Source organism: Monodelphis domestica, chromosome 4, assembly GCF_027887165.1.
Source record: "Monodelphis domestica isolate mMonDom1 chromosome 4, mMonDom1.pri, whole genome shotgun sequence".
In the NCBI taxonomy this organism is placed as follows: domain Eukaryota; kingdom Metazoa; phylum Chordata; class Mammalia; order Didelphimorphia; family Didelphidae; genus Monodelphis; species Monodelphis domestica.
This window is the reverse complement of record NC_077230.1, coordinates 361,824,788-361,968,966: the sequence shown is the minus strand read 5'-3', so window position 1 is coordinate 361,968,966 and position 144,179 is coordinate 361,824,788. Positions and strand designations below refer to the sequence as shown.

Here is a 144,179-nt window from a genome sequence, read left to right as displayed (position 1 = left end):
TCCCTTTGGTGGTTTTTTTCCACTTACTTTTTTGGTCTGGGATCTGGGTGATGTGGGCGGGTTTTCTGTGAATTTAGGTTGCCTCAGACTAGTTCTTCCCAGCCTCCGAGGTTTCTTAGAGCGCAGGTCCCTGTGCTCAGCGCAGCAGCCCCTTTGCTCAGTGCAGCCTCTCAGCGCAGCAGCCCCTTTGCTCAGCACAACCTCTCAGCACATTCTCCCCTTTGCTCAGTGCAGCCTCTCAGCGCCTCCGCCCCTTTGCTCAGCGCAGCCTCTCAGCACCCCTTTGCTCAGCGCAGCCTCTCAGTGCGGCCTCCCCTCTGCTCAGCGCAGGATTTTCCCGTGAAACCACCCTGAGAGGTCGTTTCCTTGCAGTCTTTAGATCCCAAGGACCCTGGTGTGCCCCCCCAGACAGAGACACTCCTCACTCACTCGCTGTCCCAGTGACCGCTCTGATAGCTTACTCTGGTTTGGGGGGGAGGGGTGGCTCAGTTCACGTTTTTGTGCGAGCTTTTCCTCCTCATTATAGTGTGGAAATGTTCAAACCCCACATACCTTCATTTGTGTGGGGTACTGGGGAGTCTCTCCGTTCTTCCAAAGGTAATTTTTATGCTCTTTTGAGATAGTCTATTTCGTTCGGTGCCGGGGAGGGGAGGCGAGTCACATCTAGATTGCAGCCATGTTTACCCGGCAGGGCCTGATGTATGTACAAAACCCATCAGCTAGCTCAGTTGATGCTACTCTTCCACCTAGAAAACCTGAAAAGCTTGCTTTGGGAAGAGTCATGACGATGTGTAAGAGAAAGTACCTTCAAGGGACTGTGAAACATGCTTGAACCTTCTGTCCCTGGTTTCCATTTGCCTTACCAGGTACTGAAGAGGAAGCTCTTTGACTGAAATGGCATTCAAAAAGACCTTGTCAGTCAACCAACTCCTCTTAAAAAAAAAAAAAAAAGATATCCTGTGATCTAGATTACATGTAATAATTTTTAACATACATTATCCGGCATTAGATTCAAATTGTCTCCCTCCCTTCCTTCCTTTCCCCCTCAGAGAAAGTAAGCAATTTGATCTGGGTTATACATGGGTTATCATGTAAAACATACTTACAGTATTGGTCATTGTTATAAGACAATATTCATATAAAACCAAAACTCCAAAATAAAAACATAAATCTAATGTGAAAAAAATAATATTCTTTGATCTGCATTCCATCTCCAATAGTCCTTTCTCTGTAGGCGGATAGCATTCTTTGACATAAGTTCTTCAGAATTGTCTTGGATCATTGCTTCGCTGAGAATAGCTAAGTCTTTCCACAGTCAATCATTATACAATATTGCTATTACTGTGCACAATGTTCTCCTGGTTCTGCTTATTTTGCTCTGCATCAGTTCGTGTAGATTTTTTCAGCTTTCCTGAAATCATTGTGCTCATCATTTCTTATATCATCACCATCATGTACCATAATTTGTTCAGCCGTTCCCCAATTGAGGAACATTACCTCAATTTTTAGTTCTTTGCCACCACAAAAAAAGAGTTACTATAAATATTTTTGAACAAGTAAGGCTTTTCCCCTGCCCTTTTAAAAAATCTCTTTGTGATATAGACATAGTAGTGGTATTACAGGATCTAAGGGTATGCAGTTTTATAGCCCTTTAGGTATAATTCCAAATTGCCTTCCAGAATGGTTGGATTAGTTTACAACTCAACCAACAATTTTGCCTTATCCTCTCCTACATTTATTAGTTTTCTTTACTGTCATATTGACCAATCTGTTAGGTATGAGGATGTACCTCAGAGTTGTTTTAATTTGAGTTTCTCTAATCAAAAATGATTTAGAATATCTTTTCATGATTATTGATAACTTTAATTTTGAAAACTGCTTGTCTGTATCCTGACCATATGTCAATTAGAGAATGACTTGTATTCTTATACATTTGATTTAGTTCTTTATAAATTTGAGAAATTAATCTATATTAGAGAAATTTGCTATAAATCCCCCTTTTGTTGTTTCCCTTTTAATCTTGGATATATTGATTTTGTTTCTATTAAAACTTTTAAATTTAATGTAATATAATCAAATTATTCATTTTCTATATTGTAATGCTTTCTATCTCTTTAGTCACAAATTCTTCCCTTCTCCACAGAATTGTCAGGTAAACTAATTCTAAATCATATACCTATTTTGACCACATATTGGTATAGGATATGAAATGCTGGTCTATATCTAGTTTCTGCCATTCTGTTTTCTCAGTAGTTTTTGTCAAATAGTGAATTCTTCTCCCAAAAGTTGAGTTCTTTGAGTTTATTAAATACTAGATTGTTAAGGTCATTTACCCCAGTATATTGTGTATCTAATCTATTTCATTGACCTACCATTCTATTTCTTATTCAGTACCAGAATGTTTTGATTACTACTGCTTTATAGTATAGTTTAAAATCTGGTAGTGCTAGGCCACTGTCCACATTTTTCCCATTAATTTCCTTTGATATTCTTGACCTTTTATTCTTCCAGATGAATTTTGTTCTTATTTTCTCTAGTCCTATAAAATGATTTTTTGGGTAGTTTGATTGATATGGCACTGAATAAGTAAAGTAATTTCAGTAGAATTGCCATTTTTATTATGCTATCTTGGCCTACCCATGAGCAATTAATATTCTGCCAGTTGTTCAGATACAATTTTATTTGTGTGAAAAGTGTTTTGTAATCATGTTCATTGAAATCGAGGGGTTCAGTCTTTCAGAATAGAGAGAGAGGAAAATAGAGGAGACCTCCTTCTCAAAGCAGGGTTCAGGGGAGACAGCAGATGTAAAGAGTTGGCTCAGAGAGAGGAGAGGGGGTTTGAAGATTTTCCCTTTTCTGCCTTCCTTCCTTAGCTATGGCTGCTCTCCCAGATTTGCTCTTGTCCCTCTTGTCCCCCCTCCACTACTCAAGACCAAAGGGTCTCCCCTTGATCTGTTCATTCACTCTTGATTCACAGCTTGGGGAAAAGATAACTATTTTAATGTCAACTCAATCAGGATAATACAAAGGAATAACTGGCAGGGAAAGAATGGGAAAGGAAAGTGGAGGAAAGGGGGTCCCTGTCTCTATCTAAAACCCTTTTTCTCTCTCCTCGAGTTTGGGGGGAGCTCAGGCTTTGGCAGCCTAAGCCCCCTGAGAGAAAGTCAGGTTGACTCACTCTGGGTTTGGCCCCTTGGCCATAGTTCAGACTCAGGCAACAGGAGCTGAGGTAAAAGTCTGACAGAGATTCAAAATGCCTTTGTCAGGTTTCTCTTCAATAGTCTTTTTCAATTTGGAAATTTGGGGGGAAGGATTTCCAACCACAAGCAGGAAAAATGGGCAAACCTCAGGAGAAATTCTTATTCAACCATCTCTCTTCAGCTTCTCCAGACTGAGAGAGACCAATTCCTCTCTCAGCCAGAATCTTCTCCTCCTCCAGATTCCCATCTTCTGGGGCCCCTCCCCCATCACAGTAATCAATTCCACACACTCGTCGGCCTGGCACTTTTTCTTTTGTGCCAGCCTCTGTCACATTATATAATTTCTGTGTTTATTTCAGCAAATAGATTCTCAGATATTTTATGTTGCTTAGGGTTATTTTAAGTGGAATTGCTCTTTCTATCTTTTGCTGCCAGACTTTGTTGGAAATATATAGAAATGCTGTTGATTTATATGAGTTTATTTTGTATTAAAATTTGCTAAAGTTATTATTTCAATTAGTTTTTTAATTGATTCTCTAGGATTTTATAAGTATACCATTCTATCATCTGCAAAGATTGATAGTTTAGTTTTTTGGTGGTCTACTTTAATTCCTTCAATTTCTTTTTCTTCTCTTATTGCTAAAGCTATTTCTCATACAATATTAAATAATAGTGGTGACAATGTGCATCATTGCTTCATGCCTGATCTTACTGGGAAGGCTTCTACCTTATCTCCATTGCAGTTGATACTTACTGATGGTTTTAGGTAGATATTAATTAGATTTTTAAGAATGACCTATTTATTCCTATACTTTCTAGAGTTTTTAATAGAAATGGGCACTATATTTTGTCAAAGACTTTTTTCTTCATTTATTGAGATAAGCATGTGAATTCTATTAGTTTTGTTATAGATATGGTCAACTTTGCTGATGGTTTTCCTAATATTAAAGCAGCCTTACATTCCTTGCATATATTCTACCTGGTCATAGCGAATGATCTCTGTGATATATTGCTGTAATCACTTTGCTAGTATTTTATTTAAAATGTTTGCATCTATATTCATTAATAAAATTGACCTATAATTTTCTTTCCCCGTTTTTGTTTATCCTGGCTTAGGTATCAGCACCATATTTATGCCATAAAAGTAATTTGGTAGGACTCATTATCTGCTATTTTACCAAATAGTTTATATAGTATTGGTAGAATTTTTTCTTAGGGAATTCATTAGTGATGAGATGGGATTATTTAAATATTCTATTTCCTCTTTTGTTAATCTAGGTAATTTATATTATTAAAAATATCCATCCTTTTCTCTTAGATTGTCAGATTTATTGGCATGTAATTAGGCAAAATAGCTCCTAATGATTGCTTTAATTTCCTCTTCATTGGTAATGAATTTAGATTTTCATTTTTGATACTAGCAATTTGATTTTCTTCTTTCCTTTTTAAATCAAATTAACCAATCCTCGACCTATTTATTTGTTTTTCCCCCATAAAACCAACTCCTAGTCTTATTTATTAATTCCATAGTTCTCTTACTTTCAATTTTATTAACATCTTCTTTGGTTTAGGATTTCTGATTTATTCTTTAATTGGAAGTTTTTAATGTCTTTTTCTTCCTAGTTTTTTTTAGTTGCATGCCCAATTCATTGGTCTATTTTTTCTCTATTTTATTATTGTAAGTGTTTATAGTTATAGATTTTCAGGGGCAGAGACAAGATGGTGCCTTAGGAGCAGCTAAAGCCATAATCTCTCTGACAATCCTTCCAAACCAATATTTATATTGTGCTTCAAAGAAAAAAAAAAGAAATTTAAACCCAACAAGAAGAAGTCACAATATTCTCTGACTGAAAACAACTTGAAAGGTAGGCATAGTCCATCTCTTTTCAAAGGAAAAGAGAGAGACACCCTCCCCTACCCAGTGCACTGAGACCTGCAACAAGAACGGGCTGACTATGTGAGCCCCCAGGCAGAGATGGCAGCCATGAGGGTTCACCTCTGATCCAACACACATGGCCCAGGATTCTGAAAATGGCTGGCAGGGAGGAACCTGGGGGGGGGCCATCAGGTGGGACACCCTTCCCACTTACCACACAGACCTGCAAAAAGACCAATCTGTCTGTGTGAGATCTAGGCAGAGATGGTAGCCATGAGGGTTTATCTCTGACCCACCACACTATAGAGGTGTCCAGGGCTATAACAAGGACTGGCAGGAAAGAAGTGGGGAGTGTTGGGGAGAGGCTACCTGGCTGGACATCCTCAGTCTGATGGCTACAGTGAAAAATTTGCCCCAGGGCAGGTCAGCTCAACAGTTTAACACAACCAGTTGAATCCAGTTTACCAGCAAAGAATAGAGAAAAGAGAAGATTCAGCCTAAGAGCAAAACAGCTCAAACAATCTGGTTCAGTAAATCAACAGAGAGGCAAGTCTATATAGTCCATAGGGTGGAAGAAAAAAAAAGTAAATAAAATGAGTAAACAAGAGAGAAAGAAAAAAAAAGCTACAATTGAAAGCTTCTTTGAGGGTAAAGGCCAAAGAACAGAACCAGTGGATGAGGACAAGATGCAGGAAACATCAAGCAAAGCCTCAAAAAACCCCAAATAAAACAAAACAGGGATTTGGAAGCAGGCTATGGAGAAGTTCAAAATGGAATTTAAACATCAAATAAGACAGGTTGAAGAAAAATGGCAAAAGGAAAATAGTAGCCTGAAAAGCAAAATAGGTCATCTGGAAAGAGAGGCACAGGCATTGAGAGACAGAATTGACCTGCTGGAAAATGACACAAAAAATCAGAAGAAGAGAAGAGTGTCTTGAAAGGAAAAATGGACTAAAAGGAAAAGGAGAATCAAAAGATCATGGAAGAAATTCAGTCTTTAAAAATTAGAATTGGGCAATTTGAAACTAATGACCTCAGGAGACACCAAGACATAATAAACAAAATCAAAAGAATGAAAAAATTGAAGATGATATGAGACAACTCATTGAGAAAACAACTGACCTAGAGAATACATACAGGACAGACAATATAAGAATCACTGGACTACCTGAAAATCATGACCAAAAAAAAGGCTAAACATCATACTACAGGAAATTATCCAAGGAAACTCCTGAAATCCTTGAACATGAGGGTAAAATAGGGACTGAAAGAATCCACAGATCATCTCTGGTATTAAATACCCAATTGACAACTCCCAGGAATGTCATAGCCAAACTCAAGAACTTCCAGGACAAGGAAAAGATACTGCAAACTGCTAGAAAGAAACAATTCCAATATCATGGAGCACCAATTAGGATTACACAGGATCTAGCAGCATCCACACTGGACGAGAAGGCATGGAATACAATATTCTGGAAGGCAAGGGAATTGGGTCTACAACTAAGAATCAACTACCCAGAAAATCTGACTATAGTCTTTCAGAGGAAAGTATGGTCATTTAATAAAATAGAAGATTTCCAAGCATTCATGAAAAAAAAGACAAGACCTAAGTAGAAAATTTGATGCCTAAATACAGAATTCAAGAGAAACATAAAAAGGTAAATGAGAAAGAGAAAAAAATTAAGGGCTTCAATAAAATCAAATGGCATGTATTCCTATATAGAAAGATGGTATCTGTAACTCTAAAAATGTTATTATTATCATACTAGCTAGAAGAAGTATACATAGAGAGTGCAGTGGTAAGCTTTATAGGATGATGTGTTGTCTCTCCATTGTCATTCTCTTTAATGCAATTATTGATTGTTTCCATAATGTGTTATTTGACACACCCCTTTTTTATAGAATTAGATAATTTAGATTCCAATTAATTTTTTATTTATCTTTCCATGGACACTTATTGATTATAATTTTTATTGCATTATAATCTGAAAAGAATGAATTTATTGTTTCTGCTTTTCTACATTTGATGGTGAAGTTTTTATGCCCTAATACATGGTCAATTTTTGCACAGATACCATGTGCTGAAAAGAAGATATGTTCCTTTCTGTTCCCATTCAGTTTTCTCCAGAAGTCTATTAAATCTAACTTATCTAAAATTTCATTCACTTTAATACATATATGTATAACTGTATACATGTATAAACTTAGTGGCATTGCTTGTTAACTTTGGGAGGGGGGAAATAAAATGAATCATAACCATGGAAAACTATTTAAAATAAATAAACTTTTAATTAAAAAACAAATAAAATTTCATTCCTTTACTTCTTTCTTGTATATTTTTCTAATGCAATTTACCTAGATCTGAGAGAGGAGAGTTGAGGTCTCCAGCTAGCACAGTTTTACTATCTACTTCCTCCTGCAGCTCATTTTAATTTCTCTTTTAAACATTTGAAAGCTATACCATTTGGTTCATATATATTTAGTATTGATATTACTTAATTGTCCATGGTACCTTTATCAAGATGTAATTTCCTTCTTTATCTTTTTTAATTAGATTGATTTTTCTTTTAGCTTTGTCTAAGATCATTAGTGCTTCTTCTGCTTTTTTAAATTCAGATGATGCACAATAATTCTGTTCCATCCCCTTACTTTTACTCTGTGTGTGTCTCCTTGCCTCAAATGTGTTTCTTGTAAACAACATATCATAAGATTCTGATTGTTAATGCACTCTGCCTCATCTGTTTTATGAGTTGAGTCAATCCCACTCACATTCACAGATATAATTACTAACTGTGGAAGAGACATGAAGAAAGAGAGGATTTGCAGGACAAGCCAGGCATGCAGACCAAACTGGGGACCTGATCTGCAAAATCAAGGTGAAGATTCCAAACAGAATGTTCCCAGGAGGAGTCAGTTGGGAGCCTGGGGAGAGGAGAGGAATTGGGATCTTTTGGCTCTCTCTGGGGGTGACTGACCAGGGGAGAAATCTCTTCTTTGGGTTCCTGATCAAAAGAGACTGGCTTTTCCTGACTTAGGCAGAAAGACCTTTGTGGTTTTTTGACAGTCTGGACTTGAATTACTCAAGGAGAGATTATCTGACTAAAGAAAGAAGAAAAAAAGAAAGACACTTGTCCATCTCTCTGGATGTCTCTGTGTCACAGCTGTGATAAGACTGACAATTTCCATAATCCTCATAACCTTTCCTTGTAGATTAGGGTCACCCTCATCCCTCTTACCTCAGTTCTCTACCCTGTTGTTCCCAATAAATCCCTTTACTTGAGAAAGGAAGACTGAAGGCTATTTCTCTGAAATCTCATAGTTCCCCTGAGTTTCTTAGAAGGTGGCTGACTAAGATCAGGGGAGGGAAACGGGAGGCATGGGTGGAGACTGGGAAGTGAAGGGTGGAGGGTAGGAAAAGTTTGACTTATTAGCAATTAGGGATCAATAGACAAGCTCCAGAGTAACCTCTCTAGCATCATCTCTCATTTATCTCCATAACAAATAGGCATCCCTGAGGTTACCCTAGTAGCAGCTTTCTAGTCTCAAGCCAGAGTATCCAGTCACTACAACCAGAAATAGTTCTCTACACCGATCATCTGTTTTATTACATAACCATGTATTCCCCTCCATCTCATTTCCCCTTTTAATCCTGATCTTTCTTTCTCCTCTGTCCCTTCTCACAAGTGTTTTGCTTTTAATCTCCACCACCTATTTTTCCCTCCTTTAACACCCTGCCACACACCTTATTTTCCTCCTATTTGTAACATACCAGTCATGAAAGTATGATTGATGTATGGATATTGTATTACCAGACACATGGTCAGACCTCTTGATAGTCAGTGTATGATTGTGAGCTAGGCTCTTGACTTGGCCATGCTGCCTTTGTTCAGAGCCAGGTAATTAACATAGGGCGAGGAGCAAACTCATTTGCAAAGCTCAGTTAGATTTACCCAAGCCTCTTTGTTGTCATCATTATCATTTCAACCAATGTCAATCAACTATGCTTTGTTACGCATTCATTGAACACCTCCCAATCCACACCTCAATAAATGCGGGTGAGGGCACTGTGCTTCCTCTTGATCTTCTTGACTCTCTTGATTCTCTAGTCCTTCTCTTGACTCTCTTGATTTCTGCCTATCTCTATCTAGGAATGCTTACTTCCACACATTCTCTTATTTCTCATGTTTTCCTTTAATTAATTTTCAAAGGAGATCATTACATGAGCAAGCGCTGCTCCCCATATCAATTAACTTGTCTGTGTGTCTTGAGTTATCACCCATTTTCCTCAGACTCCTTTCTTCTTCTCAAGTTACAACCCACAAAGGAAAACTTTATGTCGCAACCGCAGGACATACTGCTATACTATTTTTCTATAGGTGGAAATAGAATTCTATACCCAAATGAGTATGATTGTTATTCCCTCTCTGAGACAATTTTGATGAGAGTAAGGTTTAAGCATTGTCCATCACTACTCTCATCGTCCCCTCCACTGTACTACTTTTTTCATATCTCTTTAGGTGAGATAATTTACTGTTCTATGTTGCCCTTCCCTCTTCTCTCAGTGAAGTTGTCTTTTTTTACCCACTGATTTTTTTGTACATCATGTCATCCTAATCAGCTTTCTCTTGCACCCTGTATGTATATACTTCTTCTAAGTGTTATAATACTGATAAAAATTTTAAGAGTTAAATATCATGTTACCATGTAGGAATATAAACAATTTGACCTTATTGAATTCCTTAAATTTTCTATTTCTTATTTGCCTTTTGATGCTTCTCTTGAATCACGTATTTGAATGTCAAATTTTTTGTTTAGTTCTGATCTTTTCATCAGGAATGCTTGGAAATCTATATTAATAAATGACCATTTCCCCCCCTGAAAGAATATACTCAGTTTTGCTGGGTAGGTGGTTCTGGGCCACCTAGTTCCTTTGCCTTCTGGAATATATTCCAAACCTTTTGATAATTTAACATGGAAGCTGCTAAGTCCTATGTAATTCTGACTGTGATATCATGACATTTAAATTGTTTCTTTCTGGCTGTTTGCAGTATTTTTACCTTGACCTGGGAGCTCTTGAATTTGGAATTTGATTGATGACACATTTACTTGGGACAATAATATAAAGAGAGAAGCCATAGGACCTTCTCCTTTCTGAGGCCATATGACACAGTGAAATGGCCTTGGCCAGGGTGGCAAAGTGCTTCAGTGGTTAGAAAGCCAGTCCTAGAGAAGGAAAGTCTTGGATTCTAATTTAGCCTCAGACATTTCCTAGATGTGTGATCCTGGGCAAGTCACTTAACCCCAATTAAAAGAAATCAAAATTATCAATAAACCCATGAAAAGGTGTTCTAAATCTCTTATAATTAGAGAAATGCAAATCAAAACAACTCTGAGGTACCACCTCTCACCTAGCAGATTGGCTAAAATGACAGCAAAGAAAACTAATAAATGTTGGAGGGGATGTGGCAAAGTTGGGACACTAATGCATTGCTGGTGGAGTTGTGAATTGATCCAACCATTCTGAGTGGCAATTTGGAATCATGCCCAAAGGGATTTAAAAGATTACATACCATTTGATCCAGCCATACCATTATTAGGTTTGTATCTCAAAGAGTTAATAAGGAAAAATACTTGTACAAAAATATTCATAACCATGCTCTTTGTGGCAGAAAATTGGAAAATGAGAGGATGCCCTTCAATTGGGGAATGGCTGAACAAATTGTGGTATACGTTGGTGATGGAATACTATTGTGCTGAAAGGAATAATGAACTGGAGGAATTCCATGGAGACTGGAATGACCTCCAGGAATTGATGCAGAGTGAGAGGAACAGAACCAGGAGAACATTGTACACAGAGATGGATACACTGTGGTACAATAGAATGTAATGGACTTCTCTACTAGCAGCATTGCGATGATCCAGGACAATTCTGAGGTTCTTATGAAAAAGAATGTTATTCACATCCAATTAACTTGCCCTTACCACTCTTCTGCCTTGGAAACAATATTTAGCATCTATTCTAAGACAGAAGGTAAGGGTTAAAAAATAAAAAAAAATAAGAAATGGTCTTGGTCCCTGGCCTCTTAATTTTTTATCTTTTTAATGAAGGGGACTGGAACCTCCATGATCTTGTGAGTTTGAAACATCTGGATGGGGCTTTAGCATCAGGGTATTCAATAGTCTGGGTTTCAGAGGTAGTGCAGAACCTATGCCCTGATAAGCAAAGAATGACTTGTGGGATTGATGTTCAGGAACCCAGCCTAGTGGTTGCTGAGACTAGGATTTATCTGGCAGAAATAATGATTTTGGATGTGAATTTGATGGCATCAATGTTATATAAGGCCTAAGCTAAGTTTTGAATTGACTACACACCCAGTGACTAAAGTGGTATAGAGAAAAATATGCCCTCATGGTGTTGGAGGCATCTGTTTGTACTTCTATTTTTGCTTTATTGCTGAAGCATATTTCTCTTAGTAAAAGACATTCATTTCATGTTAGGTGGTTAAGTGGAAATGAGTCAATGATAATGATCTATGACAACAAGGGGAACACAGCTGGTGACCAATCAAGTGTATCAAAGAAACAACTCTAAATCTTCAACCTATCTTAGAACTCTGACAGAAGGATGTACCATGCTGGATCTGAGAAAGAAGGCTAGAGTGCTCACTACACGTAAAACACAAAATAGTCTTAAGTGTGCATTAATAAATACTTAAAATAAAAATCAATTGCCTGTTATGCCTATTATACTCTTCTTGGAGATAAAGACAATTTTTGGGGACTGCTGAATATGTGGTATCAAAGAACTAGAATTTGAGGAGATGCTCAATAATTGGGAAATGACTAAACAAGTTGTGGCATATGATTGGTATGAAATGTTATTTCATCATAAGAAATGATGAATAGGCTAATTTGAAAAAAAAAACAGATAAAGACCTACATGAAATTATAAGAGTGAATCAAGTAGAACCAAGAGAACATTCTATAGAGCAACAGAAATATTGAAGAATGACATACATATGTACACCTCTAGAGAAAGAAATGACAAATAGAAATAAGTAAGATATGGTTTTATATATTACTTATATCTTTTTGTCATATCGTGTCTTCTCTAAAGGGAGGAGAGGAGGGGAAGGGGGAGATATATGGGAATTTTAATGTCTTGTATCACGATGTCGAGTTTGGTGTTTATTTCTGGCTTTTCTGGAAGTCCAATTATTCTTAAATTATCTCTTCTCCCTCTATTTTCCAGATCTGTCACCTTGTCGGTGAGATATTTTATGTTCTCTTCTAATTTCTTGGTATTTTGGCTTTGCTTTATTAATTCTTGCTCTTTTACACGATCGTTGTCTTCCAGTTGCCTGATTCTGGCCTTTAAAGCCTGGTTTTCCTTTTCAGTTTGGTCACACCGGTTTTGTAGATGCGTGAATTTCTTTTGCATTATTTCCCACTTTTCCTTCCAGAAGGCTTCCATCTTTTTGGTCATTTCTGATTCAAATTCTTCATGGGTTTGTGGAGAGTTTCCATTTCCTTTGGGAGGTTTTGGAGCATTTTCTTGTGTATCGTCTTCTATCTCCTCTGTATTTTGTATTTTGGCTCCGTAGAATGTGTCCAAAGTTGCCCCTTTCTTCTTATTTTTCTTGGGATTTTGGGGCTTCTGTGCTTCTGTGGAGTTTGCCATCTCTGAATGGGGAGGATTAGCTTTTCTTATCTCTGTCTGGTGTTCAGAGGCTTTAGTCCTGGGCAGATTGTCGGTTCTATGAGCTTTCCCTGGGTTAAACTGAGTATGCCTTAAGGCAATGACTTTCACTGGAACTGGAATGGAAGGGTCGGACCAGGGGGCCACACTCTCCCCCGGCTCTCTCTGTTTCCCTGCTGCTAAGGTGCCCCCTCGACTGGACTGGGTCGGGTTGCTTTCCGGAAGTTGCCTTCAGAATAGCTGGCTGTGAGGCTGTTTTGTTGGCCCTGAGGGTTGCTGTTGTTTCAGAGGATCCTGCTCTCTGCCAGGGAAGGGGCCACGGCTTCCCGGAGCCTTGGACTCTGCGCTCCTGCCCCTTAGGTCCAAGTGATCTCGGGTTCTGGCTTTTGAGGGGGGCTGTACCTTTTGATCCAGGTCCAGGTCCAGGTCCAGGAGGAGGATTCCCAGGGTCTATGCTGTTGATCGGTTTGAATTTCGGCGCCTTAGGAGCTTATAGTTTGAGATCGGTTGGGAAGGGTTTCTGGAGATCTGAACTTTAGCTTTCTCTAAGCCGCCATTTGACCGGAAGTCTGGGAATTTTAATGTAACAAATAAATAAACTTCATTTATTTATTTAAAAAACTCTTACCTTCTGTCTTAGAATCAAAATAAATAAATTTTAAAAAGAAAAAGCACAGAGTTGGTAATGGAGTTGTGAGAGGAAACCTTGTGAGAGGAAAAAGCAAGGAATCAATACTTTCTGAGCAGCTCACAAAGTCCAAGTCTTCTAGCCAGACAGTAATGGCTCTTTAGTCTGTAATTCATAAGCATTTATTAAGTTCCTATAGTGTTCCAGGCACTGTGTTAAATGCTGAAGATGCAAAGAAAGGCAAGACGAAAACAATAAATAGTCAAGAAACTTATAGTCTAAATGGGGGGACAACATGCAAACAATTATGTGCAAACAAATAGACACAGGATAAAGGTAACAACCAAGTGTCTGGAAGAATAGTGATATCCTTGACAGCAATGGGGAATTTAGGAAGAGGGGAGAGATTTTGGGGAAAGAAGGTGAGATCATTTCAAACATGTTGAATTTAAGGTTTCCATAGTACATTCAGTTTAAGATTTCCAATAGGCAGTTTGAGATTTAAGACTGGAGATCAGGAAAGTGATTAGGACTGGATAAATACAAGTGAGAACTATTTGTATAGACATGATAAGTAAATCTATGGAAGATTCTAAGATCACCAAGTGAAATAGTATAAAAGGAGAAAAGGGTCCAGGAGAGAGCTTTGGGAGATCTTCATATTTAGTCAGGATGACCTTGAAAAAGACCTAGTAAAGGAGACTGAGAAACAGTTTGACAGATAGGAGGAGGACAAGGAAAGAGCAGAGGAGTGTTATGAAAACTTAGAAAAAGTATCAAGGAGGATAAGACTTATCAATTGTGTCAAAGAATATAGAAAAGTCAAAAAGGATGGCGACTGAGAAAAACTCACTCAGTTTTCCATTTCAGAGATACTTTGTAATTTTGGAAAGAGACGTTTCAGTTGAATGATGAAGTTGCAAGCAGACTGAAAAAAAGTGAAGAAGAGAAGGCAATAGACCCATAAGCATTTATCACGGACAGCCTTCTTTCTACTCTCTCAACTTTAGCCAGGAAAGGGAAGAGAGATGTAGGTAGTGGAGAAGAATAGAATAAATGAGGTTATTTTTGAGGATGAGAGAAATATGGTCAGGCAGTAGAGAAGCAGCCAATAGAGATGGAGCAATTGAAAATAAGTGAGTGGGGATGAGAGTTGGGGCAACCTGATGGAGAAGGCAAGATGGAATGGGATCACATGCATGGAGAGACATCTGCCTTGATAAGTAAGACCATGAAATGGGAGTGAAAGAAGGGATAGTGGTAGAATGCATCTGAGTGTTGTGAAATGAGAAAGAGGAGAGATGGCTTCATTTTTTTTAGTGAAATAGACAAAATTCTCTGCTAAAAGGGTGGAGGGAAGGGGAGACATGGAAAGTTTGAAGGATGACAAGGTTTGGCAAACCACTTCAGTGTGTGGAATAATGAATTTATTAGAGAGATGTAAAAGGATTTCCTTGCCATAGTGAGGAACCATATGAATTATGCAGCATAATCTTGTAGTGGACCCCATGAGAATGGTTTAGTTATTTTTTCTAGCATCATTCATCATGTCAAGAATAGAAACAAAGGTAGTGGATAGTGGGAGAAAAACAAGGCTGGGGTTTAGAAGGATATGATTCTTTGATAGGATAAAGGAGTAAGGGATTTCAGAGAATGGGGCATGGTGAACTGATTTACCAAGGGATCAAGCTGAGAAAGAGAAGAGAATGTAGCCAATGTTAGATTGGTATCTTAGGAAAAAAGTTGAGAAGTAGAAATACAGTGAATCCTTGATGGACATGCCATGGTGAGAACAAGATTTGAAGTTGTAAGGCAGAAGAATGGGCAGAATGACAACCAATTTTGAACAGATAAAGGAATTTCAGAAATCATGAATATGGATGTGGAACATTTGTAGATGATGCCAAAATCAAGAGTATGTACATCTTTGTAGGCCATGATAGGGTCAATTAGTAGATCACAGGAAATGAATCAGTTGAGAAATCAGGAGGTTAGAGTTTTAAATTTTTTTTCTTTTTTCCCCAATTACATGTAAAAACAATTTTCAATATTTTTCAAAGAATTTTGGGTCTCAAATTCTCTCCCTCCCTCCTTACACCCACCTCTAATCCCCCCACTAAGATGGTAAGCAATCTCATATAGATTTTACATTTGCAAACATGTAAAATATTTTTCCATATTAATCCTTTTGTGGAAGGAAATTCAAAACAAAAATTAAGAAAGTGAAAAAAGTTTGCTTTTGTCTCTATTCAGATTCCTTCAGTACTTTGTTTGGAAGCAGATGGCATTTTTATTGTGAGTCCTTTTAGATTGTTTTGGGTCAGTGTATTGCTGAGAATAGCTAAATTATTCACAGTTGTTCATTGTACAGTATTCCTGTCACTGTGTACAAATGTTCTTCTGGTTCTACGTACTTTTACTTTCTTTCAGTTTATGTAAGTCTTCTCAGTTTTTTTCTGAACTCCTCTTACTTGTTATTTCTTAAACCACAATATTATTCCATTACAATCATAGACTAGAACTTACTTAGCCATTCCTCAAGTGATATGTATCCCCTCACTTTCTAAATCTTTACCCTCCTAAAAAGAGATGCTTTAAATCTTTTTGTACATATAAGGTCTTCCCCTTTTGGTTTTTATTTCTTTGGGATACAAACTACTAGTGGTATTGATGGGACAAAGGATATGTACTGTTTTATAACCCTTTGGGCATGGTGTAAAGATAATTTTAAAATCTAAATAAGTGGTCACCATGGAAAATTCCCAAAAATGAAAGTACCCAAGTTAGCTGGGGATTATGGAGATTTTAATTAATAAAGAGAGAAGGAATTAAGGGAAGGCGAGAGAGAGAGAGAGAGAGAGAGAGAGAGAGAGAGAGAATTCATTTAAACTGCTCTGGCTCAGGCTGAGCCAAGCAGTAGTTAAAGGCCTAGGCCAAAGTGGCCTCCCTGAGCCTAAGGAAGAGGGAGTCAGTCTTATCACTCACCACAAGACCATCTTCAAGCAAGCTCCAGTCCTCCATTGAATCTCCTGAACTGAGTTCAGAATCTAACTCCACTCCGAACTCAAATTGCCTCCTGACTTTTTACCCCTTCCTTTTAAAGAAAATTTCTCTTATGTCACCTCCCCTAAATTTTCATGTCTACCAATCACAGTAGATGCTTTTTTCCAGGAATGCCCATTCTTAGTTCTCATCTTCTTTGGTTCTCACTTTCTCTGGTTAGATTATATCTTCTGAGTACTTCACACCTCTTTGTTAAGCTTGCCTTTTGTAAGTTACTTGACCTTTTTGTGATTAATTTAACTTTTATAGGAACTTAACACCTTTTTGTATTAGATCTAAAAATAGACCTATCTTAAGGTTCTAGCTTTACTATAAGATATGAGTTAGGGACTTTCATTGTTCAATCAGGAGTTTACAATTTTATCTTCCCCTAAAGTATGTCTAATTAGGGTGGAGTAATTTTAAAAGTTCCCAATACATTCCTGATTCTTGTTAGACCAAGTGTCTCCATTGTTACAATAAAGGAATAGCTTAACCAAATCTTCTAAGGTACAGTCTGAGTAGTTTTTAAGATTCTCAATGGGTCCAAATTGCTCTCCCAAATGATCAAATCAGTTTACAGCTTCCTCCAACAGAGCATTAGTGTCTCAATTTTCCTACATCCTCTCCAAGTTCTGTCATTTTCCTTTTGTCATAATAGCCAATATGATAGGTATGGGGTGGTATCTCAGAGTTGTTTTAATTGGTATTTGTCTTATTAATTGTGATTTGGAGCATTTTTTGCATAACTATAGAGAGCTTTAATTACTTTGTCTGAGAACTGCCTTTTAATATTCTTTGATTATTTATCAATTGGAGAATGAATTACATTCTTATACATTTGACTCATTTTACTATGTTCTTACACATTTGACTCATTTTACTATGTATCTAAGAAATGAGACCTTTATTAGAGAGTCTTGTAAAAAATTTTTGCACCATTATGATTACTGTATGTTACTTTCCATATGATTTATCCCCATTTAGTTTCTGATCTTCCCCTTCCCCAATTTGCCCTCTTTTTAATCAGCCCCCCCCCACTCTTCTCTTATCCCCTTCCCCTTTTACTTTCCTACAGGATAAGATAGATTTATATATTCAATTGATTGTGTCTGTTCTTCTCTCATTGAGCCAAGTCTGATGAGGTTTACATGCTCCATTCCTATCTCCCCCATTTCCCCTTCCAATGTAAAAATCTTCTCACACCTCTTTTATGTGAGAAAATTTATCTCATTCTATTTTTCCTTTCCCCTTCCTCTTTCTCATGCCTCAATTGTATTTATTTTTAATATCATTCCATCATATTCAATTCACATCCTTGCTCTCTATGGATATTTTCTCTGTCTTAATAATGATAAAGTTCGGGGGCAGCTGGGTAGCTCAGTAGATTGAGAGCCAGATCTAGAGACAGCCTACCCATGAGCAATTAAGCTTTTTCTAATTGTTTAGATCTAACTTTATTTGTGTGGAAAGTGTTTTATAATTGTTTTCATATAATTCCTAGGTTTGTCTTGTAGGAAGATTCTGAGTCAGTTTATATTGTCTAGAATTATTTTAAATGGAATTCCTCTTTCTATCTCTTTCTAGCTGCTGAACTTTGTTGGTAATATATAAAATTACTGACGGCTTATGTGGATTTACTTTTTATCATTCAACTTTACTAAAGTTATTAATTATTTCAACTAGTTTTTAAATTGATCCTCTAGTATTCTCTAAGTATACTATCATATCATCTGAAAAGAGTGATAACTTAGTTTCCTCATTCCCTACTTTAATTCATTCAATTTCTTTTTCTTTTCTTCTTTCAATTTTATTAATTTCTCCTTTAATTTTTTTGAATTTCCAATTTATTCTTTAATTGGGAACTCTTAATTTTTTATTTCTAGTTTTTATAGTTGCATGGCCAATTCATTGATCTGTTTCCCCCTCTATTTTATTGAGCTATGCATTTAGAAATATAAATTTCCTCCTAAATACTGTTTTGGCTGTATCCCATAAATTTTGATATGTTGTCTCCTCATTGCATTCCCATTAATGAAATTATTGGTTGTTTCCATAATTTGTTCTTTGACCTACCCCTTTTTGGGCATTAGATTATTTAGCTTCCAATTAATTTTTTTATTTTACTTTCCCTGGACCCTTCTTGATCTTTGAGAGCTGAGCCAGCAGTCTCTCATAGGGGAAGGTCCTTCTGTCTAAGTGGGACGATTCAGTTAAATAAATGATGAGAGGCACTGTATGCTCAGTCCTACATGTGTAAGCATCACATAGTGCTCTGCCATGGCACGAGGTTAGTTTATTTTATAGGTTCAGTGAGTACATACTTTCTTGGAACACAATCTTTTCTCAACATACATGTTTCCTTAGAACCCAACAACAGACTCGAAGCCTAAGGAGATAGTCAAGAAACATTGTTGCTACAGCAAAGATTGAGATAAATGACATGAGTAGGGTAATCTGGAGGTTAGTCCCTTCTGACCTAGGGGTTGACCAATTAAGAGAATCACTGTTACTTTTCGTCAGCTTTCACAATCAATCACAATTACTTAGGAGAAGAGTAACAAAACATTTCTTAGCTAGGTATAGGGTTAAAGAATAATTTAAGACAGACCAGAATTGTGATTTTCCTCAATTTCCAAGTTGTATATTTCTTGTGCTTGACTCGGGCACCTGTCAAGGTGTTATGGTTGTTATGTAACAAATCTGTGGAGTGTGTCCTGTAGACCTGAGCTTGAAACTGATTGATGTTCTTGGCTTGCCTGGCTTATAATAGGAGTGAATGTAACTCTGTGGAGAGGGAAAGGAGGGAGGTAATGGGTAATAATCTTTAGGTTTTAATTCTGTGAATGTAATATTTTAGGGCAATAATCTGGGGGGATTACAGTGGGATATATGTATGTTAACTTTATAAGTATTTGCTCTCATATTATTTCTCCTGTATTGGGGAGAGTACAATAATCATAACAATTCCATTAGAGAGAGAAGTCACACAGAAAGGGGTTCAGTGGTTGCCTTATTTTCTGGGGGCTGCTTTGTAGTCTCAATTTCCCCAGACAGCAGCGGTGATGGCTCTCCACACATGATAATAATTTTTATTGTGTTATGATTTGGAAAAGATGAATTTATTATTTCTTCTTTTCTGCATTTGGTTATAAAGTTTTAATGCCTTCATATGAAGTCAGTTTTTGTGTAGAAGTTCATGTACTGCTGAAAAAGAGGTTTATTCCTTTCTATTCCCATTCAATTTTCTTCAGATATCTATTAAACCCAAGTTTTCTAAAATTTAATTTACTTCTTTCTTGTTTATTTTTTGGTTTGATTTTTCTAGATCTGAAAGGAGAAAGCTGAAGTCTACTACTAAGATAGTTTTACTATTTCCTCCTGAAGCTAATTTAATTTCTCCTTTAAAAATTTGGAAGCTATCCCATTTTATGCATATGTGTTTAATGTTGATATGACTTCACTGTCTATAGTACCCTTTAGAAAGATGTAATTTGTTTAGATCAACATCTCACATCCTATACCAAGATAAATTCAGAATGAGTAAATGACTTAAATATAAAGAGTGAAATTTTAAGTTAATTAGGTGATCATAGAATAGTATACCTGTCTGTTTTATGGGAAAGGAAAGAATTTAAGATCAAGCAAGAGATAGAGAATATTGCAAAATGTAAAAGGAATAGTTTTGATTACATTAAATTAAAGTTTTTTTTAACCAAGGGACATGAATAGATATTTTTCAGATGAAGAAATAAAAACTATCATTAAGCATATGAAAAAGGGTTCTAAATGTCTTATAATTAGAGAAATGAAAATCAAAACAACTCTGAAGTACCACCTCACACCTAGCAGATTGGCTAACATGACAGCAAAAGAAAGTAACAAATGTTGGAGGAATGTGGCAAAATTGGGACATGAATGCATTGTTGGTGGAGTTGTGAATTAATCCAACCATTATGGAAAGCAATTTGAAATTATGTCCAAAGAGCTTTAAATGCCCTTTGATCCAGCAATACCATTACCGGGTTTGTACCCCAAAGAGATAATAATGAAAAATACATGCACAAAAATATTTATAGCCATGCTATTTGTTGTGGCAAAAAACTGGAAAATGAGGGGAGTACCCCTTGATTGGGGAATAGCTGAACAAATTGTGGTATCTAATGGTAACAGAATACTATTATGTTGAAAGGAATAATGAAGTAGAGGAATTCCATGTGGACTGGAAAGATCTCCAGGAATTGATGCAGAGTAAAATGATCAGAACCAAGAGAGCATTGTATTCAGAGATGGATACATTATGGCACAATTGACTGTAATGGACTTTTGTACTAGCAGCAATGCAATGACCCAAGAGAATTCTGAGGGACTTATGAGAAAGAATGCTATCCACATCCAGAGAAAGAACTGTGGGAGCAGAAACAAAGAAGAAAAACATATGATTGATCACAAGGTTCAATGGATATATGATTGGGGATATTTACTTCAAATGATCACTCTATTGCAAATATTAATAATTTGGAAAAAGGTTTTGAACAATGATACTTGTAAAATCCAGTGAAATTGCTCATTGACTTTGGGAGGAGGGAGGGAGAAGGGGAAGGAAAGAACATGAATCATGGAACTATGGAAAAATATTCTAAATTAATTAAAAAAGAAAGATGTAATTTCCTTCCTTGTCTCTTTTAATTAGATCTATTTTTCTTTAGCTTTATCTGATATCATTATTGCTACTCCTGATTTTTTTTTTACTTCAGATGATGCACTATAGATTCTGTTCCATCCCCTCACCTTTACCCTGTGTGCATCTCCCTGTCTCAAATGTGTTTCTTGCAAACAATATATCATAGGATTCTAGTTTTTAATCCACTCTGTTCTACACTCCTATTTTATGGGGAGGTCATTTCATTTACATTCTCAGTGATTATCAACTGTGTATTCCCCTCCATCTTATTTTTCCCCCTTTTGATTCTGGTCTTTCTCCTTTCACTCAGTCATTCCTCACAGGTGTTTTGCTTTTAATCACCACTCTACTTCCTTTCCCTCTCTCTTGTCTTAATCCCCTTCTGCTTCTATATAGGGTAAGATAGGATTCTATACCTGAATAAATACGGTTGTTATTCTCTCTCTGAGACAATTCTGGTGAGAATAAACGTCAAACATTGCTGTAAGGAAATAAAGGTAAATTTAGGGTAAAATGTAAAGCTAATTTTAGTAAATTTAGGTAAAGGTAATGTAAAGGTAATTGTGACTTAATCTAAATTAATTTGGTAGCCAGAGACTATCCCAAATAAAATACCCAAGTCAGTTTGGAAATTTTATGGTAGTTTAATTAATATAGAGGGAAGGAATTAAGGGGAAGAGAGAGGGAGAGGGTATAGGATTTCTCCCACCTGGCCTTTGCCAGGGGGAGTTCAAAGACCTCCACCATGAGGTCTTTGAAGAAGATTAAATGCTTTCCTATGAAGATAGTGGTTGGAAGGTAAAGGAAAAAAGAATCAGCCTAAACTCCGAGAGAGCTCAGTGAAGATGTCTCACCTGAACTAGGCTACTAAGCTTCTCCCAGTATTGTATCAAGGAAACTCACCAACAAACCCAGACAATAGCTGCCGCCATGCCAAGATGCCAAGACACCCAGCACTCTGTGGCCAGAGCCACCTCTCTGCCAAAAGAGATCGGAGAGAAGAAGTGACGCAAAATATATAGACTGTTTTTACATCATTTTCCTGCATCTCACATGTACCAATGGTAGCTTAAGCTTGACTTAGAACAGCCCAGGGGTCTGTCAGTTGTTTCTGACTTGTCATTTGCTAGCACATGTCTGTCATAGGTCATTCTCCTCAATATTTAATCCTTAAGTAGGGGTGTAGACATTCCTCTTTTGTTAGACTAAGCAGAATGGAATAAATCTAAAATTCACATTGCCCATCATCACCTTCATCCTCCCCTCCACTCTACTAGTTTTTCTTGCCTCTTTTGGTGACATAATTTACTCCATTCCACTTTTCCTTCCCTTGTCTCTCAGTGCAATCCTCTTTTTTTCACACCTTGATTTTTTTTTTTTGCATATCATGTCATCCAAATCAGCTTACTCCCTCATCCTCTGTCTAGGTATACTCCTTTTAACTGCTCTAATATAAATTAAAAAATTTAAGAATTACAAGTATCTTATTTCCATGTAGGAATATATACAGTTTGACCTTATTGAATCCCCTATATTTTCCCTCATTTTCTTTTTTAGACTTTTCTTGCGTCTTGTGTTTGGACATCAGATTTTCTGTTTAGGTCTGATATTTTCATCAGGAGTGCTTGGAAATAATCTATTTTATTAAATAACCATCCCCCCCCCCCCCGAAAGAATATAATCAGTTCTGCTGGATAGGTGATTCTGGGTTGTAAACCTAGATCTTTTACTTTCTGCAATATTACATTTCAAGCCTCTCAATCCTTTAATATGGAGGTTGCTAAGTCCTCTTGACTATAGTTCCATGGTATTTGAATTGGTTTTTTTTCTGGCCGCTATAAGAATAGGATTATAGAAAGATAAACTTTGATAACGTTAAGTTTAAGAATATTAGATGCTGTCCCCAGAGCTACTAGCATGAGTCCATTCCAAGAATCCTGGAAAGAATCTTGGAATGTACAGGGAGCTGGAGGAAGCTAGTTGAGTGAGCAACTGTCACTTCCTGTACTGGGCTGGGAAAGGAGGACTGCTTTCTTCTGAGAGTTTCCTACTTCAAACTTTTGTGGGAGAAAAAACCTGTAGACTGCCTTTGGAAGTTCCTGTTTCATTAGAAAGAACATCTTATCAAAGATCTAGGTATACCTAACTGTTTTACCAACACTGCCTAAGAGAAGTTTTACCTGGAGATCCTGCTTGGTGGGGTCTGAGGTTTACCTCAGAGCCATTATTCAGTTCTGAGTGAACTCAGCCATGTTGGGTTCATTCTGAGTTGGAGACAACCTCTGAGACATATAATTAAACCAACAACTGTAAGAATTAAATTTTAATGGTTTGACTAAAATATATGATTATAAATAATAATGGTTGTTGCTGATTCAAAGTATTATTGCTCAAAGTCCAGACGATGACTCAAGCTGAAAGTGACTCCTGAGGCCAACTTTCTTCCTTGAGCCGACTTTCTTCCTTAAGATGACTTCCTTCTTGAAGTCCAACTCCTTCTTGAAGCAGACTTCCTTCTTGGAGTCCGACTTTTCTAGCCACAGAAATTCAGGACCTTTTATAGTGGCTTCTTGTCCCTTCCTCCTTTCACAAGGGCCAATCATAGTTTCCAAATTGCCTAGGGGGCAGTGTCTGTGGGATGATTCACACCTCTCATCCTCTGAAGGTGTTAACTCTTATCAAAGGCCTCTGAAGGCCAATTTCTCATCAAAATGGTCACAGTTTCCTGATTGAATTTCTAAGGGTGTGAATTCTCTAAGTGGTTTGCTGAGCCTCTCCACTTAGTTCAAGTTTTTGTTTTTTTTTTTTTTTTTTTTTTTAAAAATATATTTTATTTGGTCATTTCCAAGCATTATTCGTTAAAGACATAGATCATTTTCTTTTCCTCCCCCCCCCCAACCCCCCATAGCCGACGCGTAAGTCCACTGGGCATTAGATGTTTTCTTGATTTGAACCCATTGCTTTGTTGATAGTATTTGCATTAGAGTGTTCATTTAGAGTCTATCCTCTGTCATGTCCCCTCAATCTTTGTATTCAGGCAGTTGCTTTTTCTCGGTGTTTCCACTCCCATAGTTTATCCTTTGCTTATGAATGGTGTTTTTTTCTCCTGGGTCCCTGCAAGTTGTTCAGGGACATTACACCACCACTAATGGAGAAGTCCATTACGTTCGATGATACCACAGTGTGTTTGTCTCTGTGTACAATGTTCTCCTGGTTCTGCTCCTCTCGCTCTGCATCACTTCCTGGAGGTTGTTCCAGTCTCCATGGAACTTCTCCACTTTATTATTCCTTTTAGCACAATAGTACTCCATCACCAACATATACCACAGTTTGTTCAGCCATTCCCCAATTGATGGGCATCCCCTCGTTTTCCAGTTTTGGGCCACCACAAAGAGCGCAGCTATGAATATTTTTGTACAAGTCTTTGTGTCCATTATCTCTTTGGGGTACAGACCCAGCAGTGCTATGGCTGGGTCAAAGGGTAGATATTCTTTTGTTGCCCTTTGGGCATAGTTCCAAATTGCCCTCCAGAATGGTTGGATCAGTTCACAACTCCACCAGCAATGAATTAATGTCCCTACTTTGCCACATCCCCTCCAGCATTCATTACTTTCCTTTGCTGTTATGTTAGCCAATCTGCTAGGTGTGAGGTGATACCTCAGAGTTGTTTTGATTTGCATCTCTCTGATTATAAGAGATGTAGAACACTTCTTCATGTGCTTGTTAATAGTTTTGATTTCTTTATCTGAGAACTGCCTATCCATTTCCCTTGCCCATTTATCAATTGGAGAATGGCTTGATTTTTTGTACAATTGATTTAGCTCATTATAAATATGAGTAATTAAACCTTTGTCAGAGGTTTCTATGAAGATTTTTTCCCAATTTGTTGTTTCCCTTCTGATTTTAGTTATATTGGTTTTGTTTGTACAAAAGCTTTTTAGTTTGATGTAGTCAAAATTATTTATTTTACATTTTGTGATTCTTTCTATATCTTGCTTGGTTTTAAAGCCTTTCCCCTCCCAAAGGTCTGACATGTATACTATTCTGTGTTTACCCAATTTACTTATGGTTTCCTTCTTTATGTTTAAGTCACTCACCCATTTTGAATTTATCTTGGTGTAGGGTGTGAGGTGTTGATCTATTCCTAGTCTCTCCCACACTGTCTTCCAATTTTCCCAGCAGTTTTTATGAAATAGTGGATTTTTGTCCCAAAAGCTGGGATCTTTGGGTTTATCGTATACTGTCTTGCTGAGGTCGCTTTCCCCCAGTCTATTCCACTGATCTTCCTTTCTATTTCTTAGCCAGTACCAAATTGTTTTGATGACTGCTGCTTTGTAATATAGTTTTAGGTCAGGGACTGCAAGGCCCCCATCATATGTGTTTTTTTTCATTATTTCCCTGGATATCCTTGATCTTTTGTTCTTCCAAATGAACTTTGTTATGGTTTTTTCTAAATCAGTGAAGAAGTATTTTGGTAGTTCAATGGGTATGGCACTAAATAGATAAATAAGTTTGGGTAGGATGGTCATTTTTATTATATTGGCTCGTCCTATCCATGAGCAGTTAATGTTTTTCCATTTGTTCAAGTCTAGTTTTAGTTGTGTGGTGAGTGTTTTGTAGTTGTGTTCATATAGTTCCTGTGTTTGTCTTGGGAGGTAGATTCCTAGGTATTTTATTTTGTCTAAGGTGATTTTGAATGGGATTTCTCTTTCTAGTTCTTGCTGCTGAGCTGTGTTGGAGATATATAGAAAAGCTGATGATTTATGTGGGTTTATTTTGTATCCTGCAACTTTGCTAAAGTTGTTGATTATTTCAATTAGCTTTTTGGTTGAATCTCTAGGATTCTTTAAGTAGACCATCATGTCATCCGCAAAGAGTGATAACTTGGTCTCCTCCTTGCCTATTCTGATGCCTTCAATTTCTTTATCTTCTCTAATTGCTACTGCTAGTGTTTCTAGTACAATGTCAAATAGTAGAGGTGATAATGGGCATCCTTGTTTCACTCCTGATCTTATTGGGAATACATCTAGTTTATCCCCATTGCAGATGATATTAGCTGTTGGTTTTAGATATATACTGTTTATTATTTTTAGGAATGACCCTTCTATTCCTATGCTTTCTAGTGTTTTTAATAGGAATGGGTGTTGTATTTTATCAAAGGCTTTTTCTGCATCTATTGAAATAATCATGTGATTCTTGCTAGTTTGCTTGTTGATGTGGTCAATTATGTGGATGGTTTTCCTAATGTTGAACCAGCCCTGCATCCCTGGTATGAATCCTACTTGATCATGGTGAATGATCCTTCTGATCACTTGCTGGAGTCTTTTTGCTAGTATCCTATTTAAGATTTTTGCATCTATATTCATTAGGGAGATTGGCCTATAGTTTTCTTTCTCTGTTTTTGACCTGCCTGGTTTTGGAATCAGTACCATGTTTGTGTCGTAAAAGGAGTTTGGTAGAACTCCCTCTTTGCTTATTATGTCAAATAGTTTGTATAGTATTGGGATTAACTGTTCTCTGAATGTTTGATAGAATTCACAGGTGAATCCATCAGGCCCTGGGGACTTTTTCTTAGGAAGTTCTTTGATGGCTTGTTGGATTTCAATTTCTGATATGGGATTATTTAGGAATTCTATTTCCTCTTCTGTTAGTCTAGGCAGTTTGTATTTTTGTATATATTCATCCATTTCTCCTAAATTGGTGTATTTATTGCCATATAATTGGGCAAAGTAATTTCTAATGATTGCCTTAATTTCCTCCTCATTGGAGGTGCTGTCCCCCTTTTCATCTTTAATGCTGTGAATTTGCTTTTCTTCCTTCCTTTTTTTAACTAGATTGACCAGTACCTTGTCTATTTTGTTTGTTTTTTCAAAGTACCAGCTTCTTGTCTCATTTATTAAATCAATAGTTCTATCACTTTCGATTTTATTAATTTCTCCCTTAATTTTTAGGATTTCTAATTTGGTTTTCTGCTGGGGGTTTTTAATTTGATCGCTTTCCAGTTTTTTCATTTGCATTTCCAACTGATTGATCTCTGCTCTCCCTTGTTTGTTAATATAAGCATTCAGGGATATGAATTTACCTCTGATTACCGCTTTGGCTGCATCCCAAAAGGTTTGGAAGGATGTTTCGCCATTGTCATTTTCCTCGATGAAATTATTAATTGTTTCTATGATTTCTTCTTTAACTAAACGGTTTTGGAGTATCATATTGTTTAATTTCCAATTGGTTTTAGATTTGGTTTTCCATGTACCATTACTAATCATTATTTTTATTGCCTTGTGATCTGAGAAGGCTGCATTCATTATTTCTGCTTTTCTGCATTTGTGTGCTATGTTTCTGTGACCTAATGTATGGTCAATTTTTGTGAATGTGCCATGTGGTGCTGAGAAGAAGGTGTATTCCTTTTTATCCCTATTTATTTTTCTCCATATGTCTATTAATTCTAATTTTTCTAAGATTTCATTCACTTCTTTTACCTCTTTCTTATTTATTTTTTGATTTGATTTATCTAAATTTGATAATGGTTGGTTTAAGTCTCCCACTAGTATGGTTTTATTGTCTATTTCTTCCTTCAATTCTCCTAGTTTCTCCATTAGAAATTTGGGTGCTATATTATTTGGTGCATACATATTGATTAATGATATTTCCTCATTGTCTATAGTCCCTTTTAACAAAATATAATTACCTTCCCTATCCCTTTTGATCAGGTCTATTTTTGCATTGGCTTTATCAGATATCATGATTACCACTCCTGCCTTCTTTCTATCAGTTGAAGCCCAGAAGGTCTTACTCCATCCTTTAATTCTGACCTTGTGGGTGTCAACCCGCCTCATGTGTGTTTCTTGAAGACAACATATGGTAGGGTTTTGGATTCTAATCCATTCTGCTATTCGTCTACGTTTTATGGGTGAGTTCATCCCATTCACGTTCAAAGTTATGATTGTCATTTGTGGACTCCCTGGCATTTTGATTGCCTTCCCTAATTCTAACCTCTTCTTCTTCGGCTCTACCTTTTAGTCCAGTGATTTACTTTGAAACAGTCCCCCTTGTCCCCTCCCTTGATGTTTCCCTTTTTAGTCCCTCCCTTTTTGTTCCCTCCCCCTCCCCCCTCTCTTACCCTCCCTTTTTGTTCTCCCTCTCCCCCTCCCCCCCTTGGTTTTCCCTTCTCCTTACCCTTGTTGGGTAAGATAGAATTCAAGATCCCAATGGATCTGGAGGTTTTTCCCTCTCAGAGCTGATTTCCCTGAGATTGAGGTTTAAGTAACCCCCCCCCCCCCTCTCTTCCTCTCCTTCTTATAGGAGTTTTCTTCCCCTCCCCTTCCCCTGTGAATCTTTGTGTGAGAATGATTATTCTATTTGGTCTTTCTTTACCCCCTATTTATACATTACATTTTCCCCACATGTTAGTATACATAGGTTGATATAAATGTAGTCCTTATAGAAGAGAGTTTGAGTAAAAGAAGAAGATAACATTTTCCCCTTTCCTTAATATTTACCGTTTCAGGTATTCCTTGCTCTTTGATTTTCGGTATCAAACTTTCCACAGAGCTCTGGTCTTTTCTTTGCAAAAAGTTGGAAGTCTTCTATTTTGTTGAATGCCCATACTTTCCCTTGGAAGTATATAGTCAGTTTTGCTGGGTAGCTGATTCTTGGTTGGAGACCCAGCTCTCTTGCCTTTCTGAAGATCATGTTCCATGCCTTACGATCATTCAGAGTAGAACTTGCAAGGTCTTGGGTGACCCTGATTGGCATTCCTTTATATCTAAATTGTCTTTTTCTGGCTTCCTGTAGGATTTTTTCTTTTGTTTGATAGCTTTGGAATTTGGCAATTACATTCCTGGGAGTTGTCTTTTGGGGGTTTAGTGTAGAAGGTGTTCTGTGAGCTCTGTCAGTGGCTGTATTGCCCCCTTGTTCTAGAATCTCTGGGCAATTTTCTTTGATTATATCTTGTATCACCATGTCCAGTTTGGTGTTTATTTCTGGCTTATCTGGGAGTCCAATTATTCTTAAATTATCCCTTCTCCCCCTATTTTCCAGATCTATCACCTTGTCGGTGAGATATTTTATGTTCTCTTCTAATTTCTTGGTATTTTGGCTTTGCTTTATTGATTCTTGCTCTTTTACACGATCGTTGTCTTCCAGCTGCCTGATTCTGGCCTTTAAAGCCTGGTTTTCTTTTACAGTTTGGTCAAACTGGTTTTGTAGATGCGTGAATTTCTTTTGCATTATTTCCAACTTTTCCTCCCAGAAGGCTTCCATCTTTTTGGTCATTTCTGATTCAAATTCTTCATAGGTTTGTGGAGAGTTTCCATTTCCTTTGGAAGGTTTTGGAGCATTTTCTTTTATATTATCTTCTGTCTGCTCTGTATTTTGTATTTTGGCTCCATAGAATGTGTCCAAAGTCGCCCCTTTCTTCTTATTTTTCTTGGTATTTTGGGGCTTCTGTGGTTCTGTGGAGTTTGTCATCTCTGAATGTGGAGGATTAGTTTTTCTTGTCTCTTTCTGGTGTTCAGAGGCAGTCCTGGGCAGATAGTTCTATGGGCTTTCCCTGGGTTAAACTGAATATGCCTCACTGGAACTGGAATGGAAGGGTCGGACCACGAGGCCACACTCTCCCCCCCGGCTCGCTTTCCGGAAGTTGCCTTCAGAATCGCTGGCCGTGAGGCTGTTTCGCAGGCCTGCGGGGGGATGGGCTGCCGCTTCCCCAAGCTCCGAGAGCACAGACTTTCACTGAGACTTGGATAGCAGGATCCAGCCAGTGAGGCTGTCTTGCCCGCCCTGAGGGTTGCTGTTGTTTTGACCAGCTCTCTGCAGCGGAGGCCCCAGGCAGTAACTTTCACCAGGACTGTAGAAGGCCCTGAGGGTTGTTGTTTCCGAGGACCCTGCTCTCTGAGCCGGCCGGGCTGCGGCTTCCGGGAGCCTTGGACTCTGCGCTCCTACCCCTGAGGTCCGGGGGATCTCGGGTTCTGGCTTTTAAGGGGAGCCGTACCTTTTGAACCGGGTCCAGGTCCAGGAGGAGGGTTCCCAGGGTCTGTGCTGTTGATCGTTTTGAATTTCGGCGCCTTAGGAGCTTATCGTTTGAGATTGGTCGGGAAGGGTTTTCCGGAGATCTGAGCTTTAGCTTTCTCTAAGCCGCCATCTTAACCGGAAGTCTCAAGTTTTTGTTGATTCAATTAAAAGGTGTGTTAACCCAAAACAGGCAAAGGGAATAAAGGATTCCTTTTCACAAGTGTGAACTCAGAATAGGCAAAGGGAACAAAGAATTCCCTTTTCATACAATTGAGGATTGTAGTCATGTAGCTTAGAAAAGGTTTTGGTGGGGAATTATCTAGAGTCAGGGAGAAAATAGTATACTCTGAAGACCAGAAGATTCCATTGTGAGATGGACGGATATTGAAGGGATGGAGACTTAGGACTTGGAATCAGGGCATACTTGTGTTTCACTTTTCATATTTTACCCTTGATTTCTAAATAAACAAAGATAATTTTATATAAATCAGTCTCCAAGGCTTGCGAGAGCTGGCCCAGTGAAGGAAGGTTCACTTTGCCTTTCCTTCACAATAGGGAACTGAGATACTTATAGACAGGTATCTAATCTAGTTTCCTATAGTGGCTATCACCTCTATCCACATAATTCTTTCACTGCTTACAATATTTTCTTCTTAGCTTGGGGGCTCTTGAATTTGGCTGAATTATAACCAAAGAGAAATATTCCTGTGAGTTGTCATTTGGGGATTCATTTCTGGAGGTGATCTCTAGAGTCTTTCAATTTCTATTTTACTCTCATTCAGGAATATTGAGAGGTTTCTTTGATATTTTCTTGCATTATAATGCCCAGGCTTTGCCTTTGATCATGGTTTTCAGGCAGTCCAAAAATTCCTAAATTGTCTCTTCTGAATCTATTTTCCATGTCAGTTGTTTGATTAATGAGATATTTCATGTTTTCTTCTGTTTTTTAAAAAATTCTTTTAATTTAGTTTCATTGTTTTTTGATGTTCTGTGAAATTATTAGCTTCTAGTTGCCCAATTCCAATTTTTAAGAAATTATTTTCTTCCATTAGCTTTTGAACCTCTTTTATCATTTGGCCAATTCTTCTGTTATTTTCTTCTTGCATTGCTTTCAATTCTTTACTGCATCTGTCCTCTTCTCCTCTTAATTTATTTTTGAAATACTTTTTGAGCTCTTCCAGAGCCTGAGGCCAATTAATATTTTTCTTTGAAACTTTTCACAGGTTTCCTTTGCTTTCAGTGTCCCTTTCTTTGTCTGTATCTTCCTCTTCTTTGTCTCCATAAAATTTTTCTATGGTTAGATTTTTTATGTTTGTTCATTTTCCCAAACTTTTTCTTGACTTTTCCTTTTATCTTCAAGGTAGCTTTGTTTGCAATGTAGAGAGGGCACTCTCTTAAACTTCAATTTTTCCTTTATGATCTACTTAGAGCTATTTCTGAGTTTCTGCAAATTTCAGTTCTTTGGGGATTTTCAGGTTTTTGATATGAAGGCCTTGTGGGCTAGGAGCTCTGAAAGCCATCTCCTACTGCTGATTCAATCACCCCCCTGGGACTGCTAATGACTTTCAGAGCTCAGAGCACTGTGAACCCTGTGCTAGGGATCAAAGTCTAGCCTTAGGCTTTTGCCCTCATTCTGGGCTTCATCAGGTCAGGTGCAGAGTGGACTGCCTTGCCTTGGGGCTTGTAATTGTCTCTTGAGCTTTGGTAGGTGCTAGTTCTGGGCCTTGCCCTGGGCTTTCACAGGCCAAGTATGCCATGCAAGGCTGCCTTTATTTGTGATTCCAAACATTACTACAGATTTGGGCTGGGGTTTCAAACTTTAGAGGGTGTGAGTAGGGTTGCACTGCTGTTGGCTTAGGCAGCATTTTAGGATTTGGAAGTTGGCTTAGGTCCAGATTCAGAACCTGGAACAGTAGATGTGGGGTGGGGGGCTTGTTGTTGGCTTGTGCTGGTATTCCTTGGCATAGCCTCCTGTGGGCTGTGCTCTGCTCTCACCCCAATGAACCAGATACTTTCTGTCCACCTTTCAAGTTATTCTCTGCATGAAAGTTGCTTCACTCTGTCTCCTTGTACATCACTCTTGTCTTCTTTCATTCCAGTACTCATTTTGAGGCATTATTTTAAAGTTGGTTAGAGAGGATGCTCATGGTGATTCAAGCTTTTCCTTCCTCTACTCCACTATCTTGGCTTCTCCTTTCTTCATAGGACTATCCAGAATTAAATTTGAGGCATTGTATTGTAGTTTTCTGGAGAGTAATTTGTTAGAGATTAGGTGGATCTGTGTACCTTCTCTGCCATCTTGGCTCCACCTCTTTTTTGAAAAATTGGTAACTTTAAAAGACTTAGGAAATCTGATCAGTACAATCACCAAATACAATTCTAAAGGACTAAGGAAACATGCACACCTATATTTTTCTAGAGATGGACTCTACATTCAGCATGCAAGAGCTTAACATATGTGTGCATATATTTATATACATTTACATAAATACATCTTATACATGTGGATGTTCCAGTGTAAGGAATTAAATTTAGCAGTTTGACTAAAATATGGGAATTCTAAGTAATATTGTAGTTGCTGATTAAAAAATATTATAGCTCAAGTCAAGTGACTTTTAGTAGTTTTTATTTACGAAGAGGTGGAAAAAGTGAATGTAGAGAAATGTAAGAAGAGGGTAGAGAAAATGTCTAGTGTATCACACTAACTATTGTTCTGGTGTTTGGCTCAGCCTTGGCAGAGCTTGTTAATCCTCAGCCAGAGGACCTGGTGGTGTCTTAGGCAAAGGTTGCACCAATTAAGCCTCCTCCAGAAGAAGGAGGCCTCTCTGGAACTAATTTCTCTAGAAGCCAGGAAGGGAAGACCAGCTACTCACTCACCCAACACAAAGTCCAAAGTTGAAGATCCAGGCATAGTCCTCCAAGAAGCAATCCAAGAGCATAGGTCCTAACTCAAAGCTGAAGCTGAGGTCCAGTCCAAGTCCAAAGTCACCTCCAAGAGGCAAGTCATCAGCCTGAGCTTCAAACCGAACAATTCAAGTTGAAGACCCTTTGGACAGGAAGTTCAGAAATTTTTATAGTAGTTTTTCGATGTCACTTCCTATTCCTTCCTCCACTTTATGGGAACCAATTGCAGTCTTTAAATTTGCCTAGTACTGCCCAGAGTCAGGGCAGTCACTTTTGGGGTTGTCGCCCACTTTAGTAAAATGACTTGGGAACTCCCTTAATTAGTGTTAAGTAGGGGTGTTTAAGTTTTTGGTTGATTAACTTAAAAATTGCTGATTTTTTTAATCAGCATAACATTTTAATCAGATAAAGTTTGATTCACTCTTCATACCAGATAGCTGAAAAATTGTTTTACCCTATCTTTTTGTCAATTTTGCTGCTCCAGAATTCATTTTAAGGCAAGTGGAAAAGAAGGTATAAAAGCTCACTCAAGAAAATCATGCCTTAAGAATTAGAATTGGTCAAGTAGAAGCTAATGACTCCATGAGATATCAAGAAACAATCAAACTAAGTCAAAAGAATTAAAGATAGTAGAAAATGTGAAATATCTTATGGTAAAAACAACTGACCTGGAAAATAAATACAGGAGAGATCATCTAAGAACTACTGGACTACCTGAAAGTCATGATCAAACAAATTTCTTAGGCATCATCTTCAAAGAAATCATCAAGGAAAATTGCCCTGATATTCTAGAACCAGGGGACAAAATAGAAATTGAAAGAACACACCAATCATCTCCTGAAAGAGATCCCAAAAGGATAATTCCCAGGAACATTATAGCCAAATTTCAGAACTCCAAGGTCAAGAAGAAAATACTGCAAGCAGCCAAAAAGAAACAATTCAAATATCATGGAGCCTCAGTCAGGATAACACAAGACTTAGCAGCTTCTACATTAAAGGATCTATTAAAATAGAGAAATAAGAAGAGTAAGTTGCAAAGCAAGTGGCTTATGAATGGAACTCAAGGGAAAAGGGTTCCAAAAGCATGTCAGGACAAATACAGAGAGGACTTGAAGCCTGGAAGGGGGAAGTGGATTTTTCTTTAGAACTGACTTTCCTGAGAGGAGTGGATTTGACCTGACATTTGAGGCCCTCTGACCTGCTTTCCAGCTTCCAGATCTATACTTCCTTCTGCCTCTACCTCTTTTGTTCCTGTTCTGCAGTTTAAGATACATTTATGTCTTGTGAGAAAAGTCAACCTAAAGAGTGACTTGATTCTGTCTGTGTTCAAGGAAACCTACAGCCTGATGGCTGTGGGCCTTAGTTGACTCTGCCATTCAGTCAACCTGTATTCGGCAAACCTGAAGTATCCTATCTTTACCAAAGACTATTTTGGGAGTGATCATAGTCAGGGAAGCTAGATTTAGGGAATTTGGGAGTACAGACAGACAGGTCATGTTGCTAGATAGCAGCAAGAACAGAAGACAGGCTCCTGAGAGCCTCTTAGCTTGGAGGGTGGAGTACTAGAGCTATTAGAGGTAGGGGATTACCTTGTAACTCCTTCCCATTCCTGATCCTTGTTTTATTTAACCTATTAAACCTTTTGTTACATAACTATAGCAGTCAGATTGTGTTATTCAGAGAGCAAAGGAGCTAGGACTTCAACCAAGGATCACCTACCCGGCAAAACTAAGTATACTCCTTTAGGGGAAGAATTAGGTATATAATGAAATAGAGGCCTTTCGAACATTCCTGATGAAAAGATCAGAACATAAACAATCAGCTGGGTATACAAATCTAGGAAAGTGGGAGGATAAGGGGATGAAAGAAGGGAGGTGTGGCTGATAGAAAAGAGGACAAATTGGGGGAAGTGGGAGTCTGAAACTAAACAGGGATAAATAGAATAGAAAGTAATACACAGCAATCATAATGGTGCAAAATTTTTTTAGAAGTCTCTCTAATAAAGGCCTCATTTCTTAATATATAGAGAAGTGAGTTGAATTTATAAGAAATTGAAAAAATATATATATACATACATACACACACAAGTCATTCACCAGTTGATAAATGGGCAAAGAATATGAACAAGCAGTTCTTAGACAAAGTCATTAAAGTTCTTTATAGTCATGCAAAAATCCTCTAAATCACAATTATTTAGAGAAATGCACATTTTAAAAACTTTGAGGTACCACCCCATACCTAACAGATTGGTTATTATGACAGAAAAGGAAAATGACAAAAATTGGAGGGGATTTGAGGAAGCTGGGACATAAATACACTGTTGGTGGAGTTGTGAACCAATTCAATCATTTAGGAGAACAGTTTGGACCTATGTCCAAAGGACTATAAATCAGTACATATCCTTTGACCCAGTAATACCAACACTAGGTTTATATCCCAAAGAAAATTTTTAAAAAGGGGTGTGTGCATGGGAAGGACCTATATGTACAAAAAGATTTAAAGCTGCTCTTCTTTAATATGGCGCATATTTGGAAAGTGTGTGGGGGTGTCCATCATTCAGGGAATGGCTGATTAAGTTCTAGTCAATGATCATAATGGAATACTATTGTGGTATAAGAAATGACAAGCAGGAGGAGCTCAGAAAACCTGGAAAGACTTAAATGAACTGAAGCAGAGTGAAATAAGCAGAACCCAGAGAACATTGTACACAGTGACAAGAATACTGTATAATGAACAACTGTGAATAACTTGGCTATTCTCAGCAATACAATGATCCTTTCAGCAACTCTGGGAGGTAGATGCCACTATTATTTCCATTTTGCAATTGAGGAAAATGAGACAGAAGTTAAGTAACTTGCCCAAGGTTACCCAAAGGGTATCTGAGGCTGGATTTGAATTCAAGCTTTTTTATTGTCATGCAAAATGCACTTCCATATTGGTCATTGTTGTAAGAGACACTCATATGTAACCAAACCCCAAAATAAAACCATAAATACACTGATATGAAAGATGACTTCAACAGTTCGTTCTCTGGATATGGATAACTTTCCCTGTCATAAGTATTTCAGGGTTATCCCAGATCATTGCATTGCTGAGAGTAGTCAAGTTTTCATAGATAATCAGTGTATAATATGGCTGTTACTGTGTACAATGTTTTCCTGGTTCTGCTTATTTCACTCTGCTTCAGTTCCTGTAGGTCTTTCCATCTTTTTTGGAAATCATCCTACTCATCATTTCTTATATCACAATAGCATTCCATCATCAACATATACCACAATTTATTCAGCCACTCCCCAATTAGTGGAAACCTCTTTAATTTCTTTTTTATTTTTTAAACCTTTACCTTCCATCTTGGAATCAATACTGTGTATTGGTTCCAAGGCAGAAGAGTGGTAAGGGCTAGGCAATGGGGATGAAGTGACTTTCCCAGGGTCACACAGCCAGGAAGTGTCTGAGTCCAGATTTGAACCCAGGACCTCACATTTCTGGGCCTGACTCTCAACCATCCCCCCAATTTCTAATTCTATGCCACCACAAAAAGAAGAGATGCTATAAATATTTTTGTACAAGTAGATCCTTTCCCCTTTTTTTTTATTATATCTTTGAGACACAGACCCAGTAATGGCATTACCAGATCACTGCACAATTTTATAGCCCTTTGGGCATAATTCTAAATTGTCCTCCAAAATGGCTGGATCATGAACTCAAGCTTTTCAGACTTCAAGCTCAGCACTTATCTAGATAACCTCTTTTATTTTTAACCATCTAATCTAAACTGTGCACAGTGCCTGGCACAGAGTCCTTAAGACTTGTCTATTTCTTTCCTTCCAATGTAAAGCAGTTGCCACAAGGAGGAGGCTTCAAGAGAACATCTTAGTGGGCAAATGTTTGCTCCTTAGTCTAGCAGATAAGCTTGTAGATCATCCTTAAAGCCATTCCACTATCAGATTGGAGTATTTAGGGAGGAGTAACACCTCTGGTGTAAAAGACTTAGCAAATCCTTTTGGCTACTCAGCCACTTATCACCCAACTTTCATCTGTGGCTCCAAGAAGCTGTCCATTTCAGCATGGTGGGGCTAAATCGGGGTGAGGATAACAATGGACCACAAACTTATTTGTGAATTTAGGGGATTATCTACCCCAAACATGGGAAGACTTCCCCTCTTGGGAGGAGCAGAGGAGAACAATTTGTTCCAATGGCCATGAAGGTGACTGAAGCAGGCACTGTGGAGCACTTAGAGCTTGGTCAAACACTGAAGATACCAACGTTATCTATTATAATCTGGGATTTTGCCAGTCATCCTGACATTCATTTTGCCATGGGACTTTGATGACTCTGGAAGGGAGAGGTTGATGGCTACAACTCTCTCACTTAAATCCAGTTTATTCACAAGTCAAGGCATAACACTGAATGTCACTGGTTTTCTTCGAAGCAAAGAGATGAACACCACCTGTGCCTCATTCCTCCTAATTTATTCTTCATCGTCACTGAGATCTTCCTCCCAATCCCTTAGCATCTTTTTCAGTACTTTATCCCTTCCCTGAATTCCCTTTCCTCTCCAATCTCAACCCTTTTCTTAACTAATTTGATTCAACACCATCATATACTCTAAAATTTTTTAAAATATATTTTCCCATGTTTTCATGATTCATTTGCTTTCCCTCTCCTCTTCCCTCCCCCCTCCCAGAGCTGACAATCAATTCCACTGGACCGTACAAATGTTGTCTCTTGATACCTATTTCCATATTATTCATTCTTGCTGTAGTGATCTTTTAAAGCCTCAACCCCAAATCATATATACACGTGATAAGTGATGTCATGTTTTGCTTTTGCATTTCTACTCCCATAGTTCTTTCTCTCAATGTGAATACATCACATACTCTTCATCTCCTTGCTTTCTCACTCTGTGGTCACTCATCCCTTTTCTAAACCTCAATCTTCCATCTACCTCCTCTGTTCCTACTGTGCTGCTGACTAGAACATTACAAAATTGCATGATCCAGCTTTAACTGGGCCCTCTCTCTAGTAAGGCAATCCTTTTATTCCTTTTAAGTGGTTCCTTAACTCCCCCAGGAAAGCTTCTCTGGACCATCTCCTCTCTACTGCTGTTCCATGAAAACCTCATAATTAAGGAGTTCATTTGGGAGTACTTGAAATTCAATATACAGCATCTCTCTTTGCAGCTGAATTCTTGAAATAATTTCTCATTCAAAAATTAAATATATTTGAATCCCAAAATGCACAAGCCAGCATTTTTGATGAGAACTGACAGTGGGTAGTAAGGAGTAGTAATAGGAACAGGACCTTCACCCCCTGAAATCTTGCATTTCTCACCAGTTAGTACTAGTTAAATATAAACTATAGCATTATTCAAGCATAAATTGCAAGCATTAATCATTAGTACTGGTTCAGTAATATACTATACTGCGCCATCAGCTTTGTGCCTAATTTGTTATCCTAATTACTCATATTGTTCTATATTTATTTTAATTCTGAACTATTAAACATAATTACCTATAGTAGTCACCTAGCAGGCCGATGCTGTACCCTCCATGCTCACATTCCAGAAGGGTAGTGAGATTTCTCCCATGTTGACAAATGAATATAAGGTGGACAATGGGGGGAATGTGGGTGTTCCAGAAGAATCCTACAAATCTGTGTATGCTCCTTACATGTTAAACTCCCAAACACACCTCTACCTGAATTTGGCTGTGCCCTTTTCCAAGGTTTCTGGGAAAGGTGAAGACTTCTCTGGAATGGGAAATGACTGGCCCCCAGACCCTAATAAATATGCAAACCCTGATCCACAGGGCAGGGAGCTGCCACACCACACATGGGGAGCTACAATTCCATCAGCTCCAGAGAGACTACTCTATTAGCCCCTGGGCTAATCCATTAGCCCTAAGACTATCTGATGAGTCCAGAGACTATCCCACCAGCTATTAGGCTATTCTACCACTTTAAACCTCTTCAAATAAAATTTTCTTACTTTTGGATTGATAGGTGTTTGAGTCTCCCATTCTTGGGGCAAGATCCTGCTACAAACTTGGGTATGTTTCTCCTCAATATTTTCACACAAACTGCTTAGCAGATATGTCTATCACATAGTGACATTGGTCTTACTGTTCCTCACACAATATCCCATCTCTAGAGCATTTTCACTGGTTGGCTCATATCTAGAACTTTATCCTATTTGCCTTTTAGCCTCCTTGTTCTCGATAATGGCTCATCCTCTGCAAGTACCTTTTCTCAGGCTTCTTGAAGCTTAAGTTTTCCCTCTGAGACTACCCTCAATATATTGTTTGTAAATGATTTGAATGTTCTTTGTGCCCCACGATATCTGATATATGGTAGGCATTTAATAACTGCTGGCTAATTTCCCAAAGTTTCCTACACTAGTCCTTCCTATTCACTGTTGAGAAAATTAACACCATTAACAAAAGGAGTATCCTTTTCTCCCATTTTCTTGTACACAGACACAGGTATTGGATCTGTGACTCTATAGGGAATATAGAGATAAAGGGAATTCCCAGGTGAGGAAATTCATTCTATCAACGAAAATCGCTGACAAGACCTGTCTTACCTTTTGTGATTGTCTTCGCTCCTTGTTCGGTAAGTTAGGTGATCTTTAACATACAGATCAAAGAGCTGTTTTTGCTTATCGTGGCTTGTGATCCAATATTCAGCCAACCGGCATTCTAGTTTTTCCAGAACTTATCATATAGGGCCTTCTTTCTCAAGTAACTAACTTCTCAGGCTTATGAAATACTGGACCATTAATGGATTCTTCCTTTTTAGTCTCTTTGATTGATCTACTTTTTAATTTTAAAATGAGCATTTGTTTTGATGATTGAGGTTGGGAAGGGCTAATTATCATTCATTACCCCACACTGTCCTCCACTCCTTATTTTTGAGCATGTAAGAAATGTTGCTGGGGCTCACCTCATTTTTGAATGTTCAAATAGAGATTTCTGAACAATCATTCAGTCACTACCTGGTATGTGGGAGGAAGTGGTTTTCAAAGTTTCTTCCCTCTTTTTTCTAAGTAAATCATCAATTTAAGGAAAAGCTTCTAAAAAAGCAATCGTATATATTGCCATCCATAGATTCCATTTTACTGGCTCAAAATACAGTGTGCAGGAGTAATAGAAAATCAGTCTGACAAGACGGGCTTTCAACATTTGTGTTTTATCCTAAAATAGGGAGACCCTTGGATGCTTTTTGATGAGGGGAATGCCTTGGTAAGATTTACCTCTTAAAAGTATCACTTTGGTAGTTGCATGGAGGCCAGATAGGTTTGCCAGATTGGAGGCAGTAAAACAAATTGGGAAACTGTTGCAGTGGCCTAGTAAAAAGATGACAAGGGCCTGAACTAATAATGTAGCAGTTTGGGGAGTGGAAAGAATGGGACCAATATGAGAAATATAGAGGCAGGGACCAGATTTGGCAGATGACTGAATGTGGATTGGGGAGGTGGCAGACCCATGTCAAAAGGAATGGGCAAGAATGATGTTAATGGTGCAGGAAAGGACTCTTTTGAGAAGGAACACTGGGACAGGTAGGAGAACCAGTTGAGAACAGTCATGAAAACCCAGGAAAGAGAGTACTCAGGAGGAGGAGAAAAGGTTGTGGATGCCAGAGAAGGGTGGAGGTCTAAGAAAAGGCCACGGATTTACTGAGTAAGATAAAATACAGAATCCAATGTAAAAAGAACCATCACAAAGTGAAACCAGGCTTGTTTGCCTTTGCAAGTAGTTAGGGTCTTCTCACAAAACATTTTTACCACTTCTGGTAGGTTGTAAAGGGAATTTCTTATCCAGGTTTAAGTTGTACTAGGAAGGCTCCGGAGGTCCCCTCCACCCTTAAAACGGGGAAGGTGCTCTTCTACATCAATAGCATTTTAATGCTGATAAGTAATTCAGAAGCTAATCCAGGCCTCCTTCCTGTGTGATCCAATGCTCATGGTTTACTTTCAGTTACAAGCATTTGAAAACATTGACCTCTGGAGGAAGCAGCTCTTTTAGGCATGGGAAAAAGTAGCCATTCCTTGAGTACTTGCACTGAGGCCAAGGACCCTGGACAATCTTGTAAGAGTCTCCTCGTAAGAAATGTCACTGGGGCTCATTTTTGAACATTCCACACGAGAAATTCATCCATTTAAGAAAATCATTTTTAAAAAAGCAACCATATTTGTTGCCATCTACATATACTCTATTTTATTGGACAATTAACAAGAAAAAAAAACATCATTTGGCACAAGAATGCCAATTTATTATTTTTTGGACACAAACACAAAATATCCCTGCAGGCCAAAAAAAAAAGTACATTGCAAAACTGAAACAATCAGCATTTTATCAAAACATCAGGCTACGACACCCCTTCCCCTCAACAGTTTATAAAGTACCTCGTATTGCTAGACATACATCCAAATCCAAATTTAGTAAAATACCATTTGAAACATTACAAGCCTAACAATGTAGAAACAAAAACGACATCATTAGTCAAAAGAACAAATGCTAACATTTCACAATGAAGTTTCAGCCATTAGACATAGAAAGATCACGAAAATGTCAATAGCAAGGGATAAGAAAATCTTTAAGTGATAACAAGATCTTTCCTTAACTTTCCACAAGGAAAAAAAACCTTGTAGTTGAAACAGTATTGATACAATGCCCTTGAATTCTACTTTCTTAAAATGAAAGTAGAGTTACTGCCTTGCTATTGAGCAAGAAAATTGTAAAGAACATTCACAAAGGTTGCTGCGGAAGGGGCAGAGAGGGGGAACTTGTTATACGGTGGATGAACAAGGACTCCTTTCCCAAAGGAAGGGAAGGGGGAGCTGCTGAGCCAGGTAGGCCAACCTGATATTTGTGCCTAGAACGTGATCGGAGGATACAAACCGTGCCTGTAAATCACAACCTTTGGAAGCAGCTACAGGCACAGTGTTGTCATGGAGTTCTTACAGTAAGAATCAATATGTTTTGCCTGCCCAGCCAGTCCATTTTACAGATTGTTCATAGTTCAATTCTTAGCCAAAAAGAAGTCCTACTTGGTTTCACAGTGGGGTTGCCACTGCTCTTCCTTCTTGTGCATCATCCCCAAATTAACTTTGCTACATTTCAGTCTTTCACATACCACATAACAGTGCCTAGTAGGCTTTATTTAAAAACAAAAGACTCCAACATCCTATAAACTACTGCTACAGAATGCACACCTCCCATTGATTGACACATGCATAATGATTCAGTTCATTCCAAGGGGTTATATATTCAAAACTGTCAAGCTGCAAATTAACTCTACTTTCAGACCTGCTTACACTAGTATTGCTGCAATTCTGATTTCGCAGTGATTTCTTTTTAAAGATTTATATACCCCATGGCAATGTTTTCCCCCCAATAATTGAAGTTATTCATACGCTCGCATTTTACTTCCTCCAAAAGTGACAGCATTGCACTGTTATGACAGGAATTATTCCTATAAAGTTAGGCCCCATTCCCCCTTCCCTCCTTCTGTGCAGGTACATCTAAGCAAGCCGAGGTCCTTCCCAGAATTGATCCAGTCTGAGGTCACAGCTTCATTTCCCTCCATCCATGCCCCACAACGAGCGCACATTGTCAGACAAAAGCAGGACCTTCTAGCCACTAGCCACCCTCAAGTGACCTCACCTGGCCAGACAGACATCCAGCGGGCAGATAGATCCCTCTGGTCCTTCTGATCCAAAGGGCCCATTCTCTCTTCCAGGTGTCTTGTGTCTCTTCCAAGGAGGCTGGAGGACAGAGTTGCTGAAGGGTTTATTCTTTGTGCTCTCCCTGAACAAATGTGAATAAAAGCAGCCATCTTGCTGAAGCGGCAGCCAGCCTCTCACTGACATGTCCTGATTTTTATTATCCAAGTGAGGTATTTTTTAAAAAGGAAAAGCTCAAGAACAATAAAAGGAAAAAAAAAGAAATCTGTGCACTGTGCCTCAGGGGCAGAGCTTGCTCTTTAGTCCCAGTGTTTACAGAGTAAAACAGTCTCAAGTCTTGCCATTCAACATAGGTTATAAAACTTTCTGTCGAGTAGCTTTAGCACACCCAGTGGTGCTGCTGAAAAGAGACAGCAGAGAGAAATGTAAACTCAGATGTATTTACAAACTTGCTTAAAAGACTTGAGAAAAACAGCATTTGATATTGCTGAGCTTTTGAAAAGGCTGGTTTGTTGTATGTGGTTCAGACCTGCTCCTGAGTCAAGAGCAATTACCATTGTGGGAGCAACTGAGACTTGGAGGAACAGGGTCTGCCCACCATCAGGCAGACCCATTGATGCTTACTCCATCTCATTTCCCTTTGTTTTAACATGAAAGGAAATCAGCCCCCAAGGTAGCAGAATATAAAAGCTGGTAAAGGACATATTAAGCCTCTCATAACATGTTAGCCTAAAAAAAGCAACTGAAGTGGGAGAAAAAAGTAAAACTGAGAACCTAGGCTGGGAAACAGTAGTTATAATGTACATCTTTAGAAAACATGCACCGTCTGTAATTGTGGGAGCATCCTAAATTGCCAAGGAGAAGTTCAAAATGCTGGTACAGGTACACATCTCTAGGTTGCTAGCACCACACAACATATACTGACTGTACAAATTGGCAAAAACTTTCTTAAGGGGAACAACTACATTCAAGCTTATTTTATGAAAACAAGACAGACAAGAAAGGACACTAACAGTGAATAAAAACCTTTAAAAGGGCATGAGAATGTGTCTTTTCTGACTGGTTTCAGAAATTGCTAGATTGTGAAGTCATAAGAAATATTAGATAAATTCATGCACAACCCTTGGCCAGAAAACTACATTTTTTTTTTTGGAGGAGAGGGGAGAGGGAAGGGGGAGCCTTTAAAAAAAGTTTATTGCCAAAGTTAACCTTCTACAAGAAAAGTTTAAAAATCATTTACATTTATCAAACCACACAGCAGCATAAATGGGCACTTTGTAAAACTTGGAAAAATACCTAAAAGTTAATTTTTTCTTTTTCATTTTTCCTTTTTTTCTGTTTTGTTTTGTTTTGTTTTTTTTTTTAAAGAAGGGAGAAACAAGAGTAATTTTACTATCCCATGGCAGTGTTATCTAAAATTACTCCAGGCATCCCTCTCTGTTTCTATGACACATTCACAGAAGGTTTACCCAATAAGACCTGCCTGGTGAGTCTGTAGTCACAAATAGTGCAATCACTCTGCTGCTCGTGCCTGCACCAGCACACTTTTGCAGAGGTCAAAAAGATAAAATTAGTAAAAATGACTAACTGCAATACCTTCCAAAATGAATGCTCCATAAAGGCATTTACAAGAGTAAAGTAAAAAAATCTCTGTTAAAATGTCTATGGCCCCACACAATAGACAGCTACATTGAAGTAAAATGATGGGTGGTCTGCCCCTCTCAGTCATGCATACCTGCTTGATGAATACAAACAAAAAATAATTTCATCTCATTAAACTGGAGGATTGAGGTGATAACCAGAGCTAGCAAAATATTCAATAGAAACCTCTTATGTCAAGTTCTTTAAAAATTTCAGGATGATCAGCCTTTTTTATGCTTTGAGGTAAAAATTCAGTCCAATGCATCAGAAAAGACAGTCTATGAATTTCTAGTACTAAAAAGTTACTTTAAAAATCCCCAAACAACAAAACAACAACAAAAAAATGGCTCGATTCTGTTGGTGTATCAGACACTGTGACTGTTCAGAATTGCTGGTAGGCTGTCTGATGTCAACTTGGCCTTCTCTAGAAGTAACAGGTTTCCAAAACCTGTCAAGACCACACAGTAAGCAGGTAGACCACCAGGTGTGCCAAATCTGCTCAGTCTTCACACATGCTTTCAGGCAAAATACATCGTATGCTGAGTATCGTGGTGGATCTGCACAGCCTTGGCCAGGGCCTGGGGATCCCGGCCATTGCTCTGTCCTGACACGTGACTTCCCTCGGCACTGTGAAGAAAAAACAAGGAAGAGCCAGATGCAAACAACACATGCTAGGAAGCAGTTGGGGAGTTCAACTCCTTCAGGCCGGGGCCACAACAGAAGTCAGTACTAATCGGGGCAGACTTGAGAGCCACGTGGGCCCAGAACGGCCTCCCTTAGAGAAGGAAGGGAAGGCAGAATGTGTTCTGCTCCTCATTGAGAGGTTTGGCAGTCCCGCCCGCTGTCCTCTTAGGTAGGATGCTGCTAAGACTCAAGCTTAAGGAGCATTTTTTGTTCCTGAAGTCAATACCAATAAAACTGGCTACCTCTGAAGAGTGAGGAAAATGTTTCTGAAAAAGCAGAGCCGCCTGTCAAACGTCCTCCAGGCTGCTCCTACACTGTCCCCACTCTCCTGGGGCAGGAATATACTTACTGCTTCAAAAACTGCACACTGTGAAAACATAACTCTGGCTTGTCAAGATAACTGTAGGATCTTACTTCTGAACCTCTGAAGCATATCTCTGAGGCGAAGGATAAAGTCCTCCCTATAGATGCTGGGAGATGCAGCTGAGTGCTGATGCCTGGAGCCTGGATGACCCGCCTCTGTTCTGGACTGAGGTCAGAGTCCACCAGATCAGAGGGGCTCAGAAAAGTGACATCACATAGAGCTTGGGGAGCCCAGGAACACACCTAAAGTTGGACTTGGGGCTACCCAGGAGAGCACCCCAGGGGGCTGAGAAGCTCACGGAGGTGGCTGGGAGAGGAGGGCTGGTCACATGGGACTGGGCCTTTTCTTTCTCTGGCCTGCTTTTTATTATTTAACAAATAATTACAAATTAAAATACAGTTCCTAGGAAATTTTAATCTTAATATCAAATAAAAAGTAGTAGCCAGGTTTCAGGAATTCTTCTTGATGTAAAAGTTACATTTTCAGTGAGGTCATGCCTTTTTATATGGTGTTTTAGATTGAGTTTAAAAGAATGTTTAAATAATACAAAAAAGCTAGGATAATTCATTTTTGAAAATATGTTTTTCCAAAAGATCATTTTTTGCCATAGACAAGTCTTACCTGTCATGATCCTTATCCACCAGGTGATATCTTGCTCTAAATGCCACCAACCGGGCATAGTAAGCTGGGGCTGGAATAGAGACTGAGCGGGTACATCGAACATAGGTGTGACAGAGCTGGTAAGTCAGAAGTTGAAGTTCATCTGCAGTAAAGCAGTTGTCATCCCACAAGACCTGATAATGGGATGGGCGGCTGGTTCCCTGGAGAGACAGAGAGGGAGAGAGAGAGAGAGGGATGGATGGATGGAAGGAGGGAGGAAAAGAGAGTTAGTTTTTGGAAGAATTTGAACTAAAAATGGCTGGGCCATTACTATAAAATTAAGAGCTGTTTAAATTTCTCCTTAAATTTAGAAGTAATGTCCTGATATTCCAAAGCTGAGATGATGATAGCTCTACATTAGTGATTTCCATACCCAGTAAGTAAAGAGTATGTTTTCACTTTGATCTTAAATTCTCATAAAATATATAGTGTAACTTGGCATAATAAATATACTTCCTAGAGAAGAAATAGGTCTTGTGTATAGTATTTATATATACACACACATATATTTTTCAATCATCAGTACTGTTGTCAGAATTGCAGAATTTCAAAGTTGGAAAGGACCTCAGAGGTCATTAAGTTGACTATATAACTGAATATGGATTCCCTTTACAATATCCTCAACAACTGGATATTTAGCCTTTGTCTGAAGACCTTAAGTGAAGGGAGACTCTCCATCTCCCAAGATATCCCATTTCACTCTGAGGCTAAGTAGATCAAAACCAATTCCTTTTCTAAAGGACATCCCCTTAAATATTTGCAGACAATTGTCATGTCCTTTTAATAAATGTCCAAATTTTTCCCTATCTTGGTCACCCTCCTCTAGATTCTTTCAATGTTCTTCCAAAAATATGGTGCCTGGTACTTAACAAAATATTCCAGTTGTTTGACAAGCACCTGACTTGAGATAGCAGGAGATACAGCATCTCAACAATTGCTAATGTTTATTGCAGCCCAAAATCATATTAGCTCATCTAGCTGTCAACTGAAATCATACTTAAGTTGCAGTTCCAATAGAATCTTAAACAACTTGAAGTCCACTAAAATTCTGTGATTTTATCCAAACTGCTACTGAGCATCTTCTTTTGTTTCTCGTTTTTTGATTACCACAAGTGCCGCTATGAATATTTTGGTCTATATCAGACATTTGTTTCCCTTGATTCCCTTGGCATATAAACTCAGTAAGTGAATGCCTCAGTAGGGCTAAAGGTTATAAAAAATTTAGTCATACCTTTTGCATAATTCACACTGATATCCTTTGTGAACCTTAAAAATTCTCAGACCTTACTTCATAAGATTGGATTAAGACCATTCCCCATTTGGGCAGAGAACTCTACTTAGATCAGAAATGTGAGAACTCTACTCCACTTACTTAAGTCTGCCCTAGGGGAAGATAAAGTTGTAAATTCTTTTCTGAACAATGAAAAGTACTTAAACCCATCAGTCTTATAATAAGGCAAAAAGTTCTTAAGATAAGTACCTATAAAGGTCAAGCAACTTGTGAATTTACAAGGAACAGAGGTGAAAACTTACTCAGAGATTCTAGTCTACTCAGGAGTGAATTACTCAAAAGATTAGTCTACTCAGGTGTGAACTAAGAATGGTCTGTCCTTTGAAAAACATCTACTGTGATTGGTAGATATAAGGACTTAGGGGAGGTGACATAGGAGAAAATTCCCTATATAAGGAAACAACAGTCTCTTGAAAAATAGGCTCTAAGGGACTTTCAGATTGAGGATTGAGCTGGTGGAGGCAGCTGAGATGAAGCTGGTCTGGTGTCACTAGAATCCTTGCTTGGACAGATCTTGTGGTGAGTGATTAAGGACTGACTGATCTTTCTCTTAAGGGGTTAGGCCTGGGTTGGCGAGGGCTGCCCTGGGCCGGTCTATCCTTTTCTCATTATTCCCCCTTTTCTCTCTTTCTCTCCTTTTCTTTAATTCCTCATCTGTTTCATTAAAATCTCTATAAAACCCAGTTGACTTGGGTATATTTTCATAATTGGGAATATTTACCTGGCGACCACCTTATATTTGATTTAAAAACAAGACACTGTAGTGAAAACATATTTTCTGCGGTCACAACTTACTCATCCACTCTTAATCTACTACAATTTAAGTCTTCCACTATTTTAACTCTTACAATTTATGACATCCAACCATTTTAATTATTACACTTTAATGTTTAGAACAATTTACAGCTCTACCAATGGTAAAGTAAAAATCAGTCTCTCCAAAATTAGCCTTTCGATTTTTGTCATCTTTGACAACTTGGGAGGTGAAATCTCAGAGTTGTTTTAATGTATATTTCTCTAGTGACCTATAGCATGTTTTCATATGGTCAATTGTAATTAGCAATTCTTCTTTTGAAAATTGTTCATATTCTTTGACTACTTCTCTACTGAGGAAGGAAGCTCTTGGTTTGATGTGTTTATATGTCACTTTCTTGTGTACCTTAACCATCAGATTAATCAGTGCAATACAATGCAAATATTTCCCTTATATTTTAACAATTTCTTTATTCTATCATCACTTTTATGATCATCTATGGGATAGTAGCCAAAAAACCAGGAATATCTGGATAAGTTTTACTTCTGACTCATACTGGTCTTGTGACTTTCACTTATCCTTTACTTTTCAGTGACTCAGGGAGTTCCCTCAGACTTAATTACAGAGAAGATATCAGCCTGCTTTGGTAGAGGGAGTGTCATCATTTAGAAGTTCTCTGTCCCAGGTACAGGCCCAACTGCCATCTCTTATAATGATCGCCTCTATCCTTTAACCTGTTAAAACATATATTCTTTCTTTTTTTCTCTTAATTAGTTTTTATATTTCATTTTCTCCAGTAATTTGTAATAATTTTTTAACATACATTTTCCAAACTTATAAGATCCAAACTGTCTCTCTGCCTTTCCTCCTCACTTCTAGAAATGGTAAGCAATTTGATCTGAGTTATACATGTATTACTATGCAAAACATATTTCCATATTGGTCACTGTTGCAAGAGAAGCCTCATATAAAGTCAAAACCCCAAAATAAAAACACAAATAAACTAAAATGAGAAAAAAAAACCCAGAATGCTCTGATATGTATATTGACTCCAACAGTCCTTTCTCTGGAGGTAGATAGCATTCGTTGGCTTAAATCCCTCAGAACTGTCCTGGATCTGTGTTGCTGAGAGTAATGAAGTCTATTACAGTTGATCATTCCACAATATTGCTCTTATTGTATATATTGTCCTCCTGGTTCTGCTTCTTTCACTCTGCATCATTTCTTGTAGGTCTTTCCAGTTCTTTCTGAAATCATCCTGTTCATCATTTCTTATAGCACAATAGTATTCCCTCATTATGATATAGCATAATTTGTTCAGCCATTCCCCAACTAACAGACAACCCCTCAATTTCTAATTCTTTGCTACCACAAAAGGGCTCCTATAAATATTTCTATACAAGTAGGTACTTTCGATATAATCAAAAATTATTCATTTTACATATTATAATGTTCTCTATCTCTTGGTCACAAATTCTTCCCTTCACCATAGATCTGACATATAAACTATTATATGCTCCTCTGATTTGCTTATGGTATCGCCTTTATTTTAAATCCTATACCCATTTTGATTTTATCTTGGTATAGGGTATGAGATATTAGTCTATATCTAGTATCTGCCATTATTTTCCAGTTTTCCCAGCAGTTTTTGCCAGATAGTGAGTTCTTATCCCCAAAGCTAGGCTCTATGAATATAGGATTAACTTTCCCCTGCCTACTTTTAAATTTAATCAACAAAAAGCAAGACATCCCTACTTAAATGTTAAGTCTACAAACCACTTACTAAAGTGGTTTACACCTTCAGAAGTGACTGACTGGACCCTGTGCAGTGCTAAGCAAATTTAAAGACTGCAATTAATCTCCATAAAGTGGAGAAAGGGACAGGAAGTGATGTGGAAGAAGCACTATAAAAACCCTGAATTTCTTCTCCAAATGAACTTTTCTCCTCCAGACATGGCCTTGGAGGAGCTCTGGTTTGGGACCTCAGCTTGGATTAGGATTCTGACTCTTGGACTGCTTCTGGTAAGACTGCTCTTGGATTCTCCCCTCTGGAGTCACTGCTTGGGTGAGTGAAAAGCTGACACTCTTCCAGGCTTCTGGAGAGATTAGTTTCCAGAGAGGCCTCCCCGCCTTGGAGGAGGCCTTGTGGGTGAAACCCTTGCTTTATTCACCATCAGATCCTCCAGCTGAGGGTCCTCCCATGGAGGGTTAATGAGCCCTGCCTGGTTTGAGTCAGCCAAAGCAAACATCTAGTGTGATAGGAGAGATATGTTCTCTATCCTCTTTCTCATTTCTCTACTTTCACTCTTTACACCTTTTTGTAAATAAATTGCTAAAAAGTCATTTTGATTTGACTTACAAATCAGTGACCACATTTCTCTTCTATTTAGTCCAACCATAAATTTAAGCCCTACAGCTCTTTGGGTTTATCAAACACTAGACTGCTATGTTCATTTATCTTTGCATACTGTGTATTTAATCTGTCACACTTATCTACCATTCTATTTCTTAGCCACTATCATACTGTTGATTTGATATAGCTAAGCCATCTTCCTTCACATTTTTTTATTAAATCCCTTGATATTCATGACCTTTTGTTATTCCAGATGACTTTTGTTATTTTCTCCAAAACAAAATTTTGGTACTTTGATTGGTATAGCATTGAATTAAGTAAATCTATTCATGTAGAATTGTCAATTTTATTATGTTAGCTTGGCATATTCATGAGCAATTTCAATTGTTTAGATCTGACTGTGTGAAAAGTATTTTGTCATTGTGTTCATATAATTGTGTTTATCTTGGCAAGTAGACTCATGAGTATTTTATATTATCTAGAGTTATTTGGAACAGAATTTCTTTCTGTCTCTTGCTGCTGGACTTTTTTGGTAATATATAGAAATGCTGATGATTTATGTGGGTTTATTTTGTATCCTGCAACTTTGCTAAAGGTATTATTTCAACTAGTTTTTTAGTTGATTCTTTAAGTATACCATCATATCATCTGCAAAGAGTGATAGTTTCCTCATGGCCTACTTTAATTTCTTTTTCTTCTCTTATTACTAAAGCTAGCATTCTAGTTCAATATTAAATAATAATGATAGTAATGGTCATCATTGCTTTACTCCTGATCTTATTGGGAAGGCTTCTAGCTTATATCCATTATGGATAATACTTGCTGATGGTTTTAGAGATACTACTTAACATTTTATATTTTAAGGAAAGGCCCATTTTATTCCTATGCTTTCTAGTGTTTTTAAAAAGGAATAGGCATTGTATTTTGTCAAAGGCCTTTTCTGCATCTATTGAGATAACTGTATGACTTCTGTTAGTTTTGTTATTGATATGGTCAGTTATGCTGATAGTTTTCCTAATATGAAATTAGCCCTACATTTCTGGTATAAATCCCACCTGGTAATAGTGAATGATCCTTATGATATATAGCTGTAGTTTCCTTCATTTCTCTGGATTTCCTCCTCTCACACAGTATTTTATCTAAAATTTCTTTCCCCTCTAATTTTTAAAATGTTTTTCTTTCTATTCTGGTTGTATATACATTTAGAACTTATTTTGTCTTATGCTATATGGCATATTATGGCTTACAACAATTCTTGTTGAATAGAGAAACCTCCCATGAGTTTATGTTCTTGGGTTTATCATACTTTGGGCTACTATTTTTGCTTGCTTCTGTTATCTATTCCATTGATCTACTTTATTTTTTAACCAGTATCACACAGTTTTGATGGGATTTTTTGGACTGGACTTGTGGTTCCAATTTGGTAAAATATTATTTACACTAGCAAATAAGCACTACCAATGTGAGCTACTCATCTTATAGTTTTAGAGTTACCTGAAAGATTGAGTTGCTTGGCCAGGATTACACAGCCAGATATGTCAGAGGCAGGACTAGCACTCAGGTCTCTCTGACTTCTGATGATCATTCTTTATAATATAGTTTGAAGTCTGGTAAGAATATGTCCTTTTCATCTGTACTTTTCTTTGTGTCACTGGAGAATCTAGGCCTTAAATTATTTCTTCCTCCAAATAAGTTTTATGCTTTGCCAAGTTCTATCCAGAGTCCCAGCTGTTGTTTTGATCAATTCCAGATTGTCATTTTTATTACAGAATAATCAAGGAAGACCTGGGTTCAAATCTCACTCTGTTGCCACATACTGGCTGTGTGACTCTGGGCAAACAACTTAATCTCTGAGTGTTTGAGGCAATCTTTTAAATCCACAGTTTGCAGAGAAGGTATGGACCTGCAGTATTAGAGGATTTTCCCTATACCAGTGAAATGACAGGTATTGATTTATCCCTGACCTCTGTGTGCCTCGGTAGGTTAACTCTCAGACATTTTGTGATGTGATCAATTTTGGATGAAGCCACTATGAACTAAGCTCCAATCCTGGAATCACAAACTGCCTAACTGGATGTCCCAAAGGCATATCTAACTTGAAAGGTCCAAAAAAGAACTCCTTTCTATCCAAGTTTGTCTCGCTGCTGAACCTTCCCTATTTCTGTTGAGAGTATAAGCACCCTTCTAACTACTTAGGTTAAAACCTGGGAATCATCTAGATTCTTCATTCTCTTATTCTCCATATATATCTAATTAGTACTTATGTCTTGTTGACTCTGCCTCTACGTCTCTCCAGTCTATCCCCTTACCTATATTCAGATGGCCATCATGCTAGTTTAGGCCTTCAGTACCTCTCATCTCTTACAATGGTGTCCTCAATCTCCCTCCTCCCCATTCTAATCGATATTCCACACAGCAGCCCAACTGACCCCCCTTAAACATAAACTTAACTATATTGATGACCTGATCATCAATAAGACTGGGTCTTCATTATCACTAGAATCTAATCACAACTCCTCCACGTGTCATTTAAAGCCCAACCTGCCTTTCCAGCCTCACCATACTCTACTTCCTAATCATTCACTCCTGCAGCCAACTGGCCTTCTTGCTGCTCCTCACACAGAACATTCAATCTTTCATCTGAGTTTTGCATGGGTTATTCCCCATGCTAGGAAAGCACGATCCCTAGCTTCCAACAAAGCTCAGTTCAAATGGCGCTTCTTATATAAGGTCTTTTCTGATTCACCCAGGTGTTAGTGCCTCATCTCCAAAAATTGCCTTGTATTTATGTTGGATGTATAGTACCTATTTGTGTATATGTGGTCTCCTCTGATGGAATATAAGCTCCTTGAAGATAAGGGCTTCATTTTTGACTTTGTATCCTTGGTGTCTAGCACATGAAAGGTTTTCAATAAATGTTTGTGGATTGATGGAATGACTCTTGGCTCTTTTGCTAGATATTTATTAACTATACTTTTTAATACATACATATATACATGTGTGTGTGTGTGTGTGTGTGTGTGTGTGTGTGTGTGTGTGTGTGTATTAAACCCTACCTTCCATCTTAGAATCAATACTGTGTATTGGTTCCAAGGCAGAAGAGCAGTAAGGGCTGAGCAATGGAGGTTAAGTGATTTGCCCAGAGTTACACAGTTGGGAAGTGTCTGAGGCCATATTTGAACCCAGGACCTCCCACCTCTAAGCATGACTCTCAATCTACTGAGTCACCCAGCTGCTCCCAATAATATTTTCTTGAAATTTTCCAGGAATCAAGTTCAATAGCTGATATTTCGTAGCCTGAACTTTTTCTTTTATCGAAAAATCAGGACATTTTCTTTTCATGCAGCATCTCTCATTTTCCACATACTTTCTGAGATTATGGATGATGTTTTGGCAGTCAAAAACAATTGTAATAAATTTAAAAAGAATTAACGTACAATTGTAACTGAATTTATAACTTTTTGACCTGCATTTTTTCAATCAACAGATAATAAACAGATAAAACAGTAAACAGATAGTAGTGACTCTCAAATGGGATTCCCCCATATTTAAAGGCTGAGAACCAAATAGATATATAGACACCCATCTATATATTGGAAGTTGCTGAATTAGAAATTGTCTACTGATGGGGGCAGCCAGGTGGCTCACTGGATTGAGAGCCACACCCAGAGAAAGGAGGTCCTGGGTTCATATGTGACTTTAGATACTTCCTAGCTGTGTGACACTAGGCAAGTCATTTAACCCTCATTGCGTAGCCCATTGATCTGGCTTGGAACCAATATACAGGACTGATTCTAAGATGGAAGGTAAGAAATTAAAAAAAAAAAAGCCTACTATCAAGTCGTAAATCTTGACCCACTACCAGATTACCTGAATTCCTGCATGACTACAGAGGTAGAAGTCAAATTCAGATGGATGTGTGATAGTGCTGTCCACAGTAGTACCTGCTGGTACATTACCACTTTTCCCCACCTATTTAGAAAAGAAAACACATGCATACAAAAAGGTATAGTAAGCTATATAAAGCAGATATTCAAGCTTTCTTCCTTTGTACATTGTACTTGATAGGTACAATGCTCAAGTGATGGCGGTTGATGGTTGCTTGCCTCTAAGTTTCTTCAAGTTCAACAACTTAATTCTCAATTATCTCCCAATAGCAGCCCAGACCAGGGTTTCTTGAGGGGGTCAAAATAAGGGCGGACTCTCCCTGTAGCCCCTAGTTCTTGATCAGTCATTTGTAGTACAGGTTACAACATTTGTGTGGGAGAGTTAAAAAGGTGTGCTGGGTTCTAAAGTAGAAAAGTCCCCCCCTAACACAATTGTACTGCTTACTTAGGAACCACAGAACCACAACTTCCAGGAGAATATTAAGTTAGATATACTTCAGTAAGTTAATCATAGAAAAAATGTGACAGGGCCATATGTATGTCATTACAACCTGGATAGGGTTACTTTGTTTGTATTCACAGTGTATTTGCACTAGACAAAGCCTTGGATTCAAGTCTCAACTCCCCCACTTTCTATGTTGCTTTGCAAACTTATTTAACCATTCTGGATTTGGTTCTTCATTTGTAAAGATATCTTAGGCCGTTCTCCAAGTGAAAATCTCAAGAAGTAGAAATCCAGGGAGATGGAGTGAGGAATGATCAGCAAAGAAGCTAAATACTACGATTCTGACACTCCCCATTTTCCCTTTCTCACCTCTTAATAGATTTCTGCTACATTGGAGAGAGCCTACTCAGCACAACACAAGGAACTGATTTAAATTGGACCCTGAAGGTAGGTGTAATCGGGTGTGGCTATACTTTTTTCTTCTGAAAATGCATTTAGCATCTGCAGTAGTAATGCTGTATTTAGTTTTTTGGAAATCCAATCAACTCTTATGTAGATGTAAATACCCGGCTGGGTCACAGGAGCTGAAATGCTACTATGATTACTCCATTTTAATGTTGTCTGAGGTATGAGGGAGGCCCAGAGATAAGGGAAGGCCAGGAGAGTTGTACTGAGCCCAGAAGCTTGGTGACGAATGCTGAACTCCACTGGGACTTAGACAGGCTAATTAACTCAGGGCTTAAAACCCGACGGAGAAGGAGATAACAAAGATAACGAAATCTTAAGATTTGGGGCAGCTCCAGAGAACTGAAAAGGATGCTATGTGACCGAAACAGAGGCAAAATCTGTTCAGGGACTTTCTCCTGAGAAAGCTTAAGAGGCAACCACATGGGTTTTGCAAGAACAGTTCTAACCTGAAGCAGAGGTTTGTGGACCAGAAACATGGCGTTTCTTCAGTGGCTAAGGGAGTAAAAACAGTCGGCTCTGCCTTTGAGTAAGGCTATAGAGCAAGCATGAACTAACAAGAGGACAAGGACACGAAGGGCTGACTGACAGAGCCACTCTACCTGGGCAATAGGAACTGGGAGCCTGGAAGAGACAGCTAAGCTGGAAGCAAGGTCAAGCAAGCTGAGGAATGTAAGACTGTACAACTAATAACTTACCTCCACCTGCTTACAGTGGATGTGGTGGTAGGGAAGGAGGCCACAGGAAAAAGGAAAGGGTAAAGGCCATGAATCCTAGAAGTGAGGCCTCTGCACCAGTCCTCCCTCATTCCCACCCTCAGCCTACCCAGAAGACAGCAGCAGAGACTTCCGGAAGCAAGCAGTGACTAGAACCTAGAGGCGTTTGGGGGAAGACTTGCTGGCTTGTCAGTGCTGCCTGATGTTTGTAGCTACCCAACAGAAGACCTCTATAAATCTAAATGTGTTAATCTCCCAATACAAATCCCCAACTCTGTCGTGGGCCAGTTCAAATGTGGGCAATGAATGAAGCAGGTGTTTCAAATTATTTACTTATCCTGCTCACACAGTGAACAGTTTGATTTCAATTCTCATAAATGCTATGGATTTACATACACAATACCTTTACTCACCTACTCAGGTAAGAACAAGGAAAATAAAATTCCAAGGGGAATGAGAGTTAAAAAGAAATTTTGCTAGGCCACACCGCTATTACAAATGTTACACAGCTTTTCCTGTGATTCCTTACCCTTTCTGTTTTGTCTGCACAGAAGAGTCGAGTGTGATGCCTTTTCTGCACAACAATGTATGTTATACCTGGGCGGTAATCTTCTTCCAAGCTAATACATGCCTTTCGGATTGCTATTAATTCCGGCCAAGCTACCTAGAAGTCAGAAAGTTGGCTAGGTTTAGATTGGATGAGAATCTTCATTTCTTTACTTAGGTGTGATTTAAGTAGGGGTCAAATCTCTGCGCTCTCTGGGTGGGGGAGAGGAGAGGATGAACGGCAGGAGGGAAGAGCATCAGAATTCTCTCCCAGAAGGGACTGTCTTCCAAACTAAAATACAAGCTGAAGGGCACCTGCTTCATTTGTCCCTCGGAGACCCCTCCACGATAATAGATGATGCGAGTGGGCTTGAAGCGTGTCGATTTGTAGAACTGGATTAGAAGTTCTCGAACCATATTAGTCAAGTCCTGGATCACCTCCTGGCTATACAGGAGCTCCTGGGAGGTCTCCTGGCGGGAAGTCTGTACTCGAACTGTAGCACAGTATCGGCTAGGGTGTCCATCCATGCTACCAACCACTGCAGCAATAGAGGGCTTCTTCCCATCTCCAGCAGGAGGGTGAGTAACATCTGCTCCCAAAAAGATGACAGGTTGCTGGAACACTGAAGGCCTATTCAAATTTAAGGAGATGTTTCATTCCTTCACACATTAAGGATAAAGATTTTACTTTTATGTAAGTTGCTGAAGCAATAGAAGCACCATTAATTTATAGATAGTAAGGTGTAGAACACTGCTGCCTGAGCTTGATCATGGATCCCCCAGGCTATCGTGAATAACTATACAACATAATCTGTGCCTAGAATATACCACTGCTATGAGAGCAGGAAGAAAAGGTACACATAAGGCATATCACTCATTCTTTAGCCAAACTATCTACAGAACCAGGAAAGATTTCCCTAAGGAACCATTTCTCTTCATTCAGATCCAACCTTCTAAGACTGATGTCAGTCAAGGTGTAGACAGAGAGCTCTGAACGGAGGCATGAAATATTTATTTCTGAACACTTTCTAGATGCTGAGACTCAAGAAGAGTCACTTACATTGGCTGTGCTTATTTCTCCATCTTTAGGTGTATTTAGTAAAGATATCAAAGCTTCTTTGTATTTATGAAATGAAATAGGCTATACAATGAACTTCAATAAACATTTATTGAGCAAGTTCTACAGGCAAACCTTGCATAAGAGTAAGAATCTAATATGAACAAAAATTGTTATTGAACTAAAATCAGGACGAATAAGCTAGGGTACCTGTCCTCAAGGAACTGATGATCTAATGTGAGCAGCATCTATAGCTATAAGAAAACACATACAAGGAAAATACAAAGAAATTTCATATAAGTTCAAAAGAGATCTTTGAGGATCTTTTTTTTTTTTTTGGAAGAGGTCAAGGAAGAAAGTTAGGGAAGTTTATTGTAAGGTGGCATTTCAGGGTATGTGTGGAGGAGTGAAGTGAGAATGGATGGGAAGTTGGAGGGTATTCCAAACATGGGGAGGATGGCAAAAGCAAAAACCTGAAAAAAGAAAACCATGGGATGTTTTCAGGAAATGTCTACACTTTTTGTTACAGTCCAGAATATGAAGGAAGTACAAATGAAAATGATGCACTTTTTATAAGTTCTTAGAATTTCTAGAGGTTGGGTTTGAGACTTGAATATAATTTCCACATATAATAAAGCTTTGCAAATTCCTTACCTTATCTGAAAGATACCCAAGTTTTCTTTTACTTTATTAAAAAAAAAACATATCTTCTGAGTTAGAATTGATACTGTTGGTTCTAAGGCAGAAGGGCTGGGCAATGGGAGTTAAGTGACTTGCCCAGAGTCACAAAGTTAGGAAGTATCTGAGGCCACTCTTGAACCTAGGACTTTCTATCCACTGAGTCACCTAGATGCCCCACAAGTTTTATTTTTAATGGATGAGAATCTGAATACCTTTATCCTTTAATTAGCTGGCATTACATAATGCTTAATATTTTTTATGAAGCATTTTACTTAATATTCTCTTTTCATCAGAACCACCACTCTATGAAGCTGACAACAATAAATATTATTACTCCCATTTTATAGTTGAGGGGCTAGGTGTCATACAGTTAAATAAATGTCAGAAGGTTTCTAACTTGGGTCTTTCATAAATTTGACTCTAGTACACATTCTACTATGTCCTTGTATCATCAATATGGTTAGAAGAATCATTTGTCTAAGATAATGCTTAACTATTTGGAGAATTAAAGAAAATACTTCCTAATAATCAGAAGTGATAAAAAGTAGAATGGGTTTCCTTTGGAGGCAGGTAGGAGGCTTTTCCCTCTCAGTTGAAGTTTTCAAGTTAAGGCTGGATGACCAATCAAACCAGAGGGATATTCCAGATAGACAAATAAAGAACGTATAGTAAGTACTTACTATATGCCAGGAACTGTGCTAGGCTCAGGAGACAAATACAAGCTAGATAGTCAATGACTTCAATAAGTTTACATTCTAATGGAGAGAGACAGTACATAAAGGGGAGCTGGGAAGAGAGGTGGGATGGATGTGTGGTGCCACGGTGTGGAAATGTCAAGGAAGTGCTGTGGATGCCTGAAGTTGGATCAGATCCGGGTAAACCAGGCCTATCAGTACCAAAGATGATTATGGGGTAGAGTCCAGATTCTAGGGGAGGGAAAAGGAAGAGATATGGTTCAAGAAGGCAGCCTTGTTGAGGTAAAGTCTGGACTAGAAGACCTCTAAGGTAACTTCTAACTCAGATTCTGTGACTTTTGCAGTCTCACAAATGCTAAAAAATACAGGATTTTTTTCATATAGCCTGAGATGAAAACAATCAATTTTGCCTACTTTGATGGTCCTGTGATTTCATCAATGTAGACTGCAACAATGCAGCTTGCAGCCTAGCCGTTCTTGCCTATCCTGTGTATATACTTGTTGACATCCTCCTATAATTCTATGAAAGGGGTTCCCCTAACAGTCCAGGAGGAAGTGAAGTGCCTCTAGCTTCTTTGACATTACATAAACATCATCAGCATAGCACATTAATGTTTGCAAAGTGCTTTAAGTTATTTGAGTCTCATCCTTGTATGTTGTGTACTAATAATAACCTCATTCTACAGATGAGGAAACTGAGAGGCACAATGAAGTAGGCTTTGAACCTAGGTCTCCCTGGTTCCAAATCCAGCTCTACTGCGCTGCCTGTTATGAAGCACACGGGCTGTCCTTCGGTAATCCTTCCTGTTTTACTATACAACTAGCCCAGCTTTTCTCTTTATAATACATTTGTCTGAAGATATACTTTATGCTGATTCTTCTGTACAATTTGTTTATAATGTGCTATATAGTCTTCGCACATCTACCATATACCTCCCTGTTGTCCTTTGAGTGATTTTCTACTTCAGTTCTTCAGAGACTATGATTTGCTATGACTCAATTGTCATAAAATATCACCAGAATAACAAAAATATTAAAAAGATAATCCTTTGTTTCAAGGAGAAACCTAGAGTAATTTAAAAAAAAAACTAGACCATTCTTTTCCTCATGTTCAATTCTGGGCCCAATATCAGTACCTGCCCAAAGGACTGATGGACAAGCTTTGTGAGCTATTCATTCTGCATCCAAGTGAAGATAACAGTTAAGACAAGAAACATTTTTCATCCACTTGGTTTTTCCTATATGGAAGATTGAGCTGTCCTCTTTCAAGCAATTAAAAAACTTATTTGGGAATCTCTGTAGTGTCACGGAGTTAGATAAAATCTTTAAAATATCAACTGAAAACAGGAGCATTTGGAGGACCCCATCATCTGTTTGGGATCCTTTTCTTGTGCCATCAGCAAGCATACATTTTTACCAAGCATATATCTCCCTGCTTTATGCCTTTAAGGGTTGGGGAAAAAATCCTTCAAGGAATCTTGTATGATTCTAATTCATGAATTTGTAGGAGGAAAGCCATTAAGGATTTTCATACCATGCAAATGTTCTGCATCTTTTAGGGAATTATGTGAATGTAAAGACAGGGTCTGCAGTAGAATATTATCTATGGCAGCTTATACTCTTAATGTGTAAGTTGTTCCCAAAACATTTTGTCCAACCAGGAAAGTAAGTATACGGAATAGAAGGTATTGATATTCTCTTGGTTGCCTTTTCTCTGCTAATTTAAGATGAATTTTTTTTCATATTTCTGGCATTACCCTTTCTTTCAGATACCTTGAGAATCAATCTCTCAAAGACTCCTCTGGTAAACTTGTTTTAGTCCAGAGGCTCTCTTCCCATTTTTGTTTTCTTCGATGCTATTTCCACTTCCTCTTCCAACACACTTGGGGCTGTGATGTTAAAATCCAATGTGAGGGCTGCTGGGTGGCTCAGTGGATAGTGTCAGAAGGGCCTGACAAATTTCAAATTTGGCCTCAGCCATTTCTTAGCTGTATGATCCTGGATAAATCACTTAATTCTAACTGCTTAGCCCTTACCACTTCTCTGTCTTGAAACTGATACTTGTATTGATTCTAAGACAGAAGGTAAGAGTTAAAAAACATCCAAATGTGGTAGCTCCACTGGCATCAATGCTGAAAGAATTTGTTGTAAAAATCTTTAGGGTTCTTTTTTACCTTTCTCATCTGTTTTTTGTTCTCCCAATTTAATCTTTATATGCCATTGGGATGATTATCCTTAGGTCTCTTTCCCTCTCTTTACGCTTGTTTTTCCCTCTCGACTGTTTTTTGTTCCTTTATGAAGAAATACTAATCATAACCTTTGGATTTCTCCATAAGACTTTAAAAATTTTTATTTTTTTTCTGAACTTAAACATCAAAAAGGAGTCTTTTCACACAGACATAAGACAAATTGTAATTTTCTCTTTCATTCTATTTGCTTTTTTAATCTTTTTTCCAATTACATGTAAAACAATTTTTAAAAATCATTAAAAATTTTTGAGTTCCAAATTCTCTCCCTCCCCCATCCTCTCCCTCTTTGTTGAGAAGGCAAGCAATTTGATATATTATACATGAGCAGTAATGTAAAACATTTAAAAATTAGTCATGTTGTGAAAGAAAACACAGACAAAAAAAAGAAACAAAGGAAGAAGAAAAAAGAAATTAAAAACAGTATGCTTCAATCTGCATTCAGACTCCTTCAGTTGTTTCTCTGGAGGTAGATAGCAATTTTCATCGTAAGTTCTTCAGAATTGTCTTGGAATATTGTTTTGCTGAAAATAGCTAAGTCATTCACAGTTGATCATTATACAGTATTACTGTTACTGTGTACAATGTTCTCTTGGTTCTGCTCACTTCACTTTGCATCAGTTTATATACGTCTTCCCAGGTTTTTCTGAAATCATCCTACTCATCATTTCTTATAATACCATAGCATTGCATCACAATCATATACCATGACTTGGTCAGCCAGCCTCCATTTGTTGGGCATCTCTTAATTTCTAATTCTTTGCCACTACAAAAAGAGCTGCTATATTTTTTTTTTATGTAAAGGTCCTTTTCTTTCTTTTTTTTTGGAGGGGGGGAGGGAATCTCTCTAGGATGAGGATCTAGTAGTGATATTGCTGGACATAGTTCCAAACTGTTCTCCAGAATGGCTGATCTGTTCACAACACTACCATCACTGCATTAGTGTCCCAATTTTCTCCACATTCCCTCCCAACATTTGTAATTTTCCTTTTCTGTAATATAAGGTAATCTGAATGGTATGAGGTGGTACCTCAGAGTTTGTGTTCCTCTAATCAACAGTGATGTAGAACATTTTTTTCATAAATTATAGATAGCTTTGATTTCTCCTTCTGAAAACTGCCTGTTCATATCTTTTGATCACTATCAAATGGGGAATGATTTGTATTTTTAGAAATTTAACTCGGTTCTCTATATTATTGAGAAATGAGGTCTATATCAGAGAAAATTGCTGTAAAAATTTCCCCCTCATTTCCATTTTCTTCTAATTCTTGGCTGCCTAGGTTTTGTATGTGCAAACATTTTATAATTTTATGTAATCAACCATTTTCTATCCTGTAATTTTCACTATCTCTTGACCATTTGCTTTTAAAAAAGTTGTTACACATCTCAAAACTGTCCTGATTGTCTGAGCTTCTTACTGAACTGCATACTTATTCTCTTCTGTGCATTAAAAAAATGTTATAATAGTGCTTTTTTTTTTGTTTGGCATTAAACAAAAACCCTTTGTAACAAATAAGTATAATCAGGCAAAATTAATTCATATCCTAGTCTTGTCCCTAAATGTGCATCTCCGTACCTTGTTTCACCTGTCAGCTCTGACATGTAAAAATGCTGATCTTTTGAAGTTGCTCTTCTTAACAATGTTGTCCTTGTAGAAAAAGCTCTGCTTCCTGTTGATTCATGCTACTTAGAATTCTCTGAAATGTTTTATTTTTATGGCACACAAAAAAAATTATATCACAGTTTCTTCAGCCATTTACCAAATGGCTAAGAGGCAATCTAAAGCACCTATCTTTGAGTCTAGTTCTTTGCCCATCCCCCTTTCAGAATCAGAAAGTTTGTTTTGCTTGTGACTGCTCTGTCTTTTAACCCCACTCCCCAGAGTCATTTATTTCCCTGCTGAGTATGATGTGTTTCTACACTGAGCTCGGTATTTCTTCAACTTTCCTTTATTTTAACTAAGAGGTTCATCTGAAGCTTGCTACCTCTATCCTTCCCTCTATATTTTTAGTCTTCTTATACATCCTAATTATGAAAAATAACAAGTTCAATTTTCCTCTTTTCTTCCTCCTTTATTCTCCCCTTCTCTTTCTCTTTTTAAAACTCCCAGAATAGAACCAACCTACCACCAGTCCTCTGTTTTTCTTATTTAGCTTCCTCAATACATTTTGAAGAATTAAGGTTCTAAAGGGACATTTGTTTCTCTTCCTCCCATTTGAATTTGGCACTACATTATCATAAACCTACTTCCAAGTATTCATATAAATTTACCTTTCTAGATTTCATTATACTCTTTATTTCAAAGGTCTTTCTTCTGGACTTTTCATCAGAAATGTTTTCAAGTTTTCTATCACATTAAAAATCCATTTCTTAGTAGAATCATACTTAGCACTGCAGGGCAAGCTATTCTTGGTTGTGAGTCTATATCTTTTGTCTTCTGGAATATTGTTTTTCAAATACTACTTTGGTGTTTAGCAGAAGTTGGAAAATCTTGTGATTTTGACCATAATTCCTTGTTACTTGAATTTCTTTAAGGATGCTTTGGGGAACTCTGCGTTTTTGGCATTTCTGGTATTTTTATTCGGGAATTCCTTTCAAGATGTGATTGGGAAATCCTTTTTATCTTTACTTTGTCATTTGGTTCTAAAAGATCTAGGCAGTTTTCACTTATGATTTCTTGAAATATAAGGTATGGGACTAAAAAAATCATTGTTTTTCAGCAAATCCAATGATTCTTAAATGATCTCTCCTTGGTCTATTCTTTTTGATATTAGATATCTTACATTTTCTTCTATTTTTTCCAAGATTTTGATTTTCCTTGCTGTCTCCTGGAGTCATTAATTTCTATTTGGTTTATTCTAGTTTTCAGGAATTCACTTGCTTGGGTAAGAGTCACTACTCTTCTAGGCTACTTATTCTCTTTCCAAATTCTTTCCTTAAAGAGCTTTTAGTTTCATTTTTATCTTTTGGAAATTTCACATTTTCTTCCTTTGAATCTCTGCTTGAAATTGTTATAGAATTAGATTTGCAATAATTTTTGAAATGGCATGGTGCTTTCTTTGATTTACTTGCCTTTCCAGCTTTAGCTCCTAAAATTCAGATTTGTGCCAAGGTCAACCTTTATCCCCTGATGAAGCCCTGATATGCTTTCACCATAGATCTTTACAGCTCTTTGTTCTTGCTACCAAAGGGTATAGAACCTTGAAAGCTATATATGCCCCATTTTAGTGTAAGCAAGGAGGTATTGCCTCTGGCTCTTGGGGATAGGGGAAAAGGGACCTTACTTCTTGCTTGTGAGGCTGTTGGCTGACTTCTTGCACAGTTCACGGATTGAAGGTATCACTTAAAAGTAGTTTCTTATTGAACTGCTTAAACATTATTCAATCTTGTAGGAATTTCAGGGTTATGCTGGAGTAGATTTGAAGAAACTGGGTGGAAGTTATTTTTCCATAAGATTTTGAAGATCAATTTATATCCCAAATAAGAATTCACTTTGGCTATCATATTTCTTGTTTGACATCGAGGTGAGTTTTCTCAGCATTTTTTTTCTTTTTATGGCAACTGATTTGTACCAATTAAATTTCTTTAGGAAACTGTTATCAATATTGATATTCATTTCTCCATGTGGGGGCCAGAACGGGTTCCTTAAATTGGTCAGGCTGGAATTATGTCATATTTTATGTTTTTCTCATATTTATTATTTTCCCTAGTTTTGTATAAATTTTGACCTTGCACTTGTTGTGGGGGGTAGGATTGAAGCAAATCTATGTAGCCTGCATGGAAATGAGCTTCCAAGGTCTCACTGGATTCTTAGTCAGAAGTGACAAGCAGCAGAAAGGGTTCTTTGTTAAATGTATCCTTCTGGGAGATGACTGCCACAAGAATGATAAGCCAAAAGCAGTCAACAACTTTCCAAAAGATAGAGACCTTAAAGGACTTATCTGGAAAGTATAGAGCTATGGTGAAGGGAAAATGACCATTCAGCAATGCCACAATGTTTAATATTTTGATGTTTGAAGTATCAACCCTCTGAGAGAATAAATAGAGACTTTAGATTATTTACTGCATTTAAGTCTGTTAATGTGCACTTATTGGTCTTTTGTATAAGTATTTTTTGTGTAGAGGAAAATAGTTGTCTTATACCTCATTTACTATTTATACTCAATACTTTTTTTTGGGAAGGGGGATATGCCAGACTTGTGTTAAATCTGTTTTAAATAATCCCTTCCCCCATTTTGACACCATTGCCCTTGGGTGGGTGGGGACATATAAAGTGCTAGAGTTAAGAAAAAGCCTGAGCTTTAAAAATTAGGCTCCCTTGGGACTGAATCTAGTACTTACTTGAGCACAGAATCTGGAGCCCTTTGTGGGAGAGGGCCCCATAATTTCTATGGCCAGAGAATATGTTGTTACACATTCATAAAGCAAGTGGTCCAAGAGTACATAGAGAGTTGGTTTGGGAATGACTCCCATAACAATAAGCTAGTTTACTGTTAAAATAAGATTAATTTCATTTCTGGCTATGTTATTTCATATTTGTTATGTCTAGTGCATCTCAATTCCTTTCTTGAAGAAATCATGTAGGATAGCTAAGTTGCTCAGAGGATAGAGTCCCCAGGTCCGGAGATAAAGAGGTGCTGGAATCAAATACAACCTTAAGCACTTCTTAGCTGTGAGATCCTGGGCAAGTCACTTAACTCTAATTGTTTCATTCTGCTGCCTTGGCACCAATACTCAGGATTGATTCTAAGATAGAAAGTAAGGGTTTAGAACAAAAAATAAGATAGATGTGGGACTTAAGTAGCCTTTGGCTTCTATCCTTTCTGACCTCTAAATCAGATTTCCCCTTTTTTTCTTGGCTTCTTTGTACTAGTGTAAATGAGTGGTAAAGCACTAACATAATCAAATTCTTTAATTAATAAAAGTTTTAAAAATTATTTTTTAAGCAGAATTTCTTTACCTCTCTTCTCTGCAACAAATATCAGATCCACTAGCAACTTATGTGTTATCATTTCAAATGGACCCTTATTGCAAAAAAGGCAACCTTTTAAAGCTGCTCTCATTGATTTGCTATGCCACACACCACAGTAGCTTTTTCAAACCTTTTCATCCCTCTTCAAGCTTCTCACCATATCTGCTATCCCCATTCTCTTAGCTGAAGAGCAAACCTCGTACTTCATCAAAAAACTGGGCCATTTGCCAAGAACTCCTTTTTTTAGATCTCATCTCAGATGATGCAGCCATCTTTGCCTAATCAATAAATATTTATCTAATGTCTACTATATTCAAGGAACTCTGAATATTTCTAACCCTAATCTTCCTTCATTCCTATCTGTTATGAAGAAGTGGCCCTCCTCTTTGCCAAGGCAAACTCCTCTTAACATGTATCCTTAATTCCAATTCCTCCGGTAGACTGATCCCCACTATCTCCCTTATCTTCAATTTCTGTCTCTCCTTTAAGATAACCCTTGCCTTCCATCTTGGAATCAGTACTGTACATTGGTCCTAAGGCAGAAGAGCAGCAAGGGCTAGGCAATGGGGGTGAAGTGACTTGCTTGGTCACACTGGTAGAAGTGTCTGAGGCCAGATTTGAACCTAGGACCTCCTATCTCTAGACCTGGCTCTTAATACACTGAGCTACATTGCAGCCCCCTTCAATCTCTTTCTTCCCGACTCCTTCCCTGCTATCTCAAATGTGTCTATGTCTCCCTTATTCTTTAAAAAATGCTTTGCCTAATTCAGTCATTCCCCCTAGCTATCCTCTGATATTTCTCCTCCTTTCCTGGCTAAACTCCTTGAGAAAGCTGTCTATATTAGAGGCTTCCAGTTCTCCTCTCACTCTTTTTTAAATGCTTTGCAATCTGGTTTCTGACCTCAAAGGTCAATTGAAAGTATGCTTACCAAAATTACCAATGACCTTCTGATTGCCTTTTCTCAACCTTTATCTTTCACGACTTCTCTTTAAACTCTGACACTGTCAATTACCCATTTGTTCAGAGTACTCTCTTCTCTTTGGGTTTTCATGACAAAATTCTTTCTTCAATTTACTTACTACCTGTCTAACCATTCTATATGTTTCCTTTGTCAATGCCACATTAGTGGGTGTTCCAAAGCTCTCTGTCTTGGGTCTTATTTTTCTCTCTCTAAAGAAGTTTTTCTTCTTCTTTTTTTTTTTTAAAATAAAAACCCTTACCTTATGTTTTAGAATCAATACTTGGTGCCAGGGCAGAAGAGTAGTTAGGGCTAGGCAAGCGGGGTTAAGTGACAAGTGCCCAGGGTCTGACTGCTAGGAAATGTCTGAGTTCGTATTTGAACGCAGGACCTCCTGTTTCCTGGCCTGGCTCTATCCACTGAGCCATCTCTAGAAGTTCTTAACCTGGGGACACTGAACTTAAAAAAACAAAACATTTTGATAACAACAATATTTCAATATAATTGGTTTCCTTTATAATCCTGTGAATTTTATGTGTTAAAAGTATTATTCTGAGAAGAGTTCTATAGGTTTCAGATTGCTAAAGGGATCTATGATAGAAAAAAAGTTTAAAAATTCCTGCTCTATACCATCTTACTTGGTGATTTTGTCAGCTCTTTTGAGTTCAACTATAATCTCTATGCAAATGATTTCTGAATGTGCATATCCAGTTCTAGTCATTTTCCAGAGCTCCATGTCAATAACTACCTTTCAGGCAACCTGAACTGGATGTTCCCAAGTCATCTTAAACTCAACATGCCCAAAATTCAACTCGTTATCTTTTCTCAGAAATCCTTTTTCTCTGCTCAACCTTCCTTTTACTTTTGAGGGTACCATCCTCCCACAATCACCCAGATGTGCAACTTGTTCTAGACTTTACATTCCCTTCTCTCCACTCAAACAGGTACTACTTCAGTTCAGGCACTATTCACCTCTGACCTGGACTATTGCAATAGCTTTCTAAATGGATGCCATATACTGTCTCCTCCTCCTACTCAGTTATCAAGGAATTCCCTCAAGGATAGGTTTGCCCATGCCATCCCTGTGCTGTTAGGGCCAGTGACCTTATTTGGTCCTGGAGGTAACAGAAAATCCTGTATAGTATTTTGAACCCTTTACAATCTAGCTTACTTTTCCAATCTCCTTACACTTTACCTTTCTCTAAACTCTAGGCTCCAGTTGTCCAGGCCTACTTGTTCTTTACAAGAAATGCCATGCTCCATCTTTGTGCCTGGGTTTTGCTGTTCCTCGAGTATTTGGAAAGTTCTTCCTCCTCAACTTCACCCCTTACGTTTCCCTGGCTTTCCTTGAAGACTCAAGTTCAGCTGGCTTTTCTCAGTCTCCCTTGCTGTTTGTGTTTCCCTTCTGGAATTATCTGTGTGTGTGTGTGTGTGTGTGTGTGTGTGTGTGTGTGTTGCATGTCCATAGTTACTTATATACTATTTCCTCCATTAGAATTTGAGCTTTGAGGCAGCAGCATGTTTTTGGCTTTCTTTGCATCTTCAGAGATCAGCACAGGGCCTCATACATATAAAGCCTTAATAAATGCTTACTGATTGAAAAGCTAAAAATATTTTCCTAGTGCTTTTGACCAAATGCTTATGCTGAATACTGGCATGAGGCAATAGAATGTCACACGTAAAATGGTTTCCTTTACATCAAGAATGCCAATTTGGAAATAATTCTGTTCCTTGAGTAGTAGGCATGCTTATTTATCACTGGACAGGGATCGTACCTTTTTAGTAGCAAAATGTTATAGCATACGCCCTCCCCACTCTCCCACAACTCTGCCACTATGGAGATGGAAGAACTGTAGTTTTGTCTCTCCATATTTAGCTAAGCTCATCCTCGGAAAGGGGTCTGTTCCTGGTATCACTTGTCAGTACTGCAGAACCTTTCAGAACTTACATTGCAATGGTACAGCTTTTAAGAAACCACTGTCACACCTGGTCATCATGATGAAGCACTTCACTTTGTAGCTGACAACCACCCCTTTCTGACCTACCCAAAAGGAGGCACCTGAAATATTAACTACCATCCCAAGAACTCCGTCTTGTTGCTCCCGGTAGGGCCTCGTATCGGAGTCCTGGAAACCTAATATAGAGGAGAGGCCTGAGAGCCGTTTGGAAAAAAGGCCTTTCAGCTATCAAGCATGTCATGTAATTTGAGAATCTGGAATGAATAAATTTGTAGATCATCAACTTCTGGTTTGGGTTTTTATACTTCTTAGGATTTTTAAACAATTGCTACCACCTTCAATTTGTAAAGCATTTTTGACTTCAACTCTAATATAGGCAGGGTAGGTATCATAGATGGGAGAAACTAAGATCTTAAGAGGTTCAACAAGTTGGTTAATCTCAGATTGCAAATTACTGGCAAATCCAACTCATCTATTGACCAGCTTGTTCCTCTACACATTGTACTACACTATTTATTATCTTGTTTGATTACTTTTAGATTCAACAATTTCTGTTGAAGAATTAAGTTTTTAAACAAAAGGTACCACAAAAGAAAGTTTGATTTAGAGTTTAAGGACTTGGGTTCAAATCACAGCTTTGTTATCTACTATGTCACTTATTATATCTGCGACTTATCATCTGTTAAATTATCTCTAAGGTTTCTTCTGGCTCAAAGTCTATAATCTAAGATTCAAAATAAGTCTTACCTTTGATGGGGTACAAGGACATTGTTAATTCCACCAAGTTTTGCATTTATCTTCAGGCAGAGATTAGAGAGAGTTTGGGGAGAAGTCTTTACTACATTTTTCACCTGAACACATTGAGTGGCCATTCCTAAGAGGGTATCACCAACACGTTTCACCTCAGCTAAAAGCAAACAAATGAAATTAATTAAGATGTTCTTCTAATTCAATAATTATTCATTATGCACCTACTACTGTAGATGCCTGTGTCAGATGCTGATGCCGAGTTTTCCACTGCTATCCAGTGGCCTTTTCATAACCCTGATATCTAACTCCCCATCCCTTTTCTATTTCTTTCTACTTACTGTCTTCCCTCTTTATGTTCCTTGAGGTCAGGGATTGTCTTTCTTCTTGCTTATCCATTGCCAGCACTCATCACAATGCTTGGCCCAGAGTAAGCACTTAATAAATGCTTTAGCTCATCTAATGGGTAGAATTTCAAAAGGCAGAAAGGCACAGGGAAGGGTGGGTATACCTGTATAAGGAACCCATAAACATGGAGGCAAAGAGGTACAAAATAAGCCTAGTAAAAAACTTATAACTCAGTATGACTGAAGGGTAGCAGGGAGTAATAGGAGAAGTTTGGAAAAGTGTCCTTGGATTGTAAAGAGTCTTGAATGGCAGGCTAAGGAATCTAAGGAGCTATTTATATGGTTAGTGGTAGAATGCATTGAAGCATCTAGAGCAAAATGGTAATATTAACAGTTGAGTACATGAGGAAGATTAACTATAGCATCACTGGAATAAGGGAGGACAGTTATGAAGGAAGGACAGTACTCCCAATATGAGGATGTGAATGTTGATAATTACCAACAACACTGTAAAGACCATTCAAGCCATAGACTAAAACCTTATAGGTTTTAACTATGTTCCATGTTTTACTATGTAATCAACAGACTATGCATACTGCCTCTAATCTAATTTTTAAAAAATCATGTGACCACTTAACATAGAAATGCTGCACAGTAACTAGAAACCATACCATACACTGGTGTCTTCCCAGGTAAGATCACGACTATCAGCTGCAGACCAACATAAGTCATCTTCAGATGTTTAAACATGGGTTCCACACTATCTGCTCCCTGTGCATATTTGCAAAAACATGGCTGACCTTGAATGGGCATCCCAGCATCCTTAGAAATCTTCCGTAGCTGATCTGTGAAACTCCTGTAGAAACAGAATTATTGTCATAGCGTGTATTATTTCATGGCACGGCTTGGTGCCCTGAGCAATCACTATAATTTAAAGCTTTTCTTAGAAGAGTCAATTCTGTGCTAAAAACATTAGCATAACTGGTGGCCAGAAGTGGATTGGGAGTTGCAGCACTGGAGTTGAAGTGGAATGTGATGTTATCAAATGTGATGTTATCAAAACATCTGCTAAATTATCAGTCTTAATTTTAATTTTCAGAACAACAATTATAGACTGAAATGTCAACTCAAAGATAACTTGGTATATCTATCTTTTAAAGGAGTTATGTCAATTTGTGTTTAAGTTATAACATAGAAACATATTAGTATTAAAAGCTTTGCTAGGAAATGAAAACCTGGCCCAGTAATTTACCTCCCTGAAAATTATTAATGCTAAAAAGCAACTAGAATTTGAAATAAATAAAAATTTGCTTTCAATTTAAATATTGGCTACAAAAACTCCAGTGTAGGAAGACACATAATTACTTCAACTCATGTACGAATCTTTCAGAATCATTTCTTCTGTGTATTTGCCAATAATTTAAAGCATTCTTTCCCTTCATATCAGCTCCCTTTTCTCACCTTGATTTTTCCACACTTAATAAACTTCCTCTATAAATCTCAAAAAATGATGTGGACTGAAACCAATAATCCTAGTCAGTGTCCATTCAGAGGCTAACAGAACTAGCAGCAAATATCAAAAGCATAATGGTTAAGATTAATCTCTTTTTTATCTCTGTTGAACAGTTAAAAGTACATCCAGGGAGGGAAGAGGTGGAATACTCACAAAGTCTTAACATATGGCACCATGCCATTCCAATTCCAAGCCCCTCTGCCTTGTTCTACATGTAAGTCAGAGATGGATTTCTGTTTCTTGAGACCAAGGAAGCTGAAGTTTTAGCAGAATCCTCAGGTTTAAAAGTGACCCTCCTCCCTTTTAAGACTGGTAGGGCCACTCCCAGAATTAAACTAAACAAAGAAGCTAAATGTAGCATTCTATATTTGAAAGGCAGAGGACCTAGCTATAAATATAAAAAATACTCACTTTAACAGATCTTCCCTGCATTGTTTCTGAGGAGCAAAACAAGCAACAGCCCACACTTTAATCTCAATGCCAGCATAAAACTGTTTTCCTCGCATATCCCATACACCTTGGTTTGGCGTAGCTACTGTTTTATTCTTTTGGGGGGCAGAGAGGAGGAAGGAAAAAAAGGAGAAAAGAGAACAGATTACAATTCAAGATCATGTTAACAGTGATGGCACAATAAGCAAAATTCCAAGCTTATACACAGTGTAGTGTGGTAGAAGGAACCAAATACTGAATTAGAAGAGCAGGTCTGACAATATGACTCTGCCACCAACCAACTTGGTGAATTGTGGCAAATCCCTTTACCTCTTAATCGCTTCCACTGTTACTGAATAGGCTGGATGAAAGAATCACTGAGGCTCTCTTCATGATTCTATATGAGATCTAGGAATGCTAGGCCCTGCTAATTGGCATAATCTTCCTCCTATGACTGTCAATGATGACCTAATTATTCGGTCTATAATCATTTATCAGGTGTTTCCTGTGTACCAGGCAGTTATGTAGTGACACAAAGAAAGGCAAAAACCTTTAAGGGTCTTGTCATTTTCCAATGGGAGCATCATCATGCAAAACCCCGTAAATAGAAGATAATTCCCAGAGAAAAGTCACTAGCATTCTATTAGGGGAATAAAGGATTCTTGCAGAAGGTGAGATATAAGCTAAGTTTTGGAAGAAAATTGGGATATAAAGATGAGGAGACAGAGCACTCCAGGCCCAGAGGACAGGCTGAGAAAAGGTATCAAGCCGGTAAATGGTGTGCAAGAAGGCCAGTGTTACTGGATTGTAGAGTATGTGCAGGAGAATAAAGTATAAGAAGATTAGGAAGGTATGAAGGGGCCAAGTTGTGAAGGGCTTTGAAAGCAGAGGATTATGTATTTGATTTTGGATGTAATAGGGAGTCACTGGAGTTTAATGAACAGGGAAGGAGACATGGTCAGGCCTTTACATGCTTTAGGATGATCACTCTGAAAGCTGAATGAAGGATAGACTGGAGTGGGGAAAGACTCAAGTCTAAGAGAGAAACTAGAAGGCTACTGTGATAGTACAAGTGGTGTCAAAGGAGAAAAAGATATTTAGAAAGGTTTTGCGAAGGTTGAAACAAGATTTCACCAAAGATTGGTTGTGTAGAGTGAATGTGGGAGAGAAGGTGAGCCTGTGTGCCTAACTGATTGGAAGGACAGTGGGGCCATGGCTCATAATGAGGAAGTTCCAAAGAAGAGAGAATTGTAGGGGGAAGATGAGTCCTGCTTTGGATGTATTGAGTTTGAGATGTTTATGATACATGGAGTTCAGGAGAGGAACTAGAGCTGCAGAGTGATGATAATTGAACTCAGGGGAGCTGATGAAATCACTAAGCAAGACAGTATAGAGTGAGAAGAGAGGACAAATCCCTCACACTGCCTTAGCCTCCCTTATATCGTGGTCCCTGGCCTGTCATTTACTTTCTTCATCTGCTTCTTGCAGAGGTAACCCTTGGCTCAATCTTTTAACTTTGGTAAGAATTTTGTTTATTTCACCAACCAGGTAAACAAAATGGGAGTAAAACCCCTGATAGTAAGAAATATTGCCACAAATTTAAGGGTATAAGAGAGGAAGCTTAATCATTCTCAAAGCTAGAGGTCTACAAAATGAAAAATAATGCTTTCAAAGTAACATATGAATGAAAAAATATTGCCCATGATTAGTTGGTTATAGAAGTGTACTCTATGGAAAGAAATAAAAAACCAAAAACCAATTTACCCGGCCTCCATATTGTAGCATTGGTGCTGGCAATACTCTGCCTGTCAACTCTGTCATTTCATTGTGAACAACAATACCAAATTCCTTTAGGTATGGATCAGGTCCACCAACCATGCTATTACTTTTCACCTAAAAAGACAGAAAATACTGTCATCATAGTAGCACTCTTCAAATTAATTGAGCAATCATCAATGGGACACAAGGACAAAATGCATCATCTCAGTATCTCTTAAACAGAGAGGCCACCACTCTTATAAAAGTAGAACAACGATGCACTGAATTATCTATACATTTTTGTAGCATAAACTATCATTTTAATTTGTTCAATATGTATTGAGTGCCCACATTACATGAAAAAGGTACCTTGTTATATGCCATGAATGGATATTAAAATATGCAAGGTATGGTCTTTTCAAGAAGCCTCAGTTTGGTATAATTTTTTTCTTCTACCAATGAGAAAAACAAAACAAAACCCAAAAGCCAGTGAAATTAGGAAGAGGCTTTCTTGTACATATAAGAACCCCAAACTAATCATATTAGAAAAATGTGTTTAGCCTTTCTTTCAATACATCACTGGAATTACATTAAAAAATTATCCTACATACTAGTCTGCTGATTTCCTCCTGTCTGTCAGGAGCTGATCTTGCAGTTGCTTTGATCATGGTTGATGTTTGATTGTCAGTTAATTTCTTGATACACCGCTGGCCTGCCACAATATTACAGACCTGTCATTAGGACAAAACAAATAAGGACTTACTTAATGGCTTTTTCCAAACCTAATTTTATAAAAAAGATTTTAGAAGAATGGAAACAAAAGCTGAAGAGTTGGTGACACAGCTAAACAAATCTGCTTCAAACTATCAAACTCAATTTTATTTTTATGTTAAAGGATAGCTTTTTTAAGCAAATAATATAAGTATCTGATAGAGTAGTAGGAGAGCATTTATTCAAGCTTACCTCAAGAGGAAGATAAGTGTGCTTTTGTTCTTGTCCCACTTGGAGACAAGGAAGATGAGGATATTTCAGCTGAAGACTATACTTCTGTTTAAAATACTGGGCTACTGTACATTCCATGGCTTGACCATTTTCCAGCTGTAGAGGAAAACTGAAGGATAATGTTATTTAGAAAATATTCTTCAACTCATACTTTTTTCTTATTTAAGAGCAAAATCCTACTCTCTGAGACATTTTGCAGATGGTTTATATCTTTCATATTGTTATTATTTAATTTGAATATACTTTTATATGTGTGTTGACTTGTTTATTTGGGTATATGATTTGGGTTTTATAAGATTATTCACTTACAAAAATGAATAATAAGGAAATGTTTTATGTGATAATACGTGTATAACCCAGATTGAATAGCCTGTCAGCTCCAGGAAGGGGGAGGGAAGAAGAGAGGGAGACAACATGGATCAGATAACTTTGGAAAACTAAGGTGAAAATTTGTTATTAAAATATGTGTGTTTTGATTTCCCCAAAAGAATATGTGCTCCTTGTAAGGACTGCTTCATTTTTTTCATATTTGCTTCTCTGGTGCCTAAGATAGTGTCTGGCATTTAAAGAAATGCTTGTTAACTAACTGGTTCCATAGTGAATATAGGTAACCTTTCCTTGAACAGATTCCCTCCATTCCTTTTAGTATTTAAATCAGTTTCACTGAAGATTCAGTTTACACAAATGTGGAGCTAGGTTTTTGCTTTTGTTGGAGTCAAACAAATCTTCACAGGAGCTAAATAATTTGTGAGTCTCTGCTCAAGGAAGAGTTAATTAGACTATAAAATACAAATGTTCACTTAGTTAATATGTAACTTAAAAAGAACATAAAATTTTAACAAATATAGGCTTTTGGGGGCCCCCTTCTTGATAACAGCTCTTCATGCTTTACACTAAATATTACAGTATACATTTGTTAACTGGAATGAAATAGACACATTTCAACTAAGTTTATGAATTTGACAAAAAGGACACCTCTTCATGGGAAACGGGACTAACTAAGAAGTAGTTAATGGAAATGTAGAAACATGTTAAAAACTAAAGAATCATCCATCTTAGGAGAAGGTAATGCTGGGAATATCACCAATCACTGGATATGGGGTTTTAATACATCAGAAGAAAGATCTCTTATAAAAAGTTTCAATGCTGCACTGCAACAATTTGGTTGAGGGCAAGATTATGTGAGGCATACTTGTAGAATAAATACCTCATGTAGCTAGTAAATATATTATGCTGAAATATATTTTCTGAAAAATATATTAGAAAAGGGATAAAATGAATGTATTTTCTTATAAATATATAAGATCAATAGGCATTCCCAAATGGCCAGGAGATCAAAGTAAATGAACATATAATTCTAAAAAAATGTCAAGTGATTAAAAGCCATAGGAACAATTGCTCTATATCACTAATAATATTAAATATTCAAATTAAAACAACTCCGTTGTTTTACTTCACACAGAGCAAACTGGGAAAGATATAAAACAAAGGTGTCAAACTCACCTCCAGAACCAGATAAAAATATAATTGGGAAATGCTTAACATAATAAATAAAAATACACTACAACAAAGATGTCAGTTTCTAGTTTTCTAAGTTAATATGGGGCCAGCTGGGATCTTCTTCTATTTGAATTTGACATAACTGTAAAACATTGGAATAATCAGTACTGGAGGAGATGTGGAAAGGTAGGCATAGTGCTAGTTTACTGGTATAGTGACAAATTGGTCCAAGCATTCTGCAAAGTAAATTATGATAAGGAAGTGACTAAAATGAATATGTTTCCTGACCTAGAGACCCCACTACTAGGCATATACTCCAAGGTCATAGATTAAGAAGAAAGTGCTATACCCCAATATTTATTTTTTTTTATAGCAGCACTTTTACTAAAAAGCAAGAACCAAAATAGATTCTCGTGAATTGGGGAATAGTTGAGTAAATTATGGTAAATATGAATGTAATGGAATATTACTGAGTTGGGGAAATGAATATGAAGACTATAGAAAAACTTATATGAACCAAAGCAAAGTGAGGCAAGCAGAATCAGGAAATAATATATACAATGATTGCTTCAATGAAAATGGAAAGAATAACTTGAAACTGAATATAGTTCAGGGGTAAGTATAAAGACTAAGAATGACTCTAAGGAAGAGATATAAGAATACACCCGCACAGGAAGCAACAACTGACAGTGACAGGACAGATAACATAAAAAAAAAACAAAAAAATTGCTAAATGGAAAAGTTTACCATGGAGTAAAAGAGCTCAGACACTTCAATAAAATTTATAATATAAGCAGTAGTGTATATTGGATAGAGGGTTGATTGTGGAGTCAGAAGACCTAGGTGTTTTCTCTCATAGCCTCCCCCTCCTCTGAAGCACAATGTGTGATTACGGGCAACTCACTGACCATTTCTGTACTTGAATAACTTTCTAAGACTGTAAATTACAGAATGGTTGCCAATCTGCTTTGGCAGGCCTATCTGGTATGGAATCCATGCCAGAATTCATTGAAAATGATGAAATTACAAGTCTAGACCAAAATAACAATAATAATAATTTCATGACATCATAATGATTACCTTGAATTATCAAATTATGTACTCTTTTTTAAGAAGTCAAGAGAGCAATATATTTTGTAAATATTTCCACCAAAAATGATTGAAGTTGTAAATACCATTACTGAAAAGGATAGGTTTCAATTGTTTGGAAAATACATGGAAATTATTTTCCAATGATGTCAGATAAATAAGGCATTTCATAGTACTACCCAAGCAAAGTACCCAACAATTCATAATTAAATATCTTTTCAGATGTGATCAGCATACGTTTGATGGCTGGCGGGTCGTCTAGTTACGTTACAAACTCGATATTTTCGTTTCATCTGTCCGCAGTGGGTAACCTCGACTTTAAGACCTAATGTAGAAGAAATGTCAAAACAAAGGTAATTAGGTTACATTCACAGTCAAAAAACAGAGTTGCAAAACAGCCATTAGTTTTAAAAGGGCACAAAATACACTTGTAAATGGACAAATTGGAGAGGAGATAATAGGACTAATTTTATCTCCCATCCTTTTAGGGAACTAGTCTCAGTTACAGATGATTCCTTCATTCCCCAATAAAATAAAATTCTAAATGAAAAAAAAAATGCTGGTTACTTCATTAGAATAAATGCTTCCAAATGGTCATGTAGCAGGTCAAAAGGCTACTTTAACATAAAAACTCACCTCTGATTTCTTTGGTAAACTTGACACGCTGGGAGTCTGTAAGAGGTTTTGTTTGTTCATTGATGTTCTGAATGTCTAAAACCTCACACATGAACTCAATGATAGGCTGGGCACGGTAGAAAGCAGTAGCAGATACTAATAAACAGAATAACAGTACACTTAGTTTTGACAAAGGGTAGGGATAAAATAGTGAAGTGGGAGCATAATTCCAGCATACCGTCAATATTCAGCATCATATTCCACATGGCAGGTCTCACAGACTGGTGGAAGCCAAACCAAACCTCCCTTCCCCCTCCCAGAGGGTGGTAGTAACCTTCGGGAGGAGAGAAGAACGAGCGGCCAACAGGAGTATACCTGAAGAAACAAGAGGTGGCATGTTGCATAGGTAAGAAGTTCTTTTATTCCATTCTTGCCTTTTCCAAGAGTTTAATGTATCAGAGTATGACAGAGGAACCATGTAGAAATTATTTTGGATGGCCTAAACCAGTGCAGAGACTAAAACTTATGAAGAATATGCCCAACAGGGACACTCACCTCATAGAAGGCAGATGCCTTGTGATGACATCTAGTGCCTGTACAGAATCTTCAGGCACTTCATTCAAATGCCCAGCCAATGCTTCCAAAAGTAGCTGAAGACTTACTACAGATACCCACTGAATTGAAACTTTAAAGGTCTGGTCTTTGCCCTCACCGGGAAGAGTCACTTCCATATCGACCTTGGTGGGGGAAAAAGCACACACACGTTGATAAAGAAAAGGTGTTACAAAAGCTAAGGTAGTTATAATGAAGCTTAGCAAACTAAGTCTCTTTTCATCAAGCATCATTTCCACAGCTTCCCGTAAATTATCCACCCTTACCACAGTCTTTTCTATCATTTCTCAATACTTTTTAAGTAGATAGAAAGGCAAACAATGCAAGAGCATCCAGACAAGTGTTTTATATAGATATGATCATTTAAATAGCACATCAAGGCACTAGTTTTGACTCTAGCAGTCCAAGTAAAAATTAGAGGCGATATTAATGGCTAACATTTATCTATCACTTCAATGTGCCAGGCATTGTTTCAAATGCTTTAGAGAGAGTCTCATTTTATCCTCTCAATAACCCTGGGAAGTAAGTGCTATTATTATCCTCATCTTATAGATGAGGAAATTGAGGCAAACAGAGGCAAAATGATTTGCTCAGGATTAACTGGCTAGTAAATGTTTAAGGCTGGATTTGAACTCACATCTTCCTGACTCTAGGCCCAGCATTCAGTTCACTGTGCCTCTAAATTTTGGGAAGTTCCTAAAAGAAGGGTTGTGACTAGGGTTAAGTTTACTTTGTGTAGTTTTAGTACAGAAAAAGCATAACTGGATGAAACAGCCTGCTACATAAGTGGAAGAGTTGCACTTAAATATATTCAGCTGCAGTAAAAACAGATTCATGTTTTAGTAAGCTTTGGCAAATCCACTAATGCTCTATGCTGGAGCTACTGGAGGGCGCAAGAAAAATAGTCCTTAACATAGATCAAAATCTTGTAGGCTACAGGAACCAATTCCCAGTACAGTCAAAGTCTGAAGAACTACAGCTGCATGTGGTTATATAAAGGTATCAGTTCAAAGAATTGATGAGAGCAGTTGGAAGAGAATGCAAACAAAGCTAAGGTCCCTGTTTTGACCTCCATGTGGCCTGTTCAGCTTTGTGCACAATACACCTACTAGTTACACAGGCTGAAGGTTCTTTACCTAATTCCAGTTAGCAGTCTTCAATATAATCTGCTGGTCACACAGGGCAGGGGAAGGAAATGTGGATGGATTAATATGAATTAAACACATCACATAAAAAATAATAGCTAGTATTTACATAGCACCTGTGCCAGGCCCTGTGCTAAGTACTTTAAAAAATATCATTTCATTTGATCCTCACAATAACCCTGGGAAATAGGGGCTATAATTATTTCCATTTTACAGTTGAGGAAATTGAGGAAAACAAAGGTTAAGTGATTTGCCCAAGGTCACATAGCTAGAAGTGTCTGAGGCTCAATTTGAAATTGAGGTCTTCCTAATCCGAGGTTCAATACTCTACTCACTGAGCCAAGTGCCTGCTTCTATATGAGCATTACCATAAAATTCTAGACCTTGCAAAGTGCTTAATAAATGCTTTTAAAATAAATTCATTAGTGATTCAGGGTTATAATGAATTGTTTCTGGCTATTCTCAATACTTACCCGATCCCGTCCAATAGGCAGTGGGTGAGCTGTATACATGTTTCTTTTGCCATCATAGCCAGGCTGCCGATCACCAAATATCTGCATTTTGAAGTGTCTTACCATTGTATCTACCACCTCCCTTAAACAACAAAGGAAATTGTAGCTTTGGAAAATGGTCAACAATCAGGAAGGCATCAAACACATTGTTAACAATCAAGTCAAAACTAGGAATGGCATGATAGACTTCAAGGAATACTATAGCCCACTTGTTAAAAAATAATTTTTTAAAGCAAGTTACCAGGACTTGACGAAAACAAGTGAGAGTTTACAACATAAGTTGGGGGAGAAGTTGGCATAGGATTTTACATCTTTCTTCCAAATCTAGGGCTTTAAAAAATCCAAGCCACAAATAAGAAGTTTAACAGCCATACCTTCTCTTCCTTGAAAGAAACTAAAAAATTAATTTGGGATGTAAGTTCATACTTAAAACTTACTAGAGAAGTGTAGCTCCAAGGGTGCAACAATGTGGTGGTAAGAAACCTCACTCAGAGCTTTGGAGGATAGGAGTTGAATGATACATGGGAAGTAGTTCAAGAATAGGAGAAGCAAGAAACTTAAGATCACTTCTCAAAGCAATAACTTTGTTCTCTTGTAATGATACTGTTACTCTATGAAGGTTTGATTTTATTCTACAATGCTCACATACTAAATGGAGAAGGAAGCATTCTGGAATATACTTATTTCCAAAATGTAGTGTATTACATAATAAAACAATGCATGACTTGCATGCAGTCAGGATCACACACTGCTTCCAGGGACTGAAACAAATATAGTTGCTATCATTCTGGAGTATGAAACTCCAATGGTACCCAAGCGTGTTGTTTGTGACAGTGTAAAACATGTGAGTCAGTGAAAAGTCATGTACCATACACATACAGCATGTGAGCCATACCAATATACATGATTGCCCAAGGACTGGGATTTATATCTTATACACCAAATCATTTCACAAATGGTTAAAACAGCAGTGTTACAGTGACTAAGCTAGTGTCATGAAATATTAGAGGGGGAAGGTGGATGGGGAATAATCAAATCTCTTCTATCTTCCCTATTTTAAAAAGTAAAAACTGAGGCCTAGTTGGAACAAGGCCTCAGATTTCCCAAATCATACAACCAAAATAATTCATTTAAGACATTTCATATGAAAATGTCCTTAGAATTTAGAGGGAAAAAAGGGATTTAGATATAATCTCGTTCAAACACTTCATTTTACATATGTGGGAACAGAAGTCCTGGGAAGTTAAGTGATGGCCCAAAGTCAGAGAAAGGGGCACATAGTGGAGTTGTAATTCAAACTTAGGTCTTGACTTCAAATGTAACATTCTTTCCACTATGCTACACAGAGGTATGTATCCTTTGTACTTTCTATTCCCTAAAGAAAAGGAGAGCTTTCCTTCAGAATTTCTAAATAGTAGCTTAAGAATATGGGTAAAGTAGTAATCTGTAGGGTCTCACAAAAAGACACCTACCTGCAAGAAAGACAACTGATATACTTCAATGGCATTATCCTATTCCTCCTTTTACACACTTAGAGCGATTTAAAAATGTGGCCTCAGACCTACCTAAGTTAATGGTTAGGGGTTAGAAATTAGGAATAAGTTAGTTGAATAAGTTATGGAAAACCCACACCCATCAAACAACCAAAAGAGTGTTTTAGAGATTTAGACAAATTAATAATGAAATCCATCTGGAGAAACACAAGGTCAAGAATCTCAAAGGAAATAATGAAAAAATGTGGGAAGGAATGGGGCCTCAGTATACCAGGTCTCAAACTATTTGGCAAAGCAGTAATCATTAAAACACTTTGGTATTGAAGAAATAGAGAGGTTGACCAATGGAATAGAATAGGTAAACAATATATGGAAACCAACAAACCTACATGTCTAGTGTTTATCTGACCAAAAACTGAACAGCAGTCTGGAAGAAATTAGATTTAGACAAATACTTGAAACTAAATACCAAGGAAAGCTACAAATAGATGAGATTATCTTGAAATACAGATACAGATATAAAAGGTCACATCATAAACATATTAGGAATAAGAAAGATATTGCTTTTCAGATATATGGATGGAGGAGGAGGTAATGACCAAAACAAAGGATAGTGAGGACCACAGAAAACAGAAGGGATAATTTTGATTACATAAAATTAAGAAGGTTTTGCACACACACACAAACCTCAAATGAACAATGTAGCTAAGATTAGAAGGGAAACATTTAATTGGGCAAAAATCTTGACTGCAAATCTCTCATATAAAGGTCTCATTTCCAAGTTATACAAGGGAATGATTCAAACAAATAATAGGAGATAATAAGAGTTATCCCACAAATGATAAATGGTCTAAGGATAGGAAGAGACAATTTTCAAGGGAAGAAATCCAAGCCATCAACAGCCATATGAAAAAATGTTTCACATTACCAATAATTAGAGAAATGCAAATTAAGTAACTGAAAGTTCCTCTTTCTTAACTATCAGATTTGCAAAGTTGGTAAGAAAAGAAAGTAACAAATGTTGGAGGGGCTACAGGAAAATAGGTGTATTAGTGCACTACTGGCGGAGCTATGAATTAGTTCAGTCATTCTGGACAGCAATTTGAATTATGCCTACAAAGTAACTAAACTGGCCATTCTTTCTGATCTGGAAAAACCACTCTAGGCCTATACTCCCAAAGAGATCAAAGAAAAAGATTCCACATGTATAAAAATTTTTATAATATCTCTTTTTGTAGTGGCAAAGACTGGAATCTAAGGAGGTGCCCATATGTTGAAGAATGGCTGAACAAAAAATGGGGGATGTGTGTGTACATATATATACAGAATACTGCTGTGAGAAATGAGAAGATATACATGGGGTTCAGAGAAAGCTAGAAGACTTGAATGAACTAATACAGAGTGAAGTGAACAGAACTAGGAGAACATTTTAAACAATATAAACCCCAATGTTAAGACAATCAATTTTGAAAAATTTGAGTACTTTGAACAATTCAATGACAAGACCACAATTCAGAGGATCCATGATGAAGAAAGTTAAATATGCAGAATAAGATACAAATTTTTAGATGTGGCCAATGTAGGAATTTGTTTTCCTTGACTATGCATATTTATTACAAGAATAATCACTCCAGTAGATGAGGGGATGAGAGAAAGGAAAAACAAATGTTTAATAATTGAAGGAAAAAAAGATCTAGAAACAAAACCCAGGAATCTTCTACTCATCTCTGGCTCTTTCAAGGTTGGCAGCTCAAAGGTAATTGATGTATGGAAATGTAATGTAATATAATGTAATGTAATGGCAACTCTAGAGTAATTTTACCACATTCACAAATTGACAAATTTCTCAAGTCATGCAGTAAACTTGTCAGGCCTAATGAATAGTGTTGAACATAAGATATGTTGAACATAAGGGAGACATGAGTTCAAATCCTACCTTGAATGAAGCTAATTGCCTGTATTGCTTTTATATAACTCATTATAATATTATAGTTACCAATAAAATCAAGACCTTTTGTTGTCAACTTTGGAATATTAAGGGAAGCTATTTAACTAAATTGTGATTCCTAATAAAAATTACAGAAACAATCATGGAGCAAGTCACAGAAATTAGGAGTGTATCAGAAGGACAAGATGGTGTTTGTTTTTGTGAAGGATATAGATTCACTCTAGGTTCTTCAGAGTTTATGGCCCAGAAGTCCCTTTGGTTTATCCTTAAGTTTCTTCCCAATATTAGTATAAGAAGTCTGATTATATCAGTCTATTATTCATAGTATTCATTAGAGATGACTGAAAATATCCTGATTAGAGTCATGCCCATATTTATTGTAGTTACTGGTGCTTGTGATATCCCAGGAACCATATACTCTAGGACAGTGAAATTGTGAACCTATGGCATGGGTGCCAAAGATGGCACACAGAGCACTATCTGTGGGTACCCCCTGTGACAAGGAAATCACTTTAAAAAAAACCTCTCCCTAAGTTCATTACTAGAAAAACAGAAGGACTGGGACTGGGGCAGAGCTCCTCCCTTCAGTGTAAGTCTAGCACTGGGGGGGGGGGGGGGAGGTTAGGAGGGAGCAGGGCACACAGGGCTCAGCACTCCCTCTCTAAAAAGTCTGCCATCACTGTTCTATAGTTTAGACATTTAACAGAGGCCCTGATCTATGTAAATCCTTCTGATGTCCAAACAAGAAGTCTTAATTGAATTGGAGCTAAATCATTAGAAGGATGAAAGAAAATGGGGGCTACCTATCTTAAATCTTTTATTAGAATTTATTAACTGCCTTAGCAAATATTTTCTGAACTTTAGTAACATGGTCTGCATCCTTTAGTTTTGTAAATCATTTATGATAACTGGCTGTCAAATGCCTTTAAAACAAATTGTGAACATCTATATAAGATCCTTTCATCACAGGATGGGTGTGGTGAGACCTCCAATTTATTTTTTGTCCATTAAAAAATGTTGGACCTTCAGCTCAGAATTTTGGACCAGATTTTTTTATTTCCTTACCTCTGACATTTACTAGGTGTGTGATTATGAATAGGTCACTAAATCTCTCAAAACCTAGGATTCCATATCTATAAAACATGGATCAAATCTATAGTATTTCCTAGGGTGGTTGTGGGTATCAAATGATACTCACATATTTTACAAAATTTGTATTTTTTTGTATGCTTTTATTTTTAAACCCTTATCAGTTCCAAGGCAGTAGAGGTACCAGTAAGGGCTAGGCAATTAGGGCTAAGTTATTTGCCCAGGACCACACAGCTAGGAAGTGTCTGAGGTCAAATTTGAATCCAGGACCTTCTGACTCCAGGCCTGGCTCTCTATCCACCTAGCTGGTCCTTGCATATTTTATTAAAGTCGCCCAACCCCCACCCCATCATTGTAACTTCCAAAATTACTTTCCTTTCATCAGAATCTGCCCTTTTTACAAATAAGTACAGTCAAGAAAAATCAATCCACCCATTGGTCTTATCTGACTGTATATTTGCAAACTTAAAAGTTCAATATAAATGTCAGTTATAGTTTTTATGAAGATATTAATAAGGAAGACCATACAGTCTTCTTTGCCTAAGTTTCAAGATTTGTTTCCACCATTGCCAAAAACCCAATTCATTAATTTATAAGAAATATAACTGCCAAGCAAATGACTAACATTTATATAATGCTTGAAAAATTTTAAAGAGCTTTTCTTCACACCTTATAATGTGGGATAATAGCTTTAATACCTAACTTACATATAGTAAATAGACAGTCAGGGAGTTTTGTGACTTGTCCAGGATCACATAGCTAGCAAATATTAGAACTAGGATTTGGGAGCAGGTGGTCTGTCTCCCAAGTTCAATTCTATATACAGTACCATACCAGATACTCTATACTAAGCTTCCCCTCCTGCTTGCTGATTTGTATAATTTTTTATTCTATATATAGTAACCTATGTAGGCGCTGCTAAAAACCCTATAAAATGTAGGCATAGAGGATTCTTTTTTTAGTATCATAAAATATATCTAAAACCAAAAGTATCATACAGAATGGGAATACACTAGAAGCTTTCCTAATAAATACAGATATACACTTTTCTGCCTTAGAACCAGTATACAGTATTGATTCTAAGACAGAAGGCTTAAAAAAAAAGGAAGGTAGAAAGGAAGAATGTCCAGTTTCTACTCTATTATTTTATAATATTTCTGAAACTCTTAGCTACTAATAAGACAAGAAATTAAAATTGTATAGAGGCAAAAAGGAGATAAAACAGTCCCATTCTGTTGATGAAATAATGGCTTATTTAAAAATCCTAGGAAATCAAAGATATTAATTGAGACAACAGATTCTATAAAGTTAGCAAGCTACAAAATAAATCTTTAATAAAAATGACAATAATACCAAAGTTAATAACTTGGTGTTGAATAATTCTAAAAATACAATTTAGTTAGGAAAGGACTCTATTTGGGAAGAACTCCTAGGAAAACTGCAAAGCAGCTACAGAATTTAGGATTAAACCAACAGTTTAATCCATATTCCACAATAAATTCAAATGGCTATGCGATCTGAATATTAAAGTTCACACTATAAAAAAATCAGAATAGAATCCTATCACATGCCTATGGGTAAGAGATGTACTCTAAATCAAAAAAGGTATAGAGGCAATTAAAAAAGATAAAGGAATTTTGATTTCGCAACACTGAAAAGTTTTTGCATTAAGAAAATAAATGCATCTAGATTAAGAGAAGTAGCTGAATAAAATAAAATCTTTGTATTAAGCTTCTGGAATAAAAGTTTCCTATCCAAGATATCCAGACAACTAACTAACTAAAGTTGCCCAAAGAGATAAATAATCAAAGGAACAGTTCTCAAAGAAAGAATTGCAAACAATTAAATTCAAATAAAAATAATCCTGGAGTTTTTTTACCTCACACCAGACAAAATGGCAAAGAAATAAAAGATAAGCTGAAGTTAGAGGGGTTGTGGAAAGATAGGCACACTAGTGCAATGCTAGTGGAGCAGAGAGTGAGTACAAACATTTTGGAATGTAACTGGAATTATGCAAAGAAAGTAAACTAAAATATTTTTACCCTTTGACTTAGAGATTCCTAGGTATATTCTCCAAAAAAGGCATTGCTAAAGAAAAGCTCCATGTACACCAAAATATTTATATTAGCATTTTTTGTGGTAGCAAAGAACTGGAAACAAATAGATTCCCATCAATTGGAAAATGGCTAAACAAACTGTTGTAAATGAATCTGTGAATTTGCATGTCATCCTTGCTTTGGGGCCATGTTAATCATCTCTGTATCATTCCAATTTTACTTTATGTGCTACTGAAGCAAGAACTGTTGTACACGAATATAATAGAATATTACTGTACTGTAAGAAATGACAAATCTGATGAATATGGAGAGACAGGAAAAGACTTTTGTCATCAGATGCAAAGTAATTAGAACCAAGAAAACAATATGTACAACAACAAAAACAATGTAAATAGAAAGAACTAAAAAAACAATTAAAAATGAATGTGCCAAAATTACAAAGAACAAACTTGACCTAAAAGAAAAGATAAAAGGAGACCCCTTCCCCTACTCCTTTTCAGAGGGGGAATGTCAAGGGCATATAACACTGCATATATATTTTCAGAAGTTTTCTAATGTACTGACCAGTTTTATGCATTTTTTTTCACTTTCTCTTTTTCCTTAAAAAGTATTTTTTGTTTTTTGGAGAAGGAGATGAGGGATAAATGGAAAATTTTTGGTGATATAAAAATAAAAGAGAAAAATAAGAATTTATTTTTAAACATATAACTACCAGTAAAAGCAATCATTAAAATACTCAAGGATAAAAAGGAGAAAGCTTTCTTAAGATGTTAAATTAACATTTGAGGGCAGCTTGGCAGCATATGGAATCAAAGAAAAAGGCAGACATTCTCACCACTATAAGAATCATCATTCTTTATGATAGGGATTTATCTATGAAACAGTCTGAAAAACTGCCAATGCAGGTCAAACACTGTTTGCCTATTGTGGCTCTACCCTGTTCAACAATCTAGGGTGACCCTTTATTTTCTTTTACCTCCATTACACTTTTCTTAAGCCTATTTGCATTACTTTTACTATTATGAAATCTTAATTTCCATATTACATTACTTTCCACCAAATAATCCCTCCAAATGCTCTGCACACGTGCTAAGAATTTCTGCTGCCTCCTGTTAGAGAGCCTTTTCTTTGACCTCTGCTCCTTCGCTCAAATCTGTTTACTGAACAGCCTATTACTTAGTACTAAGCACTTTTGGGGATATAAGAATACTTTGGGAAATAGTCCTTGCCTTCAAAAAGCTTAACATCTTGTTAGGGAGATGAAATTTCTCCATGAAATAAGTAACCAAGGCTATAAATAATTCAAGACTGCAAATTACAAAGTGTTGAATGTCATGGCTGATGCCAGAAGAAATGACCCACCTTTGTCTTCCTTTCTCCTCTATATAATTTTTAATTTTTCCCAGAATCCATTTTCTTAATCCTTACCTGTTAACTCTACGAGGTCGTTTTTCTGGTTTGATATCCACGTCATAGTGATAGACATCTATTTTTGGAATCTGAACCTGAAAATGATTGGCTAGAAGACGAATTGGCTTCCCAACAGTTCCAAGGCCAGGACGACGAGGTGGCTGAAAAAGGCTGGCTGGAGGTCCTGAAGAAATTGAAAAACAATAACCATGCCTCCTGGTCAAAAAGTAGACCTAAAGTGAACATAATCTGTCCCAGAATGTTTAGAAATCTAAAGATGTTTAATTGAAGAATAAAGAGTATCATGGTTACATTGTGAATATGAAAATTAGGAAAGAGAAGCTACATCAAGATTAAATAACCCAACATACTAATTTATAAAATTTGGCCAACTGGATATTGCTTTGATTGGTTTTACAGACAGGCCAGCAAGTATATTTGTATTTTAAAATGAAGCCACTTCCAAATTTTTGAAGTGGGTACTATTTCAAAGTCAGAGATGATCTGTTAACTCTATACTATTTTAGTCTACACAACTGATTTGCTACAAGAGATTAAACAATAGCTATTTTTATCAACCTATCTGAAATTCCGACAATAAAACAAATAAGAACTTAACAGAAGGCTCTCACATCTAGAAATGAAATATATTTTGTTGGCATCTTGATAACACAGGAGTTTTATGATTTGCTAGGTTGACTTAGTTTTATTCTCTTTTAATTATAGTGTCAGATAAAAGTAAAAAATTTAAAAAGCTATTTACTACACAGGTATTGAAAAAACTGATTTGTTACAAAAGAAAGTTACTGTGTGACTGGATATTTTAAGAGTTCATGACAGTAACATTCATTCACTTAAAATACAATGAGAATGTATTCTGCCAAAGGAGAATGATCTTCCCAAAAGGAAATGGCCCTGCTCTCAAACTTAAGGAATAAAGTACTTGCTTTTGAACCTACCTGATCAAAGATATTAAAACATAACCAAAGTTTTATAAAAATCATTAATATGCATAGTAAATCCATATAAATGTACAAAAAGAAACCCAAGTTTTGTCAGCAACTTGAGTCCACTTAAGACTAACTTTCATAATTTGTACATGTTATTGTTTCTAGTACCCTTTTCGAATTCTGAAGATCTAATATTACATAATTTGTTAACAGTACTGATCTTACTCAAGAGCAGCCATACCTATTTCCTGGTATGCAAGAAGTTATATGAAAAGGAAATCGTTTTCCAAAGAGTGATTGGTAAAGAATAAATTTTAGAAACCTTAGGTTTGGTAGAGTATTGAACACATTTAGACAAATCAGGGAGACTTCCTGCCCATTCTTATGACTACTTTACTTTTCCATATTCTGTACTAAATGTTAAACATGTGACAGGAGATGGTGGAATGCAGATTAAAAATTAAGACTCTGTAAATACTTGCTTTTCTTCCTTAGCATAAGTCAGAAATTAAAAGGTTGGGGATTATTTTTTCCCACAACTGAAAAGAACCTAAAGAATTTATCTGGTCAAAGTCCTTCATTTTACAATCAGACATTAGAGGTTAAATGACATGCCCCAAATCATACAGTTGGTTTATGGTACATACAGGAAGGATCAGAATGTCTAATCTTTTTCAGTAATACTCTAAACGTTTGCACTGAAACAAGACTTACAAATTGAGGTTGAGGGAGGAAGTAATGGAGCCTATGACATAAGCAGGCTAACCACTAAGTTTTTATGAGTTATTAATAGGGGCATTTTCATCTTTTCTGTGTTGGCCTGATCCTAGAGACCTCTGAAAAATGTTTTAAATAAGGCTTGATTATTGGAATATATGTATCTATGAGCAAATACCCATATGCATAGTATATGAGAAATGAGCACAATAATGGGCATCAGAAAATAAAGGATAAAGTTACAGCTCCATCAAACAGCATGACCTTGAGCAAGTCATTTAGCTTCTGATCTTGTTAAATGAGGGAGTTGGACAAGATTAACACTGAAGTCCCTTCCAAATTAATTCTTCAAACAGTGAAGCTTTTCTAGTAACATGCCAGGTTTATGAATAATGAGGTGTATTTAAGGTACCTTAACCACAAACGAGGGTAAAGCTTAATCACTTAATTATATTTCAAAATTCTAAATAAATTAGTCTTATAACGTCTGAGATGTGATTTTTTTGGTTCGTTTTTCTACAAAACCTACTACTAGAAATACATTTTCTAGTTCTCACATTCAATTGACTTTCATGAGTCAATATAGCTACATTCATTATCCAGTCCAGAAAAAGAAAAAAAAAGTCAAGTGCCGCTTAACCAGGGCAGAAGAGAGGAGAAGGGCACCTGTTGGTAACATGTGTGTAATGCCCAGGACTATCTGTTGTCTGCAAGGCACCTGACAATTCTTGATGAGGTAGACTGCCTAGCTTTTGGCCAAGTATTGGGCACCCCGGCAAAAGATGGTGCAAACCTGTTTGCTAAAAAGCTCCAAGACCCAGTTTGGAACAGTCTGAGTTCAAACGCTGGAGTAATTTAATACTGGGCAGGAAAAATCGAGCTTTGGGGACACGGACTTGGATGGACAGACACAGACACACATACGAGACGGAAGCTAAGTCCCGCTAGACTGGCTGCCCTAGTGGCAGACACACACACCAGGGGGGCTTGGCTACCTCGTGCACCCGGAGAACCTAACTACCACGTGGAAAAGTGGGGACTACTCAGCCCCTGGGTCCTTAGGGGTCAACCGAGACATCCTCAGGGTGGCACTTCCTTGGAATCCTTTCTCCACTCAAAGGGAAATGGAACAGTTCCCAGGCACAGCCGGCAGGCATCCCACGGGTGGGGTCAGGTGGGGAGGGGCTGGCTAGGGAGAGCCGGGAGCGGGCGGACGCGCGCGCAGGTCCCCTCCCCCCGACAGCCCCCCCCCGCCCTGACCGCGGAGCCTGCGTGTCCCCGCCGCGCCCCCCGCGCTCGCTTCCTCACCGGGTCCCAGCGCCTCCATGGCGGCGGTGGCGGCGGTGGCCGCCTCACCCCGCTCCCCAGCGGCGCCTCCCGCTGAGGGCCCCGCCGCCGCCGCCGCCGCCGCCGCCGCCGCCGCGTACCTCTTGATCTCCGGAATATTGGCGATGGGGGGGATAGGACTGGGGCGGAAAACTGGGGACGCGGGGAGGGGAGGGGAGGGGGACAGGGACAGGGAGGAAGAGGGGGCGGCGGCGGCGGCGGTGCCCGGGGGAGGGGGCTCCCGTGGCTCTTCCGGTCTTAGCGACAACAAAAACAATCCCCGCCGCCGCCGCCGCGACCAGGAGCCAGCGCGTGCTCGCGCACCGGCCCGAGGGCGGGGCGCGCAATCGAGTACGCGCCCGGGCTTGGCGGGGGAGCGCGCCTGAAGGTGGGGGCACGGGGATTGAGGCGCGCAGGCGCGGGGACGTCCCGGATCGCCGGGAGGGCATGTCCTTGCAGCTGTCGGGGCATCAAGGGGAGAGAGGGAACGGGGCTGTCTAAAGCTGGGGAAGGAACCGGAAAGAAGACGGCAAGTATGGTACAGATGGCACCCAGTCTTTCCCCAAGCCCTGGCCAGTGCCCGGCGTTCCGACTCCGGTCCCCCACTCCTGGCTCACTGCTGTGCCAAGCACACGGGCAGAAGACGGGCGAAATGGGGCCAGATGAGCGAATCCTAAAATTTAAAGTTGGTAGGAGCAGGTCTGCTTACAGCCCTGGCTCAATCAAAAATCTAGAAGCTCCAGTTGGACTCCTCCCCAATTAAAAAGAAAAAACCGATTCATTTAAAGCCCTATTCAATCTGACTCCTTAATTTTTCAATTTTATTTCAATCTTCACATACTCCCAGGTCCTAGCTGAACCAGAGTCCTTCTTCAGACACCTTCTCCCTCTGGGTTTACCCCTCATGCCTGAAATCTATTCCTTGACCCCCCCCCCTCCCCAATTCTTTCAGGACTCTACCATGACGCCTTTCCTGATTGTTGCCACCTCACCCCCTTCTTTACTTATGTTTGGTACAGTTTGTGAACTGTATACGTATATGTGCAGTAGAATGTGTGCTACTTGAAGGCAGGGCTATTTTTCGGTTTTTATCTTTCTCAACCCGCACCCCCAGCCCTTGTGACTGGCACATAGATAACAAATTAGTAAAAGTTGAATTTAACAGAATTTAGTTCAACTCAGTTTACAGAAAAATAAACATGTTGAGACCATGAAGGCAACTTGGCTAAGGCCACAGCTGACAAGAACAAAAAGTGCTAGTAGGCACTAAGCTAAGTACTGAGGAAACCGGCACACCCCAAACCATCCTTGCCCACAGGGTTTTCATATCTTAATCATCCGCTCAAATTCTCCTAGGAATTTCTCAACCACTCTAGTAACGCATATTTCTGTGCCAGAGGGCCAAACTAATTGGAGGCCAGGGCTCTGATTTTCCAGGTAATTCTTCAGGAGACCTAGCCAGCTCAGCACCCCATTCCACACTTCTCTGACCAGCCCCGTGGCTCCTGAAATTATTAATTTAGTTTGGAAGTAGACCTTCTTCAGAAAACTATAATAGATAGTAGTAGTCTCTGACTAGACTCAAATTTGAGACCATTATGTACTTCCTCAGTTAAAAAAACAGTTCAAAGACAATAAGAAACTATTATTCAGGTCACTTGTCAAACTTAATTATCTTCTAATGAAAACACATAAGAGCTCGCAGCCCAACTTAAACTTCTCTCAAACTGTCTTTTCTCCTAATCCTACATCCCTTCAGAGAAATTAGGCATCTTGCTTCTAGAGCTGTGAACTAGTGGAACCATTCTGGAAAGCAATTCAGATTATGCAAATAACATAACTAAAGCATTCAGCTATAGAGATTCTACTGCTAGGCATATGCTTCCAAGGTCGTTGACAAAAAGAAAGTTTCCAATATGTACCAAAATATTTATGGCAGCAAAAAATTAGAAACAAAGTAGATGCTCACTGATTAGGGAATAGCTAACCAAACTGTGGTACATTACTTCAATGGAATATAATGCTATAAAAAGTGATAAACATAATGAATGTTGAGAAGCTTGAAAAGACATGAATTAATGCAAAGTGAAGTAGTAGGAAAGCCCTCTACACAGTAATTACAACCATTTAAGTAGAATCACAAAATAAAACTAAACTTGAAACTGCAAAGAACAAACTTGTCTCCTCTTTCCAGCTATGATAAGACCTCTCCCCTTACTTTTCTGGGAGTCCATGGATATGGAGCATTGCATATAATACTTTTTTTATGCACTGATGGGTTTATTATTTTTTTCCATTTTCTGCCTTTTAAGGAAATTCTTTGTTATTAAAGCCACATTGCTCCCTGTGAGGGGTGAGAGAGAGGGATTCTGGGAGAAATCAGATGATGTTGAAACAAGATTAAACTTTTTTTTTTTAAAGGATGAAATAAATTAGGGAACAAAACAGAACCTTGGGCTGTCCAACAAAGCCAATAACTAGTTATAAGTACCGTATTCCTTGTTAGTTCATCTATAAGATTGGCCATGGATTTCCTTGGATATTGACCTGTATATTGTAGAAATAAAGAGCAAATATATGATACTCTTGGGGCAGCTAAGTGGCTCAGTGGATAGAGAGGCAAGCCTGGAGATAGGAAATCCTGGGTTCAAATATGACTATAGATACTTCCCAGCTGTGTGACTCTGGGCAAGTCACTTATTCCACCCCACCCCCAATTGCCTAGCTCTTCTGTTTTAGAACTGATACTTAGTATCAAATCTAAGACAGAAGGTAAGGGTTAAATATAGGTATAATCCTTAACTTTCTTATAGAAAGTTGATTCCTAAGAATACTCAACAGATTAGAGAACCTTGAATCCTGGGACACAATCTAGTTATAGAAAAAAGGTATCTTTGATATCTAGAAACAAATAATAATAAGCCTGATCATTGATCTTTTTTGTGGAAAATATTAGTCCTAAAGAGCAGACCTTTGCATATAATTTATGCTTAAACACGGAATTGGAAAATAACAACAAACTTGGGCTTTTAACTTCATTAAGGGCTGCAGCTGGACAAGATCATATGGAGAAGTTGAACTAGATGAGCTACTCTGAAAGGATTCAGACAGGGAATTTGAGTCTCTGGGTGTTGTCTGGAAAAGGTAACTACAGCTTAAACCACAATGTTGCACCTTTAAACTGCCAGAAATCAAATATAAGTCAAACTCTCAGAGTTGGAAGGAACTCCAGAGGTCCAACTTCTTCCCTAGCGGCTTTGTCTACCATATTCCTCACCCATTCAGTCTTTGCTTGAAGATCTCCAGATTCATTTTGAGGCAGCACTAAATAGTTCACAAATTTTTCCTCATGTCAAATTGAAATCTGCCCCTCTGCTAGCAACTATTGCTCTTTTTTTTTTGGTGGGGCCAAGAAAAACAGATGGAATCCCTTTTTTTTTTCAAATACTTGGAGAAAGTGATCATGTTTCCTCTTAAATCTTCTGTAGCCAAACATTCTCAGTTCTTTTAATCTACCCTACTTGATATTGACACGATCTCTAGGAACTTTGCCCTCATGAAAGTACTCTTCTGGATATATTGTAACTTATCCATGTCCTGCAAAATGTGTCATCCCAAACTGAACAGAATACAATAGAACCACCACTTCCCAAGTTCTGTAGGCCAGAGATGTCAGTGTCAGAGGGTTATGGAGCCTATAACACTCCAGAGTTAGTGCCTCTAGGGCTAGATTAAAATGTAATGGGGAAATATTTAACAACATAAATAAAAATACAATAAAACAGATAATATTACATTTTAGAACTAAGTCAATCTATGGTCTGCAGGGATCTTTCTAGACAGATTAGTTTTTCTTGAGTTTGAAACCATTAGTTTAGACTTTTCCTCTTTCAAAATGGCTTAAATTTGCTTTATCTTTTTTTTTTTTTGGCTACCATAACTGTGTTTCCTGCGCACAGGCACACATGCATACACACACCAGTCTTTTTCAGAGGAACTGTTTATATATGCATGTCTCTCTATCTGATACTTAAGTCAATTTCTGAACCTAGATATGATTTTATATTGATCCCTACTGAATTTAATTGTAGAACATTCCTCCCAATGTTGCCAAGGATCTTTTTGGATCCTGCCATCCATTTTTACCTGTCTTAATTTTGTAACATGTGCCCATTTTATAAATATGCCACCCATGCTTTTATCTAAGTCACTGATAAAAGTCAAGCTGACAAGCATTTACTTGCTATATGCCAATTACTCTGTTAAGTGCTGGGGATAAAAAAGAATGGCAATAAACAGTCTCTGCTCTGGAGAGGCTCACAATCTAATGGGGGAGACAGCCTGCAAGCAACTATGTACTAAAAGGGCATGAACAGAATAAACTAGAGAGAATCTTTAAGATTTAAGGAGGACTAAAAAAGGCTAAAATGAAAATTTTTTTAAAGAATAGAGCCAAACAGATCCCTGGGACATTTCACTAAAGACATCATTTCAAGATTATACAGAAAGAACCCCAAATCTGCCAAACTGTACATAAATGTGTAACCTATATTTTTTTTCCATTGGAGCAACATGGGAAAGTTTGTTTCAATTCACTAAGAAAAGAATGCAAATCTAAAACACTACACCCAGAAAATCATCTCAGGTGAGAAAGCTGGCAATAGCCTGTTGGTAGAATTGTGAATTGGCCTGCCATTTCTATGCCTTTCACTTTGCCTTCCCTCCTCTGCCCCCTGCTCTTCAAATCCAATTCTGAGAACAATAATCAAGTCAACACTACCATTCCTGCCAAGGACCTGACAAGCAATGGCCCTATTCCTTCAAGTCGCCATTCCTTCTTACTTCACTTTTTTTTAAATTACTTTTTGTCTTAGTAACAACTCTAAGTCAAAATGGCAAACAGGGTTACACTTGCCCAGCGTTACAAAGTATCTGAAGGCAGATTTGAACCTAAGCCTTCCCAGCTCAAGATCTGGTGCTCTATCTACTATGGCACTTAGTTGCCCGACTTTACTCTTTACAAGACTCTTGGGCCACTCAATGGCCCATACATACACGTTGACTTTCCCTATTAGAATATAAGCTCCTTGAGGCTGGCGACTTCTTTGCTGTTTATATATGTATTGTGTGCTTAGTATACTACTTGGCACATTGAAGGGTTTAATAAATGCTTATTTATTATTATTTATTCTATATATTGTTCATTCACTGAATTATTCATTTATTGCTAGGCATATCCTCCAAGGAGATCAAAGACAGAAAGGTTTCCTATAGACATAAAAATATCTACAGTTGCACTTTTTTATGGTAGGAAAGAACTAGAAACAAAGTAACTGCCTGTCAACTAGAGAATGGTTAGACTGGTATAAGAATGCAATGGAGGCGCAGCTACTTAACACAGTCGATTGTTTTTCCAGGCTTGGAGTCAGGATGGCCTGAGTTCAAATGTGGTCAAATGTGTGTGTTGCTTAGTGGTTAGAGTGCCAGACCTAAAGTTGGGAGAATCTGGGTTCAAATCTGACCTCAGACACTTCCCAACTGTGTGACCCTGGACAAGTCATTTAATGCCCATTGCCTAGCCCTTACTGCTCTTCTGCCTTGGAACCAATACACAGTATTGATTCTAAGATATAAGGTAAGGATTTAAAAAAAAGGTAATCTGACATGCTGGCTTTGAACTGCTGCCAGATGAAGATGAAGGTCTTCCATTTCAAGAAGAGCAAAGAGCTGAGATTAAGGATTCTAATGGGCTATGAATGTTGAATGTTTGGATGGTAATAAGAAAGGTGCATGGCATAATAGTTATAAAGAAATTTCAATTTATGTAGTTATCTGCTGGAACCCCTCTCTGCCCAAAACATAACAGTTAATAATTACTTTCCTTATATCTTTCAGAAGGTAAAGAAACTAACTGGGGACAATTGGGAAGGTATCAAAGATTTGGAAAAGATCAAATGTCCTGATTTTCAAAAAAGAGTAGGGAATGGACTTTAAGAATTAGAGGCTAGTGAGCTTGACTTCAATTCCTGACAAGATTTTAGGTCCCCCCCCCCTTTTTTGGTACTATTTTCATTTCCACACCTCCCCTTTCCAGTGAGCCATCCTTTTTAGCAATGAATAAAAGAGAGGGAAAAAGTTAATTCATCAAAACTTAATTTCAAACAAATCTGACAATATCTCAAGTAATCAAGTAATTATTTAGTAAGTGCTACAAGGGATTCATTGACAAAAACGGTTATCCACTGCTATAGAAGGAACTGACAAAGTCTGAATTCAGACTAAAACATGCCATTCTTAATTTCCTCCATAAATTTTTCTCTAGTGTAAGCTATATGTGTCTTTTTTCACAATATGATGAACTTAGAAATATGTGTTGTATAATAACACATGGACAACATATATCACATCACTAGCTGTCTTAGGGAAGTGAGAGAATAGGAGGGAGGAAGATAACATGGTTGGTAAAATGTCAGAAAACAATTACTGAAAAACTGTAATGACATGTAATCTGGAAAAAAAAATTAAGAAAAATTCTACAACTTATTCCACTTTATTATTCATGGTCAGATATGAAATCCTCTAGACCTTTCATTCTGATCTTTGAGGGAATGCTTTGAACCAAAAAACTTGGGGAAATGGAGGAGGACTGGATGAACCCTTTATAGACTCTAGTTGTTACCTAACTAATTATCCTTATTCTTCTCCTATCCCTTAAGTTCCTCTAATATGTCTGTTAAGAAATCATTTTTTAAAAATCTTTAACCTTCCACTTTAGAATCAATACTGTCTATTGGCTCCAAGGCAGAAGAGAGGTAAGGACTAGGCAATGGGGGTTAAGTGACTTTCCCAGGGTCACATAGCTAGGAAGTGTCTGAGGCCACATTTGAACCCAGGACCTGCCATCTCTGGGCCTGACTCTCAATCCACTGAGCCATCCAAATGCCCCCTAAGAAATAATTTTTGAAGGGCTCTCATAAGACTATGGTTTATAATTATTTAGTGGCCTGGTCAGAAAGGGGTAGACCCATTTATTTGTTTAATTAATAGCTGTTGATGGCCTCAGTATCTTCATATTCTTCATAGATGTATCCATCTCACCCAGGAGGCTACAGACAACGTTAGGCCAGGGTCTCTGAATCATCAAACTATTGTTACTGTTTCTTGAAGGTAATAGTAATCGAGGCTAACGAGGATGGAATAGTTCTTGAGGTGCTTAGGGTCAAATGCCAATGCCTCTCGTTAATTTCATTTTACCTTGTCTAAATGGAATGAATGTAGCACATATTTTTGAATTTGAGAAGTGAAATTCAGTGGTACTTCTGGAGTAATAAGAGTTCTATAAAGTGGCTATATCTAGTCATCTGTTGTTTCTTCATTGAGTTAATTGGTGGTTCTTTGTAGGTCAGACTGTCTGTTTCTAATCCATCATCTCCCAGAAGCCTTATTTACATGTAGTTTAATACAACCAAAACTTAGGCGTTTTAGTGCATAGAGTGCTGGTTCTAAAGGCAGAAAGACCTGAGTTGATATTTAGCTTTAGACACTTTATGGAGAGTGTGGCAAGTCACTTAACTACTATTTGCCTCAGTTTCTTCAACTGTAAAATGGAAGTAATAATAGCACCTAACTTTCCAGGGTTGTCGTGCGGATCAAATGAACTAATATTTGTAAATCACTTAGCATAGTGCCTGACACATGGCAGGCACTTTAGAAATGCTTATTCCCTTCCCTTTCCCTGGAATGAGAGACTCAGGAACTTATTTTCCTCATTTCTAAAGAGAGGATAATTCTCTTCTCTCACAAAGAAGTATTTGCACATATGGATTTTAAATTGAAGAATAGAGCTGATGTCCAATGAAATAACATCTACCTTAACACAGCCTAAAAATTCTATCCAAACCAAGAATTTTTTTTTAAACCCTCACCTTCCATCTTGGAATCAATACTGTGTATTGGTTCCAAGGCAGAAGAGTGGTAAGGGCTAGGCAATGGGGGTCAAGTGACTTGCCCAGGGTCACACAGCTAGGAAGTGTCTGAGGCCAGATTTGAACCCAGGAACTCCTGTCTCTAGTCCTGGCTCTCAATCCACTGAGCCACCCAGCTGCCCCCTATGTATATATTTTTAAAATAAAAGGGAATTCATGATCAAAGGAGGTCCTCCTATCCTCCTTCATGCTTGCCCAAACTGTGCCAGAAAGATCTTGCTGACTAAAAATCCCTTTTAAAATTCAAGCATGGCTTTCTCAATTCTTTCAAGAAGAAAGTACTAAACAGCTAGAAGAGGGAAATTCCACTGCGATCACTATCCAGAACCTTTATAGTTAAGGCTGATATGGAGCAGACCAATCCCTGCCTTAGAGATGAGACCCACAGCAAAGATATTTTAAGGAACTATTTGCTGCTTTACTCTAAGAGCAGTTATAGGCTGCTCTGACTAGAAGTTAAGTAGAAAGGGTCAATGAAATTTATTCAAGATGACAATTTTGTTTGTTCTGGGTCTGACAGTGTTCTTTGCTAACTTTGTATTTATTAAGAGATGTTGAATATATCTATGTACATATATATTTGTTAATTGATAATATGCAATCTGTGTAAAGAAGCAACAACAAACTACTGTATGCCAAAAGAGTGGGAAAATAAAATCAGAAATCACTGCTTAAAAGAATGGGGGCTATTTATCCTGGACAAGAAATCTTAGCCAGGACATATTAGCTGTTTTCAAGCATCTGAAGAGCTGTCATATAGAAGAGGATTAGATTGGCTCTATTTGGCTCTGGAGGGTAAAGCTAGGAGTAATGGGGTGCAGTGGCAGGGAGGTAAGTTTCAGTTCAGTACAAAGGGAAAACTTCCTGGCTCGCCTTGGGAGATGGTGAGTGTTCCATCACTAAAGGCCATTTGAATGCTGGAGGACCACTTGATGGAGATACACGGAGGGGTTCGTGGTCAATTTTGGATTGTATGAGATGGTTTCTGTGCATGCTCAGCTTCCTTGAGCTGGTGTAATTAAAGCTTCATGGACCAGCTGATGAGCTTATACAGGCATAATACCCTGGAGCAGCTGTTCCAAGCTACCCTCCTAGTAGGGACCACTGTACATGTGCGTCTGGAAGGAGTAACAAGTTACTTGACAGGATTTCTAGGTATCTTTAGTGGAATAACAAAGTGAATTTAAAGAAATTATTGAAACCCTAGTTAAGCTGTTGCTTTTAAGATTTGACATTTTGCACAAGGCTAAGCCCTGGAGTAACTAAATCAGGGCTAGCAACAGTCTACTACATGGAGAGGTTTAAAAAGCAAAACAATACAATATTTTATATCACTATGGTGCCTTTTGCTTTTCAAAGCCAAATTTCAAAGTCATTTTCATACTATCATCTAGCACTAAGAGAATTATAGAATGTTAAGAGTTAGAATTGACCTTGGAGATGAGTTAATCCAACCCATTCATTATACAGATGAAGAAACTGAGGTCAGAAGAAGGGATGTCATTTGTCCAAAGTCACATAAGAGCTCGTGACACAGCTAGTAAAGTGCAGAACCTTTATTAGAACCCTTGTGTATGGATTCAGAAACTAGATTTCAGAGTCTAGGAGGCCACATTGTAGACACATTTTACTTTGCTGACTCTTGTTCAACCCCCTAATTGACATTCCTCTCTTAAGCTGGGTGCTTTCCAAGCTAATAACTCAGTAACTGTCCCAAATTGTAGTTTTGTTTACTTCCAAGTTACACTGATCGATAAAAAGTGTAATTTTATTATTCCTTCATAATACTTCACAAACATCCTCTACTTTCCATTTCCTTTGCTGCCATGTGTAAACCTCAAAATTTCTCAGACTTATGAATGTTAGGGGTTTCCCCCATTGGGGAATCTTCTACTTAAAAAAATTCCCTAGCAGATAGTGAGAATTCTACTTGAATGTTAGGGCTCCTTGCCTTGGGAATATCCCTACTCCACCCTACTTAGGACTGCTTTAGGACAGAGAGCTCCTTGAGAACAATGAAAAGTGCTTTGACCCATGCTTAAGGAAAGGACAGGAAGCTCTTTGAGTCATGACTATTTTAGAATTGATACAATGGGATACTAAGTACCTATAAAGGTGGGGCAACTTGTAAACTATTTAAACCTAAAAGGGTGATAACTTATTCAGAGGTTTTTTCTTAATGAAATTTGTCGACACAGCAGCATTTTTTCCTGACTTAATAAAGAGATTAAAACTACTCAGCTGTGAATTCAAAATGGGCAGTCCTTTAGAAACATCTACAGTGATTGGTAGATGTAAGGACTTAGGGGAGGTGACATAGGAGATTTTTCCCTTAAAATAAGAGCTCAGAGAAGAGCTGGAGGCTGATTCTGAGGGAGCTCATTTTGAGAAGACTCATTCTGAGGTTCTCGATTTCTGACTCTCGTTCTGAAGGAGCTTGAGAAGCTCCTCTGAGGGGCTCTGTCCCTCTGGGGTAGGAGCTCTGGAGGCTCTTGAGAGAGGCCCTTTGAAACAATCTCTGGCTGGAAGACTCTCTGAGGAAGGACGCTGGCCTGGTGTTACTGGAATCCTTGTTTAGTTAGACCTTGTGGTGAGTGTTAAAAAACTGACTGATTTCTCTTTTTTTTTTTAAACCCTTACCTTCCATCTAGGAGTCAATACTGTGTATTGGCTCCAAGGCAGAAGAGTGGTAAGGGTAGGCAATGGGGGTCAAGTGACTTGCCCAGGGTCACACAGCTAGGAAGTGGCTGAGGCCAGATTTGAACCTAGGACCTCCCGTCTCTAGGCCTGGCTCTCAATCCACTGAGCTACCCAGCTGCCCCCTGATTTCTCTTTTAAGACTCCAGTCTAGGCCATATTGGCTTTGAGGCCCTTCATACTTATTCCTTTTTTACTCTCTCTCTCTTTCTTTGATTACTCATTGTATTGTTAATTAAAATCTGTATAAAACCCAATTGACTTGGGTATTTGAATAATTGGGAATATTTCCCTGGCGACCACCTTATATTTGATTTTAAACCCAAGACACTGTAGTGAAACATATTTCTGCAGTCAAACTTACTCACCCTCTCTTATATCTATCACAATTTATATCTTCCACTATTTTAACCACCACAGTTTAAGACCTCAACTATTTTAAATCTCACACATGCTAATCTTAGGGCCCTAAGATGGAATATCTGGAATATCACCACAGTCTCCTAACTGGTCTCCTGCCTCCAGTTTCTCTCCAGATATAATCTGTCCTTCATGGTCTAATAACCATCTTCCTGAAAAGTTATTTTCATCATGTAACTCTCCTACTTAAAAATCCCCAATGGCTTTCTATTGTCTAGATCCTAGAATATAAAATCCGAATTTCTCAGCTTAGAATTCAGGGAAGCGTGGTATAGTGGACTCAGGGAAAATGCAGTTTTCCATCCATCTTGGCTCTGACACTTACTAGCTACGTCATCTCAAGCTAGCCAACATAACCTCTCTGATCTTCCATTTACTCACTTATAATTATACTTACAATATTATAGGGCTGTTGGGATGAAAATGCTTTGTAAACATAAAGGTGTTCTCTCTCTATATATATGTATATATGTGTGTGTGAACTGTTAAGTAGAATGTAAGGTCTTGAGATTGGAATTCTTTGAGCTCTAATGCCTAACGCACTGTCTGGAACACAGTAGGAGTTTAAGAAATCCTTGCTTGCTTAGTTGTTATTTTAAATTCTCTAGTATCTCTCTCACTGCTCCCATGCAGGAGCTATATATATATGCCATAGGAACAAAATATAACAATTTGAGAATTCAGATAAACCTGGTAAACCTTATGTAAATAATGTAAATAATAATGCCTTATGGAAATGATATAAATAAAGTAGAATCAAAAGAATGACACACCCATAAGGGAGTTTGTTTCTATACTTCACATGACAAATCAACAGTCTGTGTACCTCAGGCTAGTATCCCCCATAAAAATTCTGAAAGTGGGCTTGCTAAAGAGTTAAAAGAAGCTGGAGGTTTGGGATAAGAAATAATGTGATACAAGTTAGGAATATTCATTATCATGAACATTTGTGGAGTAGTGGTTCAAGATGAGAGAGGGAGGAATGGCAGGCTGCCAGATATGTCTCTGTGTGTGTCTGATCTGACCTTGACACCAGTGCCACTCTTTGATGAGAGTCTTACAGAAATCAGCCAGTAAGGCAGTTATAGGAAAGAACTGGTTCTTCATACATGGAATTTCATTTCTTACCTCCATGCTTTTATACTAGCTGTTCCTCCAATTTAGAATGCCTCACCTTCAACTCCTATAATCTGTCTCTTCCTTTAAGATGCAGTTCAAAGAACAAACTCCTATATCAACCCCAGCTGCTAATAAGCTCCCTAACTACCTTATATTTATTCTACATATATTTATACAGGCATACATGATCTTGAAGATAGAACGCTTTGGAAGTAGGTATAATTTTATTCTTTACATTTGTATTTTAAATGCTTACCTTCCGTCTTAGAATTCGATATTGTGTATTGGTTCTAAGACAGAAGAGCTGTAAGGGCTAGGCAATGGGGGTCAAGTGACTTGCTGTAAAGGTTAAAATTAATGGTTGGACGATGATTATATGAAATTATGTGGTCACCAGTATTTATTATATCTTGAGTTGGAAACTTATTTATAAATAGAGAGGAAGCAATAAAGAAGAGAAATGTGAGGGAGATAGAGAAGTTATCTATCCTATCAACCTAAATGTTTTGCTCTAGGTCTGCTTAATCTAGGCAGAGATTAATTAGCTCTCAATCAGGAAGGGTGGTAGTGAGTAACCACATGGCCTGCTCCAAGATGGAAGCTAGTCTCTCCAGAAGCTAGGAAAGGGGTCAACCTTTTACTCACCTAAGGAAGTAATCTAAGAGCCAGAGTCCAAGTAGAAGCTGAGCTTCGAACCCACAATCCAAGCCATAGTCTCCAGCAAAGCTCCCTTGCAGACTACGACAATCTCCAGAAGACAATCTCTTCAGACTATCTTCTCAAAGACAATCTACCCTGAAGGAGGTTGAGGCTTGCTTTTTATGATGACTTCTTGTCCCTTCCCCTCTTCACAGGGGTCAATCACAGTTTTCAACTTGTCTAGCACTGCCCAGGTAGCAGTTGTCTGTAGGATCATCTTCTCATCTTCTGAAGGTTAAATTCTCATCAAAAAGATTCACAGATTTCTGGCTGACTCAATTTCTAAGGGTGTGAATTCTCTAAGTACCTTGCTAGATTCTCACCTGGGGGGGGGTTAATCTTTTGTTTATTCAATTCAAAAGTAGACAAGGGGGACTAGTGAGGTACTAAGGAGGGGTACTTAAGTTAGTGTTAACTCAGGATAGACAATAGAGTAAAAGAATTCTCTTTCACATTGCCCAGGGTCACCTAGCTGAGAAGTGTCTGAGACCAGATTTGAAGCAGGTTGATTTATTAAGCCCCCAGTTGTTAATAAACATAAAAGTTAGTAATATTGGGAGCAAGCTCTGTATCCTAAGTTCTTTGATTTTATCTCTTTGGGGAGGTCATGAGTATAAAAATATAGGTGGTATTTAGGTGTCACAGTGGACAAAGTGCCAGGCCTGGAGTCAGGAAGACCTGAGTTCAAATATGGCCTTAGGCACTTACTCACTGTGTGACCTTGGGCAAATCACTTCACCTTTGTTTGCTTCAGTTTCCTCATCCATAAAATGAAGATAATAATAGCAGGGACCTCCTAGGGTTGTTGTGAGGATCAAATGAGATCATAACTGTCAAGCTCTTAGCATAGTGTTTGACACACAGTAAACACTATGTAAATATTAGCTACTGTTATGATTATTATTAGGACAGAGTGGGAAGGCATTGAGTCGGCTTGCCAGAATCGAAAGGATTGCAGCCCTAAGTGAGTGGCTGACTCTAAGTCCCTGAACTTGGAATTCCTGGGTTTGGAGTGAGATTATAGATGTTTTACGAGCGACCTGAAAATAGGAGAAAGCTCATGGATATAGGCCACGTGATAGTTGTTTTAACTCAAATTGAATATTGTTCTTTTTTATTCTATGGTAACAAAAAAAAAAAAAGCACTGTATATAGCCAAGCCATGTTTGTATGGGTAACTCCACACCATGCTTCTGTGAGTAGGGAACCAATGATATGTAGCACAAAGGGAGGAAGACAGTTTTCTCAGGGGACAGAAATTTGAGGTATAGGATTTAAAAACAACAACAACAAAAACCTTGCTATCTGTCTTAGAATTGTTACTAATTATTGGCTCCAAGGCAGAAGAGCAAGAAGGGCTAGGCAGCTAGGGTTAAGTGACTTGCCCAGGGTCACATAGCTGGGAAGCGTTGAAGGTCACATTTAAACCCAGGAACTCCCATCTCTAGGCCTGACTCTCAATCCACTGAGCTACCCATCTATCCTGAGTCATAGGATTCCAAATGGTTAAATCCACACCAACTTGGACCAGGAGTCCTTTCCGTAAAGGCCCTGAATAGATGTGGAATGGTTCATGAACTTGGATGGAAAAAAAAAAATTACATCCTTATTTTCACTAACTATTTCTCATTAACCCCAACTCCCTCTTAATTCTAGTACCTTCCCTTTGTTGATTATTTCCTATTTATTCTCTATATAGCTTTCTTTTATGTGTTTGCATGTTGTTTCCCCTCATAGATTGTGATTGCCTTAAAAGCAGAAACTATCTTTTGCCTCTTTTTATATTCCCAGTTAGCACAGCGCCTGGCACATAATAGGCACTTAATAAATGTTTGTTGATGGATTGATAAGACTAACATCTAATATTTCCTTCAATTATTTTAAAACTTAATTCTGAGAAAGGGTCTATACTACTGGACTACATAGACTCTGGGGTCGATGATACACACAAAAAGATTAAGAATTCCTGACCTTATTTATCATTATGATGATGATGATTATATTACAGAGACTAAACATGAGCTCCCATTATAGATGACAGACATCAGTTCTCTGAGACTTCACTCCCCTTATAGAGTGTAACCTAGAGAGTAGGACTGCCCAGGACTGGGTTTTTATTGTTTTCGAGGATTAGACTAATGGCAAGCAGTGCCCTCTGGTGGCTTAAATACACCAGGGCTCAACTCATCAATGTGAGGGGCATTCCCTCCAGTAATACAGCTCACTGCCCACCATGCCTGCCTATCTTTTTTCCAGTAATATTTTATTTCTTCCCCAATTACCCATAGGAATATTTTCAACATTTATTTTCTCATAGTTCCAAATTCTTTCCCTCTCTCTTTCCTTACTTCCCTATTACATGTGCTTTAATGTAACACATATTTCCAAATTCAACATGATGTGGAAGAAGACAATTAACATTTTAAAAAAGCCTCAGAAAGAAAACAAAGTGAAAAGCAATATGCTTCAATCTACATTCAGATTTCATCAATTGTTTTTTTCGGGAAGAGACTATTTTTCATTGAGTCCTTTGGAGTTATCTTGAATCATTGCATTACTGAAAATAGCTAAATAATGTATCACAGTTGATCACTGTACAATATTCCTGTTACTATGTATAATGTTTTTCTAGTTCTTTTTAAAATTAATTATTTAATTAATTAGTTAGGAATATTTTTCCATAGTTGCATGATTCATATTCTTTCCCTACCTCCCCTCCTCTCAACCCCCTCCCATAACCAACATACAATTCTGCTGGGTTTAACATGTGTCATTGATCAGAACCTATTTCCATATTATTGATATTTGCACCAGGGTGATTGTTTAGAGTCTGCATCCTCAATCATACCCCCATCGACTCATGTGATGAAGTAGTTGTTTTTCTTTGGTGTTTCTACTCCCAGTTTTTCCTCTGGAAGTGAATGGTGTTCTTTGTCATAAGTCCCTCAAAATTGTCCTGGGTCATTGCATTGCTGCTAGTAGAGAAGTCCATTACATTCAATTGTACCACAGTGTATCAGTCTCTGTGTATAATGTTCTCCTGATTCTGCTCCTCTCACTCTGCATCACTCACTTCCTGGAGGTCATTCCAGTTCACATGGAATCCCTCCAGTTCATTATTCCTTTGAGCACAATAGTATTCCATCACCAACATATACCACAATTTGTTCAGCCATTCCCCAATCAAAATGCATCTCCTCATTTTCCAATTTTTTGCCACCACAAAGAGCGCAGCTACGAATATTTTTGTACAAGTCTTTTTCCTTATTATTTCTTTGGGTTACAAATCCAGCAGTGGTATGACTGGATTAAAGGGCAGACAGTCTTTTAGAGCCCTTTGGGCATAGTTCCAAATTGCCTTCCAGAATAGTTGGATCAATTCACAACTCTACCAGCAAAGCACTAGTGTCCCAATTTTTGTTTCTCTACTTCTGCTCACTTCACTTTGCATCCGTTCATGTAAGTCTTTACAGGTTTCTCTGAAATTGTCCTGATCATCATTTCTTATAAGACAAGCGCATTCCACTACAATCCTGTATCACAACTTGTTCCCCAGTTAATGGATATCCCCTCAACTTCCAATTCTAGTAGTGGTATTGCTGGATCAATGTACAAATTCATATATCTTTGGACATGTTTCCAAATTGCTTTTCAGAATGGTTGAATCAGTTCACAATGCCATCAACAATGCATTAATATCCCTGATTTCCCCATATCCTTTCAAACATTTTATGTCTGACCATCTTAAAGACTCTAATCCATATCTACCCCTTATTGCACCACCATAAGGGGCTTCCCTAACAGTTGGGAGCCTTCCTCAATATCTTTTTTTTTTTATTTAAATAAAACCCTTCCCTTTTGCTTAGTATCCATTCTAAGACAGAAGAGCGGTAAGGGCTAGGTAATCGGGGTTAAGTGATTTGGCACATCTAGGCAGTGTCTGAAGTTATATTTGAATCCACATTGTCCTGACTCAAGGACTATTAATCTAACCACTGTTCTACCTTGTTGCCCTCTTAGTATCTCTTGACATTATAAGACTACAAATGGGGCACAAAGATCATCTGTCCATCTTTCTGGTTATGGAACTAGCCTACCTTCTTTGTTCATGCATACATTTTTTTGAGACATAATTTATTGTGGTTCTCCCTGTGAAATTGAGATGAACTCCACCCTACTTATTCTTTAGAATTTTAGCCACCAGGAATATATACAACCCCACTTAAAGATTAAGTGTGGGGGAGGAAGGTCTATGACCCACATGTGCTAGCAAGTGACAAATCAGAAACAACTGACTGCCTCTTGGGCAGGCCAAAGCCAAGTTTAAGCCTCCATTAGTACACATAAGGCACAGGAAGTGACACACAAAGAACTACCTTTAAATTCCACGGTCACTTCCTTTGAGGGGGTCTTCACCTTGGAACTTGACTGTGGAGGAGCTTGGGCTTGAGATCTCAGACTGCTTCCCTCTAGACTGTCATTTGGTGAGTGATGAGGCTGACTCCCTTTCCTTGGTTTTTCTGGAGGCACTAGCCTCTGGAGAGGCCCCTCATCTTGGAGGAGACCTAGGTAGCTGGAAGCCATGTTAAATTTAATCCTCTGAGCAGAACCAGGAGAACACTGTACACAGAGACTAATACACTGTGGTATAATCGAATATAATGGACTTCTTCATTAGTGGTGGTGTAATGTCCCTGAACAATCTGCAGGGATCTAGGAGAAAAAACACTATTTATAAGCAAAGGATAAATTATAGGAGTAGAAACACCGAGGAAAAGCAACTGCCTGACCACAGCGGTTGAGGGGACATGACAGAGGAGAGACTCTAAACGAAACTCTAATGCAAATATTGACAACATGGAAATGGGTTCGAATCAAGAACACATGTGACACCCAGTGGAATCATGCGTTGGCTATGGGGGGTGGGGGGGAGGAAAAGAAAATGATCTTTGTCTTTAATGAATAATGCTTGGAAATGATCAGATAAAATATTAAAAAAAATTTAATCCTCTGGGTTTCCCACCCCCACATTGCTGGGGTCTCTGAATTCCTTTCTGGCTCAGACCAGGACAGAGCAGCTATCTCTCTCTCTCTCTCTCTCTCTCTCTCTCTCTCTCTCTCTCTCTCTCTCTCTCTCTCTCTCTCTCATTTCCTTAATTTCTTCTCTCTATTTGTAAATAAACTACCATAAAAGCCATTCTGACTTGAGTAATTCATTGGGATTTAGAAATTAAATCCCTGTTGACCAACTCTCAAATATTCAGTCCAACCATAATTTTTACCTCTTACATCCCTCATATTTCCTTGTTTATAATATGCTAAAACCTTTCTACACCCACTATGTACCTTTACATAATATCATTTTCAGTTCTTCTGAGACCATAATATTAAATGACTCTTTGCCATATGCTAACACCTGTAGAATGTTAGTTTCAATAATACTTGCATTTATACAATGCTTTAAGGTTTGTAAGGTGCTTTACACATTCTCATTTTCACTTCACGTTGTGAGGTAGATACTATTATCATGTATTTTGCAGATGAGAAATTGTGATAAATAGAGATTAAATGATTTGTCCAAAGCTAAATGATGTAGCCAAAGGGTAATAAAGCTATTATATTTCTGAGGCAGAATTAGAATCCAAGTCTTCCTGGCTCCAAGTCCAATACTTTATCTATTACAACATCTACCTGCCAACAAAATATGAGCTTTTATTTCTGGAAGATGTTTCACAGTCATTACAATAAAATTTCAATTTCCCAAAGAACTGCTCTTCAGTTCAATTCTGACCCAAATTAATTTATTTGTTTCTGTCCTACATACATCATAGTCTGAATGACAGTCATTTCCCATCTATTTTCCCCATGGATATAACCAAACTCTTTTGAATATTAACAAAAAAAATTTTGGCAGTGTTCTGAAGTTTGATACAATTAATACAATGCTACTTGAAAATAGGAGCATTTGGAGGTTTTCATCATCTACAGGAAATCTGCCTTTTCTTAATCCTCATACTTTTCAACCTCTTTCCAACAACAGACACTACTATACCTTCCCTAAAAGAATATATGTTCCTAGAGGGCAAGGACTATTTCATTTTTGGTTTTTTAGATCCAGTGCCTGACACATAGAAGGCTCTTGACTGTCTATAAATAGATGGAGTGAACACTCCTTTGGATTTTCATGACACTGCTCTCTAGGTTTGGTTTAGAGCTCACTTTTGAGTGAAAAGCTTTTGCGTTATGCCTCTGCTTGACTGACACATTGTCACATGGAATGTGAACTATGAATTCCTGCTTTTAAAAAAAGCATTATTGCTTTTCATTTTATTTGCAATAAGATATTTGATTTTTCTTTTCTTCTTTTTTTGTACTCAAAGTATATGGAAATCAGTATTAATGTTTTGGATTTTGAAGGATAAGTTTACAATATCTATTAGCCATAATACCAATGCATACCCAAATACTTTAGACTATGCCTCTTTGCTGATTTTATGCACCAGAATGTTTGAGCTGCTATGCGCTGAGACTGAATCTTCTCCTTTCTCAATCCTCTGCTGGTATACAGAAGGTAAGGGCTAAAAAAAAAAAAGAAGTTAATTTTGACAACATCCATAATACTGAATTACATTAAAAAAAAAACACTTAAAAAAACCCCTTTACTTTCTGGTTTGGAATCAATTATTTTTTTTAAACCATCGCCATCCATTTTAGAATTAATAGTGTGTATTGGTTCCAAGGTAGAAGAGTGGCTAGCCAGTTGGGAGTTAAATGACTTGCCCAGAGCCACACAGCAAGGAAGTATCTGAAGCCAGATTCAAGTCCTTCAGACTCCAGGCCTAGTGCTCTATTCATTGAGCTACCTAGTTGTTCTTACATCAGATTTTTGTTCTAATATGATAATGTGCCACTTGTTTCTTGGACTGGTAAAGTTTCCATCTGAAATATTCTTCTTTTTTTCAATTTTGTTAAGGGCTCTGAAAAAAAAAAGGCTCTCCTGTCTCTTTAATTTTCTTACATCATACTTTCTAGCATGTACTCTTCAATGCAGTAATCTGGTCTCCTTGCACACAAATAAAATACTTCATCTCTCTGCTCTGGGCATTTTCTCTAATTGTTCCCTATGCCTGGAATGTTGTTCCTCCTCAGCTTCTTTTAAGTCCCAATTAAAATTCCATGTTACAAGAAGCCTTTTCTTCTTTAATGATTTCCTATTTATCTTGTATACAGCTTATTTGTACACATTTGTTTGCTTGTTGTCTCTTCCATTAGCTTGTGAGCTCCTTGAGAACAAGAACTTTCTTTTGCTTTCTTTGATTCTCTGGCATTTAGCAGTGTCTGGCATATAGTAGATGCTTATTGATACCTTTTGTTTTAATTTGTTCTCTCGATTTCTAAGTACAGGAAAATAAAATTGAATAGAAATGAATGTAAACCCTTCCACTTGGGTTTTTTTAAAATTGGCTTAATAAGTAAAAAGTGGAAGAGGCAAGGCTAGGCTATGTCAGAAAGACTGCAGAGTTTTGATAGGCTATGAGGTCAGTGTGGTTTCAACAGTGAAATCTGGAAGCTAAAGGACAAATGTATTGAGACTCAAGATGTCTAGGTCAAGGTAGTTGATACTCCTGTTGTATAGTCAGAATATCTAAATTGTGCCCAGTGTGCCAGTGTTGGGCTCCACATTTTTGGAAGGACATTAATAAGCTAAAGAGTGATAGGACTTTGAGATCATTGCACATGAGGGTCAGATGCTTAGCTTAGACATGATTTAGGGTGGACATGACAGCTGTCTTTAAGTACTGAACAGCTAATATGTGAAAAAGGAATATGTTCTGTTTGGTCCTAAAGGGAACAACCCTGAGAAATATGCAGAAATTTCAACGAGGAATAAGAAGGACTGATCTAAGTAAAAATTTCCTAACAATAAAAGCTGCCCAACAATTGAACAGGCTGCCTCTGAAGATAATGGGTTTCATCTTATTAGAAGTTTTCAAGAGTAGTTGGCTCAGTGGATAGAATCAGGCCTTGAGAAAGGAGATCCTGGGTTCAAATTTGACTTTAGATACTTTCTCACTATATGACCTTGGGCAAGTCACTTAAGCCAACTGCCTAGCCCTTCCTGCTCTTCTGTCTTGAAACCAATACTCAGTATCAATTCTAAGACAGAAGGTAAGAGTTTTGTTTTTTCTTTTAAGTTTTCAAGAAACGTCTGGATGACCATTTCTAGAGATGTTGTAATAGAGATTGAACTATATATATATAGAGAGAGGTTCCTTCTTACTCAGATTCTGTCCTTTCCCTGACACTAAACCAATTCTTTACCTTTTCTGTGTTGCAGACCCTTTTTGGCAGTCCGACAATCCCTTCTTAGAATGTTTTTAAAGACAAACAAATAAATCATATAGGATGTTAAAGGGAAGCAAAGTTTAATCAACACATCATCTTTTTTTCCCTATCCAAGTTATGGACCCCTTGAAAGATATCTATCTATGGATAAGTAAGGGGTCCATGAACTCCAGGTTAAAAGCTTCTGTACAGACCATAAAATCCCAAAGGCTGAGACTGTGCATTCAACCTTTTACCCACCCTCATAGTTCTTGTACATAGTGGGTTCTCTTTTAAACCCTTACATTCCACCTTAGAATCAAACTATGTATTGGCCCTAATGCAGAAGAGCAGTAAGGGCTAGGCAATGGGGGTTAAGTGACTTGCCCAAGGTCACACAGCTAGGAAATGTCTGAGGCCAAATTTGAACCCAGGACCTCCTGTCTCTAGGTCTGGCTCTCAATATACTGAGCCACCCTCTGCCCCTCTCCCAATAGTAGCTTTTTAATGCATATAAGCTAACCTACCTTTTTTTTACTTCATTTCTTTCTAGTTTTATTTATCTCCTCACATACTATAGTTCTGCCAAATAGGATTACCCACTGTTCCTTCATCTTGTTCTATTCTCTCCTAAGTCCTGATCTTCATACCTTCAGCTTTCACTTATGAAATAGATAACCCTAACACTCCCTCTCCCATTTCTGCCCATTGAGCTCTTTTATCTCCTGCAAGTCCCCTGCTTCATGTGGACTCTCTTAACCCTCCAGCTATAATTTATTCTTCCTCTTGTTTCAGGTCCCTTAGTTTGATCTCTCCTTTGAAAAATTTTCCAACTTATAAATACTTGCATACATTTCCTCTACTTAATAGACTGTAATGTTTCTTGAGGGCTTCAACTGTGTCATCCTTATTCCTTGCATCCCCAGGCACTGAACCTTAGGCTTTACATATATGTAGGGCAGCAGAAGTTAGTCTAGCCACAACTAAAGATATATCTATGTATCTATGTATCTATGTATCTATCTATGTATCTATGTATCTATCTATCTGATAACCCTATCATGAAGGGTTATCAGTTCGGCTCACCTAGCCCTTATTGCCCACTTTCTTGCACCTTAATTTCTGCCCCCTTGTATAAGTTCCTTTATAGCACAAAGTATGAATCACTATAGGAATAGGGGTGGAGGATGTTTGTTTCCTCTCTTTAAGTTCTAACCATTCAGAGTCCTGAACAAATCTTGGTATGAAATAGCTTGGCAGGATGGTACTCGTTCCATCCTTATAATCATTTCTGTTACAAATTATCAGAAGATAATTTTATCACAATAAACAAAACCAGAAAGAACAAAGAAATCCATAGCTTACAATGACCCCCATCCCTACACTTACCCAAATAAATATTTTGGGATACAAAATCACAATACCTGATATTCTGCTTCTAGTTAAGGACTAGAGGCATAGCATCTTGTTATAACATTGATTACTTCTGTTATTATTACTACTAGTAATTCTAAAAATAGCAACTATTATTTGTAGTCCTATGCCAGTCACTGAAGAGATACAAAGATATACATAATATAGTGCTCCTACCTTCATGGAGCTACTCATGGAATAGGGAGAAAAAGATGAACAGAAAGACATACACATACAATACCAATTTCTTGGCACAATGGAGACTGTAGGCATTGGTTTCAAAGAACTAGTTTGTTGCCTGTGTCAGCGTGGAATCTAGAGATCCCGGGACTTGTAGTTTGGAGGGATTTGGTGATCCCCAGTTTATTTAGTTTGAAGGAAGCTGGAGGTGGAGGCCCCTGAGACTGTTTCTCCATTTTGGTCACGTGAGTGATAGGAACTGATCTCTTTTCTTTGCCTCAGCTATCTAAGGGCTTGGGCCTTTTGGCCCAGCCTAAACAGAAGGGGTATTTAAGCCCTATTCCCTTCTCTCCCCTTTCTCTCTTCCTCTCTCTCTCCCTCTCTCTCTCTCCCTCTCTCTCTCCCTCTCTCTCTCTCTCTCTCTCTCTCTCATACTTTTCTCCTCCTGTTTGTAATTAAACTCCATAAAAGGTTGACTGCTGACTTGAGTTTTCATTAAGGAATTACATAGCTGAATTCTTTGGCGACCTTAAGTTAATATATATCAGTCTTTTAAAGTGATTTCCTTGTCACAAACCCCAGGTTTGACCTTTGTGAGGAAGAGATTACAACATCAGTAAGATTGGCAAGCAAATGCAAGGAAATGGAAGCTTGAAGAAACTGTCAATCAAGGAGAGAAGGAAGATTCTAAAGAAGAATCTGGTCAGGGAGATAGTTAAGAAAGCCAGCATCTGAAACTGGTTACTTCTCTCTTGAACTTGGGAGAAGGAGCTAGCAGACAGTTGCTCTGGATTCCTGGCTAGTGATTTAACATTGAAAAGATTGGAGCATAATTCTGAAGATCCTTTTCAATTTATCAACAATATCCCCTCAGAGACAAATCAACTTGACTTCCTTGTATTGAATTTCATAGTAGATTAGGGAGACCATAAATATCCTCTTCCCATTCTCCCACCATCTCTAACTTTTCTTTTTTAAGAATAAACCCCTTTCAGAAAAAGCCATAGAGTGAGAGTAGTCTTTTGAAATTTCTAAGAACTCACCACATTGAGAAGAGCAGCTAGGACCAACTGAGAGAGAGAGACCGGAAGGGGAGTAGGGGAGGAAAGAGTGAGATTCCTAGCTTTCCCTCTAACTTATTTCCTGGTGTCATCACTCCAGCCTTTCTCTGCTATCTTAAATATCCTAGTGAGGTGCATCTATTACACCTTGTTACATGTGTTAGATTTAAAATGGTTGAAGGCCTTAAACTGTAACAGTTAAAAGAGTGATGTTGTAAACTGTAGTGAGTTAAAATGGTGGAAGATATAAATTGTGATAGATATAAGAGAGGGTGAGTAAATTTGACTGCAGAAAATATGTTTCACTACAGTGTCTTGGTTTCTAAATCAAACATAAGGTGGTCACCAGGGAAATATTCCCAATTATTCAAATACCCAAGTCAACTGGGTTTTATAGAGACTTCAATTAATACAAATGTGGAATTAAAGAAAAGAGAGAAAGAGAGAAAAAGGAAATAAGTATGAAGGGCCTTAAGCCAACATGGCCTAGACCTGAGTCTTAAGAGAGAGAGAGATCAGTCAGTCAGTCTTTTAACACTCACCACAAGGTCTGTCTAAGCAAGGATTCTAGTGACACCAGGCCAGCTCCATCTCATCTGACTTCACCAGAGAGAGTTCCAGCCAGAGTCCTCCTTAAAGAGCCTTCCAGCCAGAGGCTGTTCCAAAGGGCCTCTCTCCAGAGCCTCCAGAGGGACAGAGTCCCCTCAGAGGAGCTCCAGTGAGACCTCCTTAGAGATTGTCCTCCAAGAGCTTCCCTTCTCCAGAGCCTCTCTCAAGAGATTCTTCCCAAGCAATCCTTATCAGAGATCCTCCAAAAGGATTTTTTTTTCTCAAGAGATTCTGCTTTTTCTGATATAGGGGTTTTTCTCCTATGTTACCTCCCCTAAGTCCTTACATCTACCAATCACTGTAGATGTTTTCCAAATGACTGCCCATCTGAATTCCTGCTAAGTAGACTAATCTCCTCAGTAAGTCTGAACCAGTGAAAACATAGCTGAGTCAACTAATCTCATTAAGAGAAAACTTGCCCGACCTGTTTAGGTACCTAGCATCTCATTGTATCAATTCTAAAAAACAGGCATGGCTCAAAGAACTCCTTGCCTTATTATAAGCATGGGTCCAAGTACTTTCATTGTTTAGCAAGGAGTTTTCTCCCCTAAAGTACTCTTAAGTACGGGTGGAGTAGAGCTCCTCCCATAGCAAGGATTTTTCTCCCCTAAAGCAGTCTTAAGTATGGGTGGAGTAGAGGTCCTCCCATTTCTGATCCTGGCGAGTTCTCACATCAAAATAGGGAATGTTTCCTAGTAGGGAATTTGTTCCAATGGAGGATTCCTCAATGTGGAAATTTTTAACATTCACAAGTCTGAGAAATTTCAAGATTTATACATGAGAGTTCTTCCCTGAGGGAAAGTCCTGCTTCACTGATCTCAATAGATCTCAACTAACAATAGACTTTAAGATGTTAAAGTATCTCTTTTATCCCAATGGTTTCTCCCCTTAGGCCAAAGTCCTTTACCTAGGTGGCCCAGCCCTGGGCTAGGTCTTTCCCCTTTGTGTCCATTGTAAAGCATCAGCCCCTCACTGTTATTCCTGCCTGGAACTCCTTGTTTTCCTTTGTTACCATTGCAAATTCAATCAACTGTCCCTCTCATCCTCAGCCCCCAGGTTACACCTAGAAAGGTATTTAAACTCCCAGACTTTAATGGCCCCTTGGAACTGCCATTCTCTCAAGTTTGGCATTCCCAGGGATCAGTGTCCAGAGCGGCCAGAGTTCAATCCTCAGACTTTGTACAGTCATGTGGTGTGCAGCTCTGTGTCGAGGCCTACTATTGCATTGAACCCCTTTTCCCCATAATTAAAGAGTGATTTTGACTATTTAATAGTTCTGTGCTTTTTCCCTAGTCAATACCTGCTCTTTGTGTGACCTAGGATCCTGATGAGCCTCAGTTTCCTCATTGTGAAATGAATGGATTAGACTAGATGACATCTGAGGTCCATTGCAACTTAAAATTTATGAATCTCAAATTTCATGATCTCCAAATCTTACCATTTTTATATAGCCCTGTTCAGTAGAACTATAATCAAATGACTTGTGCCCTAATAGATATTCATGGCTGTAAATACTGGGCTGGAATAGACTCATCTCTTTGCTGACTCTTTGTGGTCTCCTAATCAATACTTTGCATCTCTCTAACACCTTATTATATGATTTATTCAAGAGTTAAATGTCCTCATTCCTGATATTGATTATGTAAAATGAGCACATGCAAATATATAAAGCCCTTTATAATTTATCTGGGCTTATAGTATTGTGAAGACTGGATTTAGCTATTTCCTGATTTTAACAATGAAGATACTTAGTCTAACAAAATCAGGGGGGAATTGTGAATGTTAAATTACTCCACCCTACTTAGACTGTACTTTAGGGGAAGATAAAGTTATAATCTCCTGATTGAATAATGAAGGTACTTAACTCTTACCTTATAGTGAAGCTAGAACTTTAAGTTAAGTCTATTTTAAGAACCAAATACAAAAAGGTTTTAAGTAACTATAACGGTTAAATTAATCACAAAAAGGTTAAATAACTCACAAAAGGTAAACTTAACAAAGAAGTGTTAAGTAACTCTAAAGATATAATCTAATCAAAGAAGATGAGAACTCTAAAAGATATGGGCATTTAGAGGAGGAGACACAAGAATGAAAGGTCTATATATTTGGCTCACTTCCTCTCTTGGGCACCTTTCTGGTGGTGGAGAGTCAGCTAGTGGCAGTGTGCTGGGCCTTTCGGCATCTTAGCATGGCTACAAGCTATTGTCCAGTTCAGTGGTGAGTTTCTGACTGAGTTTCCCTCATTTACTTTTCCAACTTTATCCTCTTAGAAGCCTCTAATCTTCTTCAGTGACCTAGAGGTGGGAATTTTAAACTCTCCCTAGCACAGGCCAGGCAGGAGAAATCCTATATCCTCTTCCCTCCTTCTCCTTAAATTCCTTCCCTCTATGTTAATTAAATTACCATAAATTTCCAGACTGACTTGGGTATTTTATTTGGGATTACCCCTGGCGGCCAATTAAATCTAGATTTTAAGTCACAACCCTAAAATTATCTTCACATTATATGTTTTCTAGCTAAAGCTATTTTATTAGCTCCCAAAGGGTAGGCCCAGTGGCTCATAATCCCAGTGGATGTCCTACTAAGTGTTCAACAGAGTCACAGGATCATTTAGAGCTGGAAAGGAGTTTAGACATCATTTAGTCAAAACCTCACAGCTTAAAGGTAATAAAACTGAGGTCCAGGGAGGAGAAGTGACTTGCTCAATAAAGTTATATAGGTAGTAAGTACAGAGCAGAGATTTAAACTTTCTTGACTATTATATCCTTCCTATCTCTTATAATTTGTTAAATGATTTGTTTTAATGCATAGTTTAGACCAGAGTGTCAAATACTCTGGACCTCAGAACTCCTGAGTTAGGGGAACCAGATTAAAATGCAATTGGAAAATAATTAACAAAACAAATAAAAATAAAATAGAACCCAGATAATGTTAATATGTAGTTTCCAAAGCCATTATGGTATCTGTCCAGATCCTTAAGTATGGCTTAGAGGCTCTCTGTTACTATTTGAGTTTGATTCGCTGACTTAAATGAACAAAAGTGCTTTTCAGAAATGTAAACTTGACACTAACAACTAAAAAGATAAGTAATTATTTTTGTAATTATTAATTTGTAATAAGTAGTTATTTTTGAAGTTCATTAGGTTTCCTTCCAGGCCCAGGACTACATGATATACAAATCTCACAGCATACAAATTGAGATAGGAAGCTACACTGGCCTCTGATGTATTAGCTTCCACATAGTATATGCAAAGACCTGGAGGTTGCACTACAATGAGTAACTGCCTACAAGTGGAATATAAAACAAGTCTTTCCTAATGTGAAGGAAGCACTATTTGCCAAACACTTCACAGGATGGCTGAATTTAACTGACAGGCTAAAGAGAGGGAAGGATACTTGTCATTGGCTGAGTGGGAAGACTGTGAATAGATGACCTCTAAATTCTCTTCTAGCTCTAAATTTGTGATGCTATGACTGTTGGCACCCAGCCTAAATATAATCCATGGATTAAAAATATAAAGTTTTTTTAAAGTTGATTTATTTAATTAATTAATTTAGACTATTTGGCCATGGTTCCATGGTTTATGTTCTTTCCCTCCTCTCTTCTCATCCCCCTCCCATAGCCAACAAGCCATTCCACTGGATCTTACATGTGTCATTGATCAAGATCTATTTCCATATCATTGATATTTGTAATAGGGTAATTGTTTAGAGTCTATATCTCTGATCATATCCCCATCGACCCATGTGATCAAGCAGTTGTTTTTCTTCTGTGTTTCTGCTCCCACGGTTCTTTCTCTGGATGTCAATAGTGTTCTTTCTCATAAGACCCTCAGAATTGTCCTGGATCATTGCATTGCTGCTAGTAGAGAAGTCCATTACATTAGATTGTGCCACAGTGTACAGTGGATAGTTTTTTTGTTAATCCTTCTTATTTTTGTATTTGTGACCTTGAGATATTATTTGAGAAGATTTATATTGTGATGAAAATTATCCTTCCTGCCCTGCTCCAGACCTAAACTCATCAGAATATAAATTCTTTGAGAGCTACAATGCTGCCATTTCCCCCTCATCTTTGTGTCTCCAGCATAGTGTTATGCTGGACTGAGATTTAGTATTTGTCAAACCGTTGAAACATATTACAAAGTCATTAACTCTTGCAAAAAGCAACTTCTGAGAAGAGTTTCTTGTTGCAAGGTAGCCTTTCCTAGCTGGAGGTTCTTTAAAGAAACAGATCAAAATTAGAAATAATTACCACTTCTTCCTAATGCAACATAGATAGAAGTTGAATTAAGGTACTGTAACAAGAGTGGATTCAGAGTCAGAAGACCTTGGTTTTAGTAGCTTTGCCACTTACCACATGACAGTAGATAAGTCACTCTTCTCTGTGTTGTTTATTTTTATTTTTTTCTCAATTACATGTAAACAAAATTTTGTTTTAGTATTAGTTTTTTTAATTTAAGTTCCAAATTCTTTCCCCCTTTCTCTCCCCACTCTTCAAGAAGGCAAGCAATTTGATATAGATTATGCATCATTATTCCTTTCTAAACCTGTTCCTTTTAGCTGTAGAAATGAGTACACTGTTAACTTATGTCACAGGGTCAATCCAATGCTCAAGTGAAATAGGGAATAAACATTCATTAAGAGCTTCCTATGTTAAGAGACTCAGGAAGGTCAAATTGTCTATATTCCTACATGAAAAGACGGGGGTATGGGAATAAGCTATTTAGGATGACAGACAAAAAGAGCTACCCACTGTACTAAGCACTAGGCATACAAACACAAAAAAGAAAGATGGGTCCCTGCCCTCTAAGTTCTTATAGTCTAACACCATACAAAAGGAAGCCTAGGAGGAAGGGAGGGCAGGGAAGGAAAGGGACCAGGTATGGGGACATGATAGAGAAGTCCAAAAGAGTACAGCTGGGTGGGAAATGAAGAGAAGACTTACCTGGGGGCCCTACTTGAATGGAGATTCTGGGAAGTACTCCTCACTCCATGCTCTAATTGGATTACTGATAAGGTGTGAGTACCAAAGCTGATATGATCTGGTATGATGAAGAGCTTCTTGGTGGCATGATACTACATGTAAAGTGCTTTGTAAGTCATGCACTATGTAAATATGCTCCCTTCAATGCATCAGTGATGTTAATGATCTTCTCTTCATCAGGGCAGATCACAATCCTTTTATGCCTTTTCATCCAGTGTAATTCTTAATTGTTTTTCTGAAAAATTTCCATTAAGGATCTACTCAATGTGCTGAAAGCCTTCCTTTGGTTCTTTTAATATTTAGGGGCATGAATGCAGCTTGGGAACTATCTGTCATTCTTACTCTCACCCACCTCCTTTTCCACTCCTATGTCCTTAATGATGCCTTTAATGTCACTTCTCCTGAGGCATAAATCATTTTTAGTCATACACTACAGCCTACACATCCAACACAACCCTTTTCATAGCTCTTGGAATCGCCTACAATTTTGATTCTTCTGAGATCATTGTATTCCATGATGTGAGCTATTATTATTATTATAGAAAAGTGATGCAGGGAGCTCAGTAGAGCCATCCTACAGAAAGATTTGTTCTTTCAGTAGGTGAAAGGACATAACAAAGACTCCTGAGATGAGGCATCATCATCATTCACTTGTTCTACCTTCTCTCTATGACAGTATATCCTGACAGCTGGCTGGGCTTTTGTGCTAGCAGTTTTTCAGGTGTGCTTTGTCCTCAGTGATTCATTCATACTTTTGTTTTATGAATTCCTCAAAGTTTAATTTTATTTCAATAGACACAGAAATATCTTTAATCACCAAGGGAGAGTTCCATCTTGGAATAAGCAAGATTCTGGAAAAAACAACTGAAGGAAGGCAAAGCTTCTTTTCTTTTCTTTCTCCTTCCTTCCTTCCCTTTCTCTTCCTCTCTCTTTTTCTGCCTTTTTTTCTTTTCCTTCCTTCCTTCCTTCCTTCCTTCCTTCCTTCCTTCCTTCCTTCCTTCCTTCCTTCCTTCCTTCCTTCCTTCCTTCCTTCCTTCCTTCCTTCCTTCCTTCCTTCCTTCCTTCCTTCCTTCCTTCCTTCCTTTTTTCTTCCTTCCTTTTAAATTCTTATCTTCTGTCTTAGTATAATTTGTAAGACAGAAGAGCAAGCAGTAAGTGCTAGGCAATGGGAGTTAAGTGACTTGCTCAAGGTCACACAGGTAGGAAGTATCTGAGGTTATATTTAAACCCAGGCCCTCCCAACTCCAGGCCCAACTCCACAGTGCCACTTAGCTGTCCCAAGACAAAGCTCTTTCTCAGATGGTGCATTAAAATAGGGCAGATCCCTACCTATCTAAACTGTACTCTAACTCAGAGGCATAGGTTAGACAAAATTAAGTTTAGGGTTGTGGAGGGAAATAGTGGGGGCTCTTTTATTCTCTTGTGTTAAGGTTCTCTTCAAAATATAGGGGGGGTTGAGAGTAACTTATGAGTCAGAGTAAGGATTATTCAATTAAAAAATATTTATGAAATTATTTCTTCAGCATTGATACATACAAAGCCCTGTGTTAAGTGCCTTCAGGGATACAAAGACAAAAAACAAAATAGTTCTGATCTCAAGATGCTTATATTCTTTTAGGTATGTTAATTAATAATAATAATTAACAATTAATATTCACAAAGTGCTTATTATGTGCCAGGCACTATGTTAAGAACTTAATTATTATCTCAGCTGATTTTTGACAACAGACGGTCCCATAATTATCCCCATTATCAGGAAACTGAGGCAAATGCAAGCTAAGTAACTTTCCCAAGATCCCATAGCTAGTAAGTAGGAGTTCTGGACCTGCATTCACTGAATCACCATTGAAAGTCCTATAATATAGGGTAATAAGTGAATAGAATAAGGAAGAGATTAATCAAAGAATTCTAGGGGATATAAGACAAGGGGGAGAGAGAGTAAAAATGAGGGAAAATTCAGAGTAGGCTTCTCAGAGGAGGTGGCATACAATCTGAGTCTTAAAGGAAAGGATGGTTTCTGAAAAGCAAAGATGAGGAAGAAATTCATTCCTAACATGAGAGATGGTTAATGCAAATACAATGGCAGGAGATGGTTATAGGTTTAGAGAATATCAAGTAGCCTAGCTTGACCAGAACAGAATTACTGAACAACAATTAAATGAAGTTAGAAAGATAGGTTGGAGTCAGATTGTGGAGAGCCAAAAGTCACAGTCCAAGGAGTTTATACTTTATCCTAGAGTCAATAAGGAATTAAGTTTTTTTTGGAAGGAGAGTTACACAGTCAGATCAGTACTGTAAGGAAATTATTTCAATAGCAGCAATGTTAGACTAAAAAGGAGAGAGACAGATGGCAGGGAGCCCAATTAGGAGGTAACTACAATAAAACAGGCAAGTAATAATAAGAGACCCAACCAGGATAGTAGTCATATGAATGGAAGGTAGAGAACACATGCAAAAGATGTTATGGAGGTAGAAATTACAAGATTTGGCAAATGATTGCATGTAGGGTATAAGAGAAAGGGAGAGAGTCAAATATAGGCCTAAAGTTATAAACTTGATTGACCTGAGAACTATGGTCCCCTTAACAGATGAGGAAGTTTGGAGGAGGGGACAATTAGGGATTAATACAACAAACTCCATTTTAGATATGTTGAATGGGATATCGAAGTGGAGATTCTAACAAACAGCAGGAAATGTAGGATTGGAGGTAAAGGCAAAGATTAAAACTAGACATAAAAAATGGCAATCACCTGTGTAGAAATAATAATTGAGTTCCACAGAAGCATGTAAATATAGCACAGAGGAGGTAGCCCAGGAGAGAACCTTGTTGGACACCCACTCTTAAGGATGGTCAATGGATTCAGATCTAGCATAGCAGACAGGGTGAGCAAACAGGCAGAGCAGAATAAGGAGAGAGCAGTGTCATGGAAAGCAAGAGAAGAGAGAGTATCCTGGAGGTTAAGGTGGTCATTAGAGTAAAAAGCTACAGAAAGGTCAAGCAGGATGAGAATTGAGAAAAGACCATTAGATCTAGAAATCAGATCACTGATAACTTTCCAGAGAACAGTTTCACTAGTTATTTTATAGGCATAGACCAAACTGCAAAAGTCTGAGAAGGACATGGGTTCTAGAGGGGAGGGAATCTATGAAGATTACTCTCTATAGGACCTTTATAGCTTCTCCCATTGCTCCTGAGCTAACCTCCCTTGAAATAGTTTACTTCCATCTTTCCTCTGTTTTCCCCAAATTAAGATTATGCCCAGTTCCCTTTTTCCATCAGAATAATCATTTCCTCTCATGTTTCCAATTATCTCTGGGCCAACAACCTATTCCTCCCTATTAATGAGTCAGATCCAGAACAGAATTTCTCTTTATTAGTTCATCTAGCAAGAAGCTAGAGAAGATGCCTGGACAAAGAGAGGAACAGAAGGAAAAAATAATTATAGCAAGTATTTTAATCCATGTGATCCTATTTTTCTCTTGACCACTTGAAACCTGCTTTCCCAAAATCTAGGGTACATGCCAGACTATGACTAGTATTCCTCTCTTTCTCTATCAAAAACTCTAGAACAGAGTGATTGCCTTCTGGACTCTCTCTGGCTTAACAATGTCCTTTTTAAAATGTCATCTAGAATTGAATACATATCCTAGATGTAGTCTGAACAAGGTAGCATACACCAACATGATCAATTCCTTAATTCTGGACACTAAACCTCTTCTCAATAAAGCCCAAGATTTTAGTTGCTTTTAAGATTACCACTTTATCTAGTTAATTCAAATTGAGCTTACATTCCATTAATACTCCCAGATCTTTCTCAAGCAAACTATCTAGCCACAACTCCCCTATATATTATTTATGAATTTATTATTAAGCATAAGACTAAATTTCTTCAAATTGAATTTTACCTTCAATTCTATTTAAATCTTCAAATATTCCTCAGTTATCTATTATTCATAAGATATTGTGATAGGTGCCAATGATACAGAAATGGACTCATGGATCAAATTCCTGGAGGAAATGGGAAAGGAAATGATGTAGGGAACATACTAAGATGTTAATCTTATCAAAAAGAGACACTTCAACCTCTGAAACTGGCATAAGTGAAAAGACTGCTGATGATACCAAAAGATGTGATGTAGAGTAGACAAGAGCATTCATAATTAGTGACCTCAATCTTTTCAGTGGATTATAAATTTAGGAAATCAAGACTAGTGGTCAGAGGAGAAGGTTTATGGTAGTCATTGAAGGAAGTATGGGAAAGCCAATCAGCAGCATCAATAATCTAGCTGTGTAAAGGATAATTTTAGCATTTTGACTTAAAATCTAAATTAATTGGTTGCCAGAGAAAATCCCAAATAATAAAATACCCAAGTCAGCAGGAAATTATGGTGATTTTAATTAATATAGAGAGAAGGAATTAAGGAGAAGAGAGAGGGAGAGGAAAGAGTTAATTTAAACTGCTCCGGCTCAGGCTGAGCCAGGCAAGAGTTAAAGGCCTTGGCCAAAGTGGCCTCCCTGAGCCCAAGGGAAAAGGAAGTCAGTCTTACCCAAGTCATCATGAGACTGTCTTAAGGAAGCTGTCTGAGGGAGCTCCTCTAGGCTGAGTTCCATGATCGAACTGGCTCCCAGGCTGCTCACAGGAAGTGATCAGCCAGATCCAACTTTCTGAGAAAAGAGTTTGTTCTCAATCAAGAACTTTTTGGAGACAGCAAGGGAGCCAAATATATAGACCTTTCACCCTTGTGTCTTCACCTCTAAATTTTCACATCTACCAATCAAATCAAAGGCTTTCTCCAGGACTGCCCATACTTTTAGTTCTCACCTTCTTAACTTTACAACTAGCCAATACATACTAGGGTAGTGCCACCTATGGACAGGAAGTAAATTTGCAAGCATGGCCCATTCTATGAAAGAGCAGGATGTCCTTTCTTCCCCTGGGTGCACTTGTTCTTGTTGATAGCTTGAGTAATCTCAAGATTCAGAGAGGAGATTCATCTCTCTACACCTAATTGCCATTTTGGCCTGCCCAGTCTCTGCAACACATCCAATATGGGGTTTGGCCACACTATGCTCAGTGCATGTATGGGGAATCCCAGAAGTGTGACCAAAGGAATCTAGATGGACAATGATACTTGGGAGGGGAAGGAACATTAAAGTTTGGAGGTGAATTTTAAGTCTTTTCAGACCTATTTGCTTTATTGATGTTAACTGTTTTAGTTTGTTCCCCTCCAAATAGTGAAGAAGTCTCTGTAATGCAGCTATCAGAATTGGAGAAAAGGACTCTTGAATTCAGTGCCTTTATCCTGTCACATATATTGTATTTGCTGATTGTTTTAAGATTTAATTTTGTTTTTTAAATTCATATATTAACCTAATTTAATATCTTCTGTTACACTATGTCATTTTCAGCTACTATGTTTTGGCCATTAGCTATATATTTTGTTACATTGTCTTTATTTGTACCCTCCTCATATGACTGGACTGGAGAAAATACCATTATAAAAGTCCATAAAAAACATGGACAAATCCTTTTCCATGTCAAAACCATAGGCCCTTATGTATGCTGGGTTTGTCACCAGATCCATTGAGGTCACATGTTGCCTTAATGGCCTTTTGTTCCTTTTTGCCTTTGTTAATTGTCACATAGATGATGGTGGAGGGACTCCATCAAACTGGTTACAACCTGCATACAATCTTTGGAGAATTTAATGAGCTAAAAATCTCAATTGATTTTAAGGGGTCTTCAGAAGTGATTTTCTGATATCTAGTAGCATCACTACCTCTGACTGATTATTTGCCTGCCTTTGAGTAGTTTGTACAAGAGGTAAGGATCCATTTAGTAGTTGAAGTGAAGTGCAATAGCACTATTGTATTTCCCATCTCCACATTTATAAAAATGTAATGGATGAGACACCAGAAGTGATTTTTACTATTGTAGTCCTTGCCTCCACATTGCAATGGATGGGACATATAAAAACATACTTTCTATGGTTGTTACAATCTCATACCAGAGGAAGGAAGTTTCCCAAGGGGCTTGGTTACCCTGTGATGGGTTATAATCTCATCCTGAAGGTGGGAAAGTTTCCCCAGGGAGGTTTGTAACCCCTAGACATGTTTTTATATTTGTAACTCTTCAGCTTATTCTACCCTTCCACCAGAATGATCTAGATTCTTGGTGACATTTTAGATCCAAAAGGTTTTCATCAGCAGTACAGAGGGTTCCCCCCCTCCCTGCCATGGTTTCTCCTACCAAATTTTAGAATGACAGTAATAGACTTTATTAAAAATATCTCAGCCAAGGTTGAAAGATTGTCTATATCTGGAGAACTTGTGACAAGTATCAATGAGCTTCAGGGGCTATAGACTCATGTGAATCCTAATGATAGTGGGTTTATTTACTATTGTTATTAACTATGCTTCTTATGATTTTGGGAATTTTGAAAATTCTTTGAATGTGCATTAGCTGCTGTACTCTAGGTGAAAATCATGTGCACTTACACTGTCGATCATGGCCAAGTTAAAAAGGAAATGGATCTCATTTTGGGGTGAGAAACCTTTGTATTGTGCCTCTCCTTGAGTAACACAGTGTCACTGATTGTGAACTATATATTTTTTATTTTAAAAAAATATTGTTTTTTCCTTGTATGTGCAATAGAGTATTTGAGTTTTCTTTTTTCTCTCTTTTTTGTACTTTAATCACATGTTACCAGTATTAATGGCTTTTTTGCTTTTGCACTAGGGTAAATTTAAAATGTCCAGTAGCCTTAATGTCAATGCCTACCCAAAATGTTTAGACTATGGAAACCTACCATTGATTGTTAAATATTAAGGGCCTTTGATTAAAGATTGTGTCTGATTCCAGAAGGGATCACAAAAGAGCCACTGCATAGTGCCAAGGAGCAGAAAGTTAACCTGCACAATGCCAAGGAGCACAAGGTTGAGGAGACCCAAAAATCCCAGGGGGATTAATAAGATTCTGCACCAAGACAGGGAACTTGAACTTATTTGAGATTTGAGGAAGCAGATGTTTGCAAAGTCAAACATAGGATTCCCTAGTGCCAGATCCAGACTTCTACCAAGTACCTCAGTTTGGCTGCCATTTTGTCTCCCCTATCCCTGAGAGCAAAGGTAAAATCAGACCATAGAAAGAGATTTCCCTTCCACTTAAAAATCTAGTCCTTTTTCTGTCTTTTATGGTATGGCAATTTTCTGTAGTTCTGGCTGCCAATGGATGAGTGCTACATTGTTATAATTCCTACTACAGACTTGTGGAACATGTTTCACTTTAATTGAGCCCTGATTCAAGGAGCTGTTTTGAGCTTATTTTGTCCTTACTTAGAATTTTTACACATGAGACTTTGACATTTTATTTTTCATTCGGAAGTTGCTTTTTTCTCATTTAGTTATTTTTATGTTTTCTATTTTTCTTTTCATAATTGATTCCTATACCTCACAACTCAGCCATGTATCCCAGGGCAACATGTTTATTGGTCTACATCCTCCTTGGGGTGGGGATTGTATTATTATCCTATAATGCAAAGTTTAAATTCTTTTGAGAGTAATACTCTCAAAAAAAATACTCAAAAAAGTAAGAAACTTGCTACGTCCCCAAATCAAGAAAGTGAACTATTTGGAGGTGCCATAAAGAAGCCTACAGAAATCACATACTGCACCAAAAGATCCAGAATGAACTTTGGGATGTAGAGAAATTGAACTGTGGGGGGTTGAATGCATTTATTTTAAATGTATACTCTTATGCCAAAGGGGACAACCCCCTAATTGGCTTTTTATCAATGGGCCTAGCAATCATTAGTTTTGTTTTCTTTCTTTTTTATTTACCTCTTATCCTCAAATAATTGTAATTTCCCCTTAGAAAGTGCAATATTTTATGTACCTCTAGTTAAATATTTTTAGAGATATAATGTGTACTGATTCATTGGGGAAAACTAGGCATGTAAATCTGGGAGATTTCTACCTGCTTGTTGTATAATTAGAATTCCCTTCCCAATAACTTTCCCAGCTTCCCATGTTCCTTCTCACATTATATACTAACGTAGGGAAGATATCAGTTTTGTGTAGTTCCTCCCCTATGCTCTCTTTTCCCATGAACTTGGCTGGGAAAGCTGCCTTTACTCAGGCTTTTACTTTTGTCCTTTTATTTCTTCTGCTTCAAGTAATTATTAATAAATCTTATAAAATATAATACTTGGAGTTATTAGATATTAATTTAAATTTTATACAGCAAACCAAGCGGTCAAGCAAATGTTTTTCTTCTGTGTTTCTCCTCCCACAGTTCTTTCTCTGAGTGTGGATAGTGTTATTTCTCATAAGTCCCTCAAAATTCTCCTGGATCATTGCATTGCCTGTAGTAGAGAAGTTTATTATATTTGATTGTGCCACAGTATATCAGTCTCTGTGTACAATGTTCTGGTTCTGCTCCTTTCACTATGCATCACTTCATAGTTCCAGTTCACATGGAATTCCTCCAGTTTATTATTCCTTTTAGCACAGTAGTATTCCATCACCAATATACACCATAATTTGTTCAGCCATTCTCCAATTGAAGGGCATCCCCTCGTTTTCTAATTTTTTGTCACCACAAAGAGCAAAACTATAAATATTTCTGTACATGTATTTTTCTCTATTATCTCTTTGGGGTACAAACCCAGCAGTGCTATGGCTGGATCAAAGGGCAGACAGTCTTTTAGCACCCCTTGGGCATAGTTCCAAATCGCCCTCCAGAATGGTTTGATCAATTCACAACTCCACCAGCAATGCATTAGTGTTCCAATTTTGCCACATCCCCTCCAACATTTATTACTTTCCTTTCCTGTTATATTAGCCAACCTACTAATTATGTGGTGGTACCTCAGAGTTGTTTTGATTTGCATTTCTCTAATTATAAGAGATTTACAACACTTTTTCATGTGCTTATTGATAGTATTTATTTCTTTATCTGAAAATTGCCTATTCATGTCCCTTGCTCATTTATCAATTGGGGAATGGCTTGATTTTTTGGTACAATTGATTTTTGTCTTTATCACTTTCCCTTCCTTTTCCTATAGTAGGCATAACAATCCCAATGTAATTATTGGAAATCACATTTTTTCCCAACCCAAATCTGTATTTCTTGGTGTACACAAAAAGGATTATGCTTACTTTGTTCACTCACAGACATACAAAATGGAGGGGGGGCGGGAATACCATAGTTACCAAATAATTGTATCTAGCCCATTCAGATTCTAAAGAAATATCTGGTGTCAAAAGGGGATGAGGTAGCCATGTTGTGTCATTCACATATACAAGAGGAAGCTTGTCCAGCCAGGTTAACATTCTTAGTAGTGGGGGTTTAGGAAAAAGGGACAAATAGATTTTGTTACAGCGGGCCACAAGTCATGCATGGATTCTAATGACCTAGAAGGGAAAGTGATGACTGGAAAGTGATGGACAAACACTTAAGATAGGGGCACAGAGAAAAAAGATACAAACATACACACAGAGCTGGAATCAGTCCAAGGCCAAACTGATTCAAAGAAACCAGAGGCCTTGAGGGTTTACTTAAATGTAAATGAATCAAGGAGAGCTCAGTGAATTTGAAAAACAAATGTTTCAAACATTGGTTTACAAGTTTCTTGTAGAGATCTGCATGTAATTCTCATGTGGGTCTTGAATCACCTGTGGAGGGAAGCTGGAAAGTAATGGGTAAAGCCTCCACAGGCTCAGCATGCTTCTCAAACTCTTGGGCAGGTTATAAAACAGTTCAGGGTTTATTTTAAATCAAAGTAAACTTGAAGGGAGATCTAAGGGGTTCTGACTAAACCACCCCTCCTTTCTAAGAACCCTACAAAAGGTTGTCTTCTGGTCTTCCGGCTGCTAGTCTGGCGGTCTAGAAAAATCCCGGCTAACTAATTACCTGAGGTAATAATCTTCCCAGATCTCATTTGGTTAGATTTTATAGTCTCTCAGAGCAGTTAGGCTGACCCTTTTATTTCAGGGATCAACTCGGGTTAAGCCCAAGATGCCTTCAGGTCTTCTCACAGTTTATTGGCTGGCTGGCTGGCAGAGATTTTCACAGTAGTTGGGAACACTCTCTCAGGTCACTAGAACACAAGTGGATCACAGGCATACAGGATGTATCTGAACAGAACAGCAGGATCTGAAGCTTTGGCTTCAAGGGGATAGGAAACAAACCCCCTCCTCGCTTTGAAGAGATCCCAAGCAGGAGGAAGTTCTGAGCTTCACGCTATTCCCCCAACAGGAAGTCCAAAAGCCCTTTGGCAGCTCTCTGTGTCCTATTTTATAATGTTCCCAGATTCCAGAACCAGCTCTGTGGTTCCAAGGCATGTAGCAATGTCTTGCACACTGCTCTCTGTGCAAAATCTCTCTCTTACCTGTTTGCGCCCACTTTCCTTTCCTCACAACAAAGCTCTCAATGTCTTGTGGAGAGAAAGGTGTATGATAGCCAATGTTCACCGAGCTCTCCTGCTTATTATAAGTGGGACCATTCCCTAGAGGAAATAGGCCTCCATTTGAATTGTCTGTGATAATTGCTTCTTGGCTTATGGACTGGGTTGCAGTGGAGTGGGTTGTTTGGGTTGTAGTGGAGTGGGTAGGGGAAAGGGAACAAATGGGTGAGTGGAGAGGGGGGAGTTGGTCAGGAGGTGGGGAAACAAGGCAAAAGGATCATGGGGGATAGGGGCAGGGTGGTGCATGGGTGGGATAGAGATTGAGGTTGAGGAGTGGGAGGAGAGGAAGGAGGAGCTAGGATAGACTAAGTGGGGGCAGTGGTGGGGAGACAGTAGGATGGGTGTGGCTGAGAGGAAGAGATATAGTAGGAAGGGTGTGGTTAGTAAGGGGAAGGAAGGCAGGGAAAAGAATGGCCAAGTGAATGAGAAGGATGGTTCTGGTAGTAACAGGGAAAGTGGGCGGGGATTGGGTAGCAGGGAGGAAGAAACTCTCTGGGGTAAAGGTAGTGGGATTGAGAGTCAGATGGAGAGTTTGGGTAAAGGTGGACTGGGAGGAAAGGAGATGGGAGGAGTGGGAGATGAATAGGGTCTGACAGGGGGAGGGGCTCAAGGGGTAGGAGGAGAAAGTTCCTCCTAGTCCAGGTGGGAGGTTGATAAAATGTTTTTCTTGCTAGATCTAATCAAGGGATTAGGAGGAGTGACTGAAGGAGTTAAACCAGAATGGTCTGGATCTCAAGAAAGAAAGGCCTCCTTAATGGAGGACACTGAGGGACTGAGTGTGGCTGATTTATATGCCCACAGGAGCCAGTATTTATAATCTTTGGAATATTTGTCACTAATGGCCATTTTAAATCTTTTAAAACCCTGGAGTCAAAGGAACCATACTTTGGTTCTGCTTTTGGTACTAAAGGACTTATCCATACAGGTTTTGCAAAGTTTTTTTAACTTCCTTCTTTGTCATCCAAACCTCCTTATGAAACCCTTGGTCTTTCCAACTACATAGTAATTTATGTAATGGAGAAACCTTGGGCACTTTACTGGTTTTAATCTGTTTATTTCCCATAATTGCTAGTCTCTAGACTTATTTGAATAGAGGACAGGAAAAGCCTTGAGTTTTAGTTAAGAGCTCTCTTCCAACCCCCTTTCCCAGCTGAGCCAGGATTAGGAGTTCCTGATGGATTCCATTGTTGCTTGGGACTCATGTGGATTTTGGTGTGGTAGCAGTCTAAGGGTGCCTTACAAACCTCACAGCTTGGGCTCCTTTCTCCAACACCCGCCCTTATCTATCCAAGTTCTTATTTTCCATAAAGTTTATTAATAATCACTTGAAATAGCTTCCAGCTGTTTAATTCTGGTCTCTAATTTTCCTTATTTCATTTGATTTCTAGGATTCTTTCGCTAACTGGAGTTTCTGTCTTTGAAACTGTTATTTTTGTTTTGAACTATTTCCCACTTTTCTTGCAAAATCTCTTCCATCTTTCTCATAATCTTAGATTTAAACTCTTCAAAAGCTTGTGACCAATTGTCATTTTTGGAAGGTTTGGATGCGTTTATTTGTTAGTCATCTTCTGCTGTTTCCTCTGTAGTCTGGATTTTTTTTTCTCCATAAAAATTATCCAGGTCAATGCCTTTCTCTTGTTCTTTGGTGGTTGAAGATTGTATTTCTTGGGTGCTGCTGGCCATTGCTTTATTGGTTATTCTTTCCCTTCCTAGTCAGAAGTCTGAGTGAGGAGGACAGGCTCTCTCTGAGCTATGGAGGTTTTTGCCCTGAGGCTTTTTTTTCAAGTCTCTGTGGCTTCTGCTGTGTGCAGCCCCTCTCTGCTTTATCCCTGAGCCCAAGGTCTGTGTTCCTCAGTCTTCTGGGTCCAAGTCTTGCTGCTCTCAGAGGTAAGTCTGTGGTGTTTTCAACCAGCTCCTGAGAACCTAGAGATTGCCCAGCACTTGCTGATTCTGGCGTGCTGGCTCTGACTCTGGCACTGTAGGTGGAGTAGAAGAGGGTTGATCAGCTTGTATTTTGGTGAGTTATTTTGTCCCCTTATAGTATGGAAATGCCCAAATCCCACCTACTTTCAAAACTGTGTGCTATAGTGGAGCCCCTTTGCTCATCGATTTTGTTTTTTTGACCTTTTGAAGTACTTTATATGGGTCAGTGGTGAGGAGAGGAAGAGCCTTGCTTCTACACTGCAGCCATCTTAACCTGGAAGTCTCAATAATCACTTGAAATAGAGAAAGCAGACAAGCATATTGAATGTCTTTTCCCTACTCTGACCACGTGTAGCTCATCCTGCAGGATTCTCAATTCTTACTCTCCTGCAGCGCTCAGGAAAGTAGAGACAGGTGGGGTCCATTCACACACTTTTATTTATGTTCATGGACACAGTGCTGGCATGAAAAAATGGGATGAACCTGGTTGGGAATCCAGGAGGGGGAGGGGATGAAACTCCCTCTACACAGTAATGTTGCCTTCATGAATTGTCTGATAATCTCCCTTTTCCTTTTGAATTTAGACCTTTAAATGTTTGTTAGCCCTGTCCCCAATTGCTTGACTGGTAGAATTTCCTGGGATGCTATATTCTATAACTGGCAAAAATATGCAAATCTTTTTCTGTTATATGCACTGCTATTCAGATTTTTCAACTGTTTTCGAATGCCCAAATGTGTAAACATTTTAAAAGATGTGAACTTACATGTACTTTTGCTGTTGCCCATATTGCATAAGAATAAGTATCTATAAATACATTTTTATGTTTTAATCTTCCCAAAGGAGCATATCGTATTACATCCACTTGCCACAAATGTGTAGCTCTGGGGTTAACTTCTCTAGGTAAAGAAGTAGTGAAATATGGATCATAGGAATTGCACTGTTTGAATTTCTCTAGCTTGTCTTTGCAAGATTCCATTCTATGTGGTATGAAATAACAGAAATATTTCTGCATCTTGCATTGGTTTAATTTTTGCTGTTTTTAAAGAATTAACCAGTTTAGTAACATATAGTGAGTCACATGTGATATTACAACTTTCTGCTATGACGTTAAGTGCATGTCTGACTGCTGCCAATTCTGCTTTCTGAAGAAAACTATACTATGTGTGCATTGTTATAAGTAAATATAAGTTGTATGGGGGAGGGAAAGTAATACAAAGGGAAAAACATATAAATATTGAATTTATTTTAACATAGAAAGGATGAAGGAAAGGGAAAGGGGAAAAGGTGAAATCTAAATTCTTTAACCTACTATACAAAACCTAGCTGATTTACTCTAAACTAAACCCTAAGTTATCTAAAGCAAATCCATAAAGGGATGAGATTAATTTCGCACAAAGAGTCCTTGATGAGCCAGAAACAGGAGTCCAGCTGATGTCTTCAGATGTCCCAGCAAAGTAGTGATCTATTCTCCAGGCTGGCTGTCCACCAGATGTGAATGTTAAAAACTATAAATGCCAAACTCTGTAAAGGTTTTGGCCAAACTGTAAAGGATAGTTTTTAGTGTCTTGACTTAAAATCTAAAAATAAGTGGTCACCATGGGAAAATTCCTAAATATGAAAATATCCAAGTCAGCTGGGTTTTATGGAGAGTTTAATTCATATAAATGAAGTAATTAAGGGAGAGAGAGACAGAGACAGAGACAGAGACACAGAGACAGAGAGAGACAGAGAGAGGGAGGGGGGAGGGAGGGAGAGAGAGGGAGAGAGAGAGAGAGGGAGAGAGAGAGAGAGAGAGAGAGAGAGGGAGAGAGAGAGAGAGAGAGAGAGAAAGAGAGAGAGAGAGAGAGAGAGAGAGAGAGAGAGAGAGAGAGAGAGAGAGAGAGAGAGAGAGAGAGGGAGAGAGAGGGAGGGAGAGAGAGGGAGAGGGAGAGAGGGAGGGAGACAGAGGGAGAGGGAGAGAGAGAGAGGATAGCCAAGCAGTAGTTAAAGGCCAAGGCCAAAGTGGCCTCCCTGAGCCTAAGGGATAGTGAGTCAGTCTTTATCACTCACCACAAGATCATCTCCAAGCAAGCTCCAGTCCTCATTTCAACTCCAAACTACAACTAACTCCAATTAACTGACTTCCAATCCAAAACCTCATTTCCTGAACTGACTTCTCCTTTTAAAGAAATTTTCTCTTATGTCACCTCCCCTAAATTTTCACGTCTACCAATCACAGTAGACGCTTTTTCCCAGGACTGCCCATTCTTAGTTTTCATCATCTTTTGTTTTCAACTTCTTTGGTTAGATTAAATCCTCTGAGTACTTCACACCTCTTTTGTTAAGCTTGCCTTTTGTAAGTTGCTTGACCTTTTAGGTACTAATTTAACCTTTATAGGTACTTAGCACCCTTTTGTATTAGATCTAAAAATAGACCTAGCTTTAGGTTCTAGCTTTACTATAAGTATGAGTTAGGGACTTTTTATTATTCAGTCAGGAGTTTGCAACTTTATCTTCCCCTAAGGCATTGTCTGAGTAGGGTGGAGTAATTTTAAAAGTTCTCAATACATTCCTGATCAAGAACCTCCATTATTAAAAATGAGGAATAGCTTAATCAAATCTTCTGAAGTACAGTCTGAGTAGTTTTAAGATTCACAATCACCCCTGATGATCATTGGGAGGCTAGTCTCCCCATTGATCATTTAATATAATCATCTTGTAGTCCTAAAGCACTTCAAACTACAGATGTGTACAATATTCAATTTTCTAAGAGGAAATTACAGTATTGAAGGAGGAATAGAAAAGAAAGAAAGCAAAACTGATGTTTTGCTAGGCACATTGACAGAAAGCCAAATTAGGGGCAGTCCCCTTGGCATAAAAGTGTACATTTACAATAAATGTTCAATCAAAATTCAGTTCAATCAACCATATCCAAAGTTCATTCTTGATCTTCTTAATGTAGTGTGGGTTTTCAGGCATCTTTCTGCAATAGTTCATTCTCTGCATTTAGGAGTTAGCAAGTTTCTTCCTTGAAGATCTTTCTCAAACAAAAAATCAAAATCTTGAATTTTATTAAAATACACTCCCCCCCCCCCGAAGTGGGTGTTAAAAACATCCAGTTCAGCTCAGAATGCAATGTTGAGTTATGGGGGTATATGAGTCAATTATCAAAAAAAGAGAAAAACAACAACAAAAAACATAAGGAAAGGAAAAAATGGAAAGAAAGAAAAAATTCAAAATAGGCCCTTATTTGGGATTAATACATTTCTAGTGGGCCCTTCTATGGCTGCTAGCTTTGCAGCGGTATCTGCTCAATCATTTCCTCTAGAGACAGGGTTAGTGCCACCTGTATGGGCAGAGTAACGAACTACAGCTAGGGCTTCAGGCAGCTGGAGAGCAGAAAGAACTTCATTAATAATTTTTGCATTAGCTATAGATTTTCCAGCTGAGGTTAAAAATCCTCTTTGGAGCCTTAGCTTCCGACTGAGTGACAAATGCCAAAAGCATATCTATAATCTGTATAAATTATTGCCTTTTTATCCTTGGCAATTATACAAGCGTGCTTCAGAGCTATGAGTTCTGCTCCTTGAGCACTAATATTAGAGGGTAGTGAAGCTGACCACTCAGTGGCAAATTCTGAGACTACAGCAGCTCCAGTGTAGTGTATGCCATTCCTCATAAAAGAGGAACCATCAGTAAATAAGATCAGATCTGGATTGTCTAAAGGAGTGTCCAAGAGATTATTTCAAGACTTTTCTGCCATGGACACTAGTGTTTCACAACTGTGTAATGGTTCTCCTGAAGTTGGTAAATCTGGAAGCAAGGTGGCAGGGTTAAGGGTTGTACAGCATTTCAAGGTAAGGTTTTCACTATTTAACAAGGTTATTTCATACCTTGTAATTCTCTGATCCAAGAATGCCTGTGTTCTATGCCTTAGCAACAATGCTTCTACCTCATGTGGGAACATAATTGTTAATGGGCATCCCCATCAACAGTTTTTGTCACTAGTAAGGCTGTAGCAGCTACTCCTCTAAGACAAGGTGGTGCTCTTGATGCTACTGGGTCCAGTTGGGCAGAATAATAAGCAGTTGGGCACTGAGAAGGCCCCAAAGTCTGAGTTAAAACACCTGAAGCTACTCCTCTTTGCTCATGTACATACAAAGTAAATGGCTTGTTGTAATCTGGGATGTTTAGAGCAGGGGCAGACAGGATAGCCTGTTTTAGATCTGATAGAGCTGACAAGTGTTCAGGCTCTAATTTGAGGGATTCAGGAACCGAATCCCTTGTTAGTGCTATAAGGGGTTTAGTAATTTCCCCATAGCAAGGAATCCATTGTCTACCAAACTCTGTTTTAAGATTCACACAGGAAGCCTGGAGTTATTCTTCTTCACCACAGCTAGAAGATCCTCAGGCCTGTTGTTTGATAAATGGGTTCAAGATGATTCAAAATTATATCTGTCTCTTCCTTCTCCCAGGTCCAAAGTTAGTTGGGGAACTGTCCCTTCAATAGTTTAAAATCCTGACAGCTCTGGGAGAATTCCAATTCTCACACTCTGTCAATCATTCCTTGCTTAAGTTTTATTGTCCTGTGCTATAGCATTAACATGACATGATTGTCTAACATAGCTCGTGCTTTTCCTTTATTTGATGCATCAGTGAAAGTATTCACAGCATCAGCAATAAGGTGCAAAAATGTTATTTTTGGGAAAAATAATTGGATTCAATTTTACAAATTGTAAGATTTTGTTATTAGGAATGATTGCCAATTTCCCTCATAAAATTTGCAAAAATAATTTGCCAAGATAGATACTGTACAATTAAAGTTCAAACCTGTTCTCGTGTGATTGGGAGATGAATAGTGTCAGGACCAGAAACAATCAATTGCTGAGATCTTTTCCTAATCTTAATAATTACTAATACTATCAATTCTAAATAACTTATAAGTAATTTTGTCTGCTGGTTAGGTAAGTGATCAATTCTAAATAATTTGTTTTTGGATAAAGTTGTTTCAACTTTCTGTAATTCTTTCTCAGCTTTAGCTGAAAGCTTCCTGGGTGAGGAGAGGGAAGAATCTCCTCATAAAGTAGCACATAAATTTTCCCACTATCCTGTGGTTATTTTTTAAGATGTCTAAGCCAATTAATATCACCTATCAATTTTTTATTATCATTACAAGAGTGGAGTCTGAATGCAATAAAATCCATTTGGCTTGCCTGTACCAGGTCAGAAACTCTATTGATGTTAGCAATTCTGAGAGATAGGGCCTTTTTGTCTCATATTTTTAAAGGGCCTGAGATGAGCCCTGTTTCAAGTTTCCTGAAGCTTATCCTGTGTGAAATAACTATAATTAAAATACTAGGTAGAAAATGTAATTATATCAAACTAATAGTTTATTTAAGATAAAGGAATCAAGGGAAGGGGATTGGGAAAATCTAATATTAACCCACAAAGCCAATGTACTAAACCCACTAACAACTTTCTATAGTATTCCAATTAATTCTTTAATTTACTACTTAAGATTAGGGGAGGGCTTGTATGACCAGGAACAAGGCCAAAGGAGTCTCACAACTGATGTCTTCTTGCTGATGGGTCTGAAGAAATCCCAGTAGAAAATCACCAGCAGAAGCTCTGTTGAAAATCACTTGTGAGCAGTAACAGCAGGGATAGGCAGAATCTCAAGAAAAGCCACAGGAAAGGGAATATCTGGCTCTCTCCTAGGTTCACCCCCAGAATAACCAGACAGAAAAACCCTCCTGGCTCTTCTGACTGTTAGGGAAAGCAACAGCCTGTCAGCCAGGAACTGCCTTCTCAGAGCTCCAGAATGTTGGCCTATAGTATCTCCTGCTTTATAGCAAAGCTAATCTTCTATTTCCTACAACAGTTCCCCTCTTTGCACAAAGTCTAAATTGTGTTGAAAACACTATTTTGGCATTTGTACACTAACAAACTTATATTTCCCTTAAACTAAAATTTCTACCCAAAATAATAAATAACCCAAACTCATCTATCTTATCCTATCTAATAATACTATCCTATTCTAGGGACTTAATCGAGGAAAGGAAAAAGGAAATTATACAATAAACAATTAAAAAGTTCAAAATACAGATCAAACATAGGCAAAAGCAAAACATGCAAATAATCAAAATCAAAATACAAACACAAATTTCATGTAAAACACCACAATCACAAAATACTATATTTATCCACTAATACAGAAAATTCTATTACTACTGCAATGCATAAACAGCAAACTTAGACAACAATTTAGAAAAATACAATGAACACAACATTGCATAAGTTTAAAAAAATTAAACCAAGTCATCAAACTTACTTATGCAAAATACATTTAACAATAGATAAAAATTAAACATAATCATATTCTATGTTAAAAATTTAGTAAATATGATCTATTTACATAAGTTTTATCTATACACATAATAATCCAACATACACATGACATACATATACACACATGTACACTTCATATTTATACATGTTACATATATACACATGCGTGTTACAAGGGAATCACTTTAAAAGACTGATATATATTAATTTAAGGTCGCCAAGGAATCAGCTATGTAATTCCTAAATGAAAAACTCAAGTCAGCCGTCAGCCTTTTTTGGAGTTTAATTACAATAGGAGCAAGAAAGGAATTAGAGATATATATAGAGAGAGAAAGGGGAGAGAAGGGAATAGGGCTTAAATACCCCTTCTGTTTAGGCTGGGCCAAAAGGCCCAAGCCCTTAGATAGCTGGGGCAAAGAAAAGAGATCAGTCCCTATTACTCACGTGTCCAAAATGGAGAAACAGTCTCAGAGGCCCCCACCTTCAGCTTCCTTCAGAGCAAGCTTCCTCAGAGCCCAGGAACCACACCGACCAAAAGCTCAATCCTCCTCCAGTCTCCAGACCCTCCTATCTTTAAGGACACCATCCAAGTTGCCTCCCCTCATTCCTCACATCTACCAATCACTCTTCATCAATTTCCCTGTCAATGGAGGCTCTCGCTTAACCCAGGACCGCCCAGAGGTTTCTGGCTTTTGCACATGTCTGTTGAAGGTCATAATTTTCAAATGATTAAATCTTTGATCTAGGCTGCAGCCCTTACTCAATCCTATTAGGACTGAATAGGGTGGAGATTTATTCCAAGTATCTCCATTGTATCAATTCTAAAATCAATCAAGACTCAAAGAAATTCCTGTTCTATGCTTAAGCATAGGTCAAAGTCCTTTCCATTGTTCAGCAAAGGGTTTCTGTCCTAAAGTAATCTTAAGAAGGGAAGAGAAGGAACCTCCCATGCCAATGGAGTTCCCATTCCAATAGACTATCAGTAAGAAATTTTCCAAGTATGAAATATCCCAATGGTGAAATTTCCAACATTTATAAGTCTAAGGAATTTTGAGGTTTACATGCGTACACTATAATATAATTTAAAAATTGCAACTATAGTACATACCAATTTACATATATTTACACATATATTTACATTTTGTGTGATATGTGATGTTATGTCATATGTGCTATATAATGTATGTTGTTATGTATATTGCAATGTATTTTGTAATGTAGTTTAGTATCTTATCTTAACAGTTTTAAGTTCCAATCTATCTAACTATAGCTCTATCTTCATAAGACTCCTATCTACCTATATTCCTATACTAATTCCATATTATTCTATTCTAAATTCCCTAAATCCTATACTAAATAGCTAACTATTATTTGTTAGTAACTAACTACTTTATAGCTAATTATAGCATTGTTAGTAACTAGATATACATTGTTTCACTCATTCAACTAGTGAATCAATATATCCTAATCATGTTTATGTTTTTGTGTATATGTGTTTGTTATGTTAGTGTTACTGTTGTGTAACTGTTGCATGCAATATATTTACCAAAACTTCAAATTTTTCTTCTCATCTTGTTTGAAGAATTCTTCCTCTCCAAAATCCATTGTAGTAATATATATATATTTATGAATGCTTATGAATATATGTTATATTATATTACATTACCCAAATTCCTTAGAACCACTAGTACATCAATCACTTAATCCTATTCATTGAAAATTCCTTTCAAAGTCTTTATCTACCTAATATTTATAAGTCTTTCAGTCTTTGTACAATGTCCATCAATTTTCTGAATCCTCCTCTTCAATTGCAATCTTCTCTTCCATCCAAATATCCACTTCCACTGAACTGGTCCTCTCCTTACTGATCTTTTTGACTGCAGACTCTATTTGACTGATGAATCTCAGCTTTCCACAAACACTTCATGTTCTTTTTCTACAATTTCTACATTTTCATTATCAATTCCATGAACTAATTTAATATATATGAACAATGATACCATGAATCACTTCCTAATAATTTCACTGAAGATGGATAAACTAACACAATTGTATAAGTCATTAGTAAGGCTATAGTAGCTACTCCTCTAAGACATGGTGGTGCTCCTGATGCTACTAGGTCCAGTTGGGCAGAATAATAAGTAATTGGGCTCTGAGAAGGCCCCAAAGTCTTAAAACACCTGAAGCTACCCTTCTTCACTCACGTACATACAAAGTAAATGGCTTGTTGTAATTTGGGATGCCTAGAGCAGGGGCAGATAGGATAGCCTGTTTTAGATCTGATAGAGCTGACAAGTGTTCTGGCTCTAATTTGAGGAGTTCAGGGACCGAATCCCTTGTTAGTGCTATAAGGGGTTTAATAATTTCCCCATAGCAAGGAATCCATTGTCTACAAACCCGGTTGCTCCTAAAATTACTCTCAACTGTTTCTTAGTGGTAGGAGCGCTTAAATTTTTGAATATTTCCAATTCATTTTGGAGAAATAAAATGGGCACCTGTAATATTTAAAATTGTTGTCTGCCTTAAACTGTGGTAGTTAAAAGAGTGGGAGACATAAACTGTAATAATTAAAATGGTTGATGTTGTAAACTGTAGTGAGTTAAAATGGTGGAAGATATAAATTGTGATAGATATAAGAGAGGGTGAGTAAAATTTGACTGCAGAAAATATGTTTCACTACAGTGTCTTGGTTTCTAAATCAAATATATAAGGTGGTCACCAGGGAAATATTCCCAATTATCCAATATACCCAAGTCAACTGGGTTTTATAGAGATTTTAATTAATAATACAATGAGTAATCAAAGAAAGAGAGAGAAAAAAAAGTATAAGTATGAAGGGCCTTAAGCCAACATGGCCTAGACCTGAGTCTTAAGAGAGAGAGAGATCAGGCAGTCAGTCTTTTATCACTCACCACAAGATTTATCTTAAGCAAGGATGTCTAGGGAACAGAGTCTCCCCAGAGGGAGTTCCAGCCAGAGTCAGCCTCCTGTAAATCTTGAAATCTCTCAGACTTGTGAATGTTAAAAATTTCCACATTGGGGAATTCTCCATTGGAACAAATTCCCTACTGGAAACATTCCCCATTTTGATGTAAGAACTTGCCAGGATCAGAAATGGGAGGACCTCTACTCCACAGGTACTTAAGACTGCTTTAGGGGAGAAAACTCCTTGCTATGGGAGGACCTCTACTCCACCCGTACTTAAGACTGCTTTAGGGGAGAAAACTCCTTGCTAAACAATGAAAGTACTTGGACCCATGCTTATAATAAGGCAAGGAGTTCTTTGAGCCATGCCTGTTTTTAGAATTGATACAATGGGATGCTAGGTACCTATAAAGGTCGGGCAGGTTTTCTCTTGATGGGATTAGTCAACTCAGTTGTATTTTCTCTGGTTCAGATTTATTGAGGGGATTAGTCGACTTAGCTGGAATTCAGATGGTCTGTCTTTTAGAAAACATCTACGGTGATTCGTAGATGGAAGAACTTAGGGGAGGTGACATAGGAAAAAAAAAACCCTATATAAGAAAAGGAATCTCTTGAGCATGGGAGCCTTGGAGATAGATCCTTGGATCCTTGGAGGCTTGGAGATAGATCCTTTTGGAGAAGGCCCTTTGAAGATCTCTTGAGAAGAAGTCCCTTGGGAGGCTGACTCTGGCTGGAACTCCCTCTGGGGACATCCTTGCTAAAGACAAATCTTGTGGTGAGTGATAACTGACTGGTTTCTCTCTTAAGGCTTAGGCCTGCGTTGGCCAGGACTGCCCTGGGCCGACCTATTCTTTTCTCATTAATTCCTTTTCTCTTTCCTTCTCCTTTTCTTTAATTCCTCATTGTATTATTAATTAAATTCTCTATAAAACCTAGTTGACTTGGGCATATTCATAATTTGGGAATATATTCCCTGGCGACCACCTTATATTTGATTTAAAAACTGTAAACCTCAAAATTTCTTAGACTTATAAATGTTGGAAATTTCACCATTGGGAAATTTCATACTTGAAAAATTTCCTATTGATAGTGGGTCTTGGCTATTGGAATGTGAACCCCATTGGCATGAGAGTTTCCCCCTCCTCCCTTCTTAAGATTACTTTAGGACAGAAACCTTTTGCTGAACAATGGAAAGGACTTTGACCTATGCTTAAGCATAGAACAGGAATTTCTTTGAGTCATGATTGATTTTAGAATTGATACAATGGAGATACTTGGAATCAATCTCCACCCTACTCAGTCCTAACAGGATTGAGGAAGGGCTGCAGCATAGATCAAAATTTAATTATTCCAATCTCTACCCTACTCAGGTTAACAGGATTTAGGAAGGGCTGTAGCAAAGGCTCAAAGATTTAATTATTTGAAAATATGACCTTCAACAGACATGTGCAAAGCCAGAGACCTCTGGGCGGTCCTGGGTTAAGCTGGAGCCTCCATTGGCACAGGGAAATTGATGGACAGTGATTGGTAGATGTGAGAACTGAGGGGAGGCAACTTGGATGGTTTCCTTAAAGAGAGAGGGGTCTGAAGACTCAGAGGGGAGTTTTAGGAGTTTGTTGGGGTGGTTGCGGTGTGCTCTGAGAAGCTTGCTCTGAAGGAAGCTGAAGGTGGGGGCTC

The 144,179-nt window shown here is 38.0% G+C and overlaps 1 protein-coding gene and 1 non-coding gene across 3 annotated transcripts; both read right to left on the bottom strand.

Moving 5' to 3' along the window:
- Positions 1 to 41,295: 41,295 nt before the first annotated feature.
- On the bottom strand, positions 41,296 to 110,915 carry LOC100031387 (argonaute RISC component 4). 2 transcript variants are annotated; one of them, XM_056795140.1, is made up of 18 exons: positions 110,744 to 110,915; positions 88,390 to 88,555; positions 80,336 to 80,456; positions 78,661 to 78,842; positions 78,344 to 78,480; positions 78,127 to 78,261; positions 77,728 to 77,815; positions 74,863 to 75,010; positions 74,511 to 74,630; positions 73,906 to 74,034; positions 72,124 to 72,257; positions 70,871 to 71,055; positions 69,853 to 70,012; positions 56,853 to 57,168; positions 56,521 to 56,655; positions 54,349 to 54,450; positions 46,042 to 46,241; positions 41,296 to 44,999 (listed from the first exon to the last, which is right to left on the bottom strand). In XM_056795140.1, the coding sequence occupies exons 1-18, from the start codon at positions 110,898 to 110,900 to the stop codon at positions 44,891 to 44,893; spliced, it is 2,724 nt and encodes a 907-aa protein (XP_056651118.1). In that variant the 5' UTR covers positions 110,901 to 110,915; the 3' UTR covers positions 41,296 to 44,890. The 2 variants fall into 2 exon arrangements, with proteins under 2 accessions (XP_056651118.1, XP_001380666.2); XM_001380629.5 differs by lacking the exon at positions 110,744 to 110,915 and adding an exon at positions 91,347 to 91,516.
- Positions 87,098 to 87,201, bottom strand: LOC130454123 (U6 spliceosomal RNA). Its single transcript, XR_008911807.1, has one exon. It is a non-coding gene; the product is annotated as a U6 spliceosomal RNA (small nuclear RNA).
- Positions 110,916 to 144,179: the final 33,264 nt, after the last annotated feature.

Bases quoted from the DNA above. Each gene is read 5' to 3' on its own strand.
- LOC100031387 (XM_056795140.1), bottom strand. From the start codon at position 110,900: ATGGATGTTGTCAAAATTAACTTCTTTTTTTTTTTTAGCCCTTACCTT. The intron at 54,451-56,520 runs GTAAGGAATCAC...TTTTCTAAATAG, and splicing joins GTGCAGACAAAACAGAAAGG to GTGGGGAAAAGTGGTAATGT. The intron at 45,000-46,041 runs GTAAGACTTGTC...TTTTCTTCACAG, and splicing joins GTGGATAAGGATCATGACAG to TGCCGAGGGAAGTCACGTGT.